General features: G+C 39.0%; 1 protein-coding gene across 3 annotated transcripts; it reads right to left on the bottom strand.

Moving 5' to 3' along the window:
• Positions 1 to 54536: 54536 nt before the first annotated feature.
• Positions 54537 to 138734, bottom strand: CDC42SE2 (CDC42 small effector 2). Of its 3 annotated transcripts, XM_058823334.1 has the most exons (8): positions 138474 to 138734; positions 137523 to 137588; positions 122734 to 122816; positions 106251 to 106314; positions 88114 to 88426; positions 61934 to 62035; positions 57397 to 57514; positions 54537 to 56971 (listed from the first exon to the last, which is right to left on the bottom strand). In XM_058823334.1, exons 5-7 carry the CDS (start codon positions 88165 to 88167, stop codon positions 57416 to 57418), a joined length of 255 nt encoding a protein of 84 aa, XP_058679317.1. In that variant the 5' UTR covers positions 88168 to 88426; positions 106251 to 106314; positions 122734 to 122816; positions 137523 to 137588; positions 138474 to 138734; the 3' UTR covers positions 54537 to 56971; positions 57397 to 57415. The 3 variants fall into 3 exon arrangements, with proteins under 3 accessions (XP_058679317.1, XP_058679314.1, XP_058679316.1); XM_058823331.1 differs by lacking the exon at positions 106251 to 106314; XM_058823333.1 differs by lacking the exons at positions 106251 to 106314; positions 138474 to 138734 and adding an exon at positions 138112 to 138180.
• Positions 138735 to 144179: the final 5445 nt, after the last annotated feature.

Genomic DNA, 144179 nt, shown 5'->3' with positions numbered 1-144179 from the left:
GTACCATTGGGAGACTAAGAAATTGGTATGTGAAACACTGGATAAATTGTTTCCAGCATGAAATGCAGTGACGTTAGTAACATACTAATCAGTAATTCTTCTGGCAGTGGATTCAGAGGTCCTGGTCAGGATTATCATAGCGCTGGGTCCCTCATAATAGTGAGCCTATCCCTATTGCTCAGCAGTTTCATTGTTTCAACACAGTGCCTCTGCTGCTAATTGCCTTAGGCTGCTTTAGTTCTGACAGTAATAAAGCGAGGGAGGTAAAGGGATAAATCCTTCACAATGGCAGTTTATGACAGAAAGAAAGGGGAGAGGAAAAATATCTCTGAAATTAAAGACCTGATGAAAGCTATTGAGATAGTGCCCTATAAGAACTCCTGGTCTGTGTGTTTCAAATTCTGTATTCCCTCCATATTGTCCATTTGCACAGTATTTCTAAATCACTCTTATCCTGGATCTTCCTCACCAGCCCACTCATTTCTCACACGCTGCTTTGAATCCCCAGCTCAGTTCCCCTGGGTCAACACTGGAATTCCAGCTATCTGCTGTAGTCCTGTGGTCACTCCAGAAACTGAAAAATAGGACTTAGTATGGCTAAGGATTTTTTTTTCCGACCACGGATGTAGCCAGTGCCAGTTATTTTTCTGTCCTCTTTGCTCTAATAGTTCTTGCTCTGGCTTCTTCATTTTTGCTTTGTCAAGTATGACATACACAGTCAGAGCTTCTATTGGTCTGGTATCAACTGAGAAGAGGAGAATGGCATTGGGAAGTGGCACATAACTGTGAAGGGATGGTGGTACTTGGTGCCATCTTAATTGTGTTGCTGTGTCGGAGATATGTGTATGGTAGGCAGAGAAATGTGGGAACAGGTGGAAGAAATTCCTGAGGGTCATTTACTTCTCCCCTGCCTTCTCCAACCACACACACAGAAGGGGGATGATGGTGTCGGAGATTAAGGATATAAAGGGAGTGTTTGCTGCTATTCTGACACATTCTAGGTGATGAAAGCTTAGTTTGGATTATTGTGGTTTTAGTGTGCTTAGTTGTAACATGTTGGCTTTGTGACTACTCTGAAAAAATTATAAAAAAACAATAAAAAGAAAGTGTTGGGAAAGCAATCCCAAAATGGCAAGGGGAATAGCAGGATAATACTAGTTAATCTTTTTTAGTCTTTGTAACTTGATGCTCCACTGAGATGATGCTGGCAGCAAGCACACAGAAAACTTTCTAAGTCAGTTGAAAGCTGTTGGTTAAGCCAGAAGCTGTGTCCCAACTCCTAATGGGAAGCCCAAAGATGTTGCAAGAGTACTGTGCAAGTGCCAAGAAAAACTGGAATATCAGGTTCTGTCGTTTACCCAATATGTGGAGGAGCAATTGTGCACAAGGCCAGCAGAGCACAGGATAAACTTTGTGTTATCTAAATCTATTGCATCTTGGAAATGTGCTTAATCCAAGTTCTATAGTGAATTAGCTCTGAATTAATTATTAAATTAGAAAGCAGAAACCTGTCTAAGGTCTGCATGGAAAACATCTGGAGATCTCAACCTTTAACACAAGATTTGTGTAAGAATAAGAGCACCTAATGGTCAAAGCACTGGTGGATTCTAGCTGTTCTCAAGTCTTTCATGGCACCTTGAACAATTGTAGTGACTAAGTGGCATAAAGTGGAACTGCTGTAATGTTTTCCTGACATACCATAAGGACCAAACTTAACCTCGACTGTTTGGACTTAATGACTACTGGAACCATGTAAGAATGACCAGAATCTTCCTTTTAAGGTATTTTCAGCCAAAGGTGGGCCTTTGCAATGAAAAGTTTACTTGTCAGAGAGATAGATATAGGCATAGCAGTCTGCCTCCTGTCTACACGTCTTCTCAATGCTTGTTCTCCATGTGGGCTTGGCAGCACTGGACTAAGCATTGAAATTTCCAGTACATGGTTGAACTAACCATCTTAAAATGGAATTTACACTAGGTAGGCCTAGTTCTGTGATAACTAAAGAAAACTTGTATTAGGAATTTGTAAGAGCTGTGGGGACCATTGACAGAACATACGCAATTTAAATGAGAGTGTTTGCCTTGCAGAGAACCAGTTACCTTATGTGGTGTTGCAGTATTTCTGTTGCAGAATTAGATTTTGTATCCTGTGTGGTTAGATCTCACATATCTCTCATTCAAACCTTCAGATTTATTCAGATTGGTATTTGCAGCCAGAACTTCCACCTGGGTTGGTTGTCCCTGCTGCAGAACACACTAGATGTGTGACTCGTTTGTTTCTCTCTCTCACCTCAATATGCAACTGAACTGCTGTCCACTCTCTACTTCAAAACCTTAGTCCAAACAGCACATTTTTTACTCCAAATTGTGCAGTCTAATCTCTTCTATTTTAGCAACATAAGCATTGTATTAGCAGAACATTTGAAATTTATGTTCTCTTCTTCTTGTCCCACTTTTGCTTATAGTGAATTGACTAATTGCTGTTTTTCTTAGCACATTTGAATTAGAAACATAGCAGACATTATAAGCAGACTTGTACTCAAAATCATTTTGATGGAGTTAAAACAGATTGACCATAATGAAGTCAAGATCACCACAGGAAGAGTAATTCAGCCAAAATAAGTAATGCAGCATGTTTTGAAATGCTGTCAATCTCATCACATACAAAATGTCCAAAATGACTAGATTCAATATGCAGAGTGATAAGTAATAACATCATGGGTCTGCATGAGACTGGGTTTTTCTAGGCTGAAAAGTAATTTTCATATGCTGTTTCTAAGTGGTATAATGGACTAATCAGATAGGAATTTTGGGTAACACATGCAAGATGCACTGTAGGGAAGGTAGAGCTTGAGACCTCCAAGATGAGAAATGAAACCACAGTTGGCATAAATTCTGCCAGTATGAACTTCCAACAGAAGTTCATGAAGTTTGGCTCCAAAGGTTCATATTCTATATATCTTTTAGCCATTATCATGCAGGCCCCTTCTCATAAGAATGAAACTGGAAGAGAAGCAAAGGGATATCAATCCTGCATCAATTACATTTATTTACCTGAAGAATTTGACTCCAGCCTCATACAAAGTGTCTTAGAAACTCTCTTGCCATCAGTGTTTTCCATACTTACTGTTTTGATGTAGAAATTTCAAAGGAGTATTTCATCTGCTGGTGCTCTGACTAGGTAAAAGCCATGTGCAAATGGAACCCAAATAGACCTTTAGCCTCTGTGTGTTTACATGAAGGTCACACTGGTTTGTACAAACCCCTCTACTTTTACAGCACTGCTATCCACTTGTTGTCTTGTATAAAAGTGGGGTCTCTAATGACTTCTGCAACAACAAACACTGGAACCATTACTTGAAGGTTTTTATGAGGCATAGGGCCTGTAATCTCTGTACTCAGAAACATGAAAATGTGATGCATGCAGTCTTCACATAATTGCAGCTAGATGCCTTGGAGAAGGATACACTAAAAATAAGGTGAGATGAAGTGAGAATTTGGTTCTTGTTGTCAGATACAGGTGTCTTTTGAAGCAAGATGATTTTTTTTTTTCGAAAATTCTGCAGTGTTTATTGTAGATTTTGTTTGCAAATAATAGGAAGGTGAATAGGCGACCGCACAATCATATTATTATAGGTAGTGGCTACATCCTACTACAGTCACAAGAGGACTTACAGAGTGTGTGAAAGTGGTATCCATATCAAAGACAAGCTCTTTCCTGTACTGGACTGTGATTGCAAGATTGTAAGTGTTCCCTAAAATTAGCTTTTGAGTGTGGTTCAGATGTAGCAAATCTCATGGGAACCAAGTGTGGATTTAAAGCTGAATTTTTAAGATTAAAGTGGTGATTTTTTCCTCTTGATACACAGAAATGCAATAGATTCCTATCTTCCAGAACCAGTCTTAGTGAATTGGTTTGGCTCAGGAGCCACAGATATGAATGTTAAATTCATTCAGTAAGCTGATCATATTTGAATATTAACAACAGATTTAGCTGTCTCATTCTGCCACAGTTAGTTGACAGCAAATCTTTGTGATGAAAAATAGATAAAGAACTATTGAACTTCTTGAGGCCTGCTATATTGCAGAACTCAGATTAAAACCAGGATGAAATTGTGCTTTGTCCAGTGACTATTTTTGTCTGCCATGGGAAAAAATAGAAAAATGGCAGATAGTTGCAGATTTTGCTAAAAGCAAAACCAGCTTTTGGTCTTACCTTCATTGTGGCTCACATGGCTCAATATCTGGTAGATTCTTACATCCATGTAACACTGCAGGGCATTGAAGCATTTTAGAATCCTATTCTCTCTTAACCACCTCAGTCTAAATGTTTGTTTCAAGTTAAGCATTTAAGCAAACTGTAGATCTTCACAAACGCTTTCCAGGAGCTTTGAGAGTAGATAAAGCTGTCTGTGATGGCACAATCTTTTTCTCCATAATGACAGGGTTTTGCCACTGAGGTAGGCAGAATAATGTGCTCTTAGTAACGCCATCGTGCTGATTAAAGCAAGCGTTGATTACTAATGCATCCCCTGACACCTTCTACAAATGGTGGGACTTTTGTCTTTGTGCCGTCTTCAGTTCAGCTCCTTTGCTGTTTAGGTGGCTCTGTATTTTAATGGTAAAATTGCTGTCTGCAGTGTGTCTTACTAGCATACTTGATTTTAGAAACAACAGCATTCAGGTGATGTTATCAGAGTAGAGAGAAGTTTGAAAAGTCATGGAAACTTCAACTTTTTAATGCACAGTGTTCACCATGGAGTTTGCTTCCCTGAAGGTACATATGTAAAAATGCCTGTGGAAGAGGCAACTAAATTTCATCCATAAAAGTACAAAGTATTCCTTTGCCAGATCATCATTCTTGCCAATATACTGAAGAACAGAAAAGCACTGTATTGTTTGCAGGTCCGTGTAATGCATACCAGAGCACTAGTTGAAATTCTTTGTAGTTATAGGTAAAATGTGTGTGCGTGTGTTGGCAGAGTTAGTCTAGTCTGACAGGCAACACCTTGCATATATTTGTAACTCAGAGAGTTGCCACATCTACAAATTCAGACCAGATGTGGCTAAAAACATTTTTTAATTGATAAACCAATGCCCTTTCGAGCATTTAAATTCTTACCTGGCTTTTAAATCATATGGTTTTACCTGAGCAAGGCCTGAGTAAAAGCACAGTTCTGCATTCAACTACTGTTTCATAGCAAATTTGTGGAATACAATCTCTGTTCTCCACAGTCACCCCAGGTATTTCACAAAACAAAGTAATTGTAAGCTGTCAACATCTAAAAGATAAAATAAAACTAGAGAAAATGATAATGTTGGGGAATAAAGCGACTGAGAACCCCTCCAAAGACTTTCCAAACGTAGGGTAATTGTTGAAATGTAGCTTTCAGAGAGACCTGAACAGGGTATTGAGAGAACAATGAAGTCCTTGTAAATGGGTGATTGTTGCCCTTACAAGACAGAATCTTACCTTTCTGACACCTCTGAAAACCTAAGTCTGCTGAAATCAAAGAAGAATAACTTGTTTTTGAAGCTTTTCAGAATTTCAAAGTGTATCACAAAACAATGGGTTTACAGCTTCACTTCTGTAAGATATTTGGAAAACAGTTTGCTGTAACAGTTTGCTTCAGCTCTAGTAGCTGAAGCTAGTAAACAGTTTCAAGTGAAAAAATTGTCACATCATATCTTGTGCTCCATCTGAATATTCTCCTAATTATTCCTGAATTACCCTGACAGATTTTTCCCCCTTTTCTTGAAGAAAATGGCTTCAATTTTGTTGTTCTAATGGTAGGATATTTTCAATATAAATTCCCATTTATACTATTTTTTCACTTAAATATTCACATTAAAGATAGGACTGCTGATGTCTTAGAATAGGTTTCTGAGGAACACAGTGGACTGGAGCTCACCTAGCTTGTGTCTTTTTGGTTTTGAAAACAAGCAAGCTGATTTTCAGTTGCTAATTCTTCTTTGCAAATTTTATTTCTATACTGCTGAATTAGATTCTGAGTTATTATTTTAAAAGACAACAGTAGTCTTAATTAATATGTAAGATGAAAAAGCAGCTTATAAGCAGTTTGTATTTGCTTAAACATAGTAAATGGAACAACTCCAGATATAATGATTGATTTTTCCAGAAGACAGGAAAGGACAAACGTGTTCACTCTCAGGGCAGTTCACAACTGGAAAAGAGCGTGAGATGAGAGATTACTTTCTTCAACTTGTGTCTGTAACAGGGATCACTGACTGATCCAAATGCAAATAGTTGATCCTTTGTGGGAGGCAAAAAATTTGGAGAAATGTCTGGTAAATTATTTGCCCTTGGAAAATTTACTTCTTGCTGAATTTCCATACAAAGAAGCTGATCAATTCTACCAGCTCTGTTAATTGCTATCAAAACCAGGAAGTAAAGTAACTCAATCACTTTCTGTCTTCCTAAGCTTGCCACATTTTTCCAATTATAAAACATTCACATTTCATCAAAGTCAGAAAACAATTGATAACATTTAGAGGTACTTATAAGCAAATCTTAGTTCCTTCTGTACCTGGTAGGTAAAAAGTCTTGCCATTATTCATTGGAATATGTTTGTAGTTATGTAGAAAGAGAAGAAAGCCACTTGTTAAATTCTGTGGCATTTAAGTAGTGCCTGAAGATTTCATGTTCAGTTTTGTGATGCTGTAACATTGCCCATGTTTCTTTCTGCTCCAAGCACAGCTGGTGGAAGAAGAATAACACATTGTTTAATTGTCAATAGTCTTATCGTGAAATGAGTGGCTTTTGCAATAGGAGCTTTTATAGTCATTTCACATTTCAAGGCTTTTTGTATATGGATCTCATCAGGAAGTGAGTGAGACAATAAGAATTTGGAATTGTGGCACCAGCATTCCCAGACACTTCTTTATTCCATATGGAGAAAAAGATGCTTAAAAACATTTGCAAAATTACAGTACATTTTCCAAGTGATTTTTCTGTTAAATATTTTGACCAAAATTGGACACATGTAGCTAGCTACAGAAACAAGGCTAGTCACTGCCCCTCTTCCCTGCCCTTAACCACACAAATGTTTAAGGGTTTGAAAGAATAAGCAGGGTTTGAAAGAATATCATTGTTGGGTAGATCCTGAGGTTTCAACAAAAAAGCAATTTTTGTTGAGTGCTGTAGACTTCTATAACCTCACTGAAGTAGCTCTAGCAGCCAGTTGTCTGCAATCACTGACTCAGGAGGATTACTCTTGCTCTCACTATCTTAGAAGAGCCGTAGTGTCCTGGTATCCAAAGTGGAAAACTTTCCTTACTTAAGTAGTGCACACTTGGAAATTTAGCTACTCTCAAAAATGCAGGGTTAAGTAAAAGACATAAAATCCAAACTTCTCCAGTTTTTGTACTTGCTTGCTGATTTGGATCCTTAAACTGCCAAAACCAGGATGTGAGGATGGGTTTCTAGGGAATCAACTACAAAAATTCACGTTCTGTGTTAGAAATGAAATATACCAACCAAGGAATCCCAGGGAAGAAGATTGACTCATTATTTTTGTGGCAAATTGGAAAAGTTACCTAAGAATAATCCTCCTCCTTTTTTGTTTTTTTTTGTATGTTTGTTTGAAAGCATAAAGTGAAAACTGAATTAAGATTTACAGAATTGTAGTATTTTCTCCTGATCCTTCAGTCTTACATTTACACAAACATAGAACCAACACATTTTGCCTATTCTCAGACCTTTGTGGAAATCAGTGAAGTAAAAACATTATGTTGCTCAGCAGATGAAAACATGCCATTTTGCAAATAGGCTTTTTTACAGATGCAAAATGTTGCGTACATGGGGACATCTGCTGCCAGCAAGAGGCAGTGCACTGAAGGCACTGAACGTTGAGTTCATGCAACAATGTTGAAGGAAAGTAAAAGTTACAGATGTCATCAATCATTGCAACTAAATTATTTTTAAAGTATATGGAACTTGTGTGGGATTGGTTAGCAGACTTGATCCAATACCTAGAAACTACATCAATGGACAAAAGGCAAGAGTAATACTAACATACTTCTTTAAAATCTGTTCAATATGTAAAGTGTGTCAGAGCAATTGTTAGGGGAATTTTAGATTGGGGCACAGTGATGTTTCACTGGAAAAAAATGTACTATTTATTCTTGATATCGTGTCTATTTTTAGTTGTGTAATTTTAATGAAAAACTGTTATGTTAGTTTTCCATTTGGAAAATCTGTAGCACGCATTAGACAGCTGCTGAAGCTTCTTTCAAACATATATTTCTCTGTATTTATGGTGTTTTATTCTTTAGGAGGCTAATAAAATGCATTTCTGATCAGTAAGCGTATTTCTAATAATTTGGGCCCTTTAGCCTAAAAGTTAAGAAACAGACAATGTATTGTAAAGATGAAACTGAAATATTAAATACAATTGTGTTGCTTATATCTGTCATAAGGGGATTTTCAAATATTTTTTTGACCTCCAAGTGCAGCACATTGTCAGTGTGTTCACTAGAAACAACTATAAACATTATCTCATGTGCTTTGTTGATGAAAATATTGTAGCAGTCAGGAGCTGCTCAAGCTCAGCTAGTTAGAGCAATTTCAGAGAAGACAAATCAAAATAATCATGGAGATCAGAAAAAAATGTGAAAAACATATCAGAGCTCTGAACTATATGGACTGGCTCTGTTTAAAGAAATCCAACAAAACAAAAACCAACAAAAAAACCAACCAACCTTACAGAAAACCCACAAAACACAAAGGTGTGTAGAAAAAGGCTCAGAATAGCATGCATCCCCTATTTTCTAGACTACATCTATGATTTAGTGCATTAATGACAGAAAAAATATGCATACACCACAGATTTAGGATACCATACTCACTGTACATAGATCTTAGCCTTAATAGTGCTCAGAAATTTAATATTTCCCTGCTTGGTGCCTTGAGCCAAGTTCATAAGTAGTTCTGTCTCTGGTTTCCACCAGAAACTCTGGCTATTGGAGCTTTATCTCTGACCCTGACACTGCTGTGACTGGGGTAAGACCATCTCCCACCCAGAAGGTAATACTGTAGCAGCACATGGAACACCCTTGAGTGTGCTCTGCCACCCGCCAAGGGAACACTGCTGACTCAGTTTGTCAGGATGAGTCTGAAAAAAATTTCCATGTTTTGGACCAAATCTCGGATAAAATAATTTTTCACCTGGGCCACAAAAACCCACAATAACAATAAAAGCAAACCACCTTGAAAACAGAGCTCTTTACATACATTGCCTCCCTGGGGGAAGGATGAAAGTACAAACAACATATGGTTGATGTTAGCCATGCTGTTTTAAGCCCTAGCAGAAGCTCAGACAGCATGGGAATAGGTGCTGAGTGAGAACGCACAAGCAGTAGAAAAGTGGTCTTTAGGTAATTTCTGAGGGAGATTGCAAGTGCTGAAAGGAAAGACACACTGATGTTGCAGAAAACATTTTTGCTAGGATTATAAGGAAATAGACTGTTGAAGGGGAAGCTTAACACGTGGTGAATAATCCATTACCTTGTTTTTATTATTCAAGTTACAGCAGTTGGCCCTCAAACATTTATTAGCCATTTAATGCACTTACATTTAATACAAGTGAAACATTTTTCTTGGTTTTCATTGCTGGGCCTTTTGAGGGAGTAGTTTGTGAGTTTTTGCAGGAACAGAAGAGGCTTGATGTTTTTGCTTTTAGCGTTATTGATCTATGTTCAAGTCAAGGGATTAGTAAATATTTTAGCTGGTGAGGAAAAGATTACAGTTGTCAAATTTCATTTCTAATATTGAGTGGACACCAGAAGGAAAACCAAAATATAATTCTGGGCCCCATTTTGGGCTGTTAGACAGTTTTCCATTCTTATGAAACATGTTTTATATTTTATTATAAGTCAGTAAACACGCAAGTCCTAAAGCAATGAATATCCCTCGAAGGATTATCTCTTGTTATTGCTCAAACTGCCAATTATATTATGCTGTTGAGCAATTTTTCTATCAGAGTTTAAAAACAAAAAGCAACTAATTTGTGGAAAAATATCAAACCAGAAAGGTTTCACCGGAAAAAATATAATTCCTGTATATGATACACTATCTTAAATTCTTTCTGTGGCTAGTCACTTATTCCTGACTGTCCTTCCTGTGAAGAATGTTGTCTTAACCATGAGGTCTTCCCTCGCTTCTCCACTGTTCGATGTTCAATGTTTCTACTTTTTGTGATCACCACTCACTCTCACAGGTTTAAAAAAAATGTCTTAAAACAGCTTGATCCCCACATGAAAATCTTAGTTTGCATAAGTCTTCCTTCTCTTTGATCTCCTGCAAAACATTATCCCAGGATGATAGCAATTTCTGTATTCAATTATGCTGTGAGAACAGTGCTGTGACTCTATTTTTTCAATTCCTTTAGAAGCGCTGCAAGTATGTCTGACCCAATGCTTCCTAAAAACATCAAGTTATATTAGTACTAATCTTACAGTTACAGGATACTACATATGCAAGCAGTGACTTACAAATGTATTAGCTTTGAACTGGCTAGCTAAGGACAGCCTTTTATACTTAATGCAAATCTTTTATTGTTGTGCAAGTGCTTTTAAACAATACTGTGCAAAAGAAAAATTACAAAGTGGTAATATCCCATTATCAGAGAGTGTGAGTAGAAGTGGAAATCCTTGGTTAATTACAAAAGGTGATGTGTATAACTCAAATCTAAGGTACACTGTCACCTTATGAGTTCAGAGCATGAGGTTTCCTTGTACACTTACCATGTGTACATACACAGATCAGCCAGGGAACTGCAGATACATATGTTTCCTTACCACTCAACTGTCCTGGGTAGTCCAATCAGAAAATTAAGGTAACTTTTCTGAACTGTTTTGTAGCGGTGATTCCACAGGAAATAATCTCCAGATTTTTTTTTAATTTCAAGTCTCAAACTGTATTAAAAGTTTTTGTCTTAGAATTTGACATGCATCCTGATGTAAATATTTGTGTATTTAAGTTTCATTGGTATTCTTTGATATTACAGTATAACTTTGAGCCATGATAAGTTTAAATTTAGTGCTGCTGAGTTTTTTTTTTTTTTCATACTGGAATATAATATTGTGGGAAATAGCAATAGACACTTGGACAATGGCCATCTAAGATATATCTGGAAGATAACAGCAAGATGTCTGGTTCTTACACAGTTGAACAGCTTGCTTCCCCAGGAGCTAGTTTGCCGTAACTACATTGTTTTCATTACACAAAACAAAATACCTGTGTCTACTTCACACAGGACTTTGATTAACTTTGTACAGCTGCCTTGTCATAGCAGAAATCTGCAAGTACTGCAAAATGCAAAGAGTTTTATGCAAGCATGAAGCAATTTTATTGCCCCCTTTAACTCTCCAGAGAGAGCATCTTCTACACTGTGCCACCATAGCATGTTTTTGCTAGTTAGGCAGCTGCTGCTCTGTTACGATTTTGGTTATAGGGACCATTCTGTCTGTCTCTCTCACCCTGGTAATTATGTTCAGCAATTGACACTTTGGTGCCTTAGATTGCTACCTGTTTGGGACAGGGATCAGCTGGCTTTATTTGGGGGTCTTCTGTGGAGAGTATTATTAATAGTTGGTTAGCTGAGAAAGGCCATGCTGACATAATGCCGCTGGTTAAGCTGAGAGAGGGAAGTCAGCAGTCAGTAAGCTGAAAGGAGAAGTCAGCAGTCGGTGACCAATGACAGGCAAGGACAGAATGCCCTTGCCGCAACATGAGGATAGGGAAGAGAGATTCTCCCTGAGAATATGTAGAAAGTATCAAAAGTATAACCATAAGAATGCAGAAGTAGGCGTAGTTGCTGATATGTAACTAACCAATCCTGAGCTCAACTTTTGCAATATGTATGAAGCTCATTATGAACTGTATTTAACCTGCTGTACTGATCAATAAAATTAGGCCTGTGATGATCTAATTGATGTCCTGGTCTCCTTCCGTCGACAAATGGTGGAAAATGCAGGCAACGCCGAACTTCTGCCCTTTTTTCTCGGATTAAAAGGAAAAAGGGAATACGCCACAGTCGAGGAAGTTGGGTTTGGGTCCTTGCAGCCAGGACGGTGCCGGAATTTGAAGCACCCTTGAGGTTCACAACGGTGACTCAAGCCAATACGTGCCGCAGGAGCCTGGAGAGCTGCAACAGCGCGCGCTGACTAATTAGGTATGGATAGGTAAGCGGCATACCACCTCTTCGCCGCATATTTAGAACGGCGAGGAATAAAGGGGATAGATTTAAAAAAGGAGTTACCAGGGTTATTAGTTTATGGCCATGCTAAAGGTATCTTTGCTAACCCACATACAGTTCATGAGCTAGCAGAGTGGAAGAAGTTTGGGGAAATACTGTGGGATACAGTGTTAGACGATGATAAGTCAGCAAAGAAATTAGGTAAATTATGGCGGGTGGTGTATAACACGTTACTTCAGCAGGTCTCTGAGAGAAAGGCAGCAGAAAGGGCGACAGAAGCTCATAAGAGGAATATAGGGTATGGTCGTGAGGATGATCCTTTAGCACCTTCTGTAACTAAGATACTTATGCCTAAGAGTCCCCAGCAAAGTGGTGTGGCAGATTTCCCTATAGGCACAGTGGAACTGTCTGCACCCTTCCTGTCAGAGGGGAAGGGCGAGTTGGATGGTGGGGGTAAGAGCAAGCCAGCTTTGCCTCCGCCACCAGCTTCAGGCGGGTTGGATGGTGGGGGTGGGAGCAAGCCAGCTTCGCCTCCACCGCCAGCTTTGCCTCCACCGCCAGCTTTGCCTCCGCCGCTTCCCCTGCGCGAGCCGGCTCCAGCGGGGGGGCCACTTCTCCCACGCGAGCCGACTCCGCTCGAGCCAGCTCCGGTTTCACTGCCAGCTCCAGCGGGGGGGCCGCTTGCCCCGCACGAGCCGGCTTCTGCTCCACCGCCTCCCCCGTGCAAAAACTCGGTGTCTGTACCGAAGCGCCAGCAGCATAGCACCCTTAAAGAGTCAGATCCCATCCCAGGGGCACACCGTGATCTATGGGGGGAGATGGCTAAACAGAGGAGGGAAGCTTGGGCTGCTTTGGCAAAAGAAGTAATGCAAATGGGGGATGGCGAGGCGGTGGAAGTAGCTTCTAGTCTTGCATGTCCAGTCACATACACACCACAGTATGATGCACAGGGGAACCTTACGCATAATATAGCGGAATATACTCCCTTGGATTGGAAGCTGTTAGCTCAGCTACGGTCTACGGTTAGTCAGTTTGGAGTAAAAAGTGAACCTGTTAGGCAAATGCTAGATTATCTTTTTAATACTCAGGTTTTATGTCCTAATGATTTAAGAGGAATAGTTCGATTGATATTCACAAAGCATCAGCAGTTATTGTTTAATGCACATTGGCAAGCTCTGGTTAATGAGTCGGTTGCTGTACAATGAGCCCAGGGAGACCCATTACATGGAGTGACAGTAGAGGAGCTGATGGGCTTAGGGGCATATTTGCGTACAGAGGCACAGATGATATCGGGAGCAGATAAACTTAGAGAGTCTATGCGGTTAGTGCGTGCTGCAATAGATATGGTTAAAGAGCCAGGAGGGTTACCGGCTTATATGGGTACTAAACAAGGTAGAGAAGAATCATTTGGGAATTTTATCGATAGAGCAGCTACTGCTATCGATCGGGCTGGTGTTGCAGGGCGCTATTGAAGTAGTGTGCTTTGCAAAATAGCAATCCAGCAACACAAAGAGTGTTAGCTACTTTAGGGGCAAATTGGACTATTGAGGAGGCATTAGAGCGAATAGCATTAATGCCAACAGCTTCACAGGCATTTATAGCAGAAGCCTTAAAGGAATTAGGATTAGGGTTGTAAAAGCAAGCAGAGTCTACTCAGAGTCAGGTGTTAGCTGCTCTTGCTCCTCTCCGAAGCGGCTCACTGGCAGTCACGCAAGGAGTTTCGAGACCATTCATCAAGTGTTACCGATGCGGCAATGAGGGACAGACACAAGTTGCCGCCGTGACATCGGAGACGCCAGCTGCTGCCGTAACATCGCTGCCACCTCCTGTCTGCAACTCGCAACAACAGTCCTTGGTTTGGACTGGAAAGTCCTCGGTTTGGACTTAGCAGCAGCAGTAGACGTCACACTAATGACGAACCGGCCTGAGAGGATACCAACTGGAGTAAAGGGTCCTCTTATATTAAATGGACAAACATGTGGAGCACTGTTACTAGGACATTCTTCCACAACTATGTTGGGATTATTTGTTTTAACTGGTGTTATTGATGCAGACTTTACAGGGGAAATACAAATCATGGTTTACACCCTTTATCCTCCGATTAAAATAACAAAAGGACAACGTATCGCACAATTGGTATCACTATCACAAATGACATCAGGAATACAATCATTTACTGGGCAAACACGGAATGAAAAAGGTTTTGGCTCTACTGGTGTTACACTTTTGACTGTGGATTTACAAAATAGACCAAAGCAAAAAGTTGAAATTACTTATGGGCATCAAAGCATAACCCTTTATGGATTATTGGATACAGGAGCAGATACCAGCATCATTTCTCCAGAAGCGTGGCCACAACATTGGCCTCTATTTCCATCATCAAACATGCTCACAGGTGTAGGAGGATTTACATTGGCAAGCAGATCGCCGCTTTTGTCTGTGTGCATTGAGAATCAACAAGTATCTGCTGTGTTTTCTATTGTTCAACTGCCTCCTACAGTTTCCTGTTTAATTGGAAGGGACATTTTAACACAACTGGGAGTGGTGTTAACTAATCATCACCCTTTGGGGTAATTGCCATTGCTTGGACTTTCCCCATTCCACTCACCTGGAAAACGGATACACCGGTGATGGTTAAGCAATGGCCATTAAAAGGGGAGAGTTTTATGCATGCCCATGAATTGGTAAAGGAACAATATACAAAGGGACACCTACGACTATCCACGAGCCCTTGGAATACACCTATTTTTGTAATCAAGAAAAAATAGGGAAATATCGTTTAACACATGATTTACGGGCTGTAAATGACCAAATGGAACCAATGAAGGCCTTACAGCCTGGTCTTCCAAATACAGCTATGATTCCAGAACACTGGCCACTTTAAATTATTGACCTAAAGGATTGCTTTTTCACTATTGGGCTGCATCCTGATGACATGAAGAGATTTGCTTTTACTTTACCAGCAATAAATCGTGGAGAACCGGATAAAAGATTTGAATGGATGTCTCTTCCGCAAGGCATGCGCAATTCCCCTACTTTATGTCAGCTTTATGTTGATGCTGCATTACAGCCGCTACGTCCCAAATGGCCAGCAACTATAATATATCATTACATGGACGATATTTTGTTTGCACAGCAACAGCCATTCTCCTCTTTGCAGATTGACAGCATTAAAAGTACTCTTGCTGCATATTCACTTGTTATTGCTATGGACTTTAATGGATCAAATAGTAATACCTCAAAAATTGGAATTACAATTGGACATTAAGACTCTACATGATGCACAGAAGTTGCTGGGAGACTTACAGTGGCTGAAGCCCATTGTGGGAATACCAAATCATTTATTAGAAACCCTACGGCTTTTATTAAAGAGCATTGATCCCACTACACCTGTACACCTGACAAAAGAGCATCATCTTGCTTTGCAGCAAATTAGTAACTGTGTACAACAAGGGTATGTGTCTCGTCAACAACTCGACCACCCCATTGACCTTACTATCTGGAATAGCCCTTGCCACTTGCTTGGTGCTCTCTCTCAACAACAAAAGAAAACAGGGGAGATACGGGTTTTAGAATGGTTGTCACCACCACTACAACATAAGAAAACAATATTTTCAAAAAGAGAAGAATACCCCATAGAAGGAGCTATTACAGCTTTCAAGAAATCCAGCGGAAGAACATTGCCTTGACTGTCACAATCCACATTGTGCTGCCTGGATAGCTCTATGTTGTGGGGGTTGTGAAAGAACTTTTTGGATAGAACAATCATTATTATGGGATTTGTGGTGTCACACTTGTAAGCACGAGCACACGTGGGGTAAAAGCTGGCAAGATGAATTAAGGAGACAAACAGGGCAAAATGCATATATAGCTTTAAATCTTTATGAGTCTCCTGAACAGAAAATTCTTGCTTATTATCCATAGGAGGTACAATGTATTGTGAGTAGAATTAAGGTTCAAAGTAAATCACGCATAGTTTCTGTAAGGTGTAGGAAATTAGTACCTTTAACGCAGCATTTGATTGTAGGACCCTTCAAGGGGAATCCTGACAGAGCACTAGATTGCTGCATTGGAAAGTTGCAAAAATTGAGTTTGCAAAGGGCAGGACCAGTAAAATTAGGAGCAGCAAGATTGAAGACAGATAAGAAAAATAAGGCAAAAAAGGGAACGATCTCATTTGAGTAAGGATATCAGTGATTGCTAATTAATTTTCTATGATTAGGACAATTTTACAGTTGTGGGACCCTCGGGAGGATATAGTTGTTGAAGAAGATATTGAACAAGAACTACGATTACGAAATAAGATACGCTTTGTATTAAAGAAAGAGCTTGAACTATTAGCCTCATATAGTAAAAAAGCTGAAGAGGCTTTGCAATCACCACCATTGAATTGGTTGTATTGGGTTGAAGAAACAGACTTTTATACTGGTCCTTACTTACATTCACTTCCTTGTTATGTTTGTAAAAGGGATGTTGGTAAGTGCTATGCATGGATAGCTTTGCATTGTGCAGATTGTAATAAGGTTTATTGGTATTCACAGAGGTCAATAAGATATTTATGGTGTGCACCTTGTTTTGGGAAGTGGATTCGAAATTTTTTCTGGGTTAGAGCTCTTGAGCAAAGCACTGGCCTGCCAGGTCGGACAGGATTACAGCTTTTTGAAAGTGCAGAACAAGTGGTTATAGCATATATTAGGTGGAAGTTGCAGGAAATACTTAGAATATTTGAAATTACTAAAGCCTCACGCATCATAGCAGCTTGCTGTAAAGCTGATTTGCCTTCAAACTTACCTCACGCTATACCTGTAAGCAAGGATGCTGATTTGGATTTAGATCAGTGTATTTAAAAATTGACTCAGCCTTACAATAGACAATCTAGCAAACCAGGGAAAAGACAACAAAGAAAGGAAAAACAAAGAAAGCAGAAAGAAAAATGAGGTTTGTTTTTATTATACTGCTCAATGCTGTAGCAAGTGAAGCAGTAGGAATAACACACTTTAGTCAACCAAGAGAAAATTTATGGGTGACACTTGCTAATCAAACTAACCAATCATCACTTTGCCTTAGTCTTGGAGGAGTCACTAACCCATTTCGAACACGCCTGGTGGGACTTCCGGTGTGGTCTCCTGGAGAATTTTGCAGCTTGATAAATAATCGAACCTTATGTATGTCTAGCATGTCAAACATCACGTTGCCAGTGCAACAAGGGTATACTGCAAGTCAGAGTGATGGCTATCGTCAATGCTTACTAATCCAATCACTTAACACCTCTTTGCATTCTCCTCCTGAGGAATTGGATCTTTTTGGAAGTACAAACGCCAATATGTCTAACACTACAGCTGGCGGATGGTTTAGCTTCAAATTTTCAGATGCTCAGAATTTAAACCAACCTAAAGAAACATGGGCCACCCTAGATTCATCCCTGAATGTGAGTAAATTCTCTCAGCAGCATTACAGTCAATGTAACGGCACAAACATCACGGCACCAATGAAATTACCCACAGGAACATTTTTGATTTGTGGAGACAGGGCGTGGAATGGTATACCAGCTAAACCACAGGGTGGACCCTATTATTTGGGAAAATTGTCATTGTTTCACCCTAATGTGTCCTTGCTAATGCAGCTGAGTCAAAATTCAAACAGGAAAAGACGTAGCATACATGACTTAGACTGCAGCCAGATAGGAGATCCACAGTTTTGGGGTACATTCAAACAAGTAATGGTTTCAACTATCTTGCCAGGAGGATCTGCCAATAAAGCTATGAATTTAGCAAAACAATTAGGATGCTGGACAAAGGATGAGCTGAACAAGACATCACAAATTCTAGACATGCTAACTGCAGATGTGCAGAGTGTTAACCATGCTGTTTTGCAAAATAGAGCTGCTGTAGACTTTTTGCTCTTAGCACAAGGGCATGGATGTGAAGAGTTTGAGGGAATGTGTTGCATGAATCTGTCTGATCATTCGGTGTCCATTCACACTAAGATAAAAGAACTGCAACAGCGACTTCACAATCTCAAGGAAGAAGAAGGTTTAGGAATTGACAAATGGCTTAAAGGCTTAGGACTTGGGCCATGGCGGAGGAACCTTGTGATCTACACTATAGGACTGCTGTTTTTGCTGGTTTTGCTTATTTTGCCTTGTATTTTTAATTCTATTCAAAACCTGGTCAGCCGTACAATAGCAAAAACCTGGCAAACTAATCTCCTTACTCAAGAAGAAAACGGGGGAAATGTGGAGAGCATTATTAATAGTTGGTTAGCTGAGAAAGGCCATGCTGACATAATGCCGCTGGTTAAGCTGAGAGAGAGAAGTCAGCAGTCAGTAAGCTGAAAGGAGAAGTCAGCAGTCGGTGACCAATGACAGGCAAGGACAGAATGCCCTTGCCACAACATGAGGATAGGGAAGAGAGATTCTTCCTGAGAATATGTAGAAAGTATCAAAAGTATAACCATAAGAATGCAGAAGTAGGCGTAGTTGCTGATATGTAACTAACCAATCCTGAGCTCAACTTTTGCAATATGTATGAAGCTCATTATGAACTGTATTTAACCTGCTGTACTGATCAATAAAATTAGGCCTGTGATGATCTAATTGATGTCCTGGTCTCCTTCCGTCGACAGTCTTCTCTAATTATTTTATAAGGAGTGTGCAGCAAAGGACTCTGTGCAGTACTACAGTGCAGAATATATCAAGGGGAAAGTGCTAAAGGATCAGCTATTTATAGCTGTTCTTGGTAGACAGTTGCACAGGTTAGGCATCTGTGTGCCTTTGCACATGTAAATGAGAAATTAGTTTCTCTTTTGCAAAACAAGACTCAGGACTTCAGATTATATAAACCTTTTACCGCAGTGCCTAAAAAGAGAACTTCCAAAAGCTGTTGGTCTTCGTTCCCAAATGTAAGGGCTGGCAATTAAGAAAGTCAGCATGCTCTATGAAATCTCTGATTGTTATGAAGCACGACCTCATGTTTTGTATTCACCCACTTTTTTCTCACTCTTTTTTATTTTCCTTTTACTGAACATCTGAGAAACCCAAATATCAATACAACTTCATTGATACAAGGAGAACTCCAAATATTTCTTAGAACAGTTAAATCCTCTTAACTGTTTATAAAATTCAATTTTATCCTACCAATATTCTCAATTTTATTCTGGCAATACGCTCTCAAATATCAGATGCCTTGGAGGCTATGGCAGTGGCAGAATTGGTCATCACCTACTTTTCTCTGCCAGTCAAAATGCACACTTGGCTGCTGCTGAATTTCTGCATATTAAAATGGCCGGTGTTGGGTAGCATTACTTTCTGGACTGGAAACTAGTGGTTCATTCCTCACCCATGTATCTATTTCAGCCAGGTACTCACCTGTGGAAATTGTGGTAAATTTAGTTACTCTGCTGCAGTTTAATCTACCAGTGTTCATAAGTAAGCACACATCCATGTGTGAATTACTAAAATGAAGAATGAAGTAGCTGACAAGCTGGAAAGGGTTGTGCTACCCAGTCTAATCTAAACACAGTCATGATGTCAGGAGCTAATAACAAGGTGTAAGAGTCTTCATAGTGAAATGGGCAGACTTTAAATTCAGTTGTATTCACAGTCTTTCTTCAAAAAGTCTCCCTTGGAAACTTCTGCAAGGAAAGATGTAATTAGGAAATTATTGAAACAATCTAATGACATTGTTATCTCCTATTTCTATGGTTACTTCATAGTTTGAAGAGGAAGAAATGTTACTGACAGGTAATAACCTCCATGCGCATTGACAATTGACATTCCTATCTTACAAGCTTTTAAGCTTGCTGATTCAAATCTGTTAAACTCAATTACCATTCATGCCAGTAGTACATTAGCTTTCCTTTTTTTTTTTAAATTTGTTGTATTTCTTCTTATGATTTTACACTATACCTCAATTGTATTTTAAGCTATATTAAAAGAGATTGATCTAGCACGGATAGAAAAATTAACTGGAATGATCAGATCTGAACAGAATTACGTGGATTCAAGTTCAATCACTCAAATATCTATTTCATTTTTTTTTTCTTTTACCCACTCTGCAAAACAACAATGAATTTACTGAATTACCTCAGGATTAACTAAGAATTTTTCTATAAAATTGTTGTGGTAATTTTGGCCACTAGAGAGCAGATTTGTACTGTAAAGAGTAATGCACGCTCATCTGAGATGTCAAGGCTGGGAACAGCATCCTGTGAATAGAACTTGGTAATATGCATATATTAATATCTTCTTCTGAAAGCTACTTTAGATCCTTTACTAATTATTATAAATTGTTTCTTTCAGAAACTATAGTGGTTTAAAGTTGCATGTGTTTGAGCACTTCAATAAAATTCTACAATTCTCTTCACATTAACCTGAAATTCAGGAAGGAATAAAACATTAATTATACTGTATTTCAAGTCTACTACCCTGGTAGATGTTGTATGAACTGATAGAAAATAATTAACTCAAATTAGTTTATGTCTAATTCTTAAATTATTCACTCTCTTAAGTCACCTTTCCTTTATTTGGACTTTCTATTAAGGTTTATCTAGGAGCAACTTGGACACACCTTTTTGCTATTGAGGTATTGCAAAGTACCTGTGGTGGGGCAGGGCAGGGCTTTCACATTCTGTTTTCTGACCATCTGAAAGAAGCAGGGACTTGTCAAAAGGAGGAAAAGCTCAGAAACCCTGTTGTGTGTCCAAACACATCACAGAACTGTAATATTCAGGGGGTAATTCTTAGTTTGTTAAAATCAGTAGTTGTGCTAATTCTTTGATAAAATAGGTGTAAACCTAAGATTTACAGTCAGGCAAATACCCTTACACATGTTGCATCCTTCAACTGAGGACACTTAATACATATAAAAAGTGATATTTGGCATATAATTTGTATATATTTAGAGATACTATTTTGATATATATTTTGATACATATTTTTATAACAATGTTTATTTTTAAACACTTCAAGATGTTTTTATTGCTTCACTAGCACACCATGGAGAAAAAGTGCTGCTGAACAAGCTTACAAACTGACAGGTTCGGTGTGACAACCAAGATTCATGGGCTAACAGTTGTTTATCCCTTACATTATTCTGGCAGTACATACTGGTATATTAGGTAGTACATATTCTAGACGTGCATTTTGCAAGCTGAGTTAGAAGCCAAAATACAATATCCTGTGATCACTGCAGGATGCTTGAAGAACTTCAACAGTTAATTCTTCTTCTACTAAATTTTCTTTGTTGTGTTCTGTCCACTCGAATCCATGTACTGGTCATAAAAGGCAGTATTATAGCTCTAAAGAATTGAAAAAATATCTATATCATAAGCAGAGAGTGTTTAAATGATCTCATTTAAGATTACATTATAGGTTCTAAGTACAGAAAATCTAGCCTATATAACAGTTCTGTATCTCTTGTGAGGTGTGGCTTGAATGTTAAGAACCACAACAATTTCAAATTAAATTTTAATCACCTCTGAGTTATGTGACAGATCCCTTCTGTGAGGGGCTTTAGAGAAACATTTATTTCACTTAATCTTGTTATACTCAAAAAATTGATGAATATATTCTTGGACATTTTTACCATATGCTTGTTCTCTGTTTTGGGTGAACTGACTGTGGAAAAACAAATTAAACTGAGATGTGTAAAACATGACTAGGAAAAGAAATTCAAGTGCATGTCCTCAGAAAACTTCAACCATAAAATCTCGTGTTACTCAGATATTCTAAAATGCTTCTGCACTGAATCTGTTCTCCCAACTACAGTCTCACTATTTTTGCCTTTGTGATATCTACTTGCTACTGGAGAACAAGATGATGGGAAGAAGAAAACATATCTCTCTACTACCCCAACAGGTACAACTTCTTGGCTGCTGTGCTGTACATAGAAATTATGTAATTGTTTTTTAAATACTAGGGCTTAATGAAAACCTAATATAATTTAAGCAGGGTTGAAGGTTCCTATGAGTAAAAGAGAAGAAGTGAAATCCAGTTCTCTTCAGTGTTTCAGAAAGGAGATATGAGAATGATGGGCTATGGCTCAGTCTTGTCATATAATGTGCAATGATATGATGTCTCATTTGCTTTCTTCCTAAATAATTAAAGAATATGTTCCCTTTGTCATTCCATGTGGTTTATTTCTCTAGATCTCCCTAGAGTCTCAAATATGCTAGGAGATGTCCCTCTCCTTGTCTAGTAATTTCTCCATCCATGATGAGGAGCTGAGAATTCCACAACCAGCACCACAACCATAACTTTGGCTGATGTCACCTTGACAATGTCCCCTAGGGTTCACTGAGATAAGAAATGGACACCTCAACAGCTGCTGGCAGAATCCAGCTCAGCAACTTGGGTCATGGCTGCTTATATTTCTTTAAGGCAGCTACATTATTATAAACATTAAGTAAGGAGAGAAGCTTCAGCAGAATTTGTGCCTGCTACTATATCCAACTTAGCTATGCTAGGACTCTCAACAGGATGTACATGGTATGGTTTAAGTATTATCCCTTTGGTTAGTTGCCATGCATTCAGCCCAACTACAAGGAAGCAGAAGTTGGTCTTAAACATAGCCAACTCATCAGAAACGAGCTGATCAGAAACCAACTGTTGCCCTGAAATACTTATCACAGTAGGAAAGTGTGTTAGGTGTGAGTCAAAGCAGTATTTCTTTGGGCACTAATGAAGTCAGATTTATAGCGCTGAGTAGGCAGTGTATTACTGGGCTTAATTATAATTACAGTATGTGCAACTACCATTTCTTCCCCACTTTATCATTAATGACAAGAAAGTGGGACCAAGAGGAAGTGTTCCCAGATCAGTGGTTTTATAATTGCAATTTTATTTACTGCCATCAACACAATGGGAAAATCTGATTTTTCATATCACCTTTGCACCTTGGCTAAGGCAACTTTGCAAGATAGATCTTCATGTATTGGGTGTTCCGGTATTGATATTGATAGTAGTACCCTGCATACTTCAGTGTGTACAGCGAATGATGAACAAAACGGTCTGAGAAGTTTTTGTCATGCAAGAGAGAGAATTAGGAAGTAGAAGCACAGAGAGTGTTCGAAATCTCACGGAGGTAGTAGACGAAGGTGTAGATATGGAGGAAGGTTTTGAATTAAGAACCTGGAATCGACCAGAGTTTTTTGAACAATGACTTGTAACTATTGTCAAACGTGACTCATATCTCTTTCAAGGACTGGGCCTTCACAGCATTGAGTTGCTGTGCTGTAACATAGCAATGCTTAGGATCAGCGCGAATAGGCCTCCAGCAGATAGTAAGCAGAAATTTTACAATAGAGCTATGAAACGCAAGTATTAAACAACAAGAAAATGAAAGTTTCTTTCTGAGTCAACAGGGAGGGGGAATTGCTGGGATTCATAAAATTAGAGGGTTTTGAGAAGGTGGTTAAAAAGACAGGCCTCAGACAGCAGATTTGTGAACATTGCTAATACAGTGAAAAGTTTTCTAAGCAGTAGAGCAGGCGTGAGAAATAGCACAATAGACTTCTGTAATCTGTCCCCATGGATTGCAACAAGGTTATTTAATGTATATCTTTAGAAGGTTAGTATGAATGAGTCTCTGTGCCATTGTGTTAACTACCATTACGTGTGTTTCATACGATTGGATAGAATTTTTGTCAATATGTTTTGCTCTGTGTGTGATTGGCTGAAACGTAGGCTGAGATGGCTTTATGCTATGCTGTAATGCAACACCTCCTTGGCATTCCATTTGGATCAGAGAGCTGTTAACATCCTGTTTCCATTGTCCTGAGACTGATGTGCTAAATAAACAGCTCACGATCCTGGTTCGGATTGCCCCGTCTCCATTCGTGACTGTATATAGATTGCCGTGGCCATCACAGATAGGAAAAAAAAGAAGCAAAACACAACTTCCTCCTTAGTCTGTCCAACTGAATTTCCCAATATTTGCAGTTTTGCAGAAGCTAATATGCTAAGCCTTATATTTTAGTTCTGCTGACAGAGTACAGGAATTTTTTAAAGACTGATAGAAGTCAGAATATATCTTCTACCATAGATTGAAAAAAAAAAATTCAGGCTAGATTAGTAGACTATTTAGATATTCAAATTTACAGCCTAGACAAATAGGTTGATGCATAGGGTGAAATTAAGCACTGAGACACAGTGGATCATGGAGAGTGGACCAGCCTATGCACAAAGTTTTGAAGTTGGATGGAGTTCTTACATCTCTTCCTTCAACTCCATATGCAACTTTTTTATCCTCCTTAGTACAGTATTCCTCCTGTTTAGCATGGAAATGCCAAGCTCATACTCCCACAGATTTTTGAAAAATAGATCTGTAACTAGTTAGAAGCTTCTCCTTATTGCAGGGAAGTGTGATTTCTTCCTATAGTGCCAACTCCTGCTGTGCCAGAATGATCTTTGAGATTCAGGGGGAAAATAGCAGGGGCTATTTTAAATGTTGTAATATTAATCAAAAGCTACCATCCAGTACCTAGTTCCAAATGAGAACAGTATCAAAGTATTTCAGATTCTTTCTAATAAATCCCTGCTTTCTATGTGCCAGAAATATCTAGGACTATGTCATAGCATTGACTTTGTGCTTCTCTCTAGGACATATGGTTTCACAATGTGAAAGAGTATGTGAAACAACCTCTGAATAACAGCACTTAAAAATTATAACTCTTTTTTCATGGAGTAGTGCTTGTCAAGAGTACCTTCAAACAGTGGCTAATATGAAATATTCAAACCAAGACATCTTGATGTATTTCTAGTGTTAAGGTGACAAACTGCAAAGATAGACTGGCAGTGAAATGCAATGATATATAAATATTGGAGTGTAATAAATAAATATGTTGTAGATGTTCAAATTAAAGTGGAATAGATAAATTTTAGTTAATAAGATTTATGCAGATTATTTAGGCTGGTTGAAGATTATTGTGTATGTTCATTTCTTAAACTAGGGAAGACTCCAGCAGAAACTTAAGTAAGGATTCCAGCCATTTTTGCTCCTCCCTAAAGGCCTTCAGACTTCAAGCATAGTAAATATGTTTATTTAGTGCAGTACCTTCTTACAGTGCTGATGACTTTTTTTAACCTTATGTTGATGTTAGATAAAAGGTTTGTTGTGTATGTGATACTGCTTTTCATTACTGTGCAGCATTAGCCTGGAACTCAGGAGAATGATGTTGAATTCTCAGCACAAATGAATACTTCTAAGTGTCTCAATCTTACTTCGCTTTCAGAGAAGTGCAAGAAATGTTATTTCTCTAGTATGATACATCATGGAATTTTGAGGTACTCACATGCGAAAGAAGCAGAAAAAATATTTAATATTGAATGCAAAATTTTAATATTTGCACAGAAGAGCTAGCAGAGGATCATTAACTTTCTTTACCTTGCATATGTTCAAGGATGTGAAATAAGCCTTCTATATTAATGTGAGAAGAAAAATACCCACACATATTTCCTACAAGCTTTCTTAGTATTCATAGCATACAAAAAGAAAATTATAGTTTTGTTTATTTGACATACCAGTATATTTTCACAATGTTTTCAAATATTAACAGCAGTATTTCTGAAATATTTCTGTCCTGGGACAATTTCAAATAAATAAGTAGTGTTTTCTACCACTACAAGCAGTCATCTTTTTTTGCATTGCTAGCCCACTTCTTTGAATTCATGGTTTATTTGCTTTTATTAACTTATTTATGTAAGTTTAAATTATATACATTTTCTTCTGAAAAGAGAATCGATTCCATTGTTTTGCCCTTGGTCTTAGACTTAAACCGTTGCACAGTTTTGAAGTTATTTGGTTCTTTATGTAGAGATAAAAAACTCAGATGTGATGGTCTTTTTCCTTTGAAGATAGTGGAATAGTTATTTTTAAACCAGTAACATAATTAAAAAGCACTCTGAACTTCCTTTCAAATTATTCCAGTTTAATTTGTCCATATAACTGTTCTGTTCTTTTTATCACTTGTTAAAGACACATGATTTACAATACTTGTTATTGTGCAATGCTGCTTTTGAAGAAATGCATTAGATTTCTGAAAGTGATTGCATAAAATATAAGACTCTCTGCCTCTTGACGTTCATTCATAACCAGAACAGAAGTTGAAAAAAATTTTCTTCTTTTAGACACCTCTCAAAATATCTGTGTCACAGAATCAGTTCTGCTTTGTCTTGCTCAGTTTGTTGCCTGATTGATAAATGACACAAAACTCGGATAAGTTTTGTGGGCGCTTTATTAAGGGCCCGGGAAGCTGGTGGACTCACGTCCCAAGCCCGAGCCCCCAATTTCACATATGGGTGCTTCCCTTTTTATACATGCGATTCACAACAAGGTCTCCCAGAAACAGTTTCCCTTGCCTAGCCACAGACCGCTTGTGATACATTCCTTGGCTCACAAACAAAATCATAAATCTTCTGCTTATCTTATTCTAAGAGCATTGTATGCTGCCTCCAGACAGGTTAGCATTCTTACTTTCCTGCACTAGTTTAAATATTTATTAAATCCCTAAGACTACCTGCTAGGTTACACACAAAACCCAACACACTTTCAACGGCTACAAAACTACTTTTTAACAAACCAGTTCACACACAAGTCACTATAATTAAACATTTTGCTAAATTTCATTTCTTTTCCAACAAGTTGACTTCTTCTGGAAGAGGAGGAAGGGCAAATCTCTACATGGGTAGTTGTGGGAAAGTCACTAAAAGCTTGTGCTTAGGCCTCTAAATTTAAAAAAAAAAAAAAAAAAAAAAAAATTTAAAAAGTCCTCATGGGCTTAAATGTCCTTTACTAATGAAATGGTTTACATTTGTGCATTGTGAATAATTCATTATCATAATTTCTTTATGCAAACCCAGGAAAGAGATGATAAATGCTTATTCTGTTACCATTGAGCTCACTTTAACCAGAGATCTCAAATGTTTTAGCTTTTTGGAGAACCCACAGGTCTATGCTTTAGCTTTTCATTGCATTTAAAATAAGACATATGTAATCAGCATGAAAATCCAGTGCCTTCTTTATTCTGAATGTTGTGTAAGTGAAAAGCTGACCTCACCGGGATGTTTTCACAATTAAACACTTTGAAAGTAGAATGTGCATTCAAGGAACACTGGAGTGCCAGTGGCTCAGCTGGTGTGTTGGAATGAACTGGGAAGCCTGGTTGGTTAAGGCTGTTGAATGAAGTATTTCGGGATTATGGCAAAATACAGGGTCAGTTCTTCTGAAACTTTTTGTGATAGGGAGATCCACCTTCACATCCCCCCACTGTTCCCAAGTCCTGAACTTTAGAATAGTACCAAAAAATATTCTTAGTCCTATTTACCTCCTCTGATAAGCACAGAGAGCAAATGAGTGAAGTGCAGCATAGCAATACACCCTGAAATACACACCAAACCAGGATACATCACAGGCATCAGTGGGGAAGAGGATTCTGCCAGCACAAAAGCAGTGAACCTGTATGGGTTGTTGTTGCTGCTTGCTCTTTTTTTAATGGGGGCTGGTGAATATTGTCATCAAAAAGCAAGATATATGGGACCAAATCAATTTCTGTAGATACTGAAAGATCAAAATAATCATGACAAACTGAATTCAGGGCATTCTTCTTCCACCTTGTCTGGTGTTGTCACTAAGCAAGGGGGAAAGTTATACTGCCATAAGAAAACACTAGAACGATCATGGGTGATTGTCTAATCCTGATTGTGAAAAGCTGTGGATTAGGGCTCCAGTTTCCAACCACTGGGAACTTTTTTACTTGGTTTGACTGAGATTTTTCTTGGTTTGTTGGTTTGGTTTTTGGGGCCAAGGCGGGAGTATATTTTGTATTTGTTTGCTTATTTGTTTGCTTTTAATTTTGCTTTTAGAAGTATTTAGTTAAAAATCAAATTTAATGTAAAATTGTTCTATGAAGGACAAAGTAAGCTTGAAGACATGCTAGAGTCTTCATGTGTTCCAGAGGAGCTAAGAAATGAGAAGAGTTTTAGTTGAAATCCTACTTTTTAGTAATTTTTCAGCTATTACAGAAAAAAGCTATGGGATCATCCTTGCATCCTCTGGCCTACTCCTTTGAGAAATTTTCAAAAGTATGATTTTATTGCATTGCAGACCTGGAGGCCCATCTTCTTTCTTGAGTTCCAAATACATGTGGGGTTTTTTGGCAGCCTTCCATCCTAAGCAGGTTTTATTTTGTCTTGCAGCAGTATTTAATTAACTTTGTCCCTCTGAGATGGAGATTAAAAACTGTCAGTAAGTCTGTTATCTATCTCAGTTTTCACAGGTAATTGCTAAACTGAGCTGACAAAATACTCCATCAGATCACTGTCAATTTTGGTAGCAATCTGTGAGGAGCTCTTTGGTACTAGTAAGCCTGTAGAGGCAGTAACTGATAAAACAAATATAACCATCTCACATTGTGTGTTCAGCTTCTACTGATGACTCAAGCTCTTTTTCTATACAGAATGAAGTCAGGATTATTGGCTAAACTACACATGTCCTTTCACACCAGGCACAGTACTGTAAGTACTGTTTAATGCATAATCCACAGCACAAGGTACTGCAAGGAACAAGGCTGCCTCTCTATACCTTATTTATTCTAGGCAAACCACATAAAAGGATGGATTAAAATGCTGACTCAAGATATCCCTAAATTATGTCACCATTTTGTTACAGACTTGTCTCAGCAAAAATGACTCAGTTCTTTGGTGGTGAAGTAATTTCCTAAATTGAAACATAGCTGTAGAATGTCGCATAGATTGCCCAGAAATTACAGTGGAAGGCAGAAGGCAAGAGAAGTGATGCAACTGTTATTCTTCTCTAGATTTCTCCCTGGTTTTTTATTTGGTTGGTTTTGGCAGTCTCCTAAGATGTTTCTGTTCAGCTAAACACCAGGTATTTAGCTGCCAGTGTGCAAACCTCACTCCACTGACTTCAGGCTCCATCTTCTCAAAAACTCTGAGGTCAACAGTCAGCTACTGATCTTGGTGACAAGTGCAAACCCAGATGGATTTTGTCAGCCGCAATGGAGCCGTTCCAGGTAAACCATGTTTTAATACATTGGAATCTGGCCTGTTTACTAATTCCTTTTACTATAGTATTTTTGGAAAGTGGAAAGAGAAAATGAGAGAATTCTTGTCCAAGGAGAAGAGTTTACTCAGTTGCCTAGTACAAATATATAAAGGAGGTAAGTAACAGGACCCATTTTTTACCTCAGTTGCAGCACCTCAATGTCCTGATGCAGGAAGACAACAGAATTAAACACAGAATATGCTAATTACTTTCTTCCAAAAAGATATTTTATTAAAGGACTTTATTTGGTCAGATAAAAATGATTGATCCTTAAATTTATGTATTTCTTCCTTTCCTGGCAAAAAAGATATCAACACACACATGTTCACATAGACTTTCAAGGTATCTGTCTAGTTTAGAGCAGATACTCCCAGTATTTTATGTACACCTTGAAGCTGCATTTTACAGTAAATTTGCTGTCCTTGGAGCATCAAGGCATTCCCAACCACCATGCTGTTCCCCTCAAAGGCCGCTTTGCAACATGTAAGCCTGGGAGTCCTGCAACTTGTCACCCTCAGCTCTTCAGTCTTCACTGTTTTGCAGCAGATTTAAGTGCATTGATTTTACTTATTTTGGTGGTTTTTTTTTTTTTTTACAGCACTTTGTTTTTTTTTACAAGTGTCTTTTGGCTTTCCTAGAATAAATCTAGGCAATTTCTACTGTCTTCTCAAGCTCTGTAGCTCACAATGTGTTACACAGAGCAATTTTAGTTGCTGCATTCATGTCCTGCTTCATTATTCATAGCATGTGGTGTTTTCCCCCACTAGTCACATAAACCAGGAACAGCTGTCTGTTAAAATCTACAAATGTTCTTTCTTAATGAAAATGAAGACAATAACACCTGTTGGTTACAATTGTGTGCTCCTTATCTTCAGATACTTCTTAATACATAAAATACATGTGAACTTGAAGGAATGCTAAGTAAGTCTGCAGGTGGAAGGCAGAGAGGCCTTGACAAATCAGAGGGCTTGACAATGATCAGCTGTTGGAAGTTCAACAAGGGCCAGTTCTGGATTCTGCATCTGGGAGGGGGCAACCCTGGATGAACTGGCAGAAAGGGGAATGACATGATGGAGAGCAACACTGCAGAAATGGACGTTGGGGCCCTGGTCAAGAGCAAGTTGAACAAGCAGTGCCCTGGCAGCCTTGGGGGGTAACCCTGTCCTGTCCTGGGGTGCATCAGCCACAGCATTGCCAGCCAGGGTGATGGAGGGGATTGTCCTGTTCTGCTCTTCACAGGGGCTGCCTCACCTCAAGTGCTGGGGCTTTCTATTTTGGCAGTTTTGGGTACCAAAACATAAAGAAGTAATTAGGGGCAAAGGTGGGCTGCAAGGATGGTGAAGGGCTTCAAGGGGAAGCAATATGAGGAATGGCTGAGGTTACCTGGTTTGTTCAGCCTGAAGAAGAGAAGACTGAGGGGAGACCTCATTGTGGTCTTCTATATTCTCATGTGGGTAGGTGGAGGGGCAGGCACTGATCTCTTTTCTGTGAGAAACAGTGTCAGGGCTCGAGGAAATGTCTTGAAGATGTGCCAGGGGAGGTTTAAGCTGGATATCAGGGAAAGGTTGGACTTGTGAGTCCCTTCCAACTCAGAATATTCTTTGATACTACATATTTTTACTGAGTCCTTTACTGTCTCCATCTTTCCCTTACTGGACACTAAGCTCTGAAGCCTGGCATTGCCCAGTTTGGAAAGCACTCTAATACTTGCATTCTTTACTCATCTCACAGGTGCACAGAAAGAAGACCAAAAAGAAGCCTAAGGAATAGAAAATGGGAAGAACAAATAGGAAGCCCTTGAACTAAAACCATTTTAAAGTAACTAAATAATGAAACTAGTAGGTAAGAAATGCCTTTTTTCTGAATCTATTGGTGGCAAGAAAATCGCAGTGTGAAATGGTGGCCTCCTCTGTCCCTGCCCCATGCCATTCCCATTGATGCTCAGATAAGAGATTTGTTGATTGTTAGTATCAGTCTAAAAGCTTCAAAGAGTGCTTGTGTAGCACTACAGATTTTCTATGTACTGCTATATGTTATGTGGAGTACCAATCTTATGCTAAACATGATGCACCCCCTACGGGCAGGAAGAATTGTATATTTCAGGTGCATTTGCAAAAAAAAAACCAAAAACAACAACCAGAAAACCCAAACCCCAGCCCGCCCACTTCTCTCTCAAAATACTAATTTTCCATCAAATAACAGGCAACTCTTGGGTGCAGGCATCTGTATGAAAAGCTGGACATTTACAATGGTTTGTTGTAATTTTTAAATTTATATTATAAACTTCCTTTCTAATGCCAGTGAATTAGACTGCCATTTGGGATTTTTTCAAATAATGAAGGAGAAAAAATTACAACACAATGCTGAATTTTTATAGCCCCGGCCAAATGTTTTTTCTTCAGATTCAGTTCTCAGGATCACACATGGTGATGTTGTGCTACAGGAGATCTCTTAGCACTGCAGGGTAAAAAAATAGCTCTCCTTCCCTGTTCCTCAGTCTGATCAGGGGCAAAAGGATTCTTTACAAGGAGTGACTTGTTACTACAAGCGCTTGTAAGCCATACTTATACAAACTAGGCAGTCTCACATGAATGATGGCAGAGTAGAGGTAGTTCTTTGTACATACATTTTAAATGGGGAAAATTGGGTTTTCTATACATAAAAATCCTGTTCACCTTAGACCTGTAGTGACATTTAAGTAACATAGGTGGGAATCAGACCAGGGATTTTGTATCTCATGTTGTATATGATATACAATGACAAAAAATGTGGCACATTTCCATTCTTGGCAAAGCACATCCGCTTAGTGTGATGGAGTACAGAGCTTCAGACTCTCTTGAATGCATTTAGGCCTTACAACCAGAAATTAATTGACTACTCCAGCGGTATGGATTCTTTTAAATAAACACTTCAACACAAATTGAAAGACATTTTTTTGGACTATAGTGAGTCTTTGTCTGTAGAGAATGAGTTTTTGGGAAACAGGGAATATATTTCTCAGTCTGCTTGAGCACAGAACTGTGAACCAGTGTAAAAAATCCAGAGCAGACCATGTAGTGCCAGTTCTGAGGATTTTGTGGATATGTCTGGCTGAGTTTATGGTGGGTAGGTGTTGATGTTGTGTAACCAGTGATATTGGGTAACCCTGCAACCAACATGAATTGAATAGGTTTAGCAAACTCAGTTCTCCTGAGCAAGACACCTGAGCTGTAAAATCTCCTGAATGACCCAAGAAGAATGATGAAAGAATGAGTAAGTCAGGAAAATTAAGATAACCCAGGAAGTTGCCCAGGAATCTGCTCTATCACTTCCCCTCCTCAGCAGGATGGTGGGACAGAAAAACAGATGAAAAAAGCCTTGTGGATCAAGACAAAGGCAGTTTAATAAAGATGGAGCAAAGGCTATGCATGGTAGCATAGGAGAACAAAATATATATTCTCTCCATCTCATCAGCAGGCTATGTCCATTCAAGCAGGGCTTCAGAACACATAGCACTTGGTCCAAATGACAAACATCTAAAGAACTAATGCTTCCCACCTATTTCTCTTATCTCTTATTGCTGAACAGATGTATTAGTTTATGGATTATTCCTGGGTCAGTTTGTCTCAGCTGTCCTTGTTGAAGGACATCCTTGAGCAACGGGCAGCCTTGAGTGAAGGGCATCCTTGATTGCTGTGGGAGCCCTGTAGTCAAAACACTGGTATGTCATCAACACCCTTCTAGCTCCAAATAAAAAGTACTGCATTATCAGGATTGCTACAGAGAAAATTAAGTCTACCCTCTACAGGCCCAATACACAAGCTGGACATGATACCACAGTGAGTCAGTGGTGGAAGTTTTGCTTGAACTAGTTTTGGTTCAGTTTCCACTCTCTTAGCCTTGTGAAAGAGTAAATCTCCCTGACAGTTCAGACAAATTAGATTCCTAGAAAATCCAAAAATTTATGTAAGCCTATAAAATGAATACACCCTTAAAGGAGAGAGAAATTAGCTGTAAATAGTGTTTTCTACATATGTTATTTGGAGTAGTATAACTCTGTAACAGGCTGCAAGTGTAGGGAAGAATGAGTAGATCCATATCCTGGAGTCAAATGTACCACGCTGTAACCAAGTGAGCTCTGTTATTTGTTTGAGAGTAGCTCCAAGAACATGGGAAAATTATTGTGGTGAGCAACTAAAGAAATGTTGTGTAATGTGGTGCTATCTGGACCAAATCACTATCTAGCTGTACAAACTTAATACTGTCCATATGCATGAACACTGAAATAGTCCCCAAGAAATGCAAATGCAGTCTGCATTCAGCAAACCAGGACCACAGTATGCACTGGGGACCTAGAGCTGTAGAGGAACTTTCCAGCTGGTGCACGAGTGAGGTCAAGCTAAAAAATGCTGATTTCTTTGGAATTGTCAGTGATCCACATGTTTTCCTGTAGAAAATGCTGGAGTATGTGTAAAAAAAATGTGTCTGAAATAGCCTGCAAATTATTGTGAAGAAAATATTTTGTAACCTGAAGAATATATGTAGAGGTCCCAATTTAATATTTAAATTTAATAGCAGCTTCTTATCTTGTGTCTAAAGCATACTCATTTTGATCTCTCATGACAGCGCAAAGAATTTTAAGTGAGAATTTTTCACACTGGGAGCTGTCAAACAAGCCTTAATGAACTCTGTTAGCTACTCCTTATCCCATGCAGTTATATTCTCAAACATGAGACCCTCTACAATCATGCTGAGCTGAAAAAGTTTCAAAGTCTCACTTGTCTGAATTCATCAACCACCCTGTGTGCCAACACAGAAAACAAATGCATGTTTCAAAGATGTACACTATGTCTTTTTACCCTACTCTCTTTAACCCCAGTAAGCAGAACAGGGCCTAGCCTGTTAAGGTTTTTTTTCAGATCAATCAATCTTTTGATGCATAGTGTTACCTTCTGGTACCAGTAGTGAATTTCTTTAATGGGGAGGAAAGACAGAGCTGCTGATGCCAGTTCTGCTGGCATAGTTATGAATAAGAGGCCTTCAGAGCAAGTGTTTACCCATGGGCAGTCAGGAAATAGGGAAGGCTGGAGGCTAAGGTCATGACAGGAAGGATTTAATGTTTTACTGGGTAGCAGCCAACACTATGCCTGCATGAATATATAAAGCTAAAATTTTTGAAGAAGTAGCAGCATTGAGATGTCTCTCCCAGCACCTCATCTGTAACATCTGCTCTCAATTCCTAAACAGCCATGTACATGCAGGAAGACTAAAGTGATTGATTCCATCCAAACTGTTAGCAGAGACAGGACTGTGATACCTGATCAGTCTGATTATTTGCAGTTCTCTGCACATACGTAAGGAAAGCTGTACTGTCTTTCTACATTTATAAGCTTTCCAAGGGTGTTCCCTACAAAAAGTATCACAAACAGATCACAGTGGTTTATTTCTATGGTTTATTAGTCGCAAGCAATGATCTCATTATCCCAGCAGAGGGAAATCTGGAGACATTGTCAAAGCAGATTGAGTTTTACAGAAGTGAAAGCAGCTCAATGTCATAAATATACCAGAATTAGCTAGTGAATGCCTTCCTTTTCAATTATATGACTGCAGAAAATGAGTAGCTGATGTTATTGCTTAGTATGCATTAAGAAATATTCGTTTTTATGCTGCACTCCCAATAGTAGTATCTGGAACCTTAAATTCATTAGTGGTATCACTTGACTTCCTATAAAAATTACATCTGCTTTTGTAAGTTATTCAAACTACTAAGTTATTGATAGAAGTGTGATATAGTATTTGGGATTTTTTTTCCTTCTTCTTTATGTATTTTACATGTGCCAAAAGTAGATAACAGTTCTTCACAAAAAATAAAGTTATGCTTTAATATATTAAAAGGTTTTATAGAAAGGGATGTATATGACTTAATGAAAAATCTTCTGGTGCTTAATAGAAAGTTATGTTGTGGGCAAAAAGATGGTTTTTTTCCTTTCTTTTCTCTCTCAAGTTTTCATCTCCTGCAGAAACAAGAGAAAATATAATAGTATCTCCAAAAGGGAATTCTGCTGACTTACCTATGGTGGACAGTAACAGGAACTTCTGATGCCTGAAAAATGTATAAGTGACCAAAGTCTCTAATGTAAAGGTAATCATGAGAAAAAAAAGCCTCCTGATTAGTCATGAGAGTGAGAAAGAATAATTACTTGATTATTATTAAATGTATTGAAACTAGAATAGAACCACAACTGAGTGGCTTAGGATAAATTTGATCTCATTGTTCTAAAAGAAAAGTCTGGCAAAAACGACACAGTGCCAAGTTAGAATTATTCTGAAGTGATAGGAAATAAAATATTTGCAGAAACAACCAACTACAGACTCCTACTCAATTTACTGAGCAACTCTCCTTGGCCTTCTCGGCAAGCCCTTACCACAAAACTGCACTCCAGAATTTGAAATTTCATTTCAATACTGCTAGTTCTGAAAAGAAAAAATAAACACATAAGAAATGGAACCAGAGGCACACTGCTACTTGAAGCTCAAGAATGCTGACTCACCATCACAAGGAACTTCAACACCAGTGGCTGATTTCTCTTCTTCCTCAAGCCTTCCCCACAGACTGGTGACCCCAGCACTGCAGGAGCATGCAGTGCAAACATATATCTTCTCCCTATTCTCCTCAGTTCATAATATAAACTAAGGTCATCAACATTTTATACATGTCAGGCTGGAAGCAGTGATAGGACTGTAAAGAGTATGCCATCCTCACTGTAGAGGTGATGGGTCCATGGATAGCTGACTCCAGAGCAAAGCTACTTTTTAAAATTTGCTTATTTAAGAGTTAATTTTAACCTTAGTCAGTTCCTTGGTTTTGTCAATTGTGGCTTTAGAAGCAGTCTCACCAACTTCATAACCACCAAAACTGAGGGAGGACATGACAGGGGGGAGGTGCTGGGGGACAGGGAGGCAGGAACTGTTGGCTTTAGTTTTGCCAGGAAGCAAAACTTTGCAAAGCTGTGACAGAGCAAAACTTATCTCTGTCACCATAGCAAGCAGCAGAGCAAGGGACAATGCTGATTGTGGAAACAGGAGGTCTTCTGTGCCTGCAGCTGAGCCTACTGCAAATACAGTTTAATAATGTCTGTCTAGACAGCATGTGAACTCCATAATTTGTTTCAAGGATAAACTGTCCCAGCAGTGTATAGCAATTTGTGTCACTAGTCAGCTGTTCTGCAGAATACCTTGGTAATCTTCCTAGCCCCATTCACAAGAGCCTTCTAGGTGTTAAACTAGAATATTGAATTCAGAAACTGTGTATTTGAGCATCATCATTAGGATTTCAATGTTAGACTCTTCATCATCAGCACATAAATCTGCACTGACCTAAAGATATAGATGAAAAAAAACCTACCACACTGAAAAATCATGTAACTGTATTCTAATTAAAAAAAAAAGAGAGAAGAAAGAGCACGTTGATTTTTAGAAGTTGGTTGTAATGGTGGAATGACTTTTAATTTTCTTAAGCAAGTTGACTTTATTCCTGAGACCTTGAGCCCTGGTCAATAAAGAACTACAGTGTCCTCTGCCAGATTCTTATAACCTGTGTATCTGTGAAGTTTGTCTGTTATGTCAAAGCTGAGGTGCTTTTACAGAGAGATGCTCTTTCGCTGGGGACTTGTTATCTGGCCTGCAGAGCAGGGCATAATACATTGTGCTTATATATAATTGAGGATAAACAGACAATTCCTGACTTTGCATATATGTTAACTAGATACATTGGCTTTTTTAAATTGCTGCTTCACATTTTATATGTGATGAAGGTGCCATGTTCCATGCAAATACTCATGAGAAATATCTCATTTCTGCATCACCTAAAAACAGCTAACCATTAAATTCTCAAAAAATGGGTTACAGGTGAGTCAGGGGAAGAGGAGGATTTTACACCTGCTAAGCAAACCATTGCCAGGCTAAGTTAGTATATTGTCAATTTATTTTGCTGGTGGCTATTTAGGATAGAATAGTGCTTCACATTTGTTGGCAGGAAAGAATCTTGTCATGTGGAAGTACCACAAAAATTAACCAGGATGTGCAGTTTAAGATACAATAGCTAGATAACAGGCCTTCCTAACTCACAGCGCTGCCCAGAGTTTTGATTTATCTCTACAAGGAATGAGTGTTATATGTGTTAGCACTAACACTATATGTGGTCCCCCAGGAGAAGTCTTTACTCTTTGGGACAAAGCCTCTATCTGATCAGCATTTCAAACCTATCTGCAAGTGCTAGGTCAGCAGGTTAATTGGAAATTTGTGACTGGTTTGACAATCCAGGAAAACTAGAGGAACATCTCACAGGTTTGTATTTGTAAGACACAAGCATGTTGAGGTCAGTAAGTCAAAGGCCTTACAGAAGCATCCCCAAATTTTTTCAATTCCTGTGTCAGCAGAGCACTCTTACTATTCAGTATTTTGAGATTTACTGCCAGCAGGAAACCTCTAATGCAAAAACCCCTGGGGCTTGTGACTGTAAAATTCTAAACAGTGTAACAATATATTTTGTAGCTTTTATTGCTCTGACACCTGAGGCTGACAAACTGCAATTCTGTGAGGTTTACTTCCTCAGAATGATTTAGGAGAGGGTATTTGAGTAGCAGAGATGTTCAGAAGCCAAATGAGAGTGAGTGGTCTGTGTCAAAAAGGGAACTGAACATAAAGGGGTTTTCTTAGGCAGACATCTCATTCTGTTTCTTTCTCTGGCTGCTACTCTTTTCCCATGCAAAGCAATATGCTCCTTCTGCACAGTGATTTGCTGCTCCTGTAGCTCTCCTATTGTTTCTGGCATATCTTTTCCAGCTGTTGCTTGGCAAGAGCCTTCCTGTCACCCTGTCAGTGTCTCAGTCTCTAGTGGAATGTTTGAAATGTGTATGCTTTTGGAAAGGCATGTATAATGATGGCCCAGGCAGCCTCTTGATGGTAGCTTCAGGCAAAAAAAGGACAGTGTGACTAATACCCAGTCCACATTTTGTCCTTTTACTATACATCACAGAACACAGTAATGCTTTCAAAATTTCTTATCTCTTTCACTAAAGAATTATATTGTGATTTCTTTTATAAGATTCCGGGATGTTCTTTTTCAAAACCGAAAATATAGTTTAAGCCTTTTTCTTCAAATTTACCATCCTCCTTCTGTATGGATTATTAACCAAAGTTAATAATCCATACAGAACGAGGATGATAATTATTAACCAAAGTTAATAATCCATATTGAGGCAGATAATAATAATCCATATTGAGGCAGATACCATAAATTTTTAGGGACTAAATGTATTCATATTGAGATGAAAAGTTCCCCTCTTTGTTTCTGAGCTTCCTGCCTCACACCAGGCCAGATTCTTTAATCAAGAAATGCAAAGAATTAAAAGAACCCCTTGTGGTCCATCCAAAGACGAACTGATACTTTGAGTCAGATGCTTTTAAAATCTGCATTTACCCTTCCTTCAGAGACTTACCCAATTTTCTGTCTGTAGAATTTCTCTGCTTTGGAGCAATAGTTACATGAGAAATTGTTTCCAGTATGTGTTCCATGCTGTGACGTGCCTTATTTTCCAATAACTCTACATAGAAGAGGTAGTTCTTGCCACCTGCTGAACTTGCTCTGTAGCTTTAGGCTGTTTGGAGTAAACCAATTTCCTGTTCCCTCCTCAATACTCTGTTAAGTCATCAGCTACTGCTAGTTCTTAGATGTGTCATGTTTGGTTAGCAAAAAAGAAAACAGATTTAATTCTGTTGTATAAGATTTCCTTGGATATGGTCTGTGTATGGAGAAAAAAAAAAGGATCTGCTGTCTTCACTATCAGATATTTCTGCTCAGAGCAATTAAAAATTTATTGCCAAAAATCATATCTCATTTCTTGGAAGACAATAAATGTGGGTAACAAGAGTGAATGACTGTTGCATGAAACATTTAATTTCCCCATTTTAATCTTCCATGCTAAAATTTAGTGCTCAGTTTTTAACAGTTCTGCTGGGAATTCACAGTAAGAAAGGACACATTTTGGTGGGACAATGTCATTATTCCATCACTGGTGAGCATGATCTTAGCCCAGAATGTTGATATCTTTGTCCATCAAGATAAACACTCCTTTATTGCTTGGATTCTCTGATCTGTATCCTTTAAATATTTTACTGCAACATAGGAACACATTTTCTTTCTTCATCAAACGCCACAGGGTCAATTGCAAAGAATGCAGTGAATCTCATGATCTAATTTATTTCCAGATTTATAACTGTTGTCTTGGTGTTCATAAAATGCACATATTTCAATAGATTCTGAATTTTGTCTAATAAAATTCGAGAACAAATTGTTTGGCTTGGGGTGTTTTGTTTTGGTTTCATTTAAGGTCTTTTATTTGTTTGTTTTTGCCTTTTCCTTTCTAATCTTACAGATTTGAAAGAAAACTGCTACACTGAATATGCAACACTTGTGAATTACCTAATATACTGTTTTGGAACAAATTATTTTGACATTCATTACCTTTTCTCCCTTGAGAATTTGCTGAAGATTTTCCTGACAAATCTGAAATGAGTACATTTCTGCACGTATTTGTGTATTGTCAGACACATATTTGAAAATATGGAGAAACTTGTGTTTCAGCAACCTACCCAGTGTGCTTTCATCTAGCATTTTTTACAGGCATGGAAAATATCTCTTTGCACGCATGAGAGTAATTAAATCTCTTGTTTGCGGTAGCATTTTTTTTTGCTGACTGAGAGGTCTAGCATCAGGCAGGCTTGCTTCAGCCTGTGAAAAACTTGCCAGCCAACAGAACAGCTGACTTAAGGTACTAAACAAATAATACCTTTACTAAGTGAATGTTTTTCTGCCTTTCTGTACATATACTCCATTATTTGAGTAAAAGCTACATATGACTGTTTATTGAGCCTTTCTTCAGCCTTAGGACTGGGGATCATGAAATATCACTTTCCCTCATTAAGTCTTCTTCTAGAAGAAAGTCCTTACTGATACCATTTGTGCATGGATGGCTCTGCCTGAGCTAGACAAAAATCACTTTTTTCTTTAGCAAAGGGATTGGAAGGGCAGAAATGCTTTGATGCCTCTGAACAAGAGAAACGTGACACATTGGATGTCTTGATGTAAGAGGACAAGGAATAAGAAAAAATAGATTTGGCTTGTTTGCTATGAGGTTATTCCAACACCATTGTGTAGTAAAATAAGGAAATAAAACATAAGGAAATTATGAGTGGAATGTACATCAGATCTACCAGATATGAGCAGATAACACACTTTTGAAGAAGGCAGATTATTTTCAGATGAGAAAGCTCATTGGAATGAACATTCCCTCATCTAACTCCTACTTTTTTAGTAGCTTTCTTCTAAGGAATGTTTTTTCATTGGGAAGTATTCCCAAGAGCTATTTCTAGGAGAAATGATAGAGAAATCATTGTGGTTTTCCTTTAAACTAGCATTTAATTACATCAGATGCCACCTACAATGTACTAAGCCATCTGGCTTGTATTTCTTTCATTACTGTAAGTTGGCTTATGGAAAAAAGAGAACTAGATTAACGTCAGTTCAAAGCTTGGACTGGCACACCTATCACCTAGAGGAAAAGCTATGGTGATGTTAAAGTTATTAATCCAGCAATTATTGTTCACTGTGGGCATCAGTTATATTTTTTAATAGAATGGAAAGGGAGCACAAAGGCTTTATATTTTACATGTTTTTAGGACTGGTGAAAGAAAATCACAAACTATTTCTGCATGAATACTTCCCAATTTGGCCTGCTATCTCCTTAATGAAATTATGCCACAACCTAAAGGCACTAAATTTTTGGGGCTGAAAAAGGGAAATTCCTTGTATTTTTGATCTCACTCCCAAAAACGATGTCTTATCTCTTGCTTTGTTGGTTCAGATTTCCCTGGAGAACTTACACTGACTAAACTGACTATCCAGAGCCTATTGAAAATGGTGTTCTCAGGCAGAGCTGGAGCCTCTAGGCATGATTCTAATTTAAAAAATATTTTTAAAAAATCCAAATTCACTACATAAATGAATTTGATATCCTAAGGCCCTTGTTGTCCCTTGAGAGTTATCTTAAGTGTATTAACTATTTAGCAAGCATGACACTGCAGATGTAGTCTGAAGACTGCTGCTAATACACTTCTCTGTCCCATTGGTTGCTACCTGTCCTTGAGGGAATGCATGCACTATTCATGCTTGTAAGTCAGGATATCAGCCTACTCTTCTGACATTGTTTGAATGTTTAGTTGGCTTGAGCAGTTAATAAAGATTTATAGTTGAGCAGAGACTTCAGAAATGTACCAACCCCATTATTAGCTGGGGACACTGTGCTCTTGTATTTTGGGTTTTCTTCTAAGTAGAAAGGAAGAGTGGAAAAACACAGAAGAGGTCAGAATGACCTGACCTCAGTTCCTCTCAATCTTAGTCCTACACTTCTTCCTCCACAGTCTCCAAAAATGTCAACAAGAAACACTCTCCAAGTTTCACTTCAAAATAACTGTCCCTTCTCAACCTGCTGTTAATTTAAAGCCAACATTACAGTATTCATACTTGCACATGGTAGTGATTTACTTAATTTAGCAAGAATGACAGCTATCTTTATAGATATTTGTTAAAACAGATATGTAGCCTGGTACTGAAAATGTAAAAAAACCCCAAACCTAACAGCTACTAAGGAAAGGAAAAAGCAAACCAAAATTACACTTTTCACATTCTTGGGAGGCACTTATTTTTCTGATCCTCTGGCTCCTATTTTGACATAGCTCAACATTTTGTCAGCATATTCTTGCAAAAACATCACAAAAGGTGTGCAACACTTTCAGAAGTGCCTGTAATTAGGATTCACTGTTTAGGGGAGCACCAACAACTGAGAGGGTATGTGGATCACACACATTTCTTTCTTACTGCATTTACTCCTATGAGTCATGGAAAAGAAATGAATGGGTGATCCACTGGAAAACATCCAATGCATGTTTTCCAAAACTGCAGCAGCCAAGTTCCTTTTGGTAGCAATTGTTGCCTACATATGCATATTTTACATAGGCAGATTAATTTTGATCTACTTAAATGCAAAGGGAGAATATTTTTTTGAAGACAGAGCGCCCAAATGGAGGAATACCACATATACGTGCCTTGTGTGTCTCATCAGCTACTGGCCAATGAGTATATACTTTTCACCAAGCTGTTCAATCCTGGCTTGCCATGACAAAACCATTTCAAAACAGTTCACCCATATATGAATGACAGAAGAGAAATGAGAGAAGCCTGACTATCCCTGATGGCATTTGCCCATTGTTTCTTCCTTTTGTTTGAGTCCTTACATATAGGTTTTCATTGTGAAGGTTGGAAATTTTTGTTGTTAGTAGCTACAGGCTGCATTTAGTCCCTATTTTCTCTTATCTCCACACAACCCTCAGCCTCACAGCTGAGTTCACACCTGTCCCATGATCTTGCTCCATTGTGCCTCATTTATTCCTTCTTATGAGATGTGCTGCTGGGGCACTGTTTCCAGGGCACTGTTTTAGGTAAGAGTAAAACTCTTACCTAAGGAATCAAACCACAAAAAGAAAATACAAGAAAGAATTTACTGTATACTTAGGAGGCTGTTTTCTAACAGGCTCATTCCCTTCACTAGTGCCTGCAGAAGAGGTCAGCAGCAGTTGAGGAAATCACCATACTTTGCAGAGCATACTTGACGTACAAGTGCAAATGCACTATCTACAGTGCTATTGCTTTGTCAGGCCCTGTGCTCTGCCATGGACTTGGGAACTCTTAACATTAAAACTTCCTTGCATCTTTCCTCAAGTGTATAACCACTTCTTAACTACTCAGGAAAACCTCATAGGTTGAGTATGGGTAATCAAGGCACCCTTAAGTTTCCACCCCAATATACACCACTTCCTGAGACCTGCCAGCCTGAGGATGCTCCCTTATAGTAGATGGGACCCAAGAGGAGCTTACTCACAGGAGATAATGATTTGTGGAAATAACAAAAGCATCAGAGGTGAAGACACATTTCACCAAAGATCGAAGTGTTCTAGTAGTTGAAATATTTCTCTGCAGAGCAGCTTTTGCCAAATGCTTCATTGCTATAATGAAGAACCTTAATTATATGAGCTCAAGAGTTGCTAGAGTATGTAGTTGCTGGTAGCTTATCACACTTATGGGACAGTGTACTATTATTGTAGTTCCAGATGTGTTGTTCATATACTCATTTACTAATCTTCTCCTCTCCCCTGATAATTTTTTCCTCTTTTTTTTCTCTGTCAAAGGTTGAGAAAATAGCGTTGTGCTTTGCACTGTCCTTTTGTGGTCATGCATAGAGGAACTAGAAAAAGGGACGCACACCACAAGGTTCTGCAACAACACCAGAATAAAATAGGGCAAAAAGAGAACAAACAGAGAATCACCATGAAAAGCATGAGGGTGAAAAAAGTACAGTGTATGAGGAGTCTGGGAACAAGGAGAAGGCTGGGGGAGAAAGCAATTACTGCACAAATATCTTGAAGATTTTCATGCTACAGATGGGCACAAGACAATGGGTTCTACAGGCAAATGAAATGCATGTGTGACAATTTTCATGCCCTATACTTGCAGCGCACCTTGCTCTGGTTATTATATTACAGAATGCTAACTTTACTTTTTCTTTACTGCCTGCAGGATAGGCCCTATCTGTGTGATACATGTATCTGACACCTTCTAACAATCCAAGAAGTGCAGACAAATGGAGCGAAGCGAGGGGAAAACTGGGCTATGTGTAAATTGTTGGAGCAATGTACCCAGCAGTCATGCTGCCACCATTTTCAGTGCGCAGGAAACAGCCAAGATAGCAGAGCTGCATGAAGCACAGAGCAACTATTCCCTTTGTAGCTGAACAGAACAATACCTTCAATGTGAATGGCTTCATCAAGAGTTGCAACAATGCTCTGTAGATCACCTAGGCAGCTTTAATATCTGCTCTCAAAATACTTCATGTGTCTGCAGAGCTGGTTTCTTATCCTAAGTGACAATTTGGAGAAGCATGCATATGAGCTTTGCTGTTGCACAAAGCGTATATTCCCAGGGCTGAAGGATGGGGAACTTTCTTTTCCTGGTGTGGGTAGGGAACTTCTACATCTGGTGCTAGAAACCAGCTTGTCCTCATGGAGCATCATTTCAAGGCGCAGCAAATCTAGAGGCCCAGAGTGGGGAACACTCAGTCACTCTGCCATTCCCTAGTGGAGAGAGACTGGAGCCTTCCCAAGGGAAATGGCAGTATCAGAGCAGCATGAGGCCCCTTGGGATTACTGCAGATATGATGTGCTATCTGTGTGGCTCATTCCTTATGCTTTATGCTGTTCATGCACGTTAGTCCTGCATATCCTACATTGCTAGATCAGCTTTAGAACAGGAAAGACGGAGTGGGATGTGAGAACAAAGCACTGTAGGAAGATCTGAGTTGAGGCACAAAGGCTAGTTGTGCTCTTTTACGACTTAGTAACAACTTATGCCACGGCTCTCACAAGCAGTTTAGAGACAATGAAGATTTGAAAGCCAATACCAGGCTATAGCATGACCTGAGAACCAGGCATGCTTATGCCTGTACTGCTTTGTCCTGTGTAGACTTTTGTACAGCATGTTTCAAAAAGAGTATATTTCCTATCTAGTTCAGAATTGCCTTTATTCCACCTAGACAGAATAAAGGTGGTTGCACAAACAACTCTTTGCATTTATCTATAGGGAAGTAATGGAGATGAAAGATGTCAAAAACCAACAATGGTTTCAATAGTGCTTGCCAGGTCAGCTGCTTGCCAGGTTTAAGATGGGACAAGAGATCAAGAATTCAGCCAGTCTTGTTGGAAAATCATAGTATCATAGTTTGAATAATGCATTTTCTTCTGCCTCGTCCATATTTTTGTACTAACTAGGGCTTATTTCTGAGAGCCAAATGCAGCAGAAAATGTGTAACACTTTTCTTGGTCATGCACATATTTATTAGGACTTATTTGTCTCTTGCTGTGGGGGAAGGAGGAAAAAGCATTGTCACTAGTTATTTCTTTGGTTTGATCCTCAGAGGTTTGGGACAGTCTTAAGGGACATGCAGAGAAGCTTTTGTATTTCTGAGGGGGGAAATAAATTAGGGCAGTAAAATGTTTCTTTTCAGTGTGTCTGGTGTGAAATGGGTAGTCTCTGGGTGGAACTGCTACTAAAATGCCTGGGAGCAAGGCTCATAGCTAGAGTAAAGAGAGACAGTGCAACAGGAGATAGGACTGCTAGTAGAAAGCCACTGGCAGTGCCAGGTAGGATTTTCAGCTTTAGCTGAAGCAAAAGATTAGAGCCAATAGTAATATGGTGCATATGGCACTGCGTCAAACAAGAAACTCTGTTCTACCTTTTAGAAGGGAACTTTGTTGCCTTTTTTGCCTCTCTGTTGAGCTGAGGGTTCCCTGAATGTCATCGCAAAGCTAATCATAGCGGGTGCTAAACTCCGCCTGCGCTGCTGAAAGGCACAGCCCAGAGGAAGAAGGGCTCACATTGCAGATGGGCACATGGCAGGAGTCCCAGTCTCACACAGCTCAGCTGAACCACCCACTGTAAGCTGATTTGTAGCAAAAGCTTATCAAGTGTTTGGGATCTACTGGATAATGTCACACTGGTTTTTTTCTTAATTTACATGATTTTTTCAGGGATTTAGATTGTTTTAAGACAGACAACCACATGCTCAGTGATAAATGGGTTTGCCCTGTGTGAGACAAGTCTCTGTGAATCTGCAGAGTGTTCTGCAATGGCAAGAAAGTGAAGTCAAGGGGCAGAAAAAAAGCATATAGGGTTTTATTATCCTGGTCTTGATCCATGTGTTTCTATTATTTTCTTGGAATGAGAAACCTATATACCAACAAAGTCAGTGTGCTTCTCACCTGTTCACGGTGCCTTCTTCCAGAGGGACATGCAGAGGACTAAGGGCAGCAGCACACCAGAGACTTACATGGTGCCTCCCACCACCACTTCAGTATGCCAAAGGACCTTGAGGTTGTGCACCAGTTAATATCACCTTTATACGTACTCTCAGAGGTAGGTCACCTGTTAATATGAATTTTCGTAGCAGACATCTTACACCACCTGTTTCATGCAATGTTGTGAAGAAAATGAAGCTTAGCACTCACCAGTTCACCTTGTCCAAAAGAGGATAATGTCAGCCCACCATATTTTTCAAAAAAACTCTCAGGTATAAAGGAGACCTTAATAACAGGGTTGTATTGGGGTTGTTTCATTTATGCAGCAAGGTTTTGATAGAAGGGAGGACTGCAAGGATGGCTTCTCTGAGGTGATGCCAGAAGCTGCTCCCAACAGACAGTGCCAGTTCCAGCTGGCCCTCAGATGCACCCACTGCTGGCCAAAGCTGAGTCCATCAGGAACACTGGTAGCAACTACGTGACATAATTAGGTGCATAATTTGGAAAGAGTAAAAAAACCCCCACTGTGCAACAGCAGCTGGGAGAGAGGAATAAAAATATGTGAGTGAAAGAACTCTGCAGACAGCAGGGTCAGTAAAGAAGGGAAGGGAATGAGATGCTGCAGGCACTAGAGCAGAGATACTGCTGCCCTACTGCCGCTGGTGAAGAATATGATAAGGCAGGCTGTCCATAGTGGAGCAGGTATTGACTGCAGCTTGTGAAAGATCCCATGCTAGAGCAGCCCAAAGGATGCTGTAACTCTGTGGAAAGCCCATGCAGAAGCAGGGTCTTGTCAGGACATTTGGCCCCATGGGGGACTACACAGAAGCAATCTGCTCCTGAAGCACTGCACCCTCTGGAAGGGATACAATAGCAGCAGCTCTCACAGAGCTGCAGCCAGTGAAAAGGATCTGTTTAGGACAAGTTAATGGAGGACGGTTTCTCATGGGTGGGACCACTAACTAGAGCAGGAGAAGACTGTGAGAATTCATCTTGCTGGGGTGGAGGGAGCAGCAGAGACATATGATTCAATAACCCCATTCCCTGTCCCCCTGTGCCACTGCAGGGGAGGAGATGGAGAATTTGGAGGGAAGATAAGCTTGGGAAAAGTACTTAACTAAATTAAACTGATTTCCCCAAACTGAGTCTGTTTTGCCTGTGATGGTAATTGCTGATGCCTTTCTTGGCCCTCTCTTGATCCATGAGCTTTTTGTTATGTTTTCTTTCCACTGCCCAGCTGAATAGGAGAGAGATAGAGCACCTTTAGTGGGCACCTGGTGTTCAGCTAGAACCAACCCACCACAGCTCGCAAACTGACACAAGGGTCAAAAGTAGAGGGAACGGAGCTGGACAATATAACTGTTCTGCAGCGTTACAATTCCTCAGACTACATGGCACAGTGAAAAAACCTGATGGGGAAATCAGGGTTGAAAAGACTCCTGCAACAGTCAAAGTATTTCAGTTCATCAGCAGGTATCACCATGTCTTATCACTATCACCTTAGTCGCTTCTGCATCAAACCCATCACTGCTCCTCCTGAAGGCAGCAGCTGCTGTTCAAGGTCAGTTTCCAGTTTTCTGTGAGATGAAAGAAGTTAATGTCACTTAGCCTGCCATATTCCTTGAGTCCTGATGCTGACAGTTGTGTCATCTGAGACTTTCCAGATTGCCATTTGTCAGTCCAGAGGACAAGGTGTCTGTCCCAAAAGGCTTCTTTCCTTCAGGGACCAGGAGTCGCACCACTCCATAGACTTTTCCCATTTTCCTCTATCTAGGCAGTTTTACCCGACCAAAGAAAGTGAAACCTGGAAGTGCAGTAGCTGCTGTATTTTCCTTTTTTCACTCTCAAAAACTGCTGCCAATGTCGGCTTGTATTTGTGGGCTTTTGAGACCTGTGCTCAGTCTCAAAGCAGCTGGACAGCTTCACTGTGGGTCTGGCTTTTTGGAGAACTGCTGATTCTGCAACACACATCTTCTAGTGTACTTTCACCTCCAGGCAGGCTGGGATTTTTCTGTTGCTTCCCATAACACATGAATGCAAATATCAAACCCACTTGCTGATTAAGGAATCTCAAACAATCAAAATCAATATTGAAGCATTTAGCTCTGATGAGTACACCACGGTGCCATGTTCACAAAAGCATTTCTCAATTAATCACTCTGCAAGGAGAACAGGTGGTATGTTTTTCACACCTCTGTTCTCAGAGATAAGAGGTGAAGATGGTATTACATCAGTGACAATGTTGTGTCACTGGGGCTGACTAAGAGGATGTCTTACTGTTGTAAACAACTTCTCTGATGATCATACGCAGGCATAGAGCAAGAAATATTTGTCAAAAGCATGCAAAGTTGCACAGCCAGAGAGCTCTGAGTCTTGCAAAGAGTTGCTGACATACTGTGACACTATGATCAAAATGCCAGATGAGCAGCCCTTGTGGACAGAGCTCTCAGTTGCAGCAGTCATGACTGTGACAGTCACCCTCCTGCTCTTCTTCCCTCTCTCCCTGGATGTATTGCTTACAGGAACCAGAAGTTTCCAGTATGGAAAAAAGAAGTATCCCATATACCTGCTTAAGTTCCTGAGACTTACCCCCTATGTTTTGGTGTTTCTTTCATTGTGTCAAGATGTCAGTAGCAGGACTGTCTCTGCAGAAGCTTGCCAGAGGACAGATCTTGTTCCTGTGTCACAACAAATGAATAACTGATATATGTCACTAAAAGCTGTATCTGAAGCTGTATTAGAAGTGGAAATTTCTTTCTTTTTTCACCAGATGATTCTAAGTGTTCTTACTGACATAAATGAAAAAAGTAAAAGTAAGTTGCAGTGACCTCTGGTAAGAAAAGTTGTCCTATCCTGGCTTAGTTCCTGCAGTCCTTGTTCAAATAAATCTTTTCATTACAACAAATGAGGCTTTTTGACAAGAATACTGAGACCCTTTTTACTTTTCTCAGAGGATCTATTTTTTCTTATGTCATGGTAATTGCTTGAAGCAGCAGAGAACTCTCTTGTTACCCTGCTGCTTCTGCAGTAGTCTTATCTTTCTGACTGCAGAACATAGGCAAGGGACAAGGCAATTGGTTTATGGAAAAAATGGCTGGTTTTATATAATCATTACTAAAAAAATAGATGAGTTTTTCTTTTTCAAAATGTCTATTATGCCCTGTGTGCTTGTGCACCTCACTAGGAAGCTCTGAAGTAATCTTACAATAAGTATTACTGATGAAGTGAGGGTAAGGTATGGTATGCCAGTCATTTGATGTTATGTTACAAAAGCAGTAATGATACCCTTTAAAAGGTTTTAACCCTCAAACAAATTTCAAACCACTGCTGATGCTACTGGTTGAAGAGCATTGTAGGTATTTAGGGGCAGCTCTCCTATGTTTGCTGTTTCAAGCCTCTCTTAAATTCATTAGCTCTGGCTGCATATTCCTGACAATCCATTGAGATACCAATGGCTATGATACCATTTGTGGTGGGAGAATTAAGACATCTCTCAGGTGTAAAAGAAGAAGCAGCAACAGACATAGAGTCTTTGGAAATAGTTCTCAGGAGCCCTAAAACCTTAAGCAGTACACAGTGAAGGAATAAAAACGCAGATGATGTGGTGTACCTGAAATTTGGGCAAAAGGTGCTAAGAGGAAAAAGCAAAGCATTGAAATCCTGAACCACAGAAAAGTTTTCTTGGTTCTGTAAAAATCCTCTAAACTCTTTGCAGCCCTCTGATTCGGATTCTCTTGGTCTGATTAGAAAAGGCCATTCTCATTTGCAGGTTCATTCACGGTCAGAGGACTGGACTGTAGATTTCTCAACTGGGAAATAGTTCAGTGTGCTGTGAAACTGGCTTTACCCTGAGACAATGGGGAATCTAAAGCAGTTGCCCATCCAGAAAGGCCAGTGCCCACTTTCTAATTACTGAAATATTTATTAAAACTTTTAAACACATTGTAATGTGAACATCAATATTGCAAATAAAGGGGCAGGGCAGGGAAAGGTTATGGGCCCTGTGGCATGGTTTGTTGGACAGGGCTGTGGAAATTTCTTACTTACAGAACTTAAATTTAGAAGGCATGTCTGTTCCCTCGAGAACTTTTCCTCATGGGTGTGGACAGCTTCCCTCAGTGAGAAAGCTATTCAAATGAGCAGCTGCACATACTTGATCAGAGTTTTCTAAGCAGTGACAGCTCTGATTATTGTATTGATAATAGACAGCTCCAGTGGCCCTTCCATGAGCTGACTGCTGGCATAACCCTGCTATATGGGGCAGTGAGCAGGAGGATCTAACTTTCTTCACAGCATTAACCAAATGCCCTTTCTTAGAAAATGTGGTTTGAAAAGGATTTTCTTAGTGCAGTACTGTGCATATTTGCACATGGAAAGACCGCAGTGCAGCCCAGGAATGTGATGTAAGTGCCTCACTTAGTGTGTGTGGAGGCTGGGGGATGCCTCAGCTGCCCCAGCTGAGGGGCTGCCTCAGCTGCCCTTGAGCAGGGCTTTACCTGCTGCAAGCACTCAGAAAAATAGCTGCAAGTGCCTTGCACGAAATGGCTTTGGCACTTCAGCTTGGGATACCATGTCTGTCCTATCAGCTTAGCTGGCCTCCACATTGCTGTGGATGCTTGAAGTGCTGCTCCAAAAATGAGGACTCTCAGACAGCAACTGCCTTGTGCTTTCAGAAATTGCTAGGCACTCTTAGAGACAGAATTATTATGTCCCATTACAGCACATACATTGCAGACAGTATGGGCCATTGCACCAACAGAGCTCATCAAGTTTTAATTTCGCTCTTTGAGGATATGCAAGTGTGTTTTAAGAGGCTGAAAATCCTACTTAAAATGACTGAAAGCAGTCATCTTCATATAACTTCACAGTTCAAGGTTTTATAAAGCTGTTGTTTTAGCCACAGTATTTCTTTATGTTATGTGTTTTCAGCGCTCTGGTTGTGTTTCAGAGAATAAGCAAAGAAGCTCTTAAATCAAATAATGGCATGGCAATTTAGTTCCTTTCCATGGACTGGGCTGGGTGCATTTTGGCAGTCTCTGAGGAAAACAGCATCTGTGCAATTGCAGTTAAATGTAAGCAGATATAAAAATGGGTAGTTCTAGTGGGACTAGAATCTATAGCAGTAAGTCCAAGTATCACTTTGATTTTGTCCAGCTCCAGTAAATGAAACAGACTTCTGAGAAAGTTTTTAAAGAGATGTGAAGCTACCGGGCCATCTATTCACCATCATATGCATGTTCACAGTAAGAAAAATAGTTTACATTTAATACAGACTTTGAAAATTGTCAATAAGAGTCTCATTTCCCAGCTCTGTTCATCATGCAGCCCTGTTGCCCTTGGCTGTTCTACTGCCCATTCTGACAGATCCTGACTATGCCAGCTGGAAACCAAACAAGCACTGCAACTTAGAGTAATTGTCTTGGAACCTACTACCTAAAACAGTGAAAAATGAATAAACCTTGCTGCACTGAGCTCTGGTTTTTGCAGCTGTTGCCAATAGCTCCTTCTCAAAAAGGATGCCATGGAGAATACATACAGTGCTTGGTCATCTATCAAAAGTTTAGCCTTCCCCCCCACTAAATCTTCTTTCTTTTCACTCACTCATCATTTATATCTGCCCTCCTGCTGTCCTCCATCCCTCCAAACCCAATACTGCTTACTGAAATGTGATTTTTTTATTCCTTATTTCCATCCTTGGAAATGTTTCTCTTCATTACAAATATGAAACGAAATGCTGTGCAATACCCCCATATCAATGCATTGCTCTACTGCTTAATGCATATACCACACATGAGATTATTTTTAATGTTGCAGAGGGTGGAATTTTGACAAGTAAAAAAATCTGTGGAGTGCCAGAATTTCCATTAGCATCAACCACTTTGAAATAGTACTCTTTTCCAAGATGTATGGCTCTTTGAAAGTTTTATTGAGAGTGTAAAGACTATTTCCTAAGGAAAACTGTTTCAGATTAGCCATTTCCCTAGAGATACCACATTTCAAGAAAGCTGAAGACTTCAAAATTAATTTCAAGCAGTACTCATTTTCCTCCTTGAGCCAATGTTTTAAGAACTGGCCTTGCACAACAACAGCCAACCAACCACACACACTGGATGAGGGACCACGGTGAGTGACAGCAGGTGCAAAAGATAAACCTAGGCTCCTCTGTGGTGCATTAGAGTTCCTCACACCACAGCCCCATCAACTGGAGTCATTCACCTGGAGCTTCCCAGCAGGAAGGGCACAAATTGGATAAACGTTCATTTTGCCTGGCAGATTATTTCAAACCAATTAAGACCTACAAAGACTGATGAGAGATTTAAAAAACCGAAAGCCAACAACCCCTTCCTGGAACTGAAGGCATAGTATAGAAAGCATATTCCTGGGAAACAGGGATATGCTGAGGACTCAGACATGCAGGGCACAGGTAGAAGACTAGTACTCCTAGAATGTTGACATTAATGTAAAGCTTTCTTACTGCTTAGTGACATTCAGTCCACTTGAAAGAACTGATAAACCAAACATAACACCCTACTGTTGGTTTCTGGTGATAGGCTCTGTTACTATCTTGTATATAAAAACAAGGCTCTGTTACTATCTTGTATATAAAACACACTACCAAATTTCTTGAACACCCCTGACAAACCATGAACTTGTCTATAGACAATGAAGGCTAAAAGCTCACACAAATGCTGAAATATTTACAAATGAATGGAGCTTTTGCATGACAACTTAGTTATTTTATAAATGGAACATCTGCATCATATTGAAGGAAGCAAGTTTGGTACTCATCAATTTATTGCCAACTCAACCAGCACTTTGAGTTTTCCAGGCTTAATAGAAAACTTGGTTCAAATCTGAACTTATAATTTCTCTTGTCTTGTGTGAAAGTAGAAAGTGATTTCTTGCAGAGTGCTGATAGATGGAATTACCACTGATAGCAGAAATGAATCATACTCCATGAGGATGGCTGACTTTTGACGATGATGTGGTTGTTCTTTTAGCAACATGTTCAACGTGCTCTGTGTCCCCAAACCAAGAAGAATACTCTGGACAAAGCTGGTGAGCACAGTGCATGGAAAAAGAGCTTTGAAAATGTGGAACTAGTCTTTCCAATAGATGTATTCATTCGGGCTGCAAAGCCTGAATGTTCTGTTTTGGGTGGGTTTTCCTTTTGGTTTTGTTTGGTTTTCTTTGTTTGTGGTTTTGTTTGGGTTGTTTGTGTTGGTTTTATCTTCTGTTTTGTTTCTTGTTGGATTGCTGTTGTTTTTTGTGTTTGTTGTTTTGGGTGGTTTAATACAGAAAAAGCTTGATGTTTTTCCATGGCCAAATTATCAATGTTCCCTGTAACAGATTAGCTCTGATCCCATGACACTCACTTCGATGCTCCCACGCTTACTCTGAAGAAGCATTAGGAAACTGATCCAGGTTGAAACTAACCAATGTGGTCATACAACCTTTCCTAGAGGTCAGCATCCATGAGTTAGCTGCCAAATCAGTGTCAGTGCTAGTATGGACTGTAAGGGTAAGCAGATGGGACCAGTCCAAATCAGTTTCATGGGTGTGCCTTTGAAGTAATCCTACTAATTACTGGCAGAACTTTTAATGTCAGACACTGAAAATGCATATACAGTGGAATATTTGGTCTTCAAAATACATCTTTGTAGATAGTTTTAAGTGTCTATAACCTCAGCATTAAAAAAATAAGAACTCTTTAGCTGAATGGTATCGCATGGATTTATCTCCATCTTTATTTTACTTTAAAACCTTATTTCCTTCTAGCTGTCTTTTTTCCCCCTCAACTGGCAATTTAATGGACTTGACATGAGCTAAAGAATTCATTATCAATCTTCATAAGAATTTAGCATGAAATTTAAAGTAGAAGTTAGTACTTAAGGAATAAACTTTGAGAGTTTCAAATATAAAAATTAATTGAGCCAAACAGTAGGCAATACTGTGCCTTGTGGGTACTTTTAATGCAGGTGAGCATATTATGGTGACAAGTCTTTTACTGACCACCACAGTAACCTGCAGCACAATCAGGAAAGTAACACACATATGAGCTGCAGTCCAAAAGAAAGATTTCCAAAGTATTTTTAGGCAGAAGCCCCTGGCATACATGTTAAATCAATGTGACAATAATACTGACAAAATTACGGGTTAATCCATATGGCAACAGAAGGGTCAAGTGCGGCGAAAAAAACTCAAGCCTGCAATTTATTTATTGACACTAATAGGTTACTCTTTTCACCACAAATCTGTCTGTAAGATGCAAGTGCTTTTCTAATGCAAATATAATTTATGGAAAGGAAAAAGGGTAGGCCACCAACTGAAAGAAAACATTTATTGAATCAAAGTCAATACTTTCCTTTTAATATCTACAAGCCAACACTGAACTGACTTTATTCAAGAATGAACACAATGTACAAAAAAAGTATGTCTGTTATAAAAATATGTCAATTTTTTTTCCTGGCTATTGAGCTGAAAACATTTTGGCAAGTGCAAAATAGTTTTGGCAAGCAAATTTAAGCTGCTATTACCAATAACAAAGATCAAATAATTTTGTAATAATTTTGTAGTATATTTAAGAGTCATTGTTAAAGTGGCATTGGAAATGCTAACCCCTAAAAAAAATATATGTATCACTGCACTGCCATGTACTTATGCATCCAGACAATTGAACATCTCATCAGGAATCAGAATCTTTATCAGCGAACACTGTCAAACTACTTTGAACTATTCAACCAGATAAGTGACATCTACCACTGAAATACAACCTAAGGAAGGCAAACTACCTCCATAGCTGTGTATTTTATGTGTTGTTTACAAACAGAGATAGAAGCGTAGGTAGATTCATAGATATTTAAATCACCAGCTGTTGCAATGTGAAATCAGAGAAAGAATAGAAAGAGAATAAAGATTCATTTATGACAGTAGTCTACATGCATATTTGCACATAGAAATGGATTTGATTAGGATCAGTTATGCCTTATTTGTTTAGATGGTTTGGGTCTTTTTCCCTCATAAAAATCTAATGTAACCAGGCCTCAAATAATTGACTTCTCTAAAACCACCAGCAAGAAGCAAAAAAGGGACCACTTATAGAGATAATCTGAAAACAGTGCAATATTAAAATGCAGTTTCACAACATGTGAAAGAAACATGCTTTGGAACCTGAGCAAAAGGCATTTTACTGACTTAGTAAAAAGTCACCCTGTATGTTGTTTACATTGGCACCTGTTCTGCCAGATTAGTATGTCGCTCTTAGCAACTTCCATGGCCCTAAATATTTAGTGCACAGATACTGCCAACTACTTAGAAATGTCTACTAAACTTTTCAGCCAAATTGCAGGCAGTCTGACATGCTGCTACTGGAAATGACTGTACAGGTTGAAATTAATTGTAGAAAGAAAAAGAAGCAGCCAAACATGTTGCTCTTCTGTGTAAATAGACTAAAGCGATTCCACAACACTTAGATACGGTACTACACTGGTTTACGGTCTCAAGGTCAGCTCTTTCAAAATAAATATACTGAACATTTACAACAAATGCCTCATGAATGCAAGCTCTCTCTTTATTATTTCAAGACCAATTGGATAAAAACTAAAATAAAGACATGACTGAAGCAGCTAAGTTACAAGTCCTTTTTCAGAAACAGGCATGACTTGGTGCCACAGCAAAACTTTTCACATCTGCAGTAAGCAATTTTTTTTTTCTTTTAGCACCAAGCAGGCCACCATAAAAAGCAACCTCACAAAGCATGCAGTCATCTACTCTGTTGATTTTGTATGAAATAATTATTTGTGCTTGCAGGTCTCAGACCTTTAAAAAATTCAGTGAACATTAGGTAATTGAAGACACTAGTGGAAACTCATTCATTTCTAAACTATTTGAGTGGAGAAAATATTAAAAGACTAAAAAGCAACAGAATGTTGTGCATTAATGCAAGGGTTAGGAACTTATGTTTTACAAAGGAATTTACTTGCTGCGGCAGTTACGTCTAGATATACACAAGCTGCCTTTTGAGATAGTTAAAAAGATGGCATTTAATGTTTGGCTTATAAAGAAGAAATACTTTTCTAAAAACCCTCTAAAAACCCTAAAAACCCTCTAACGTTATAGATTCCAACACATTAGTATTTCTGAGGAATGAGGAAAGCTAAGAATGGTACTTTAATGTGCCTTAGAACAACTAAAAAGCAACAACCAATCCTAAACAGCTCTGTTGGAATCCATAAAGTTAGAGGGTTTTTAGGAAATGGTTAAAAAAGTATAGGCCTCAGACTGAAGTTTTGTTAGCATTGCAAATACAGCAGAAAAGTTTCCCAAGCAGTAGAGCATACGTGACAAATAACAATGGGCCTCTGTAGAATTGGCTTATAGATGGCAACAAGGTTATTTAAGGTATATCTTTAGAAGGCTAGCATGAATAGAGCTAGTCTGGTTTGTCCAGTGTTGTCCATATCTGGACGTAACTTCCGCGGCAAGTGAGTTCCTTTTTAAAATGTGAGTTCCTAACCCTTGCACAGCTCTACGTCCATGATACTGGTAGAGGCCAATGCGTGCATGCCACTGAAAGGCACAGTCGGACCAATCTCATAAGTGGCATCATCAGAGCAGAACAGCAACTTTTCACTGGACTAATCACGAAGGGTGAACAATGAGCCATCACTTCTCTTGTCATGAGCACAGAAAGCAGTCACCAAGGCAAAAGAGAGGACACAGGAAAGAAGATACAGGAACTCACATAAACCTAGAAGACAGAAAACATGCATTAAACCAAGTTTAGAGCATTCTGACCATCTTCCAACTGCAATACTGCTATACATTGACTTAACACCATACATCTTATGGAAGCACTGCAGGAGTGGTACCATAATCACATCACAAACTTCTTAGGAGATTTGTTTTACAACTAACTTCACCTGCGAAGATCGGCCTACAAGATCACCTTTAGTTAAAACATACTTAAGGTCAGACTGACACAGTCAGAACAATCTGCACTCCATTCTGTGAAAAAGTAACATTCTTACAAGATAGCTAATTTTTTACTCAGAAATGGATTTAAAAATTGGACATCATAAGGACACAGATTTTTATAAAGAGATAATTATAAGGCAGTATAACTGTTTTTCATACTGCTCTAACAGCGCCTAAGAAGTAGAATGAAATACTTACAGGAAAGTTATCCCCAAGGTTATCCTGCCTTTGTATCTACGAGTTGCATTTGAACATTTGCAGATATGCCACCACCATAGCCTCCCTTGGATTGCATCTGATTCTGAATTGAGCTGACCTGGGGATAGAAGGGAAAAGAAGAGTAGAGGAAAGACGAAGAACAATGAGTTGTAGCATCTTCTTGCTTTTGATTTTATTTTTTCTCTAGGTTTAGTTTCCAAGCTCTCCTTTGTTACCAGTAAAGCTATATTACTTTTTCACAAGGACACATGCATCCAAGGCTTGCTGAAATTTTAACTTCAGCATGTAGCTCAGCAGAAAAGATCAAAGAAGTGGTGCTGAGGCAAAAGTTTTTCCTCTCTCCTAAAGAAAACTGGCTGATTCATGGTTTCACTGACCCACTTGATTAATAAAAAAAAAAAAAAAAAAATCAAATCTTTTACTGGCCTTGACTCCACCTGACAAACTAAAATTTATCTTGTTATAAGGAAAACGTTCTCAGGCAGGTATAAATGAACCATACATTTATCACTAAGTAAACATCACTATATTAAAGGTATAATATCCAACTTGCAAATATCTGTATGGCTAATTCAGATCATTAAAACAGGGCAAAACTAGGATTTCCTAAATCCAAAAATGGACCTTTTGGTTTGTGGAACATTTTTGATTTATCTATTTACGTGACAATATACAATGCTTGCCTTAATTGATACTGATCCTTTAAATGGAGGACATTTTCTTTTCAAATCACAGTAAATCTGAACTTTCTTGAACATAGCTTATTTGAAGGTATTTTTAGTCTGATGCATATAAATCTTCGTGTCCCCCTTTTCATGCCTCATGTTTCAACACATGCACATCCTGCTATGACTTTCACTGCCTCTATCACCAAACAGAAAAGGAAACCCATAGTTCTTTCCTGCTTGTGTTGCATGAGTCAAAATAATCACGGCCAAGCGCCTGCAGGAAGACAACTTGAATCTTAAAGGTTTGGCCCTTTTTTCTCTGCATCCCAGAGCATACATAACAACTACACAAAGAGTGGAAAATAACATTCATTCAAAGCTATGCCTGCAGGGCACCACTTGCAATTATTTCATCTATGCTCCTCCTTCACAGAGACCTAAAAACACCACTGGAATATCACTGTGCTGTATTTAAAACAGCACAGGAGCAATATTTCCAAGCAGCTTGCACGATATCCCCTGTCTACGAAGATGAAAGAAATATATTTTCTTTTCCACAGCAAGCAAAATACATGCACAGAATACGTCAGCAAACTCATTCTTCCACGTGGTTTTTCAAACCTGTGCGACAAAAGAGCCTGTTTTATTGATCTGTATCTTCAGTGGCATATTGCTATGCAAAGGATTGTGGGTTTTTTGATGTATTTAAGCAGCACAATCTAAAACCATTTTATGCTTCGGCCTTTTGCTGAAATAAGTGATACAGTCGCAGCAAAGCAATACTACCATCTTATATTTCTTCAAGGAAAAGTGTTCAGGGCCAATTTTCTAGTGCATCTGACATCAAAGACTACAAACTCAGTAAATGAGTGTGCTGTAGTGCATGGGGACGTATATAAGAACTTTCACATTTTACCAAGCTGCTCATCTTCTTCACTAAGCATCTTTTGCTGCCCATGGCAAAAAACAAAGTCTGAATTCAAGTTTTTTCCTCAGAAAATAATGAATCTACACATAAATGTATTCACAAGAGTGAATATAGGATGCTGGTAATTTTTTCTGAATGAACTCTCAATCCAGCATAAAAAGACCTATAAAAATTCCCAGGCCACATCACCTTTCCACCTAAAAACTTGCTAACAAGACTTGAAAATTTTGGAGAGCAGCAAATCAACACAAATTGCAAGACTGAAGTATTGGTTTTCAAGAGTATTTCTAAAAGTTAGACTAATTTCATGAGTCACACATGAGCACCTGGATATGGAAGTATCAGTCTTAAATTCAGAGATTACTGAATGGAACTAGTCTGCATTAACATTTCAGTAGGTATTTTGTATATGAAAACCTTCGTAGGAGACATACAATTTTAAAATTGCTACGCAAAAAAGGTCTAACGTTTGTAGGCTTTTAAGGTGCCATTCTTTCTGAAGCACGCTCCTTTTGAGGCTGAGCAACAAGAACAAGCACTGTGAGATGCAATTTTTGGTTTTTTAGTTTTCCAAAGATGCCATTGCCTTTCTCTGATGACATGCAAGAGCAAGGTTCTTCTCTCTTATGTCTAATTTAGATGGGACTTAAGGATTTGAAAGATTTTGGAAAGGAAAGAAGATTGTACCCATTAAGAGTCATGCAAACTGTTGTGTTGCTTATGCATCTCATTAAATTTCCCTATTTCCTTTTTTTTTTTGCCCTCCCTTTCTGAGTTAGGAAACAGCACAGACAGATCTTGAGAAAGAAAACAATGGAAAATTACATGAAATACATGAAATCAAAGACTGAACTGAAGAAAATGAAGCATTAGAAGAAAGAAATTTCACCACGTACTGTGAAAGCAAAATAGGGAAAAAAGGGATGGAAATAAACAAGAAACAGTGCACAGAGGGCTCCTGCTGTTTAAGTACACCTCTGACAAAGAAGCAAGGCACTCTACAGAGAAGGAAAACAAAAAACCAAAATATTTCAGAAATATTCTGAATAGTCAAAAAAACTATTCAGTCAGAATTGTGAGGATGTATAACAAAGAATATGCTTTTGAAAAAAGGCACAGACAGAAAGTGAATAAAGAACCAAATATAAATGGAAAAACAGTAAATAAATGGCAGGTATTCACCGAAGTTACTCAAAAAAAGAAAGCACAAAGAGGTTCCTGAGGGAATGTAATGTCCATACTATAAAGGAAATTATGCAGCAGAAGAACATGTGAAGGTTAACACTGTAATCTTGGAATTTACACTGTGAAGAATGAATGTGGAGACCACCACAGAAGAGGCAGAAAGTATGCAGTGTGATAAAACAGAGATTTGAGCCTCTGAAGCAGGGGGAGTGGGAATGACTATTTTTCAATACAGATACTTTCCATATAGGATCAGAAAAATCTTGCTGGTCATTGATGCAGCACATTATCCAAATGAAAAAAAGAAACAAAAAAGAGAAAAAGAGCTACTTAGAAGCATTCAAAACAAAAAAGTTTATGTAGAGAGATAATAATGATTACCTACTATATGGGGATAAATTGGGTATTATGCAAGAAAAGGATGAGAGCAAACAGGCAAAAAGTGAAAAAAAATAGCTTCAGGCCACCTACACAAATCTCAAATGAGGCAGCTCAGCTGTGAGACTGAGGAAGGTTCCCTCAGGAGAAAAAACAATTACTGAAAAAGCATCAAACAAGCTGGTCACACTAGTCTATTATTTCAATTTATAATGGCTTTAAATATTAATGTAATATATCACATTAAAGAAGGAATCAGCTTTAACTAAATTTTGTCAAGTGGAATTTGTGTTTGGCCATTTAACTTGCTTACAGAGGTTTTACTAAAAATCATTTCCAGCCCACAATGTTGTTTTCGAAAAACATTTTATGATGTTGAATTTTCTAGCTATATCCTTCCTCACTACGTGCCAAGTTAAAAAAAAATTTTTGTGTGATCTCAATAACACCAACTTAAACTAGTTGAAGTTACAAATGAACTCCCTTGCTTACATTTAAGCTTTTTTAGCTCTGCTTTCCATTCTGGTATTTCTGACAGACACAGAGATTTTTCCTATTTGTCAACAAGTCTTTGTCATCTCCAAATATGTTTTCCTTTAAAGACTATTAATAAAATCAAGAAGTACTTTTCCTCTACATACAACCATTTTCTATATTTTATATTATTGACCTTAGAAACAGATTGATATTTCACAAAAATTTGAAGCTCTAAAACATACACCTCCTTCCATAAGCTCATTTTCATTATTTATCTTAGCTTCTGTTTTTTCACTTTCAGACAGCTAAAAATATTTATTAAGGCCATCTTTCACAGGAAGCTACAAAATCTTACTGTGACACTGCTTGCTCTTGAAATAATTCACACTGCAAACAGGGCTACAGAATATAGAAAAAGCTCAGCAAGAACACCCAAACATAAATTTGTTTGCACTATAAACTGAGGTAAGTTAGAATTCTACATGAACTATATTTCAAACAACTTGAGGCAATTAAGGTAAGAAATCTAGTTAACTATAAGACACTTGGGTTCTTCTATATAATACCTGAGTATATTTTCAAGTATACATCTGTTTTGGTTCATACATATAATCAGAGTGGATTTTTAGTTTAAAATGTATTCTATATAATTTATACAGCACCTAAAATGTGTTATCAATAAATATAGGAATTAAAAAACAATCCATATTCTTGAATGCTCGTGTTTAGGACTTGGAATTAAAATGCTACAAGGTCATTCCTCAGTTTCATACCGATGCTTTCTTATAGCTGAAAGACTCATTGTTTAAGCTACAACATACAAATACAGTGTTCCTGTATTCTGTCTAATATGAAATGATGTTCATCCACGCATGCTTACTGAATTCATTCCACTGAACAGGTCTCCAGATCCTACATGAGCTGTGTGAACAAAGTTTGTCGGCTCCCCAATCATGCTTCGATCAATCCGCCGTCGTCTTTTCTGAAAGGAAGGTAAAGAAAATATCTGAGATTCACTGAAAAGGCAAAAAACTGTACATATCATAAAGGCAGAAGTTAACCATCTATAGGAAGGATATTGCATATACTGTAAGGTATTTTAACAGAGTCAAAAAACAGAGACCAAATTCTGAGGTTAACCAAGACACTAGTTTTACAGTCCTTTTTACTCGGAGGATGTGTACTGACAAGCATGGATACCACTCCCAACATTTAGGCCAACAAAACATTTGTTAATAACCTTAATAAATTCCATATTTATTAACCAGTATTTGCAATGTTTCATACAGTAACTTCTGCCTATATTTGTATTTAAATCATGGTGGGACAGATCAAATTTGAGTAATTCAAAACAATAATTAATGATTAAAGTGTGTTAGAATAGTCCACGAAGCCTCTAACTTACAGAATTTCTTATCTGCATGCCCTGGTATTACTGTTTGCAATATACTTCATGGCAATGTCCAGAACAGTGCCTTGAGTTTGATCAGGGTTAGTCACAGATGTATTTTTACTGAACTCTGAACCCACACACTCAAGATCACTTCCAGTCTGCATGATTCTCAACTGTGAGCTGAAGGGGTGCAGTGCAGTACTAAGGCAAAATGCCAGCTCAGGGACTCTTCTGATTCCCATACCATGCAACAGAAGGCAAGAATTGCTTCAACTCTGCTTCCCGATTTTCAGAGTCACAGCTTCATTTTTTAGTAATCTAATAACATTCAAGTAAAAAAATCAGAGGCAGTAAAGAATTTCTCTAATTAAAGCTGTTTTGGTTGCCTGCCTCCAGCTAAGCATTGCATTTAAATGATAAAAACAAGAAAACCCTATCCTCATTTCTTAGGCCAGAGCCAGGAGCTTACACGGAGCAATTAATGCAGCGTGTAGTCACCATATGCCCACACTCTGAAAAATGTCTGCATTTGGAAAAAAAAAAAAGCCACGAAACACAGTTCTAATATCTCACTTTAAGGTATGTTGTACAAAGTAGAGTTTAAGAGCTAAAAACCTACTTGAGCTCAAATGAAACCTTCCTATTACCTTAAAGTTCCTTCGGTCTTGTTTTTAATGATCTCTATTTCTAATTGGCTATGAGGTTGTAAGACCACACAGACTCAAGGCATGAAACTACATGCCTCAAGTGGGCTAACTACTATTTCAATAGCTACAGATGAAATCTTTATGAATCAGAGCCCATATCTATGAGAATACATCATAAGGTTTAGCCAGCAAGTACAGAACAAATTTAGTCCTGTCCTGCCCCTTTTCCCTATTACAAAAGGAGATTTCAGTAGGTTTCAGTACCTTCTTTGCATGCTATGAATAGCTGGGATGAGGAGGAACACGTAAAATTCTGTGGCAACAGCTAAATACAATGATCTGATCTAAGCTAAAACTACTAGTTTTCTCTAATTCCAAAGAATTTTGCAAAATCAATCAATTGATCAAATAAAATATTCCAGCTGTAAAAAAGTTGTATTTACACCATCCTCTACTGTAATATGCTGTAATGTTGACACAGAAAGATGATCTAGATAGCTGTATAAAAATACACTGCTTTAATTAAAACACTTAAAATTATTTAATGCCTGCAGCAGTTGCCTCTCTCCCTCTTTTAAAAAAACAGCAACCAAATGTATCTACACAATACATCCATAATTCATTTTAACAGATTTTTGATGCAGAGACGATATAGACAAACTCAAAGACTTTAGATTTTTCTTATCTTGTTTATGAGTTTTTAAGACAATTTAATGGTTTTTTTTCTGTTCAAAGTAACTTATTTTACTCTTTAACTTGTTAAGATCACTGGCATGCCATTAACATGTGCTGGATCTTGTGAATGACTGTAAATGATTCTCCACTAATCATCAGGTAGTCAACCAGTAACCACTACTTCAACCACACTGCCACCAAACCATGTCTCTTATCTTAACTGAGTTCCTTATCAGAGACCATTAGCCTGCTACATCTGCCTGACATGTGCCCACTGATGTGAGCTCTATGAAGCTGTGGAACAGTATTTAAATGCAGTGCCACAAATTACTTCACTGTGAAAGTGAACAAAAAATCGATTTCCTTTTTTTTTTTCCTGCAGGAGTACCCAGCTTGCATTTACATTACTGTTTTAGCTTGGATCCCGAAAATGCTTTTGAAGCAACTTTACCACTTCTCACTTATCATGATTCAATTTTAATTTTAGACTAACTCTGGAGTGCAAAAATTACACTTTTTAAAAAATGAAGCTGAACTAGAAGACTAACTGATGTTCTCCCATTGCTATCAGACATGGAGGCCAATGAACCAGGTGAGCCAGGCTGGAGTAGATCACAAGACATCTAATACACATCATGACTCCCCAACAGCAACTATTCTGCTGTCCTACACAGCTGATCCTATTAGAATGTGCTGTTCCTGCAGGCATGGTCTCAGCCACAACCAAACTCACCAATTAGAATGTGTAAAGACATGGGGAGCACTGCAAAAAATAATCTCTTTACAAGGAGCGTAACACAGGAGAAAGCAGTAGGGGAACACGCTTGAAAAGGTTACAAAGCTTTTACAGAGGACACTAGAAATATAAGCTTTGCCAGGATTTCATTCTGAGGTTGTATTTTTTGAGGCCTTGTATCTGTAATAATACATGGATAACAATGTATGTATGCTAATGTAAGAATTAACACATGAGATTGATTTTTTTTCAGTAAACTGAATTTGAAAGAAGCAGCACATTCATCTCCTACGTAGGAAGAAATTAAACATAGTTATGCTCATTTCTCTCTACCATCTGTGGCTTTCCATGCTCTCTCCTTTTGCAGCTCACAAGCCTTCTTACATGACTGATTCGTTGTGGTGAAGGACTAATTTTATGTTCTGGGAGTTAAAAGTGCACTGCTTGGGAAGTGGCCCCTGTCTTCTTCAGGGCCATAGAAACTGTGGCTGATCAGCTGAGATAATCACCATGACTTTCAGGAGGGAAAGACACATCAAACACTTCATGTTAAAAAGAAATAAAAAATGCTGACAGGGCTCAGCAAAATTTAATGCCACTAGGCTTCACCCATACCTCAAACTGCCTGACATCATAACATAAGTAATTACCCCTAGAATACATTTACACACCACTGATTAAGTAGTAATAAGTAGTAATGAAATGTGACTAAAGGTCATCTATAAAACAAATGAATGTTTATGACACTAGTGCAAAGAACTTCAACATACACGCCCCTGAGTATTCGTACCATCTAAAGCTTTGTTTTCAAATGTTTCTGACTAAAGAAATAAATGCTCCAACCTAACTAAATGTCAGCCTAACTACAATGAGTCCTGTGTCCTCTATTTGCATTCCCTGTGGATTTTTTTCCTAGCAGGAGGGAAACAAAAGAAGGTTCATATTATGATTAGCTAACTTGACTGTTATCTTTCCTGACAGTTTAGGTCAAGTTGTTAAAACACTCGGTATCAGTGGACAAAAAACATTTAAAATCTGTATTACAGTATTTTTTCCCCTTTGCCTTGCGCCAAAGCACTTCCCCTTTTACTAGGAGGGCAAGGAGTGACAGGTTGCCTGCCTCCAGACAGATGAGATGAGAGGAAAAGACCTGTAAAAGGATCCTGGAAGTGTACCATGAAGTGCCATCATTAATGGCTTTACTCAGTTTTTTCCCTTGACAGAAAGCTTAAGAATTTGGATTGCAAAGTACATACCACGCAATTTTTACATCATGAAAAGAAAAACTGATCTTGAAACTGAAGCAGAACAGATGCAGGCTTGTGTGTTACATGTCTTGAGAGGAATGGAAATAGTTGAAGACCCACCTAAGAAGCCCTGTTCTGAATGTGTTCTAGATGCAATGAAACAGGATCACATTTCAGTTACCATAGAAATAAAGTAAAAATTGATCTTTTCTATTCTTAACCTGAAAGTGACACTTTGCACCCACACACTAGCATTTCCTTCAAAATACAAGATTAGAAATCAGAAAGCCTCCAATAGTTGCATCACACAAAATATTTTAAGCCTGCAAGTTTCTTGAAACTTTAAACAATTTTAAACTTTTGCCTAAAAAGTTAAATTATACCGTTTCTTTAACCTGCCCTTCAGCAAAGCCACAAACATTTCACTGAAATGCTGTTTTTCACAGTTCCAAAGACTATTTATGGCAAGAAATTCAAAACTGTAATTTGTTTCTTTAAACATACTGATGGGTCCAGAAGTATGTAAAATTTCCTTTCTATTCCCCTGTATTTTTGGCTTTCAGGGAAGAGGTTATCTGTCTTCACTATCTCCAGATTTTGTCCAGGGTTCAGGCTGCACTTCTTTAGCTCGTGCCCTTTCGTACGTGATGGCAGCACCTCTGAATTAGGCAAGCTCTCTGCCTGTATGAAAAAGACAAGTTTGGGAATTTTTTCTCCTTCGCGTGGTAATGCACCCCTCTCTGCTCTTCATGAGAGGTCCTCTCAAAAAAAAAAAAAAAAAAAAGTTAAGACACAGAGTAACACCAAGGTCTCAAACATATTAAAAAAACAAAATTAAGTGATGTCACTTAGATCTTGGAAGGCTGACAATTACTTTCCTGCTGGAAGCTGAAGATGCAAGTGAAGTCAACTTTAGTATGAAGTTTCATACAAAGAAATTCCAAAGTCAAGTGCCAGCCCACATTTGGTGGGTATCAAAAGCAAAGCAATCTGTTAAGCTCCAGAAGAGCACATTCTGCTAATTCCACACCAGATATTTTGAGATGGCTGTGACAGACATATCAGAAATCGAAGTCCAAGTGAAATATAAGTGACAACAGCATTCCAAAGGATCCCACAACACAAAAGTCTGCGTGGATTCTACCTGCAGCAGGCAGACCTCAAATGAAAGGGGTACTGCAGGTGCAGATGAGGAATGTGCACTAAAGTACATGGTGGAAACTGAAGAAATTCAGGGGAGATGATGTATTATGGCCTTATTGTGAATACAAAATTGCTGAAAACAATGCTTCTTTATTAAAATTCACACACATGGCATCTTTCTCCTATTGCTTACCCATTTAATTTATCCCACTTTACAAAACAAGAAAAAGTGCCAACTCTTTTTTTCCACAGAGAAATGTTCTTTATCCAGCTGTACAATGTCCTGGCTATTTATACCTTGGGATCTCAGTAAACTAAACTGTTAAGAAACCAGACAACAGAATGCCCACTCTCCGTAATGTCTACATGAGCAAAAAATCAGTGGCAGGGACAGGCTGGATCTTTGCACCTCACTTTGAGAATAACAAAATCTGGTATGTAAGTCACAAGTAGTAAATCCTTGTTTTAATCACTCTTCTCTAAAACTAACAGAGACATAGTTATGTTTGGATTGAGGAAAACTTTTTTTAAATTAATACTTGCTAATAGCATCAAGCTATCACAAGGGAAGGATAACTTTCCTACTGCCAACTTTTTAGCATTTACTCAAATGGTAGGAGTAATTTTTAGTAATTGTTTTATACATATAGTTTTTACTTACTTCATATGCAGTAAAAATACACTGCACATAACATATTTAGGAGTTACTGAAGTTATATTAGTATATCATGCATCTAAAGACATTTTTTATGTCATTCCATATTTATCTGTGTCCCAAAAGTACAGGGCACAGTACAATACATTTAGAGAGGAAGTAACATGCTGACCTGATCTATCTAGTCTGATTTTGTGCACTGTGTTTCCAACCAGATGCAAATCAATATGAAGTGTTCCGTACATAAAATACCAAGTGATGTACCTTCCTTTTTTTAATCAAGATTATCTAGTCTTTCATTTTAACTACCTGTAGAAGCATAAGTTTTGTTCAAATTTGTCACAATTTCTCCTTATTCTTCAAGACACAATTATTTTTCATGACATATTATTTTGGCTTGATACATAATGAGGAAAACCAAAACTTTGTACCATGCTTTGGCATCTCAACTGATACAGAGCAAAAAGATCAGCTTCCAAGATTGATTTTCCAGTCTTGCATCAATTTCTTCTCTAATATCAGACTATTAAAAAAATAAAAGGAGTGGAGATTGTATAGATCAATGTATTAGTAACACTCCACTTTTCAGTGGGTTATGGCAGGACCATCTGTGGCTTCAGTGAGCCCTGTTCACCTGCTAGGCTTGCCTTCGTGGAGTCAGCAATGCTTACTGTTGGCTGGCAGGCTCAGCAACCTTGCCAAGCCAAAAAATAGTTTTCCCCTTCCCTTAAATGAATACAGTTACAAAACAGGCTTATCTCTCTTGGCAAATGCTAACTAAAGAAGATTTAATTCCTCTCCACAGCCTTATTTGAGATTTAATAAATTTACTTGCTAACTCCCTACATGGAAATTCTCCCTGGTGAGCAGAGAACTAAACAATCCATCTGCACGTTATAAAGAGTTGCTTTGCAGAATGGGTTTCTGTGGTCAGAGAATAATCCCTTAACGTTGCCTCAAAAAGTTTTCTTTTTTAAAAGCAAAAAATGACTGTGCATTCATAAACACTAGAAAGCTACACAGCTTTTAATACTTGTCTCCACAACATGAGGATGAATTTTGACTGCTAGCTCAGCCACTACATAGGCATGAAATACAATAAGAAACAATTCACTCTCTGATACTTCCTTGCAAGCCTGCCCTTTAAGTAACAGTATGGTAGTTAGAACATAATGAAATACAGTAACTTTTAACATCATCTAACCTTTGTAACACTAGGAGATCTAGTGCCAAATATATCTTTCCATTCTAAACCAATCCAAATCCCCAACTCTCCTAAAGCAAAATAAATCCCAGTAAAGCCACCCAACTGCTACTCTTATGATAGACAGGGCAAATACAAAGAAGGAATATGCTCCTAGTTTTCCTCTATATCTACCTGCTATATTTGTTCTCACTATATTTTGCTTTCATACTATATGGGTGCACTATCAAGACACTGATAGTACAGATACGATGTGGATTTTTTTAAATTAAGTAAGAACTATCAGACTATAGGTTCTCACATCTATTGCGTTTGACGTTTCAGAAATAAACTTCAATCAGCAAGCCTTTTTTGGAGAACTTCTGTTACCACTTATTCTATAAGAAGTGGTAACGGAAGTTCTCCAAAAAAGTTCTGGTAGATGAGATAATTTCATGATTACCCAATGCAAAAAGCAAACTCTTAAACTGCAAATTCCCTTTGGGTTCTTTTTACCAATCAAGATAAGCATCCCTGAGGACATTTCAATGACAGAACTGTATGAAACAAAGCCATTTGCTGGCTTTGTATTCAAAAACTCCCCTGAAACTTCAAAAGCAGTTGCAGGCCAAAGATTAAAAAAAATTCCCAAGCCAGAAAGCTAAGGGAAGGATTTAATCAAAGATAGTCAAGATGGTCAACAATTTCAAGATGGAGAATTTGGATGGTCAGAGGAGAAACTGAAACCTTTCCCTTTATTTTCCTTCTTTGACCTTTCACACTTTTTGTATCTGCTCTTAAAAAATACCAGCAGCAAGACTCCCTCTGCTTTGGCACCCATCTGATCCTCCAGACACTAACACACAGGAAGGGCTAGGTACTTGCTCAAAATAGGAAGTATCAGTTCACCCTGCAGAGGTAGTTTTCTGTCCTCCCACACACATGCTGTTCTACTTCCAAAATACTCTCATAGACAGAACATCTGAATGTGTATCAAGACAAGCTGTGGTCTGAGTGTGTGTCTCAGTTCCCAAGAGTGACCCATCAAAACAGCCTAAAAAGGTTGTAGCATCTTGCATCAAACTCTACATAAGGGGGCTGCAAGGGCAGGAGTACCCCTTGCATTTGTTTTTTTGCATTGAATATTAAGATGCCTTTCTCCACACTTTCCACCCTAATTAGGAACCTACAGATTCATGTCAAAACCAACACAAAGTATGTATGCATGTGAAGCTGAAAAGCTAACACCCATCTCTACCAACTAGATCATTAGGTAGCAAATTAACACTGTGAAAACAATGGCTGGATGTACAGGATCATCAAACAGTCAGTGTGATATTTTTGAAGAAGAAAGGTTGCACGTTCCCTAAACATTTCCCTGAATATAGTGGTGTCCTCATTTTTTTCAGCTGTTTTAAATCTGTGATGTTACACTGCAGTCCATCATTTATACAATCTCCAAGTACTATATAAAAGTTGTTGAAAGAGACACCATACAGAGTAATATTAAAATTCCAGTCAGCAATAGCATATGTTTAACATTTCAGTGTTTAATTCAATTTTTGAACCATGAAGTGACAATAAGCATTTGAAGTGTAGGAGCCCACATACTCTCTCAATGAGCCAGAGCAGGCCTATGAGTTTCAAATGCCCCATGTCAAAACATGTCCCACACAGAAGAAACACAGAGATGCACAACTAAGGTAATGTGCAAGATAGATTGAAATGCTAGGCACTGCCTCCAAACTACTGAATTTTAGTGACAGATTTATTCTAAAACAGTAACATGTGATATCTAAGCCCAGCATAACGATGTTCTAACCAATGCTGTGATCTCCATCAACAAGATACCAAAGCTGCTGCCCTCACTAAAACACATTTTTCTCAGTCTCCTACTTGGGCAGTTTTTAGCAGATTGTTTAAAGATTCCTGACTGGTTAAGGATCTTACAAACTCTGGCTTCATCACAACAGAAGCAGGAGGAAACTGGCACAGGCCTTCAAGCCAGCTCGTAAGCAACAGAGCTAAGTAGCAGGTCTCCAGCACACCCAGCTTTCATTAAGTTTCCAAAAGTTCATGATGCCTCATGATTTCTCTAGCTAAAGGAGTTAGGAAATTGAGACTAGGGAATGAAAAGACGTAAGTTTTTTAATAATGTGAGCTGTTACAACTAGCATCTAATAAGCTGATTATCATGTGTACACTGGATTTAGCTTTTACAGGAAAATCACTTGGCACGTCCTGACTGACTCAAGTGGAAAAAAATTATGAAATATGATTGTCTGAGCTCATCAGGAAAACAACTAGCAGTTCCATTCATGTATATAAAAAAGCAAAATTAAAGGAAAAATAAAATAATCTGAAATGCCAGCAAAGATGGCATCATTAAATCTTTGCAAAATCAGGTTGATTTTAAGTTTCAATTTCTCATCAAATTAATCTATTTCCTAACTTTATACATCAAACTGGATTGCACATAATCTCAAACAGCTCCTATTTTTTTAGGAAATTCACCACCTTCTAGCATCTTTTCAAGTATAAGCTTTTTGGTTTGTTTACACAATATTCCATTATATTATGATGATGTTAGCCATCATATGACAAAATTGGCAATTGTAGCCTATGTTTTCTAAATAAATAGGAAATAATTGCCAGATGAGGTCAAATGACTCTGAAGGACAATAGGTCTTTTAAGAAATGTGTTTAGATCACACATCAAAGGGAACTTGTTTCATTCCAGATGCTTGAACCACCTTTAAGTTACACAGTAAATCCGAATTTATTCCTTGGCATTAGCTAGAAAACACTGTCCTTTTCAAAAAACACATTAGTAAAATTTTGACATTTGCAACTTTCAACTTGGGTGTCATTTTGTCCACAAATTTACTTATCCTTCTAATAATTTTATTTTTATTACTTTTGGTGGTTTAATGTCTCTTTAAGATATTTTTTAAAAATGGTATTAACAAAAACCCAGTAATCTAAAAGAATCACACCCATTTTTTACTACAATAACCTTACTGCTTTAATGTCTTTAAACTGTGAAGTCTGACTGTAGATTAATAGGTAACAAATCAAAGGACAGTAAAGCATGATGAAAGCAACAAATCCTAGACTCAGAACAGTCTGGATTGGAAGAGACTTTAAAGACCATCCTCTGACCCCCATGTTTCCACTGCCCTCCCAACACTTTCCACCAGAACACACTGCTCCAAGTTCCTGACAGGAATGTGGCAACAGTAACTTCCCGGCACAACTTGTTCCAGTATCTCAGGATTCTCACAGTAAGTAATTTCTTCCTGATATCTAATCTAATCCTACCTTCTTTCATTTAAAAGCCATTCCCCCTTGTCCTACGACTAGCTGTGCTTGCAAGAAGTCCCTTCCTAGCCTTTGTAGGCATCCACGTCTGTCATACCAGCTTTGGTTTCTCAGCAAAAATCAGAGTATTACCATATCAACTCTACCCTTACAGCTGAATAACTTCCAATGCTTTAGCTGTTGCGTGGATTGAGTGCTCATTATCAGCCTGCACAGATGAAAATAAAGTTAATCACTGAAACTACAGAGTCAATCCAGATCTATTACATGGGTAAGGAACAAAAACTCTGCTGTACAGGACATAGGAAGAGAGACTGTGATACTGGGTTTGCTCATCTGTAAGAAGTGAGACATCTCCTTGTGGTCTTAATGGTATTCCATTACCTATATAGGAGGGAACAGAAGACAGAAAGCCATGAAGGTGCACAGCGCCAGTTTGAGAAGTTACCCAAAGTCACAACATAGAAAACACCAATTAAACATGTGAATACAATAAACATTTATGTAGGTGGTCAAACGCTGCACCAAAAACCCAGTGAATCTGCATGTCCATCCTTTGAAATCCCCAGAATACAACTGGTCCTGCAAAGTCTAGCTGGTTCTGCTTTGAGCAGCTGCATTGCACCAGATGGCATCCAGAGGTGTCTTGCAGTCTAGACTACAAGCCTCTAGCTTCAGATGGTGATGAAGAGCGGGCTGCAACTGACTTTCCTGCATATTCTCCCTCTGTTGAATTTTTCTTACATCCCCCCATAACCAAAAATGATAAGAACATAAACCAGAGGTTAAACGAATGATAGAACAACGCACCACAGACAAATTTTCTGGGAACTTCTAATAGCTTCTTATAGAAATCAAATCACAAAGTCTTGATAAGAGCATGCCACAAACTCTATCATGTTGAGCTTTCTTTCCATTCGCTTACTGACCTTTCCCAACAAGAACACAGGAAATACTTGCAAGATCATCTGGCATGATGAGAACTGTAGTTCTCTAGAGGATGTAGCCAGGATTACAACATGTAGCCTGCTCCATCAAATGAACGTCTCCTTACTTCCAAGATACAAAAAACAAAAGCTTTGGGTGTGCTTAAGGACGCTGAGCATTGAAACAGTTTGGTTAAGAAATTATCTTCCATGCGGTAGTAAGACTTCCTAGAGATAGCTGACTAAAGAGGTTTGTTATGTCTTGTGTGTGCAGGTGTCTGAAAACATTTGCATCTTGAGGGAAGCACACGTGGCATAAGGTACACTACATGCAAGCCTTCTCTAATCCTTTGTACACTCTGCATCTTCTCCAACACAATGATATGCACATACAAAATTTCACTGCAGAAAACTAAAATAACAAAAAATAAGCTGAAGTATTACCTTAAACAGGTAATAGCCACTGTCAGACACAGGATCCTCATACTCACCATATAAAACCAATCCCTTCGTAAGCTTAACACCTTCTCTGGACCAACTAAAGTATCTACTGCACTGAAGGTAATACTTCTAAAGGCACTGCCATATGTTCTCAGAAGCCTGCACATTCTGATTCACCTTTAACTATGACAATAAATCAGGGCCTACGTGGTATTTTCAAAAAATCTCTTTATGAAATTCATTGTAATTCCCTTACTGGGAAACAATGAATTTTCATGAGTTATGGCACTGTTTGTTTTTTAGCAGTAGGATTAATGAGTGGAAGATCTAGTACTTTTGCTACAGGAAAAGACAAAGACACAATATTTAATAGCAATATTCTCAGGAATCAAAAAAACACACAGTGAATTCACGAGTTTTTAAACACCTCTGTATCATCTTAGAAACTTGGCATTAGTTCACCCAGACAGCAGCAGCTTCTTGTTGGTATATGTGTGTATATGTATATATGCATATATATGCAAAAAATACCTGAATATTTTCCTAGTTTTCTAATAATATATTGTATAGACTACTTACTCCTCAGTGAAGTTTCACCAAAATGAACTTGCTCTAAATGCAGATACTTTCTTCTTAAATTTTTTTTTTTATACAAATCCCTTTTTAAGGGAAGTGATCCCATTACAGCTTTCTGTGTCTCAGTCTGAGACACACTCCTAACAGCTAACCTTTCTGGAGATCCTCCCACTGGCATTTCCTTGCTAAGTTATTTGTCACCTGAGTGACCTCAGCATTGTCTCAGGGTTGTCCCTCCTGCTCCAAAGGCATACTGATCAGTTACAGCCTCAGCATGAGTGCTGTCACCTAGCCTTGGATACCCCTATCTGCAGTAGGGGAGAAGAACTTGTAAGCATGGAATCACAAATTTCCTTCAGTGGCAATCCCATTTCTTGCTCTTGTGAGGACTTCTGCAAAGCTGCCGAATTTGACTTTCAGTCTGTTCATACAGCTCATTTCAGGAAAATCATTTTGTAAAAAATAAATCCCAAAATACATTATTATGTGACAATCTGTCTCTGCTTGTGCTTGAGGCATCAAAGCAAAAAATACTAAGAATCCACACAAGGGAAGGAGGAACAGCCTCCCATGTTCTTCCCATAATAAGAAAAATAGTCACACATTTGAAATGTGATCTCACTAGTGGACATTGAAATGCTGACACTATACACAAAATCATTAAAATACAATACAATAAGCAGCCAAGACAATTTAGCAAGGGGTGGCCCAGTAGGTATTTTAGAGATCTTTACACATCAAGCCTACACAGAGCATGGCTAGAAGCATCTCTGGAAGAGTAGTCTACCGGAAAGTCTTAAGGAATGTTCAAATCAGCAGCTGTGCTTAGTCTTAGATTAGCTTTCTGCTCAGCTTTTGACAAATTCAGAGCAGTAACTACCACAAAAGCCTCTGTCTGATGTGTGGCTAATATCCCCAAACGACAGAAGGGAAGTTGTTCAGGCACCAATTAACAAGTTCCAACAGAAACACGGCAGCAAAGGAGGAGCAACACGGTGTGCCATTGAAAATCTGTCAGTGCAAACGACAGACAATAAAGACAAAAGGACATTGTGTAGGAAAACTCGTCAAGCACTGCAAGCCTACATATTTTATTACAACAAGGAACATAAAAAGGAAGTCCTTTCAATAATTTTCTATTTTGTCTATGTCTTCTACTTGCATATGTTTTGATAACATTACATACAATTCCCTCAGCCTACTATTGGCAATTCTGAGGCTGAATTCACTGTAGAAATCCAGGAAATATATAGTGTGGTTTTCTCAGTGTGTCAAATCTAGTCATCTTACAGACTAACATGAAATATTGGAGCTTCTTATGATAGGAAGAATAGGAAAGCATGGTTTCCTACTGACAACTGCACAGGGAGCTTTGGCATTGCAACACTGAGCACCATGATAAACCCAAGATTTCTCCGGGTTCATGCATTATTGGCAACTTCAGGGCAACTGCTTCCCAGTTTCACAAGTGTAGGCAGCTTCTCTCAAAACCAAGATACACCCAACATCAGCTTTTGGCTATAGATTTGCAGTGACTGGCAGTTAAAGTCAGAATGAAGAATAAAAAAGAACAATAAGCACACAGAGCAAAATCAGGTCTTCTGAAGAGCTTCTGGCTGGGAATTTTTGAACTGGCCACATAATAACAACTGTACATTATTTATAGTAAGTATTTTTCATTTTACTCTTCAGCAAATGGAACCATGGGATATCTAAAAGGACAGCACATAACTCCATATTCCTAACAACTAGAATTACGAATACAAAATTGAATAGTAATTTTTGGTAGGAAGATAGATATTGTTCCTAAATTAAAGAAAAATGCCAACAACCAAGATAAAATATTACCACCACCACTTTGTGTTTCATAATCTGAAAGAGGACAGGTACCCTTCACTAACACCCAGGTTTTCAGTGGACTATGGTACCTACACTAACTAGAAAAAAAGCTTTGAACTACTGGCTTGGCAGCATGACAACTGCCAAATCTTGACCATGTTTGATTATTTTAGGAGTTCCCTAAGCCACAATGTCATCAGGCTATATACCACCCAGAAACACGCTTCCACGATCAAGGCACAGAATTTGCAAGAATTGAATTCTCTTCCCAGACTTCTTGCAAGGTTTCTATGCCTAAACCTTGCTTCATCATCTCACCAGGTTTCCCTGAACATCTGTCAATGTCCTTGAACAGAGGCTTTAGAGTAGCCAACTACAACTGCTGTCATGTAGACATTGACAATGCTTCTCAACTGTGGTAAAGTTTTAGACTATGGAGAGATGTATACTACATCAAAATAATTTAGAACAATAATTGGCTCTGGTTTTCTCTATAGCATCATTACAGACATTTTTAAAATTAATTTCTTAAGCCTTGAAGCTCATTTTAATGCACACTGAAAATGCAAATATATTTTGAGTACAATTTTTGAATACAGTATTTGTCAAAACCCAAGGGAAAAAAATATTCTCCACTAAGAACATGACAAAGCTGTTTGCTTTCCAGCTGCAAAGCTAAAAAAAACCAAAACAACATTCAGCATTTTCATGAGACTCATCATATCCTCTTAGGGATTACTACATAAAAATATTGAGAAATTCAAACCTTTCTGCCCTTCCTAATTGTTTCCCAGCAAGGTTTACTTTCAGACTGTATATTTCATTTTCAGAAAATTAACTGTAACTATACAATTCCGTGTTCAGGAATTGTATAGTTAGAGTTCATTTCCTTTTTAAGAAACTAAACCACATAAATTTGCATGTGGCTGTTTATCTGTGATAACAGTAAAAGTACAAACCATACCACAGTCTGCGTATCCAACAGAATTTCTTGTCTTCAGCATTACAAAAATAAGTGTCTGGTATGTTTGGGTATAAAAAATACTTTGTCAGTAATACTCACCCCTGCAATGCCTGCAGAGCCAACATTGCTAAGAACCTAAGCTGAATTCTATTCCTCATTGGGCATGACCAAATTATTTACTAAATTCCAGTGAGCTGAAGCAGGGGGATTGTTCACAGAAAGCTTTCTGTAACCATGTGGGAAAAAGATTCAGCTTGGCTCTCTGAACACAGTGGGAGCTTGTAGAGCTGGCAACTGGAAGTTCAAAAGTGATTCCTTGTCAGAGTCAACCACTTGATGCACATTTTAGTGATCAACAAAGAACTTCAGGGTAAAATAGGTTTTTGAGCTGTCTCAGAGTATCCTTCAAATGAAAAAGTTAGCTGGTCATTTAGACCTAAGTTACAAACACACCAATATCAAATAAAATCTCACTCCCTTTATGATTTTTCTTTCTTTTTCACTGGGGAATAATGTGACCTGACTAATTATAGAAGACTAAGTTATGTAAATTGTTATGTAATGTAAGGTATTGTAGGGCACCTGGTCACTATTCCTGTAATAAAGATAGATCAGACTAGTGTAAGCTCTTCTGTTTTCTACTTAACAAAGTGAACTTTATTTACGCAGGTGTCTAGTCTAGAGGCACTGAGAAACAGACAGAGATATTGCAAAATATGATTTTGGTGATATGAAACATGCTACTAGTATACAAGGAGAATAATTTCACTGACGCGGGGGACGATCAAGACGCCCTCACATTTTTAAGGTGTTAAAGCATTTGTTTTGCAGCACTTGGGTGAATACTGGTCCTGTCAGAAACTCTTCTTGTTTTATAATCTGATTAGATACAAAAAAGCTGTTTACAATGAACATCTAGTAAGTAAAACAAAAACCAAAAAAACAACAAAAATCAGAACCAAACCATGTAATCCAGAATTAGCACCATCCATTTTAAAATCTAGCAATAATAAATTTTTGCCTTAGCACTCAAGATGAGCTGCCTTCAAAGAAAACCATGATGCTTATACACATGCCCCATAAAAACTACTAATAAGCTTCCAAGAGTATCTTTGCAGTCAGCAGGATCCCAGGGAAGCACCAAGGAAAATACTCTGCAGTTGTAATTCAGCAGATTATCCCAAAACAGAAAAAAGAACCCAAAGCAAACAAAACAACCCCACCAACTAAGCAGCAACAACAAGAAAACCCCAACAACAGAAAAAACAAAAAAAGACCACTACCACCAACAAAACCCCAGTCAAAACTCCCCCCAAAGCCCCAACCTACCAAAACAGACCAAACGAAAACCAACTAAACAGCAAAATCCAACCCATAATACAACAAATATTTTCACAAATCGGAAAAAATGTCTGTGCCATGTAGAAGAACCTGAGGTTCACAGCCTGCAGAAATCCCCACAGTACTCAGCTCTTAAAACACATAATCAGCTAACACACAACTATCTTTGTGCCTCAGTCACTTTTTTCTCTGTTTTTAATCTAGGTGTGTATCTATGAAAAGGTGTGAACTTCCTCTTCATTGTCTTCTCTGTGTAGGAACATTAATCTCCTTTGATAATGGAAATATTGGCATTTTATTCCTGAGATCAAAGGGGCAGCTGAATCTCAGTGATGTAAGATGCATGGAACATGTTTTGTTTCTTTAGGGATAGGACCATGCAAAGAGGCCTCAACTGCATCATTCTGGTTTTCCAACAGTCAGTTTAATCCATGCTTTCATTACAACCACATCTTTTAAAGGTTTTGAAATAGTTTTTTAAAGCAATAATTAAGGAGCTCACATACAAATCTTGTTTCTTTATTCCGTGAACTACACAGATTGAAGCTTTTTTCCTTCCTCCCCTAAATTTTCCTTTCTTTGCATTATTAACCCAGAAGTAATTTAATTTTCAAAATCTAGTTTCGGTGTTAAAAAGAGAAAACATGCATTTGATATTTTTCCATGGAGAGTAAAAGGCCTGTGAGCTCTTTTGCCTGCTACTCTGTGGATGAGCATGCCTATTCTTGTAGTGGCATTTTTCCACGCCTCACAAGTTCAGCAATGCCAAGCTGCTGCCACAAATAAAAGCAATCCAGTAGGCTGCATATGTGCACGTGTGTGTGTGTGTGTGTTTACATATCCTAGTATATTTCTCTGGAATTGTGTCTGGCAGGATTTATTCTCCCATTTTAACAGTAATCCATTATTTGCCCACCATCCGAGAGCCTAGGGATTAATGGGGTTTTAGTATCTGCAATACAACAAGCTGTATTTAAAGTAATACTTGTTCCAAACAGAGTAAAATAGGACATGTCCTGCATAGATGTTAACCCTTTTACTCTAGTCTCTCAAGAATTATACTTGAAGTGCATTTTAGCTTGTAAGCCACCTACCTTTAGAATATCATGAGAGTAATTTCCTTCCATAAGTAATACACTCCTTCGATACAGAACTCCAATTCCCAGTTGAACACAGACATATGAGCTTTCTTTAGGCAATTTAATCCCTGAAAGCATCAGCTTTTCAGTTCACAAAATAAAAAAAAAGCACCCCAAAAGACAAGTTTAATGCAAATATACATAATGAGGTGAAGATTAGTAACTACATTTTGTAAAACTGTCTTAAAATTTATTTCCCCCCTCTAAAGGGGGGAAATGATCCTTGAAGTTTTAGTTTTCATAGTTTTTAGATTCTGCACTGCCTAGTTGTCTAGCTCTGATCTTCACATTAAATGTAAGTAAGTTCTCTTCACAGAGCAGGTAGACAAAACAATCATTTTGCAGCTTGAGACCAAGAGCAACTCTTAGAATTTTCAGTGCTAAAAATCTTAAGAGTGGACTGAAGAGAGAAAACAAGAAGGATAGGACTTCTTAACCTGAAGCTGTAATTGCACAATTCACTCCAAATTTCAAACAGATCAAAACTTATAAAAGTGTGAGACCTTGCGAGCAGTTGCCTATTTTGTGACCATTTTGGGTTCATCCTGGGTGTAGCCCTGGCTGGGCTCTTGTACTGCCCAAGGTATATCCATTAAGGCCTTTTAATAAATACCTACGTAATTCCTTTAGCTCTTTTCAGTCTCTGTTCCAGGTCAGCCTCCCAAGACATCATTTCCACCTTTAAAATTCTATCATTCTGCTGTAATGTCCAATTAACATCTATTCATAAATCCTGTTGGAAGTACTTTCTTCCATTTTATTCAAATTAGATTCATTTTTCACTACATCATCCTGTACGTCCCAATTTTTCTGTTCTTTCCTAATTTAAGGTCACAGGTTCTGAAGCCCCTGATGGACCATCATGCAGCTCTCCAAGTAACCTGTCTAACATTTTCCAGTTGTAAAACAAGAATTACAATGTTGAACCTTCAAATGAGTCAAGCCTGAACTGGGAGAAAACAGAACTTGGCACCAGGGACAGAACTGAAAGGTTTCAGCAAAGGCGAGATTCGAACCTACTTGGAGCTGTCTGATGCCAGAATAAAAGAATGCTAAATTCCCAGAGCATTTACCTACACTCAGCAGTCATGACACACTGCCCATGGAAAATGTTTTGCTTTTAAGTAAGTACAATACTTCAAGGTCACAATTCATTTTAACAAACCTGAAGTACAAAGCTTTGTGTTACAACATATCCCACTCAGAGCGCTGGATGTAAACCAGAGGGCATGCAGACACTGATAAGCAACAAGTAATAACTATTTCCTCCTGTGCACTGTGATGAGATGTATGTCTGCTCAAGAGATGGAAAACTCCAGGTGGCTGAACAGTACAGCAGGAAATGCCACCCTATGTCAGCAAACAAAGGCTGGTCTGGGCAAACTTAAAAAGATAAATCACAACTGGGGCTCAATTAAATTTCTCATTCTCTGGAGATAAGGCAGCCACATACCAACCTGAAACCATCCTGAGCAGATGAGAAACGAGTAAATTGCAATGTGCCGAAGATAAGGCATTAAGAAGATAAAACAGTCTGATTTGAGAGCATCCCAGTACCAGAACTTATGAACTGAAGTAAGTGAAGTAAGTAGTCCTTTACAATACACTATCAAGCATCAAGGGTGGTTATGTTCACCCCAAAGAAGTTATAGCACAAGCAAGAGAAAAGAAATTAAAACCCTGTCCGTACTAAGGACAACATATTATAAGCCCAGACTATTTTCTAAGCCTGAGTGAGCTGAATTTACAATTGTAATAAGAGAGATAATGTAGTTTAAACTATTTTAAAAAATTCCATGTAAGCCTCATCCCTTTTAATGTCAAGTCACTTTCAGAGCATAACTTATTAACAAATCACTCAGTGTTACACATTCCTTTGAGAGACTAAACACAAAGAGAAATGGTATCTTTTTCTGGCTACAGTTAACTACAGCTCTCTTCAGGATACATCCAAGTAACTAAAAAAACCTCTAAAATTATTTGACAAACAAAAAATACCCAATGTGTTCAGAGAGTCATTACTTCCCTGAATCCACATCCCGTGCAGTTGACAGCTTCAGTTTTTCTGCCCTGCCTCCACTCTTCTGTTCTCCTCACTCTGGAGAATATCCTCCTGTGGCAGGATATTCACCCAGAATTACAGCAGTCAGCATTTTAGAGTGATCAGCTAAGCCACTTTGAAGACAAAGGCAAGAAAATAATTACAAGTGATTACCTATTAAAGTCTGACTTAATGGATACCTTATAAATTCAGGATCTTTGAGAACAGTGAAGAATAGCATTATTGTAAGTAAATGGGAACTTTGGGATCACACATATCTCCTGTGTAAGTAAGTGTCATGACAGGAACTGCAGAACCAGAGGTTTGAGGAACAGTCTGAAAAAGGAAAACTTTCAGCATTGTGAAATGCTAATGCTGGGAATTAAAAATGCAAGTGCAGGCAAAGATCTTTAAAACCGCAATTTAAAAATACATATTTTCTGAGTTGCACATTGGTCTTAAGAATTATCACCAACACAGTATCTGAGACCCATTCCAGAAAAGTTACAATAAAAATACAGTAAGATAGCAGCAGAGGAAGCCTCTAATCTCAATACTCCCTTTCATATCAAAAGCAGTCAAAGCCAGAAGGCTGAACACGTAGCTTCAGGGCAACGACTCACTTCTCTACTCACTAACACAAAGCACACTTCCAAATAGAGCCAGTGAAAGTGCACATCTCTCAGGCTATGTCCAGATTACTCCTGCCTCTAGCTGTTGGCAAGTAGAAATGCCCCTCAATCTTCATGCTTCCCCATCTCCACTGCTCTGACGTGAAAGGCAGAAGGGGATAAAACCACTGAACTGACAAACAATGGAACTAAGGAACACAAAAAACACCAGGGCTTTATAGCTTCAAGTTCCATTAGAAAAATTACAAAAAATTTACAAAAAATTGCATTGGAAATGCTTCAGGACAGTCTCCAAGGGTGTTTGCAAAACTTATCAACTTTTGCTAGGCAGCATCAACTAGTTCTTGTGGAAGCCCCTTTTGTCAGTGACTCATACCAGGGTGTTGCTCTTGAAAATGTCTTCTCATTGAAAAATTTGGAGATTTAAGAGAAATAAGAAACAAGCAATTCAAGGGCTCTAGCACTGTTGTCCAGATCAACAAACAGCACAATCGACTTCCTGCCCATGTTTAAGTGGAAAGCCTCAGCTCTGTGGAGCCTGCAGATATTAAAAGCATATTACGTCCTTCTTCAACTATGTTGATAATGGCAAGACACATTATCATCAACAGAAAGCTGGCATAATTCTTGTTTCCAACATCCTTCAAAGAGCTACTTTCCATGTCATCAACTAGTATCATATTAAGTAAATAGCAACAATGCAGCAAATGAAGGGCTAAAAATTTCACAGCCATAATATAAAAGAACATAAAATATTCAGTTAATTTTATTCAGGTATTTATACATAAACAGAAAACACTTCCTTTGTTTTCTTTGTAAACAGTTTAGTACTTGAACATCTCTAAAGATATTTTAAGTTGTGTGGTGGCTAATTTAAAGGTAAGAGAAAAATCCAGAGCAGCTCTATCAGGCTTAAAGCCATACAAGCAGATCAGGTTTTATAAATAAAAGCCAAGCATTTTGGTGCTTTTTTGATTCTGCCCCCTTTGATAAGGTGTTCCCTCAGGCTACTTCTAACAGCAGCACTGAATAGGAAAAAGAAAGAATTTCAAGCCTCTTAATGGCAGCTCAAAACATCACTCAGTAGGGTAACTCTGAAATCTGAGGGCTCTCTAAGGTTGTCAGTGTTTTTACTGAGTCTTTCCTAGGATTACTGAATGCAGTAGAATGATTGAATTTAATGAAAAAGAAAGCCTGAGTTTTAGGCATTTTAAGCCAGAAGCTGCACTTGCACAGAGCACTTGTGCTGGGCACAGAGCCCGCACTGAACCAGTACTTCAAGCAGCAAGGTGGTATGTGTGCCTGCTGGTGGGGTGATCTGTTCTGCAGTTACAAGGCACACGAATGTGCCTTGTGAATGTTTAATGAATGAATGTTTAATTCTCCTTTATAAGAGTTGCATAAATTACAGTGTTAGATGTATCCTTAGCTGTATCTATGACTCCTTTTCCAGAAAGGTTGAGAACCCCCATTCATGGATAATTTCCTTAGGTAACCAGGGTTAGGATAATTTATGTCTTCTGAAGCATCCAGCAGTCAGTTACGCAGCACTATGTGCAGGGCTTTTCCTGCCTCTCTTTTAAGACTGGCCTCCCCACTCTAAACACCTACCTGTTGAACCTATTCCATACATCAAAAGAGACACTAAACAAACTTCACTTTCCAAACCACTTTAAACATTTATGGCATAGCGTGCAACAAAACTGTAAAAGCCCCTTGACAAAACACAAAATGGAAATAATCTAAACAAGAGACAAACAACAAAATATCAACAAATTAACTAGGGAAGGAAGCCTGAAGCCAGAAGTAAGAGAGCATAGTTTATTCTTTTGTAGCAGAGCAACAATTTTACTGCAAGGTCAAAGCAAACTGCAAAGCTCAGCTGTACTGAGCTTTGGCCCAAACCAGGTGGGAGTGCACCAGATCATGACCAAAGGCTTCTCAGACCAAAAATTAACTTTCCAAGTTAAAAATGGACAGACCAGGAAGAAAGCAGTATAGGAAAATAACAGATTCCTGGTGTAGGTGACAAGCTTAGCCTAAGAAAGAAACCATGGACACTTCCTCTAAAAGCCTGTGAGATTTCTAAGCTTCTGTTATCAAGCAATGCATCTGGTAGTGGGAATTCGGCAGAGTTTAGTGAAACATGGCAGTAGATGAGATGATAGCACAGAAAAAGCATGTGAAAAATGACTGATCTTACACTAGGAAACAAAATCAGCTTACAGAATCTATAAAGGATATCAGTGGGAGGTGTAAGAAAACCTACAATCAGAGAAAGTGCTACTTTTCCCAAAACAAAGGTCAGATCATAAGAAACTGAATTCAGGCTACTTAAACCACCAAGAAAATCTGGACACGGTTATTAATAGATTAGTATCTCCTCCTTGGTATATTGAAAACAGATATGAAAGCAACTTGTTATCTGCAGTCTTCCTTGTGGTAAAATACATTATGAATCAAAAAAAAACCAACAAGAGTGTGATACAAGAACATTCTCCCTTGGCTTTTGTTTGGATTCTATTGTGGTAAGAACCTCAGGCTATTTAAAAGCCACCACAAGGAACATGCTTCTTTCAGCTGCATCCCTAATTAGTTTTGTTACTTTGAATACCTGCTTTCTTCATTTTATCACTCTGTTTCAGAGAAGCTTAGGGCTTCCAACCTGTGTACCTTCCATGACGGTGAGTACTGCTGTTTTGGATACACCAAGTGACATATTTAGCAACCAAAGTAACACTTAGGAGAGAGAGTAGAACACTGCTTTCCAAGACAGGTTTTATTTCACAGCAGCATGGTGCATACAGTTAGCACTGACAAAAGACTAAAAGCTGTGCCAAAATACATTTCACTAAAAGATCATGGTAATACCTGAACACTGTCTTTGATTTAAGGAACAAGAACACTAATATGTAACTGCAACATTGTTATTGCTCTGCTCTGGGGTATACTATTCACAAAGTAATGTGCTCTTATTGGACTCATGCATGTGCAGGTCTCATGTTAAGTACACTATAGCTGAAAAGAATATAGATGATGTATTTGACCATTTCAAATGTAGTATGTTAGAATTTTGCCAGCAAAATTCTGAAAGCAGGGACAATTCTGGCATCCTGGATTTCAAGAGAGAATGAAATTCCTTAGCTCAACAGATGCTAAAAATACCACAGAAACATGCAACTATGAAGACTTTCTTTTTACTTCCCCCTCTAGCAAGGAGGGTTAACATTTATGTCCATGGCATTAAAGGTGCCTCAGATATCAGCATCTGCCAAAGACATTGAGAAAAAATAATCACTTCAGAACATGTCCCCTGGCAGAAGGAGGGGACCGAGGAGACCCACGGCAGAATGGAAGCAGGTTACTACTGCTTGCAGGGACAGGCAAGTTCCCTCCCCACCTGCCTCACCTTCTCAAGTGCCCTTACACAACAGGCGTGAGGCCCTGGAACAGGATGGACAGACAGCTGATGATGCAGGCAAGGTTTTCCTGCTGTGCTGATCCTCCTTTCTCTGCTGAACAGTGACAGGACCCAAGGGAACACATAAAGACACATCAGGGAAAGTGTAGGCTGGATATAAGAAAAGATTCTTCACCAGAGAGTGTTTGGGCACTGGAGCAGGTTCCCTAGGGAAGTGGTTACAGCACCAAGCCTGACAAAAGTTCAAGCAGCATTTGGACAACACTTCTGAGCACACAGAATGTATTTTGGAGCTGTCCTGCACAGGGCCAGGAGTTGGACTTCATGATTGTTTTGGGTCACTTCTGACTCAGGATATTCCATAATAAACAGAAGTTTAAAAATAGAAGGAACATTTAAAACATTGATCAGAACATTTCGCAAATTAACTTCCTGCTTCCAAGGTCTATTTTGAGAGGCTGGTGGTTGTTGGTGCTGCTACAAGACCCCATTAGTCCTTCCCCAGAAGACGGCCACTCAACATGCAATGGCTGAACATGAAGTGGCTGGGACACTTAGGCAGGCCATGGAAGTGGTTGAGATGCAGGAGTTAAAATGAAAGAAGGCACATGAAAGGAATAAGTCTGGGCAGATGAGGCATTTCTCCTTAGAAACTGAACTCAACTGACAAGTTGAATGCACAGCAGGGGACAAACTCAACTTTTATCCAAGTTTGCGTGTTTCACTTTGTTTATGATACAATGGGAAAATATGTAACAGTATTTTGGGGCTGAAAATTAGCATGTTTTTCAGCAAGTCTCTTGAACATGCAAGCACACAATACCTGCAGAGACAGAGAAAAATGCTTGCTTATCACTTGTCTCATTTATCAGACTCATTTACCTCAGAGTTACAGTACACGCTTTGCTATTTGTCAGAAATGGAAAACATTCCTGTACTTACTCAGAGGTACAAGTGTCTGATTAAACACTCCACTTAGTGCAACCGAGCATGGCAGAACAAGGGCTGTACAACACAACACAGCAAAATGACATGAGTAACTGCAGGGAAAGGACAACTAAGTGCCTTTCATCAAGCATGCCAAGAAGGGCACGCATCTCTTTTTTTTGAGACATATCCTGAAGAATTTTGGCACTTAGTAACAAGCAAGTCTCCTACAACACTTGAAAGACACACTTCAGAAACTAGGTTAGTGCTCAACAACATGCTATTAGGATCTTAAACACAAGGATTGTTTTAATCATCAAGCCAATGCACACCACTGTATCAGCAGGAACAGTTTGCTGCTTCCCTTTCCTTCACTTTCCATGTACCATCTCCTCCTGCTTCATGAGTCATTACTCACAGACCACTGTATTAACATATGTGGATTTCTTGGGCAGTAATTTAAACAAATCACAGAACTCAAGTCAAGATTTTTTAAGGACTGAGCCTTGGGATTCTCAAAAACGAACAGAATATGCCATTTTGCTATCTGAAATACTTTGAACTGTCACATCATATTCAAATGTATGTTCAAAAAAAGAGACAAATAACTTTGAGTCCATATGAGTACAGCTAATGTTTTAAAAGATAGCATGGTATTCAAGCAAGAGAGGAGGATCACAGCTTCCCATGCTGGTATCTCAGAGTTAATCTCCCACAAGTCTGCTTGACTAAGACTGAAATAAAACTGCACTCATTAGTTCAAAATGTTAATGGTCACACTTTAATATTTGCATGCCATCAGTCTGCTATTCAGGCTTTGTGCAAGGACAATGCCTAATGTGAGGTTCTTTTTTCCAAACTTTAGTTTCCCTAGAGCCAAATATTAGCAGCTGAGCATATTAATGTGAGGATTCTTTATTCACTCTGGGTTTCTCTTGGTTACTGTAATGCCACCAGTAGTAACTGGGGTTTTTTGTAACATGTTTGTAAAACTACTGTATGACCACTGTAATTTCTATATGTTCCCTTAGCTTGATCTAGATGCCACATCATAAAATGATGTTTCTCACAGTCCTAACCATATTCCTCGTTAATTCCACCTTCATACAGGCAGAATTTCGGCCAACAGCACTGGACTCAGAAACATACTCTAAAGCTACTTAAAAATATATGAAAACAAAGAATATTTCTGTATTTTCTGTTTTCCTAACATATGCTCTGAAATTTTCTTTTATGTAACAGTTTGCTATATACTTTTTCACACAACAGCCATTTTAAATTCTATTTTTTTAAAGTATTTATAATATGAATACATCCCTTCATTCTTCAAAGATTTAATCTAAAAAGTAACCAAATAGTTAAAGATTAAATCCTTTTTAAATTAAGGTGGTAGAGGACTGAATTTCACTTTGGACTTTTTAATGTAATCATTTTCTTCTACCATCATTGTCTAGCCACACCCAAAGGCAACTCATACAGAAGTGAGGGCATCTCTACACCTCCACTAAAATGTTATTTATTCTAGAAAGACAATTTACATCCTCATTGCCCTTTTCTCTTCCCCTCCTTTTCAATTCCAACAAATATAGGCTCTTTCTAAAGACTTTGGACAGATTCAGTCTCAAGGACAGGAAAGTAACAGCAGTTTAGAACAGACTTTTTTGATCCCCATCCATGCAGATTATCAGTTAATTGCTTAATTCTCACCAAGGCTGGTCAAACAGCCCTTATTAAAAAAAAAGAAAAAAGAAATAAAGAAAATTCAAAACTTTAATAATTTAGTTAACTATATAAAAACAATATTGATACTTACAGGCTGAGGCTGTTCTGCAATACAGCAGTTGAAACACAACCAAAACTCACTCATTGTTTACAGTCTGAAGTGGGAACACAGATGAAAAGCAGGAGTCAACCTTTGTAAGTCTGCCTGTTCTTTGAACAGGTTTATTTTTAATGGCTCCAATGTGAAAATTTTCTTTTCTGATGAGCTCTTCTCCAAAGACAAGTCAGCCCCAGGACAAAGAACTTGAAGGCAAAAAGTTACTTTAGCGTCTTCTTCCAGAAGGTTGATCCCAGCACCAGAGAAATATTACGAATGCTTCTTTGGTCCCTAGCGTTACGTGAACCTGAAAATAAAAGCACATGAATCAAAAAGAGAGAATACAAAGAATCCCAAGCTCCAAGCCAGCCACCCACACCACTGAGTTCTCGGTAATACCCTGAATCACAGATTGAAAGACTTTAGCAAACAAGTCAGGTGCTTTTTTCTACTGTGACTACCAAAAATGGCATATAACATAAATCCATATGAGACTTACCTTCCAGCTTTGGTTAGACTAAGTGATACCAAGAATTGGTATCCAGTCTTTTGGCAGTTATCTCTGTTTGTTTCTAACTTTCAGAAAGTGATAATTGCCCATACACCCCTTTATCTTATTAGAGAATCGTGCCTGTTAACACGTCATACTTCTCAATGCATACATACTTCTCATTATACACTCACAGTGTGAGATTTAAATGGTATTTAACCTCAACCCTGTTACACAATTGTCAATTAAAGGTATGCTCTCCTAAATGTCAAGGAAACAAATATATTTCTGTATATAGAATATTTGCAAAATGGCTGGACCTGGTCAACACAATGTATTTTCTCTCCTTCCACCCTCTTCTACCCTATGCCTCATTACAGCTTACTTCAAAATAGGGTATTAGTTGTAGACCTTGAAATTGTTCCCTTAAACCTCTAAAACTCCTCAAGTGGAACAAATGAGGCTCCAGATTCCAACAATTCCTTTGCTCAAATAATGTTTATTGGTAAACCTCCATTCTGGTTTCTTTCAGTAGGAATGCAATAAAAATTCCTGTGAGACTTCATTTATCTTGCAACATATCAAACTTTACTTGCAGAGAAAGCAAGATAATGAATATTGAGAAGGTTTTTACTGGCATACTCCTTAACAATTCTTTATACACTTGCATCTTCATTTACACAGATGTTTGCACAACTATGCAATTTCTATTTCTATGCAATTCCTCACAGTATGAAGTGGTTTGGAGGCTCCATGCAATGCATGAAACTAGGCATATATCAGTGTACACCTTCTGTGGCAGAGCAGCTCCACTTTGCTACCATCTTCATTAGTTTGCTACGTGCCAAACACATGAGCAAAGCTGTCCCTCATTTATTTACACACACACCAAATCACTGCACTGTGCGGCCGTGACAGGCCATGTACTTTCCACAACTACTCTCTACAACACGCACAAAAAGAATTCAGCGGAACCTTTTCCATACAATCTCCAAAGCTTTTGGGAGGCTCTCACATTTCTTGGTTTTTAAGACCTTATCTGAAGCTCCTTGAGAAAAAAATGCATGCCGCAGTAACAACATCTAAATAGCAACACCCCATCTAAAGTACTCTCATCTCCTAGCTTTGCAAAATCAACTGATACTGTCAAAATTAGGTTTATCTGCCTGCTTCTTAGATTCCTTGCTTAAAGATCAGAACAGGAAGCAGCGAGGGGGGATATGCTTTGCTAGGTTATCCTGTTGCTAACACCATATAAAACAAAGCAACTTTATTAAACAGGATACCTTGAGGGCAAGAAAGAAACATAAACCAGCAAACAATCCCCGCTCTGACAAAAATACTTTTGTACAACCTTTTTCTTGTCAGACACTTGAAAAGAAGGTCTTAGAACAGTGCTAACATGATATATTTTCACTACTTAAATGATGTTTTTCCTTTCCTTTTCCTGGTTTAAAGATCACCATCTAAATCCCATGAATGGATCATGAAATTGCAATAAAACTTGGGTTTCAGCAAGTAGTGTGAAACGAAGATTGAAAATAGAAGTGTCTACAGAAGTTCTCACTCCATACTTAGGCGGTTTCAGACCCATTTTCTCAATTATTCTGGCAACTGAAAATTTCATTAACTTTAAATAGCAAGAGTAACAAAGAAAAGCTTGACAGAAAAATACTCTGCTGATCTCTACGGGCTCAGAATTTGCACACCACACAATTATTTTCTAAATTTGATTCCGTATGTTATGAAATCAAAAGTAAAATACAGTTAATTCCTGTTAAGCATGTAATATTTGCTACTTCTAGTCCCGTGGCTGTACAGCTTATGTCTCCGTAAGAGCTGGTTAATTTACTTCTAAGACAGGCATGAAGTTTTTCTGAAACATAGCAATGCCCTTCCCAATGCTAGTGGTTCAGATTATGAGGAACTGAGAAATCAAACACTCAAAGTTAGCATTTTCAAGTTTGATATAGTGTAAGCTGTAGAGCAAGGAGTGGGTGTTGCACAGTGAGCTTTTCTTGCTGTGCAAGGAGTCTGATTTGTGACTCCTGAAACTGTGATACTTGTTGCTTCCTTCCAATCTCTCTCTGACTAAGTCCAGAATTGATGTATCAAATTCTTACTGTCACAGAGGTTTAACTTTGATCCCAAGTACAGAAGACACACTCTGAAGGGCAGGGAGATTTTTTGTTGATGTGCCTCTGTGTTTGCTCACTCATACTGGCACACTCCTCCAGCTCACCGCAGCCTCGGGCACCGTGCTGAGCTGCAGCCCTGGCAGCAAACCTGGAGGGCTCCGTGTGGGCACCTGTGAGCCTGGAAAGCTCCTCCTGGTTACAGAACACCCAAGGGTGCAGAAGCCTTGCTCTACACAGCCACTCTCTGCATGCAGGACTTGTGACCTCCAGGACAGTCAAAACGGACCCCCTGCCTTAGATCTAAAGCTTTTGAATGACAAAGCCAAGCTAAAGATTGTAAATAATAATCTCTGATTACATGCTTATTCTTAAAAAGGCGTTTTCAATTCTACAGACTGTAAAGTGCTACATTTGCCTTTAGTTTGGTGGTTCAGCAATCACCAACACTTTTTCAATCTGTTGACTTTTAATTAAAACACACAGTTGACATATCAGTATGTCTGGAGAAAACTGACATTAACTGCACCTCATAAAAGGAAATGAATGCTTAGCAGTACTTTTCAGAGCTCTGGAATTTCATACATCTTCCCAGTCTGCTAAACAAATGATTTTAACAGGAATCAAGTCAAAATAAATATCAGGTATAAATCTGTTGCATCAATATGGAAAGAAAAGCAATTAAGCTGAAAGCAAAAAGGTGTATTGGTGCTAATGGTGATGTTAATGACAACATACTAAAACTTCTCTTACGCTGTCAGTTGCTTGTTTAAAGATCAAGTTGAAACAAGAAAATTCTGCAGTTCTTTTCCAAATTATTTGTTATAAAGAAAGAAAGAGAAAAAAAATATAGTGGCCTACAGCTTCTAGTCAGGTAATTATCTAACATTAGCACACCAGCAATCTTGTAGGAAATTGTTCCTGCAAAGCTTGAATTGCACCCCAAGCCTAGCTGCAATTAACGAGGCCTCAAAATATTTGCAGTATTTCTCATCTAGTTCCCTCCTTTTTCATAGGATTAAGATTTGAATCACAGAACCACAGAATGGTCTGGGTTAAAATGGACTTCAGAGACCATCTTGTTCCAGCCCCCCTTCCACAGGAACACCTTCCACCAGCCCAGGTTTCTCAGGGCCCCATCCAACCTGGCCTTGAACACTGTCAGCGATGGGGCATTCACAACTTCTCTTGGCAACCCGTGCCAGTGTCCCAGCACCCTAACACGGCACGGTTTGCAGTACTGCTGCCTTTGTCAGAGCAGACCTGCCAGATGAAGAGCACAACAGAGGCTGAAGAACGCACTCCACAGTAACAGCTCTGCCACCCTTTGGTTTTGCTCTTTGCTCAGTCTGTGGCAGAACACCGTAGAGCTCACATTGAAAAGACAAGACAATTGCTCTGTCTAAACCAGAAATTTATCAGTGATGAGTGGTGAAACGCCAATTTGTTTTTCCCATGTAAACTTTCTGAACTCTGAGTGCAACTTATTTTAGAGTGGATGATTCACACTGCAAAAACACACAGGATTATCATGCTGAACAACTCTGTTGCATCTTAAGGCTTTTATACCTTAGTTATTATAACAATTTAATAACATATCTAGAAATTCTAAGTATAAAGAAATCAAGATTTTAAAAATAATACATTGTTTAAAATTCAATGTGAAACACCAAAAAGGTAATTTTCTTCACTCTAAGGTTAATTTCACGGTGGCTGGTCTAATGCAAAAACCAAAACTACTGCTTATTGTTAAATACCAGTCACAAAGGCAGGAAGTGCAAGCACTGCATTAATGATTAGTGGGCAAAGTACACTTTATATTACAGTATCACCAATTTTTCTTACTAAAGCAGTACTAGCATTTTGGTGAGAAATATACAGAGCAGGAAAGGTAAACTAAGACATCAATTTTCCCTCTGAGCCTTTCAAATTTATTGATCTAGAACAGGTTAGACAGCATTTACCTTAACTGATCCAAACAGGAATATGCACTATGCTGTGGAGAGTCAGTTAGAATAAAACTACTTAATAAATATACAGCTTGAGAACAGCCTGGTCTTTTTAAAAAGGCATCCTTTTAAGGATGAATTTTCGATATCTTTTGACTGTATGCTGTTCACTGTGGCTTTACACAGGAAATGTGGTAACAACGCTCTTTGACAATCACTTGAAATAAATAAAACCACAGGAAGAGAAAAAAAAAACCTACAGGTGTTAGCATCTGAATTTAACTAGGCTTGCTCAAAGCTCAGAGTATTATTTAAGAAGAGGGGGGGGGAAGCGTAAAAAAAAAAATTTTGTTCAAATCATGAACAAAAATCATGCCATGCCATGGTATGCCCTGACACAACATCACAACATGATGTGCCATAATAAGCATATGTAGGCACAAAGTCACAACCAAGCCCACTAACAGTATTTTAGTCTCAAGTACTTCAAAGAAAAAAACCTTCCAGTTGTTCTTGCTATAGGAGATTAATCCCATGAAATACATGGGTATTTTGATTTGGTTTTTATGCCTTAAAGGCTTTGAAAAACTGTTATTTCCTTCAATCCTGCAAGTTGTAAGTAGAAAATTATCATTTCTGAATGTACTTCTAAGATGTCTTTCACATTTTGCACTTTAAATTTCTATTGTAACCACACTATTTCATCTTGATATGACTAAATTAAGTCATGTGGCAACTAGAAACAAGAGAGGAAGAGGATTAAGGTGTGTCCAAGCCAAGAGAGAGGCTAAGCTTGTGCACACTTATACACACCTACAGCTGTAGCAACCAGAGGACATTCTACAACTCTCAAAGGAGAGAGAGATGTTTTCATTTTCCAGCCTGATTTTTTGAAACAAACCATCTACAAGAAGCAAGAGGTTTTAAACAAATACAACCTACAGATAAAGTTGCTTCCATTCGTGAATTTTGTATCAAAAACTTTATCTCATCAGGTCACTGAACTTACAGAAGCACTCTTCCTCCATTCCCCCCTACAAGAACAGACACTTCTGGGCACTTTGACACTGATTTTAATGCAGCAATTGTCTTCTGCACTTTCAAATCCTGAGAAACTTGAGCTGCAAATAACTCATGCCACACAAAAGATAACATTCACCATCAACATAGCCTGAATAAGGCTGAAATTCTTTTTTCATTTCCTCATAATCTTCCCATATTGATTCTGCTTCAGTGCCTCCCAAGTCCCTCAAGGTTTAGTTTCAATATATTTAACAGTCTTCTTCAAAGTCTGAATTAGGCTTTCTTGTGCATTTTTAAACCCTGAATGCCTATGTCCTGACTGTAAAAAAGCTACTTTTATTCATGTCTTTGTGATACAATTTTTCACATTACTACTAAAGCGGTAAGGCAATAGGTCTTGATTTTGGGATTATTGGTCATCTGGAGTAAATTCTTTTTTTTTGCCCCTATTAATACCAAAATGGTTTTCACTAGTATATTTCCTTAAGCAACTTAGAAATAGTTTGTACTTCAAACCAAGCTCAACACAAACTAATAGCCATGAAAAATTACTAGTATTAGAGCAATTTTCTTCTGAGTTTAAGGTTTGAAAACTGTTGAAAACAGGGCAATAGTCTGAAGGTACTATTTACAGCTTACTTAGAGGAGACGGGGTGATTTTTTTAAATTGTAGTTGTTGCTAATAGTACAGAATCTAGCTTTAGGAACAATCACATCTTTCACTGAACACCTTCAGTTTTTGTGCTTTCAGCTTGCAGGAAGCCATCACAAGCTGCCCTGCAATAAATGTATCCACCTGGCATAATACACGGGAAAGCAGCAAAAGATACAGGAAGGAAACCACGGCAAGTTTCTAAGGAGAAATACTAGGTTTTCCTTATCAGGTTGTTGATAGCATGAGAGGGAGCTGTAAAGAAGGGGACAGCAGGAAAGCACACAATTCTGTCAAGGAAAGTACAGCTCACCAAGTGTGACAGTAAACACATTTCCAAGTGCCAGCTGTGACCTTAAAGCAGAAAGGCATTAAACTTTTTTTTTTTTTTACACTCCTATCTGCAACTGCCCGAGTTTTATTCTGTAGCCCTTCACTTACATTTATTTATTTCATGTGAGGGATCCAGCCCTTGAAAGGTCCTTACTATTCTGGCCACAGAACCAACAAATGAGACAGTACCACTAAGTCACATTAAAATTCTTCATGTCTAGTTCTTTTCAAAGCTTCCTTTATTGTCTTTAATTAATAACTACTTTTGATATATATGGGTTCAATGCACGTTTCTGAAACAGTCAATTCATAGCTCATACTATTCCCCACACTGACATGCCCACAGCAACCTACTTCTCTTGAAACCTCAGCACTAATAGTTCTGCACTATGAAAATTCAGAAAGACTAACAGAAAACTAATTATCCAAATTTTTTTACTCAATAACAGAAAGGAAAACCACAGACTTAATAAATATGTTCTGTTCAACCTAAGACATAGTCCAGGCACATTTTGCCCTACCTCCAAAAACAGCCAGCTAAGAACAAGTGCAAAGCCTTTCAGAATTCACTCCTATGGTTTAGAAAACCTGATTTCATACTGACTTCCTATTTGCATGAAAAAAAATGCTTTCAGACAAAGTTTTAATTGGTCAATAACATTATCTTCTTAAGTGGCAAGTTCTATAGAAGGAAAAACAATGCTTTTGTCAGCTAGCCTCCTAGTTACTTTTAACAGGTAATACCAGTCAGGGAGGAAAAAAATGAACGGGACAAAGTAATGGTTAAAGGCAAACCATCTACACTGTACCCCTTCTGTAAAGAACTGAAAGAAAGGAATCCCCAAAAAGACTAACATTCCTGAAGAATGCCCAGTTATTTTAATATTATAATTATAATTATAATTATTATTGTCCTGTTCTACAGTAATGATGGGGAATCCTCAACATTGGCATCCAGTGAGACCATAATTTTAAAAACAGGGCAGCATTAGAGAGAATGGAACAGTCTATGCTCACAACATACTACATGGCAGACCACACAAGATACTGAAGGGACCCTCACCTGTTCTTAGTATGACAACAGATAAAGAGCATTACCCACAGCATTTAAAATGTTCTTTTTTTTTCCAGGGAAAACAGGAAACTAAGACATCAAGGCAATATCCAAGGGAAGTTTGGGACAGAGGAAAGGAGTAAGTGTGAACAAGAGAAGAAAGGCCATTTAAAGTGCCAGAGTTCACAGAGGCAAACTCTTAACAGTACAGGAAGTGTACCATATAAAAAAATATATCACTATGGCACACCAGTATTTCAGATTTTAGCCAGCCACTGTAAAACCTGTAAAAACTGTGGTGCCACACAAGTCTGACGCTGTACCTAAAGATCTTTTAATGCACTTCAGTAAATTACTGCTGCTACTTCCATTGACCCAAATGCCTGGTGCATAGTGCCAATTTACACACAGACACAAGGTATTCCTATTTTTTTATTCTAGTTTTGTGCAAAGCATGATTCAGGTGACAACCCACAAAAGGCAACCCAGTCACCAAAACTTTACACCATTTATACATTTCAGCAAAGAAAGAAATCATACTCCATTGGCTACAAGTTACACAGGGATCTTTCTCTAGTATTACACCTTTTTCTGGTTAAATGATTCTCATGCTAAGTAGCTCACACGCTCAGACTTTCTCCTGAGTCCGTAGGTTTGTTTAGTTCATGGGCTGTCAGTCGGTGATCCCCATCTCCCTCTGCCAGAATTACTTTTTACTAGTTGGAGCTGGTCTCAGCACAGTTGCTGTGTTTCCTTTATTAGTTTCTTCCTTATCTTAGGAGTCAAGCCAAAAGTCCCTGTGGCACATAAATTCTGCTTTGTTTTTGTCCACTATCAGCGGTACATCCTTCTCCCCAAGCTTTGTCAACCTCCCCCTGGGTCTGAGAACACAGAAGAATGTCGATGCTAAAATTTAACGAGGCAATTCTACATAAAAGTAATTTATCTAATACCTGGACATCACCTCCCTCTTGATTGCAAAACAATTATGAGACCAAGCGCAGTAGGCAAAAGCAGTCTCACATTTTGTGGGACTGGATAAGTCAATGTTACCCCATGAAACTACCCAGGATCCACATGGGGCCATGTGAAAAGCCAGATGAATTTTCTCTGTTCAAGTCCTCAGCATGGACTATGCATGCTTCAAATGGCTAGAATGTATCAGCAGGATGTCTCTGCTTTAACTTTCAGTTCCACAGCATGCAAAAAACAAAACAGAAACAGGTTTTTGTTAAAAACGCAACAGAATTGGGTATTTTTAATCTGCTATAATTTAAGTTTGTTTAGATGACTTGAACTCTGTGTATGCATCCACATGTAGGCACATGGGACATGGCTTAAAGAAACTTGAAAGCTAAGACAAATCACAATTTCAAAGATACTTTGGGTCACTCTAGAGTAGAAGTGCAATTTAGGACTTCTGGAGCGGGTACTCAGAGAAGCTGTAGGCAGAGGCCGGTGAGCTCATGCAGTCATTTTCTCAAGTGTACCAATTCCCAAGAAGCAGTACATCTTCTTGTCACTGCCCAGTGTGAACTCACTTAAATGACCACTCTGCAGCTTAATACAGGTGACATCTCTTGGCTTCAATGTCTACCTCCGTTACTGTTTGCTCATGTGAAAAGCACTCACACAAGAGCCTCACACACACAAGTCTAAATCAGGCTTTGACTGGTCTGAAGTGGTGTCAGTTTTTCCTGACCAGACACTTGAGAAAAGTATACCGAACACTCAGTTCATTTTACAGGCAGTCCATCTTCAGACCGAAATTGGTACAGAAATATCACCCAAATTTGGCAGAAAAAGCAGGATGTAACTGAGGCATATGGCAGAGCCGGAAAAAAAATTTTAGAACTTGTGAGAGGTGGCAAGTGCTAACTGGGCCTGTTTGGATTTCACTTTAAAGATAAGCATGGGGAGCGGCACGAATAGACTCACAAAGCAAGTCTCATAAAGAATGCTCTAGTCAGAAATCTGTATTCATGTAAAAACCGTGTAAAAAAATATGTGTGGTTTCAGACTACACCATGTGGAGAAGAAAACTGGTAAAATGTTTGGCTTTTTCCTATTCTCCATCAATAGCTAGAGATCAGGTAGCACATTAATGAGTAACATACAGCACAAAATGATGCCTAGACAGGATGGTCAGATTTCACCTTTTCCTAGCAGTATACAGCAGTAAATGGTTTTCTCCCCTGCCTTCAGACTTCAGTTGCTATAGGTAGGTATGTCCGGATTTTCCTTTGCCTTAAGTGACTTTAAGAAATGTCACTTAAGGCAAACAAAAATCCAGACATACCTACAGCAACAAAGAAATCTGGTCCAAGTACCGTAATTTAAGTAAGCCATAATGCAGGTAAGAGTGTCCTAATTCTGTAACACTTAAACAAGTGCAACAAAAACAATGAACTGAAATACAGCCCCTGAGAAGCACACACAGAGAGCTCCTACACTTCCACAGCACAGAAAACTCCTTTCAGCCACTTCTACACACAAGAAACCTGCTAAAAATTGTGACAGCATGTGTGTGCACATGTCCATACAAAGCCACACACACAACCTACAATTAGTAACTGCAGCAATCGTTGAATATTTCATTCCTATGGCTAAGGCTCTCATGCTATATCCAGCAAGTATGAAAACCACCAACTAGAAAGCTAATAAGCTTTTGCCTCTAAAAACTTCAGATAGCCATATGATATTAAGGAGAACAACTACCAATTGAAAAAAAAATTCTAGGCATATCTAATTAGAAAAAACCAAACATATATTAGAGTTGTAGTCAGTGTGAAATAACATTTTTCAGGTCAACAGCACATTTTGATTCTTTTGCTGGAAGGAACACTTGGTTTTCAAAAGAGAATGAAATTCAGGAAAGGGAGAAAAATCAGAAACTCTTCGGTTTTTTTTATACACAGAGTTGCTCTCACTCAGGCATTACACATGCACAAAGTTATATCTCCTTACCAGCAGTAACAGCAGTACCCATACAGGGTTGTTTATCATAGAAGAAATACCGTAATTTCCAAAATATCTTCTTTGGTATCTAATCTTCAAATTTCAGCTTGATTCAGATAAAGCATATTAATAAAATGCACATTAATTAAAAGGAATTACTGTTCTTTGCTTCCCCCTTTCCTAAACTGAAATTCACTGCAAATGATCCTTAATATTGAGTTGAATTTGAGTATTTACTTTACTCTTTAAACTAAGTACTTGATCACAGAGAGCTCTTGCTGCTTACACTGATAAAAATGTTTACCTCCACGGAGTATGAAAAAAATGTAACTACAAACAAAATCTTGAAAATCCTCACTGACTTTCATTTTGTGATAGGTGCTTAGTAATTTTTCGCTTAGAGATCTTGTTTTTTGGCAAGTCCAAGATGGATGAACCCATTCTGAGTGAAGAGTGCTTTGATCCAGACGGACATCATCAAGAAGGTCTGACTGAAGTCAGCCCTGCTGTGCAGAACTCTGCTAGGCCATATCTTCACAGGAACTAAGGAATCTAGGCCATGTCCTACCACAAGCTAACAGAACCAGCCTGAGCTGACTGTGGTGGGGTCATTCCCTCAGCCTTATCTTCTCCAAGCTGAACAAACCAAGTCACCTTAACCGCACTTCAGAATTCTTGCCCTCAAGACCTACCACCACCTTGGTCACGTTGCCCTCTCTAATAGCTTTAGATATAAAGATATTTAGATATTTAAACTGTGTAACCCAAAACCTAGCACTCAGTGTGAGGCTGCCCCCAGAGCAGAGCAGAGTGGGACAATCCCCTCCCTTGCCCAGCTGTGATGCTGAGCCTGATGCACCCCAGGACAGGGTTGGCCCTCCTGGCTGCCGGGGCACTGCTCACTCATGCTCATATTCAACTTGTCAGAAAAACCAAGCCCCAGATCTCTTTCCAACTCTCTTTCTGGATGTTGCTTTTCAGACTCTTGCTCCCTAGTTTGTATATTCAAGCAGCATTATTTTGGATCAGACACAGAATGTGGCATTTGCTCATTTTACATTCCATAGGGCTGGTGATGGCCCAGCTCTCTGGTCTATCCCAATCTCTCTGAAGGGCCTCCCTACCCTCAAGGGAGTCCGCAACTCCTCTTAATTTAGAATAATTGGTAAAGTTACTTCATGTAGGACAATTTACTTAATATCTGCATTCAGAGACCATTTCTTAAAACACTAAAGAGCAATGTCCCTAAGACGTAGCCCCATGGAACCCCACTAGTGACAGGTCACACCAGTCTGATGTCACCCCATTCATGCAGCCCTTTGTGCCTGACCATGAGCCAGCTGCTCACCCACCACATGAGGTGTTTATCCAGCTGTGGGCTGGACATTTTCTGCAGGAGGGTCCTGAGAGAGACAGTATTGAAAGCTTTACAGAAATCCAAAAAAGATTACATCAACTGGCTTTGCTTGGTCAATTGAGTAGGTTACCTTGTAAAAGAAAATTAAGTTTGGTAAACAAATATTTCCCCTCATGAGCTTATGATGGTTGTGACCAATGACTGTGTTGTCCTTATGATGTTTTCAGTAGCACCCATACCAGTTACTGAAGTGAGAGTGACAGGCCTGCAGTTACCACTCCTTCTCACCTTTCTTGAAAATTTGGTTAAATCACTACTTAGTTTGCATTCAATTACTACTTAATTGATTACCATTTAATTTACATTCAATCACTGATTAACAGTAATTTGATCACCATGTAATCACTAATAAAAGCCTTTTAGTTAACATTATAACCATGACTTCTCTAAGTTCACCTGCCACTTGGCATTTTACACATCGGACAATAGGAACAGTTTTACCAAATTAAGTTAAAAAATAACCTATTAAAATTTAGAAAAGTAAAATAGAGAACCAGGTAGTGACGTCTAGCTTTAAGCCCAAAAGACACTATGACATCTTTCCTACATATGCAGAAAAATAACTAAGAACATATAGTCAGCTTAAAATAAAACACATGGTGCACAAATTTTCAATACTTCACTGCAATTTCATTGAAGATATCAGAATTATTGACCTAGTTAAGAAGCAAAGTGCTATACAAAAAAGGAAATTTCAAAATGTTCCAGAAACATTTTAACAAAGTATATACTCTCAGCAGAACAGTTACTGCTGTTCTGCAATCTGAACCCAAAGGAAACTAGATGGTCTCCTCAGAAATGAGCTGCCTATCTTGCCAAGGAACACTGACTTGGCTTCCCTGTGTACCCACGAAAAGGTCACTGCTGTTAAAAATGTCCATTTGGGAAACGTCCTGTGGGTAATATCCCAGGGGCAGAGTAAAACTCACCAGGAGTTCTACAGCCAGTAAAAAACCACTGCAAACCTCAAACAGTTTGACTTTCACAGGGAACACCCACAAACAATGGTCTATGGCTCACCTACCCTGGACAGGTATCCAGGGAAAGGAAAACCAAGAATAAACCTGTCAAGGCTACAAGCCACTTTTCCTAATGGCTTCAAATTAGCTTGTTCCTACCAGTAAATCTTAAACAGATTCATTTCAGCTCCTGAAACCGAAAGCTGCTGACAAAGCCATTAACAGCTTGCAGTACTTCACTAAATATGGAAGCAATCTCACGTCTCTCAATTCCTGGCTTCTCACTATAAGGAAGTAAATAGGTAATGTGAAAAGCATACTCTGACACCAAATAACCATAGGATGACACTATTTGAACTCTGCAGTGAACTCCAGTTATAGTAATAACTCCAAATTGTACTGTCATAGAGCAGACAGAAAATACAAGCAACATCCCCTTAAAAAACAGGCATATTCAATTCAGATATGATATAATTTGACAGGTGTAAATTCAGCCTGCCAACAATACACTAATAAACTGCAGATTATCCCATGTCACAAACTCTCCTATCTTATCCAAGAGCCTACTAACCGAATGTGTTTAAACATTAAAACATACTTCATAGCATAAAAGACTGCTCTTTTACATTCTGAGTTTTGGGGGTGTTTTTCATAAAAACAAAAGAAATCAACCAAACCTCAATTTCTTAAACTGTCAAAATGACATTCCTATGAAATAAATTGTGAAAAATATGAGTTTTCAACTGAAGAACCCTCTGTTCTCTGTGATGCAAAGTATTTTCTATAAGTTGCATTAATAAGCATGAGAGGACTGAGACAGTATACCTGGACACTTCTTGTTCTGTTCCTCAGAACACAACTACAGAAACTTTCCAGGATACATCTGGATTCAGCACATGGTCTCTTGCCCGCCCTCAAGATAACAACTTTCTTGATTGCGTCTATTTCACCATTAGCTTGGAACTTTTCTGTGAAACAGAAGCATTTGGTTGGCTTAAGGTCTGGGCTGTGTGACAGCAGGGGACCATAGGCAGATCAGCAGGTACCCTGGCAAGATCTGGAGCAGGTTCTTTGCCAAGGGGCAGGCACTGGGCATCCAGCTGGCTCCAGATCCACCCCAGGAGGCAAGCCCTGGGTCAGGGACCTCACACAGCCCTCCAAGCCCCAGGCACAGCCTCGGGGATGCTACTGCCTCTGCAAGCCCCCCCAGTGCAGGTGATGTTTTTAAAAGCTGATGCTTTTAAAAGCTGAAGGAGAAAACAGATGGATATGTAGGTTACTAAGGTTTTATTTTTCTCCCCACAAAAAAAATCTGATTCACCTGAATTACATTTACACATTCATTCTGACCGCAGACGTACTTCAGCCAGCTGGCTCTGATACGGTCATGCATCTGCTGTTAATTCTCTTCCTTAAAAATGAATTTTGCTTGCTCTTAAGCGCATTTTGCACCAGAAACACACTATTATTTTTTTCCCAATACATTCCATATTAAGCTCACATCACACAATATGAATTATATTCACTGCAGGCAAACATGTCATTGTCAAAGCTGAGTCATGACAGCTACTAAATACAACCTCTTTTAAAGAGGATTTAAAGAATACATTTTTTTTTTTAATCAATTAGTCCAGGGACTGTAAAGGTAAACTGTTAACCTTATTGTTGGTAGAAGATGTTTTCTGTATGCTAAAACCTAACTCGCAACAAAGTTACTGCTTCTCAATTAAATTCAGTTACAAAAACTCTGTATCCTGCTGCCCTGAGCTCGGAAAGGGATCTTCTGAATGCAGAGCCAAAGACAGTGCTGGAGTCCTAATGAGACCCCAATTTCATTTAATAAAAATTAACAAGGTCCCCAGCGCTTCTTATCAGGTTCATGTTCTTGGACTGATCAGAGAGTTCTATTCTGAATTAGTAATGATCTATCACAACAAGATGTTCCCAAAAAATCTTAACTGCACAAAAGAGCCCACAAAGAACCACATCACAATCCTCCCTGCCCCCAAATAAGGATATTTAATTATTTAGCTCAAGGCCAGACAGCATTTGCCGCTTAATTCCTTTTAGCTTTCAGTTACTCATGTTCCCACACAAAAACTTCTGCCTTTGAATGTCTGTTCTAGAGACCAATTTATTAACTAAGAAATCAGAAAACATATTCTGGAAAGGAGGGAGAAAGAAGGCAATGAGGAACACAGGGATATGAGGCTAGATCTGCCTGTGGACAGACACACTGTGCCTACAGAAGATGCAGGTGTTTAGCTGCCTGAGGTGTGATCTCATGCACAATCACTGCGCTACACTTCATCCGCATCCCCTGGTGGCACCTCTGGAGATGCCAGGTGTGGCTGTGACGGAGCTGACAGTGCAACTGCTACACCTGACAGAACTGTGGAGCAGACTACAGAAAGTGAGTCTGGACCAGCCACTGCAGCTCCCACAGACAGACACAACCCAGACTAGCCAAGCCTCAGAGCACAGCCTCTCCCAAAATGCCTCCCTGCCCCTCACACATTCTTGTACATCCACCCCTTCATGGCCATCCCTGTAGGGTTGACTGCTGGGCATCCAGAGCTAAATCTAACTTTGTTTTTTTAAGATGTGATAATTGCAAAGCAGAGTCATGCCATATGGCCTAGCTAAAAATTAGTTCAGACAAGTGTTTTTTCTCCTGAAAAATGCAGTGTATTGCTATCTGGCACAAAGAAATCAGAGCTGCATCATGTCGAAACTATTTCCATATAATCGTAACAACAACAAAAAGAGGTACTTAAAAGATCTTGAGTTTGGCCTAACTAAATGCTCTACAGCAGCAGTGTGCTCATAAATTGCTTGTATTGTAAAATACTGAGTTACTTGTCAATAGCTACTACATAGCTCAAACAAGCTCAGAGCATGTTGCCAAGTCAGGCACATTGCAGGACACTTGTCTGTCAATTTCACAGAAAGACACTGCTGCTCTGAAGGGAAACAGAGGCGCCTAAGCTGAGCATAGATGTGGGTTTCTCATTTAGTTGAAGATAGCTAGAAAGTCCTTTGTTAACAGAGTATTTTTAATCACTGTGAACAATGAAGAGACCAGTACAGTGTTTTCAACAATAAATAAAGAAAATCAAAATTAAATTACAAGGGATAAACATGAGATCAAATTATCTAGCTTATTTATCAAACATAGGAGGTTTTTATTTGCATGGTCATGCTTTCAGATGAAAGATGGAAGCATAAAACAGAACTTTAATTACAAAAAAATAATTATTATGTCCAAAACACAAAGGACATTGTTGATATAACTGGGTTATATCTTTCTAAGGCAGGTTTGCAAACAGCACTTTTGTACTCTGACACACAGACTCCAGGCCCCCATTACTAGTCTAAAACAGACTTAATCAATTTATTCATTAAATCACGTTAAATGGTATAGGGGAAAAAACAGAAAGCTATTACCAAAATACATTGCCTGGAGTTTTTTTTTCTAAATTGTAGAACAGTCTCAGTAGGCAAGTAGTGGAAGTTTCAGCTCATTACTCAGTAGGGGAAGAAACAAAAAGGTTCTTGATGTATGTTAAAAAGCTACATTACGAAAAAAAAACCCGAAAAAAGTTAATTCATTAACGATTCAAAGACTTTGCCAAAACTTTGAAAAACAGTACCAAGCAAGTAACCAGCTTTTGCTTTTTCCCTGAACAGACATGATTCATCATCTTAGATCCAGTGACTTCTTTGATATAATTTGTGGTGCCAATTTTGAGATAGAATTGTCACAGCAAAGGCTGGTAGTTACTGTAAAAAAAAATCATGCATTTATATAAGGACTTTTGAGCATAATCAATCATCATGAATTCTATTTCTAGTATTTAACAGGAATTAGTTTAATTGCTAAAACATAACAAACAAATAAACAGGAGGCTCATGGCAGGTATAGGCTTTAAGGAAGTCTGACCTCTGCCTCTTTATGTGTGTGGGAAACTAAGGCATGCAACAATTGTATTTTAAGGCAGCCAATAACATGCATAGTCAACTTTGTTCTGAGCACACACATTTCTACCATTTCAAGGATTTCCATGTGTATCTTCTCAGAGATAAGGCATTGAGACTGCTCACAGATACTAAAGACAGAGATCCTTTCAACAGGTCAGCAGATATCTACTAGTTTTTGAAATTCTGTGTATTAATCTTTTACAATTTTATGAACAGACACACTAACAGTAAAATGTTACCTTTTCCTAGAAAGCAACACAATATATGCGTCAGCAGAAATTTTTCTATACTCCGCTCACAGAACTCTGCAGTTCACTGAATAGCATGCCTTGAAATAACCCCCATTGAATATGCACTGCTGATTACTTTAATCTGTGATGTGTTTAAAAAGAACTCTACACATCTGCCTTGGTATCTGTTTTCATTGCATTCTAGCAGTACAACTATAAAGACATTCAGACAATTTCATCACAAAATCACATTATTTTTAAAGGGAATCTTCTCAGTTATACAGTTTTTACTGCTCAGAACAAACAAGCGGTCCTCTGCATGTCTGTTAGTAACACACACTGCTTGTAAATTAACATAATATTCAGATAAGACCAGGTTTCATCCTTCTTTAAGTGGAAAGATTGACTGAAGTAAGGATTTATAATAGGAATATGCTGCAGTGGCTGCAGGGTCCATGGAAATTACTTTTTTACTAGAGGGGCAAAATTACAGTATCCACAAGGTGAGTTAAGAGTATATACTTCTCAAGTTCTATGTACTCTTAGCAGTGTCATTCCCCTTATGTCAATCTTGTGTATTTACAAAAGCTCTGCAGTATCCTCAGCAGCTCTTTGACAAAACCATCTAACAAATCCCTAATGGATACAGGAAGTTCTGTTCTTTAGGTAACACTAGTAAAACACATACACAGTTGTTACAGCTGTCAACGCTTACTTGCCAGACACACACCAAGCAAAACGTAAAAGAAGATTTGTTCTCTTTGCTACAAATAGGCAACAATACAGGACTGTAACTGTGCCAGATAACACTTCATTTCTCACTGTTTATTAATACAAGGGTTTGTGCAAGTCACTAGAATATTGTATTCTATTTTGAAAGGGTTCTTATATGGCGTAACAGGATTTTAAAATGCCTCATTTTTTTCTCAAGATACAGATGTTATACTTACAGCTTGAGATTACGTATAGAAGTCAAAAGCCTTGTAAGTGAGACAACTCGCAGAAGAAAAACAGCTTTAAAAAAAGGTTTGGAAAGAAACCTTGGTTACTAATGCTGACCCATGGAAGATACAAAAAACCTAATAACATCCTGTTTTCTGAAGAATATATTTGCTACAACTGCATTTCTTTGCATAACTGCTCTTTGCCAAGCATTATTAAGTTAGAAGTATGTTTTTTAAAAAACAAATATATAGTAAAGTCATTGGTTAATTTGTGGCCCCTAACATGCTTGTACTCCTTCAAATCTATCTGAATGTTCATTTCTTCTTTCATGTTTGAGAGTTGTGTCTTATTTTGTAAACTAAGAAGCAGAAAAAACCTCCATGAAGTTTGAAACTTCATTGTGTAGATAAATACCAGATTAATGGAAGGTAACCTGCCTGTCTAGTTGCAAACAGAAACAGCGATAAATGGACAGGTATGCTTCCCATCTGAAAAGGCCTCCACAACACCATTAACCACTACTCTACACAAACAGACATTAAAGTAATAATTGAAGATCTGGAACCTCTAGTCCATTTGTATAATTTTTTAAAAATAGGCATTCAAATGCCATTTGAAGAAAAGAAGTGATGCAGTAACCATTAGTGCCCTTAGAAAGTTATTCTGATGATTGAGCCATCTAAGTCTGAAAAATATGCCCCTTCATTTCCTTACAGCTCACAAGCACTTTCTCATCCTGCCCTCTTTCCTTAACTTTTTGCCCCTTTTTCTCAAAGAATATTATCTCTACCTCCTCACTTTTAAAAAGGCAATATACAGGAAGAAGGACAAATAAGCATCTGAATAGGGTGCACATTAGGGAACTAGCGCATCACTAGCCTTTTACTATTATTTTCATTACGAATGACATCCCAAGTAAAGACGTACAACACACACTGTTTTCTTTTGGAATAAATTAACCAAGTCTTTATAGTAATTTTCCCCATTTCACAATTTACCTTGACATTTTTGCCATGAATGTATTCCATATGTTTTGGGTTTTTAAAAAATTAATAAATATCCTATTGCTCTTGTCTGTGTATCTAGCTTCCGTAGGACGACCAAACTGGTACAGCTCAAATCTCAAAGAAATAAAGACACCAGAGTGACGGACAATGCAGAACTTGGGAAAAGTAACCCCCAAACTACTAGGCATATTCCTCAAAATATTTGCACTAGTATGCTGCTGTTAAGTCTGAAACTAATGTTAGAATTGAGTGCAACTTTTATCTTTCTGCTGGTGCTTCAAACAAACAAAACAATAACCCTCAAGGTGTATCAAGCTAGACAATTCTCAGTCTCCTAGCGCTTTTCCTTTTGTGATGTCTGCTCTTTCCTTTCTGCACTGTGAAGCAGGCATGTTAGATCCTGAGGACAGTAAGGGTAGGAGCCAAAAGTTAGAAAACAAAATAGAAAGAACAAGCCAAGCAGCCATGCTGTGTTCAGCTCTTTATGCAGTGATGGTGAGAAACAGCCATTGAAAGAGAACTAGGTTCTTTTTGCTACTGAGTCCTTTTATACTTATGCTCCTACAACTTCTGTTAGCAGAGGAGCCTGTGCTTTCTGCTTCTGCTCCATGTTGTCCAGGTCTCCACACTAGCCCAGTCTTCAGACATTTCTCTTACCTACTTCTTGATTTCTCCTCTTTCCCAAGAACAGCTGTTCTTCTCCATCAAACACATGTGGCAAGGAAAAATTGTCCATTAAATATTAATTTCTGTACCGGTAAAAATAGTATCTACTTACAGCAGGTGTTATCAGTGTGAAATAAAATCATAATGCTGTAAGATGGCACAGTAATGAAGTTACATTCTTCTCCCCGTTGTGGGCACTTCAATTTGGTGATCACATTACCTGGCGGTATTTGCTTATCCACACTGAATGAACACTTTCAAGCACAAAGACCTCACTCTGGAGACTTTGTTTGGTAGGCAGAAAAGGGGAGTGATCATTTGTAAGAAAACATATTTCAAACCAGTATCAACAACTGTGATACACATCAGAGGCATACTGTCTCCAAGCAATCTCTCTTGCATTATTTCAGTTAGTTGAACAGGTAAGGAAGGCAAATTAAATACACAACATACTTCCCTCTAGTCCCCAACCTTCTGACCTAAGCAGAAACCCTAAGTGAAGTCTAAAAAATAAACAATGTTTTGACCATAGCATTTCTCATGCCAAAACAATGACAAGTCATGGAGTACTTCTGCTGATAACTTTAAAGTCCTGAATAACAAATGTGAAGTATAATACTTGTGCTGCCTCACTATGAAAAGAATGCTGCTTCCACACAGAGTAAGAATCTCAATAAATATAAGCATGAAGACTCCAGCATTTCTCACATCATTCAAAACCATTTACCCACTTGAAACAGGGAAATACAAGTTACTTTACTCAAGATCAGCTACAGATTTTTCAGACAGCCAACACAACAGGCAGTTTTTTCTAACATACATGACAAAGTCATAAGGAAAATGGCAGTGACAACTACTGCGGCTTTTTGTATGGGGAAGGATTACCAGGTTCCTTCAAGACCCAAACTGGCCACAGACAGCACAGTAAATTACAAGGCTTAGCCCCTGATGGACTTCATACCTGATGCTTGCAAGTTTAAGCCCAGAAAACAAACTCTTTTCCAGAACCTTCTACACCACTCTCACCATCTGGCATCTTTATGGCAGGTAAACTTATTAACTAAATTATTTCTCTTGGTGACTATTTAGTTCCTTGGACCACAAGATAAACGTATATTCAGAAGCATCTTCCTGGCTCCAGCTGTTATTATGGTGAAATAAGACAAACCATAAGAATTTCCTAATATACAAATCCACTACTTTTACTGGTATCCATGGTGCTGCCATGGTCAGCACATGCTTCCATTTCAAAACAGAGACGAAGTCTCATTTAACAGAGCAGAACTTGTCCCATGCCCTCATTGCAGCAACGAAGAGAGAGAAACCACTGACTAGTACAACAGCGTCATTTTCTCTCAAAAACTGATGTGGCAAATGACCACAAAACAGGCATTACACAAGTTTTGAAAAGACAAAAATAGCCCAAACTAGCACACTGCCTTTTACAAAAGAGGTACAATGAGAGATTTTTTGACTTGGAGAGAAGAGGCACTATTTTCTTCAGCTCTATGGAGACGCTTTCCCCAATCTCCAGTTACCTTGAACTCCTATGAAGCTTTGCAGAAACTTTTGAAAAAGACATTGTAGTATCTCAGAAATATACAACTGGTATTTACAATTGGTAAATATCTTCATACTGAAGGTTTGCTTTAGCGCTCTGCCTGCACACTACAGAACTACTGCAAAACTCCATTATCAGACAAGTTAAGTTGTGAAATGCAGTGGAAGCCTCTCTATCACAGAAAAAAAGAAACGTGTTTCCTGCCTTCACACTTGTCTTAATTGTGTCTGGTTTTGTTTGTTTGTTTTGAGTTATTTACTACCATAACAGTATTTCATTTATATAATCCTTCCCAGTGAAAGATCTGTTGCTGAGTCATAAGAGTTTTGCTGGAGGGTACAATCGAATCTGCATGTGTAATTGGCTTAAGTAAATAAACTCAAATGAAAGAAGCAATTTACTTGGACTACATTGTCAAACAGTTGCACGGTGACAATTCAATTTGCCATAAAAAGTTTCTCTGTTTTGAACAAGGTCCCATCTCTCCCAATGTCACACAACTGTTCATTTTTCCTTCTCTGTGTGTGGGTGGAGTGGGAGATATTTTCCTTGTGTCTGCTGACAAAGATTCACTCTGTATGTTTGGAAACAAAAACCCAAAAAAATACACACCAATTCCTTTGCCTGGGATAACAGTTTTTATCCGAAAGTTTAAAATAATTTGTAAGAAGTATGCGTTGTATGTAAAAGTTGCAGTTGTTCTCGAACGTGTTTTTCCTTCTCAAATAAAGGAAAAGGACTGTTAAAGATGGTGTCAAACTTTAAATCTGTAGCTTTGATTTCACTAGAAACTTCTGAAAAGAGTGCAAGATATAATTACTCAATTAAATATTTAAGTACAGTCTCAAGTCCTCTCCCAAACCAAAACATTTCCCTCATTTTTCCTGCCCCTCAGAAAAAAATACAGAGAATTCTACAACTTCAGTGTTGAGGTATCTCCAAATATTTTAACACTTGACCTTTCCCTCTGCACTTTACTAATATACAGTTATATTAGTAAAAAGAACATGTTCTCCTTAGCATTCACCTTCAGTGCTCACGTCAAGAGGCAACAAATAAGGGAAGCCAAGAAATCAGAAACTCATTCATTCTACCATTAAGCTCCATTAAATCTTGCTCGAACAGTTTAGTGGGATGATAGCTCTTCACCCAGCTCCTGGGCAGGACAATAGTGCCTGTGTAGCACAGTCAGTGGAAGTAAACCTGGTCCTGGACTTGCAATTCCCTCAGGTCAGCATTTTGGCCTGATCAAAAAACATTCTGGAATCTCCACATCTGCTGCTCCATTTGCTCTGGGCTGTGACTTACAATCACCTTGTAGGACAAATATTACAGACTGCATCTAGGAGGTATGAAAATGTAAGGGAAAACAGACAAAGACCTGTACATAACATCTTAAAAAATGTCTACTGCATTTGACAAAAGACTGGAAAACAGAACTAAAATAACCAAAATTTCCTCATTACAGTAACTAGATGAGCATCACGCAGTCAGTAACAGCACCTTTACCAGCAAGGTGCACTTGCTTGCTAAGCAGATTTGATTTCCCCTTTTTCTCTTATTTCTGGAGAAATAAGGAGTGACAGCTCACATGCGCGATTCAGCATGCAGGCCAGATATGGTTGTGGCCCTTTCACACAGAATAATCAGTCACTGCCCCAAAGCCCTCTTTGTCTGCCACTCAGACACAGATCATTTGGTTTAAGGTATTCATTATTCAGTCTCTCCCTCAAATAAACGCCCCCTCTCTCTCAGACATGCAGCCCAAACTGAGGTTTGTGAATCCCTATCCACAGCAAGGTAATTAATGAAGCCTATGGCATTCTCATCAGTAGAGTTATCCTCAACTCATTCATGGAACTTCCCATGGAAATATATCAGATTGCTCCATCTAAAAAATGAAGTATTTAATATCAGTTTCTATGGAAATCATCTGTCACAATAAGCATAATCACTTCAGAAGCGCCAATGCAAACAACCCTTTGAACTAGTTCACTTTTAAAAAAGAAATTTCTTTCTTAAACCATTGTATCTTTAAGGATTTTGTGCACCTACACTACAAAAATCAAAACTGATTTCTTTCATGCTCTTTAACTGGTGACAATGGACTGTCTGCATTGCATCAAAGAACACTGAATTCTCCAGAAAATGCACTATCAAGACCCTTAAAAGCAACAAAGACACTGACAAGTCCTTAGTCATTGGTTTATTGATGTACTAAAAGACACTTGGATATATTTCAGTCTAAGCGTCAAAATTAAAACAAAAAATATATATATTCCTAGTAAGACTAACAGGCACACAGGTTCATCTAAATACTATGCTATCCATTCAATTTGCTCATCCTTAACCCCCTGGCCAGCCTGCGCTGGGAAGCTGCCCTCATTCCTGTCTCCAGGCCCTTGTTGCTAGGGTTGCAGCTGCACAGCTCATTGCTGCTGAAGCTCATGTCTCCGGAGGGGGACACAAAGGGTTTCATTATCTGCTCCTCCCAGCCCCAGATAAGAGCATTCCGCCCTCTCCCCCCCAGGAGCAGGCAGCGAGCCTTTGCCAGACGTGAGCACTGGCATGAGGAGCTGCAGAAGGCACAGTGCCCTGCTCGGATGCCTGTCACCACCAGCTCCCTCCTTCCCTCCCTCCCTCCCAGGGACGCGCTGCAGAAGCTGCTCGTCTGTGATCCAGTCTCGACTCGTGACTTGATGGGGAGCTCACACTGCAATTCAACTTAAGAACTCCACTGAGACAAGACCTGTATTTTTAAAACTAGCTAGCACAGTCTCCCAATAAACCCAGTCTTCAAGAGAAGTGGCCTTCTCTGGGGAATACAGATTGAAGACAGAAAACAGGAAAGGATTCAATGACCAAATGAGCATACTGTGCTGTGATCTCAAGCTCTGTTCATTCGCACTGAACAATCCTCCCATGGTTTAATTTAAATATTTACTGGCACTAACAGCTAGATTCATTCTGCACACTTGTGAAGGAGAGGGGTGTAAGGGAGTGTTTCCATTTAAGAAATGTAGCTGAATAAACAAAATTAGAAATATTTTAAAATTCATTATTTCTTGGACAGGTTTTGGTATCTTGTTAATTGTAAATGCCAGAATATTGTCAGCAAATTCCTAAAAGGAAGTTGTTTAGCATTTCTGGTGTCAGAAGAAAGAAAACAAAATGAATTATTTTCATTTTGGATTTCTCTCAGGGCAAAAATTCACTGCTAAAGAGCAGAAAATTATTAGAGAAGAGAAAGATATTAACTCTTCATGAGAATCCTGAGTAGCAACACACAATATCTTATTAAATATGGGGGTTTTTGCTATGTACAAGTACTTTACAATGGAAACAGAATATTTAGTTCATGCACATCTTACACATACACTTTAAAGATTATCAGTTCTACATTAATAGCAGACGCAGAGATTGAATAGTGTACAAAAACATTCCCACACAGGGTGCCAGACAATCACACAGCAAAAGGTGGAAAGGAAATCACAGTTTATCTAGGCCTCTACTAAAGGCCAGACCAGTTTTTCACTTTATGTCATCAAATCAGCAGTCCTGCTCCTGAAGGCCTGTTTCTTCACAACAGTGGACAGTGAAGGAAACATTTAGGACCCTGCCAGCTCTGAGGAAACCCAGTCTCCATAGAAGGCAATATGAATTCCACTGTTTCCTGCCTGTAAGATTACCAGAGCACGCTGGCAAGGCTGTGCACTCACTGCACTCCTGAACAGCCAGCGGGTGATGACTTCCAGACAGCCTAAAACCAAGAGGCTGGCACCTGTCCCACGATGGGACATTGTGACCTGGGCCACAGGCAGCAGCATGCTGTTTGAACTCTGTGTTAACAAAGGACAGCCCAGTCCTGTTCAACGTAACTTTTTGGGAAACAGGTTAGATCTTCCCTCATGGGTTTCCCCTCGGTAGTTCTACTGAGGTCTTCTGGCCTCACTGTTATTTCTGAAGGGCACAAGGAAAGCAGAGCTGAGCAAACCACACTTCTTTCAATGAAATGAAAGTCCACATTTTAAAAAAGCAGCATATTTACAATTACGCGCCTCAGTTCTGTGTAAAGCATCTAATCCTGAAGAATACAACTGGTAATATTCAAGGGCCCTGAGTGAAATACTTATAGTACAACAAAAGGTTTATTTTTTTTTCTTACCCTACAATTGTGGGCTTTCTTCCACCATGAGAATATATCATAAATATTTAAAGCAGGAACAAAATAAGATCAAGGAATGGTACAGGTACCATTGTTTACTTGTAATACTATGTATTTCAGTATTTGATTCCACCTGCTCTTTCATCTAGTCTCATCTCATATCTCTGTCTCCCCCACCTGTTGTGCAGCTCTGTAACTCAGATGATAGAACAACTAGGAGAGAGAACTGCAATTTCCATGTTAAAGACATACATCAGCTAGAGTCCAAGAAAAACAAAAGCAAAAAAACACCAAAAACAAAACATGTATTTCACATTAGGCAGCCAACAAGGCAGAACTAACTAGAAAAATAAAGGGGGATAAGAGAGGAGCAGTAGAATAACACACAGTGATGCTGAAATAACTGCAGTTCTTCAACATGCAATGTAGTGAATAATGCTGACACCTGTCAAAAGAGAGTGAATCTTCTTTTTATGTCACTAGTACATCCATTATTGAACGTCTGAAAATAACTAGCAGGTGTGTATATTTTTACATAGCTAGATGGATACCTCAAGCATTTCAGCTGCTCTAGTGAGATGTGCACAAATCTATCACTCTCAAAAAAAAATACTGATTTAATTTGCTTTGTACTATACTGATATCCCAGACAGCTGCAAAATTTAGACAGTGCATAGTGGTTGTCAACTTTGACAAATACAGACGGTATTTTGATGGAAAAAGGCACAGGCTTAGGATTTTTGCAAAAATTCTGAAAACAATAGTCTAAAACACACTCTTTCACTTCTTGATTAATATCCCATTTTACTGTAATATTGAAAATGTAGTTTATCAAAAATGAAATGCTCTTTAAGTGTACCAATACTAACAACACAATAATGAGATAGTGAGAAGTCATTTAGAAGCTCTTCTGAAAAGCTACTGCTCTTAATTTGTCAAGTAATGGAGTTTTGTTCCTTTTGTAGCTTCATGTTACTAGCAACTGTGCTATTAAACACACCCTCATAATATCAAAAGCTTCTGCAAAACAAGCTATTACTTCTGGATATATGTGAATCTTGCTTCTAGAGGATTCTCAGGTTTATGAAAAGGAAAACAAAAATTAAAAAAAAAAAAAAAAAAGGCAGCGAAACAAACAAAAAACCACTTCCACACTTGAGCTCAACTTGAACTACCAAATTAGCAATAGCTGCAGTGCTACTCTACTGTAAAGCTTCCGGTGAGTAAATGCTATGTGACTTCTTTAAACACATATGGGAATGAAAGTGTATCAACCTCTAGAGACTGGAACAAGCATGTGCTTTTTAACAGTTTGTTTTAGGACACAGATTTTTCTGCTACAAAACTTCACACTGGGGAATTAAGTGATCTATTTACAGGGGGTTACCAGTCACAGCAAAACAATATGTAGGACCAATCCATAGGTTAACAAAGAGTACCCACAAGTCTCCAATACTACCTTAAAGATCCATTTTAGCCCAAACCATTCTGTAATTTATAACACATATCAAGTCCCTTCCCCATAAATGGCATGACAGTCAGTATTTGCAAAGCTCTCAACTTTTTCCTGGGCTTTAAAAGCAGAAATAGTTACATACAGTCTTTCTCCTGTACCACCCACCACAAAGGACTAAATGATGTAATGCTATCCATCAGCCTTCAAATTCTGGATCAAACTAACAGAATCACCACAGTGGTACCAACCACTGTGGCTATTCTGAGTTAGAAGCAGCAGAAAGGAAGAGGCAGAAAGGTAACAGGAAGGGTTAGTGCTATACTGGAGGTAACAGGAAAGGCTGGTGTTCTAACAGGGGAAAGAGATGAAGAGGAGAAGCAAGGCAGAACAAGCAGAGAGAGAAACTACACTTAGGAAACAGGTCTGAAGTTTACATGTGATATAAAATAACAGGGTTGATTTGTTTCGATTTAAACAAAAAAAAATAATCTGAAGAATGGAAAGTAAAAGCACAAGAGATAACTACCACATTAAAAAGTTTTGCTGAAATATATCTTGATATTCACAGGCAAAGATAGTTGCAGGAGATATGAGGAGTTAGATGGAGAGCAAAAGAATGAGGGTACAGAAACAGTGGAACCATTGTATTTATGAGCGAGCACTTGTTGGCAAAATCATTATATGGACTGGGTTATCTGAAGGTAAATAAAATTTTGACAGTAAGGTGTGTTTTTATTCCACAGAAATTCTGTTAACAATGAGAAATTTCAGCGAACCTCCAAGAATTTGTTTTCACTACAACAATAAATCAAGTAGCAACACCTATATACAAACTGCTCTGGGGACCTGCACTTTAAAATCAGTGGGGACCGGAGATTCGTGTCACTGTGTGGCTTTTTATTTACTTGTTAATTCACAGTCCATTAAAAGGCAGTCAATACAGCAGTCTCTTGTGGCTTCTCAAGTTAGGGCCTTTATGTTAGAAGCATCTCAGAACTCAGATGGAAAGTTGGATTGTGAGATTGTCAGAAGTGTCGTGTACCCCTGCAGCTTCCACTCAACGCCTGACAGATTTTTTAAGATGCAGGTGCTACTCAACTTCAGATTTAGCTTGCTACTTTGTAAATCAAATAATTCCTCCTGCCTCCCAGTAATTAATTACAATGCTTCTCTGTGCCTCCCATCCCTCTTCTGCCTAGGGTAATTTACGTATACATAAAAACAGATATAATACATATATCTATATTTATATAAATATATATATATGTTGTAACAAGTAACTATCACCCATGTAGTCTTCTTTAAGGTAATTCACTCTTCCTCCTTACCTCAGTAAAAGCATCTTTCCCACAATACTAGCACTAACTTGAACAGACCACTCTTTGAAGGGAGTTCGTTTAGGGTAGCCCTGCTATCCTCATTTTTTAATTCACTCATATTAATTAAAAAATAAACAAAAACCCACTGAAGCTACTGAAACTCCTCACTGTTTTCCTGCCTGAGACAATTCAAAAGGAGCAATCCTCATTTGCCTGTCAGTGGGATTTAAAGAAGCTCCAGGTTGAGGCCATCCACTCTTAGAGGTCTTCCAACTGTGCAGCAAGGAGTGAATATGCCCAGGATGCACAAATGCAGCCCAGCCTCTGAATGTGATCCATAATTAAGGCCCAACATGACTGACAAAGTAACTGTTGACAAATACTTGAAATGAAGTTTAATAAACCAGCCCCAAACGGAAGGACAGCCATGCATAACACAGTCACAGAGAGGCAGATCAATTATGCAACAGAATAATGGAAATACTGGCCTACTTACCCCTCCTCCTCAATTTACTCAGTAACAGAAAACATTCCTGGTAGGATTAATAACTGGGAATGAAGAAAGACTAGAAGGATTAAAGACTGATTTCAATGCAATTGAAATTACATTTCAATGCAGAGCAAGATTTAAAGACAAGACGGGTTTCTTTTGAATTGCCTCGGTCAAAAGAAGAAATCAGATTCTTGAAAAATCTACAGCCACTACTTCATACTAAAGGGGGCAGGAGCAGCAAGATAATTGCTTCACTCTTTGCATTTTACAAAGAAAATTACATAACTAATTGGTGTCCATGAAAAGCATAACATGATATGAATGAAGCATATTCCAAGAAATAGACCAGTCTCTTCTGGACCTAAGGCAGCACACAAACAGTCCAGTCAAATAATTCTGAACATCAGTAGACATGTCACAGACAGTCGGTCTGTGTGAAATGACAGAAAGGAAGAAAGAAGTCTGTAAAATCTGCACCTCCAAAGAAAAATGTTACTAAAATTTTCAAGACTGTATTCTGAATCTATGTGCAAAACTCTGAATAAGTGCATATTGGAACACACCACTCCTTCAAGGGACACAGGTTAAAGTGCTTTTCCTAACAAGGATGTAAGCTGCACATAATGTTAAGAACAAAGCTAGAACAAAATCCATTCTGTGTCCTGCAGCGTGTTATTGGTCCGAAAGACAGCCTGCAGGACTGTTTTGTGTGGCAAAGACAAACTTGAGAATTAATTTCTGCTATCAGCACAAGTCTGTTCATTACTCATGCTTTCCGTCTTTATATTAGATCACTCATACGGGACAGAACAGGATCCTTTTCTTTCCTTTCAAGAAAATGGACAGCTGTATGATTAGAAGCTCCACCCAGAACTCAAGAACATTTAGACATGTTAATGGAACAAACAGATCTCTCCTGCTTGTGCTCAGTTTCAGCCAGTTCTTAGATTTCACAGGAGCTTTTCTCTGCCTCTGAGCCACCTAACTTACTAGGTTTTAAGTATTTCAAGTAACTTCACGCTGCAGAATGGGAGTCTTTAATTATTTCACAACTATAGCAATCTACTCTGACTGTGTAACACCAAGGCATTGCCTGGCAGCTTTAGTGAATGCATAGTATTGCACACACAAACCTGAAGTACACAAGACAAACAGTAAGCACTGAACACAGCAAGGACTATTAACACTCAGCCCAGGATGTCAGTGTTCAAGTACACCCAAGACATTTGTCCTTGGCATTCTCTCTGCAGAGAGCACTTTGTCCCAAACATTAAGTATTGAATGGACTTTGGGGCACTTTCCGTGGAGATGTGATTATTCAAGGTGGAGAAAGCCAGAATTGTACTCTTAAGCTTCTCAGGCTTTGTGCCATAAGTACAAAATGGCAGGTTTTTTTTCCAGTATAAAATCACACATTTTTAAAAAAAAATATTCGTTGCAAAGTACAGTGTAAGAGGGCAGGACACAGGTTTTTCAGGAAGTCTTATTTCCCACTGCACATAAGATTAGCCAATTTAAGAAAAAGATTATAGCATACAACTTCCAGAAAGGAAAAAAGTCTTATAGAAGAGACCTACTGGATTTGTAAAATAAAGTGGATTCTAGAGTGAATTAGAAGTCTAATTAAAAAACTCCAAAAATGAAAGATCTCTCAGGTGTATATTCAATATTTCAAATTACAGAAACTGGACATCAGGCAGGTATATTTCCCAGGATAATTCCTCTGGGGTGTTGTGCTTTCCTTCTCTTCCCCATTACAGCACAGAGGATGACAAACCAGTTTAAGTATCTTATGTAGACATCAACTAATATTCCCTACACACTTTTCTATTCTTTTTGTTTACTATTCTCTGCATACAGACAGGTATAATGAAATTTGGTTACCATGACTGCCATTGTCCTATTGACAAACTTTGTTTCCTAGCTTTCCTCTGTTTTATGGTTTCCAATGACACAAAGCCTCAGAGAATTTGTATTTCATGTTCCACATACTGTGAAAAGTGAGAGCAAAAGGACCATGGGCTTTCACATTAATATAGTTTAGCTGGATCAGCTATGTTCTACCTTGAAATGCAAATAAAATGTTTCAGGGAAAAAAAACTAAACCATTTCTGAACCCTTGAGAAGCTGGATCAGCTGGATCACATAATTCAGCTGCACCCCAGTGATTTGCCCCAAGTTTAACAATGGAGGAAGCGGAGGACAGTGAGATACAAATACAGATGGTACTTGAGTCAGCAGTAATGGAATGGTTGCACAAAAGGGCATCTGAAATAGAGAAACAGAAGGACAGTTTTCTACCTGTGTTACTTTAATTATTCTACAGGATTAATATGATTATATGAATTTAGAAGTTAAAGGTAGTTAAGCTACACTGATAAACAGAAGTTCTTAATGAAATAAAACGTTGAGAACCAACATCTTATGTGAGTTTCTTTCCTTTCCTTCTTTCCTTTCTTTCTTTCCTTTCCCTCAGAGTAAAAAGCACTGAATTAAATTTCAATTACGTAAATGAACTAATATTTCTCTTTTTGGCATTGCTTCAAATTAACAAATCAACTATTAAATTGAAAATTAGAATCATAGAAAACTAATGAAAATGTGGTGAAGCCTAAACGTTTCCTTACTCAGGAAACTAAAATCTTGCACAGGTTGGAGACCCAATTGGAAAATCATATACTAAAAAAGCATGAGAACATAAAAGACATATCTGAGATTTTGAAGATGTGTGCTTTTTCTATGGTGGCATCAAGATGTGCGCACAACATATGAACAGTCCACCAGCATTTTAGGGTAATGACTTCTGGAGGCAAAGAGTAATGCAGAAACATTGCACCAGCTTTTAGTTCTAGACATGAATGGAACAAAGGCTTCCATACCAAACTTTAATAATTTACAGTTTTGACACTGCCTTCACAAGAGAGAGGTTTTTATCCATCTTTTCCCTCACCCCAGTATTCTAGAACTTTAGTGAATTAGCAATAAAGAGAATGGAAAAATTGAGAAAAACACATTTTCAATTTTTTTTTTTCAGCTTTTTCTGAGTTTCCTCTTAACAGTTGGAAAGTGTATGTTTAAGGGTATCGTGAGGCCAGATGAGGAATATACTAACTATGAAGAAGAGCCACAAGCCTAAATACTTCAACTTCACATGACTGGAAGTACATCCACAAAGCACATGGTCAGAGTCATGCAACAAAATCCCTGGCATGTGAACAAAGTCCACCACACAACTGCAGAGAAGCAGGCAAAGGAAAAGCTGCAGGGTTCTAGGCAAACAGGCAGCAGGAAATGGCACTAGAGCACTGTCCATCACTATCTTACATACTTTCAATTTCTGAACCTCAAAACCTTAAAAAAAATGAAGAAAAATATTAGGATCTGAGGCTTTTTTTTTTTATCTGGAATAGGCCACATAATAAGGTTTTTATGGAGATTTTACCATCACCAACATCATAGCTGCCAGCAAGGAAAGTGAGGAAAGCTGCGCTTCCTGGCCTATGATTGAAGCTTCCTGGAGACACTCCTGGAGCTTGCACAGAAAGGCCAGCCAACAGGTTGGGAACACCCACTGCGCTTCACTTGTCTCTGGCACAAGAGTGAAACATGCATATTTTTGCACTGCGAGTTCTCTTTGCTTCCTGCCTGCTCCTGCTCCAGTGGCGATCACCACTCACAGAACCTCTGCTCCACAAGTTCTGCTCCTTCCTCACCTGCCTTCCTGCACCAGTTGTCATCCATCCCTGTGCCCTCCTGCAGCTGCTTACAGTACAGCCCTTACTTCCCTCTGGTTTTAAATACTGCTCTTCTTTTCCTCTGAGTTGTCTTCTTCAAATAGGTATCATCACCCTCATGTTTTACCTATCCTTATCACCCCCACACATGCTACCCAACTGCCTTCCTTCTTCCATCCACCCTCACAGGACAGTATTTTTCTGGTTGTGAGTTTTTTTGAGGTTGGCAGTTCATAAAACTACTTTAAAATGACCTTAGATTTGGGCTAGTTACTACAACTGGGCTACTATTTCTTTCTCTCTCCCCTTTCCTGCCAGAGACGAAAGAACACAGATTCCCATCTGCACAGCCCAATCCCATTCTGCAATGAAACATTTTTTCACTCGGTGGGCACATGAAACATCTGGGAATGTCCTTGAGTCCCAGCAGCAAGCAGCAGGCCAGAGGAGGAGCTGCAGGGTCAGCAACAGAGACAGCAGCTCCTGCTCCCAGCGTGGGATGCTATTTACACTTCAGTTTCTCATGCTAAGAATACAATCACCTTTCTGTCACATGCTTCTCCAGGGTAAATCCCTGTGCAGACTTTCTTCCCCAGATTCCCTGGCAGAAACGTTTTACAAGTAATAGTGAAATGAGAGCTAAAAAGATCAGGTGATAATGGAAAGGAAGTGCACAACACTAAGGATAAGCCCAAACATGTCTGGTATCGTCAGTCATACTGAAAACACTTCAGAGTGTTCAAAGGAACTTGGGGGAAGGGAGACAGAAAGAATGAAACAGAAAATGTAACACTAACCAGTATCTTAAAATGTAAAATGTAATCTTTAAACAAAATTCAACATACTTTGAGTATTTTTAGGGTTAAGCATCAATTTTTATTGGTACTTGAATTACATACTACATGAATGGTGACTAGAAGCAGAGAGTAAGGTAAAATAGAAAGACACTTAGCTCCTGAAAAATAAATCAATAACAAAGCCTGCAAAACACTATATGGAGAGTTTTTGCAATATGTTTCACAAGTTACATCTCTTTCTGGGGAAACGACATGCACAAGGGATTTTTATATACATTTCCTAAGGTACTGATTTCCTACAGGATTCTTTTCCACAGTGTTCATTTGGATTTTTAAAAAGTAAAACATGAAAACAGTAAAGGAAAATATTAAAGGAGAGATACAAGCTTCTAAAATTAAAATTGCTATGTAGAATTGAGGTAATAAGAAATCAGCAATAGTGTCAGGGTTTAAGTGTTTCATTGGTTGTTAGTGTAATCCCAGCAATTAACCCCATATAAATGTGCTAGAATCATTATCAATGAGCAAAGTCAAATAGGAATAAACCTGAGTATTTTGGCGGAGGAAAATTCAGGTAATTAAAACTACTGTCCATTCCTACACATTATTTAACACCACACCAAAGTACATGTATTTGAATTACAAGTAGAAAGTAGCAAATTAAAGTTGGATGAATCCTTAAAATCAGAGCAAAGCAGAATAAACAACTCTGTAATATACAGAGTTGCAAACTAAATTATTAAAGCCATGAAAGTTATTACACAAAGAACACCAAAAGAATTCTGTCATCTTATACTGGAATTAAGTATTGGAAATCTCTTTAGAAGCCTTAGTTGAAACAAAGGAAGTGAAATATGAAATACATGTAATTAGCAAATCCATCAAGAATTTTCCTTGATAAGGGAATTGGGAAAAGAAATGGAAGTGTATGTGGCTGCACATACCATGAATACCAGAGTATGTTGGGGCAACAAGACAATAGTTTGTCAAAAATAGTTTGTTAAATTTATTGAGCATTACAAAGTACCTGGACCTCCTATCACATTAAATCTGAACATTAATTTATTTTTATTATGAGCACAAAGGACACTTGAATATCATAAGTCTGCTGGATTTCTTATCAGGGCCTGATTAGAACTCACAAGAGGTGCCATGAAACCACATTCAGTCTTAGTAAGGTTAAAATCTATATCACGCTTTGATGGTTTTGTTACAATGAGTATTTATAGATCTGTCATACATATTTGCATCAACATTTAAAGTGAATAGTAAATCGAAAGTAGTGCCTACCTGAATTTCCCAACTTCTGTTACTTTCTTTAAGCAGCAAGTTATTCAGTGAAGATATCCCCAATTTTAGAGAGCAATGCAAAACTGAAAAAAAACAGAATTAAGTTACCATCTGTTACAGCACCTAATCAAAACTATTCACAGTGAAGAGCAATGTAACTTCATGGTTCCAGGAAAAAAACAGCTACCAACAGGGAGAGTCAGGAGTTCCTCCAAAGCTTCTCCTTTGCAAAGCACCGCAGGTGTCAGAATAACTGAGCTACTTCCACTTGTAAATGATTCCAAGGATTACAACTACCTTGTTTACAGCACTGCTGAAAGAAACAATCACTGACTTGTGCACTCTCAGGTCCTCTTAACCCAGTATGCTTATACCCTGTTTAAGTTACATAAATTATTTATATATATATACACATATGTTTGACATAGTTAAATGAAGCAAATGAGGAGCATGGGTACAAAAGCAGGACCTACTTAGTTCTGGCTGCTTCCTTTGCTAGGGTCAGACTTTTATATTAGCAGAGGTGTGTGGAAATTGCATGTGTATTCCAACATTATTTCTTCACTAGTATAGCTAGTGATCAGATTTCAATTTACTGGCAGTACCACGTCATTCAGGAATAACTGTTTTGTACTAGTTCCCAATAATAACATGTAACATGGCAGTTAAATGCCACGAAGCGTCTGAGGTTTAGCAAACAAGCTTTTTACTGAATCGCATCCATGACACCTGCTAATGAGTTCAGCAGTTCTCAGTTGAAGGAAGGGTGTATTGCAAGTACTGCAAGCAATAAAAGAAACACACTCATAAGAGCTGGCTCTGAGTGAAAAGAAGAATCACTGCTACTTGAAGTAGCAGGAGAATATTTAGTGCTGTTAAACCTCTATTCAAAAAACTCAACCCAAACAAACCAGAAGACTCTGGTATTCGCAGAGCATCCACCTGCAATGACAGTCATGAAAGCACTGATATATCAGAAATGGGTTTCAAAACAGACAGAAGATGTGAGGAAAGGTGAAAATATCAAACAATCTAGTTCACACTTCAAATGTGCATATAAAAATAACGTAAATGTGGTAGTAAATGAAATTTTGTACATCTCCTGTGTTAGACAGGGCAATGTTTTGCAGATTTCACTAAAATAAGCAAAAAAACCCACTCCAAAAAAGAGCAAAAAAACGCCCCAGACAAAAAGTTCCACCTCCCTTCTACACTTGAGAACCCCAATGTTTTAACCCTCACATTATATGATGAGGCATTTGCTTGCAGACTTCTACTGGGGGTTTTTTTATCATATCTGAGCCCTTCCTTGTCCACACACTAGGGAACCAAGTCTTCTCTTTCTTCTCAGACTGACATAAGACAGATTTTAAATGTAAAATTAGGGGGTGTTTACCTTTACCCATGTCATTTTCAGAAAAGATCGTCAGAGAAATTATGAACTAGGAATGAAGAGCTAAGGCAGATGAGAGCAGGTAGAGCAAACTATTGTTGGAGAATTTTGCTCAGACATGGCTTGAAGGAAAAAAGGCCATGAAAATATACAGCTGATTGAAAAGTAAAAGGCAGCTGTAAACAGCAAAGTTCTCAGACATGTTCCTGTAAACAGCAGAGTTCTCAGGCTTGTTTTTTAATAACAAGTAAATACCTTGTCCTTGGATAGTGATGGGAAAGCAGAGTGACAAACATGGAGGCCTTGAGAACAGTCAATAACAGGATGAGAAAAACAAGTTTTGGTCTCAATAAGAAACCACAGGTATTGAAAACAAAAGGAGGGGTTGGTGTGTAATCTGTAACCAATGATGAGCTTGGGTTTTGCAATATGTATGAACTTAATTAACACAGTTATAAAAATGTGCATGGTGGATCAATAAATCGGAGTTCGATGCTGATCAATAAGGGTGGGTCGGCTCCCTTCGCTTCCTCAAACTATAAATGCAGAAAAATGGTTGCTGAAAAGAAAAATATTGTGAAGGAAAAGGGGAAAGGGATAAACTACATGGCATTGCATGGCAAGAGCTGTGGAAGTCCAATATGAAGCAAATAAAATCCTTAAAGCCAGAAAGGCAATCATGTCTTTTTAGAGTAGATGTCAACTTTATAACAGAAGTGTTATTGAAATTTATTGAACTTTATAACAGAAGTGTTACTGAAATTTAGCTACCTTCTAGTTTAAGACACTGTGGACAATAGCTGGTACATAGATAGGAGAAACAGCTCATTTAGCTGCAGTAAATACAGACCTCCTCACTCAAATGCAATGCAACTGAAAGCAAAGTGGACAAAGATTTACTATGGTAAATTTCACTCAGAGAAAACTGCATTATGAGAAATTAGCAAAGAGAATACATTAAAAGCACACATAACAACCTTAGCATGTCGAGACCAATTCTGTATAAACAATTTAAATATGTAATAACATTTATACAAATGAGGAAACAGTAGATATAAGAATATCTATATTTACAATCTCTAAGCCAAATGTTTTCCTCCACCCATCTCCTTAAATAAAAAAAGACTTCAAGACTTTCCCAAACTTCATCATTGGAAATCTAGGGACATGCTGTAAGAGCAGCAGGACAGAATAACGAAAGCCATCCTTGTACAACAACATCTTTAAAAGTCAGTCAGAAATGAGATGATCTGAACCAGTGGCTGTATGTCATCATGTCACAGCTATTTAGAATTCCAGATGTATGAATCCTGGAGACTAAATATACATCCTAATGGACAATTTAATTAATAAAATCATTGCTATAAATGGTAGACTTTTGGCTTGAAAGGCTATTAAATGACAGCAGAGTGGAAAAAGTAGCTGTTTGCAGGTACTGCCAAGGCACACTACTTATCCAGCAGTGCCAACTCCCTATTGACTCTGGAGGGCTTACTGCAGACTTGCCCACATCACATTCATTAAAAAACCCAGTTACAACAAGCATTTGTCTAAGTGGTATCATTTGTGTGAGAATTTGAAGCTGTATGCTTCTCTGAAGCCTTGTTTTCAAGCCTGTATTTCCAAATAATTATTACATTACTGATTTAACCAGTTACAAAAAATCACTAATGTTGCATTAGTGATTAACAGGTCACATTACCAGGCGATTTCATTGTCATCCTGATAATATCTCTCAGATGATTTCTTATTTTACTTAGTCCATCCCAGCTTACAAGTCACATTTGCCTTCTATGAGGAGTTCACTATAAAATCTGTGTATGAAAACAAAGATGACAAAAACCAAATCAGTAGGGTTGAAAAAATGGGATATGGGTGCCCTTAGAAAAGTAAAATGTATCTATTAGTACAGTGCTTCTACTGAAGAGACATTATTTCAGAGAACCTCAATGCCAAGGAAGTATATTTTAGTGGAACAGCTATAAAAGCATCATAAGCATCAAAAGAATTGAGAAAATTAATACTGATATTCCTAAGTATCAAATTCAGAGAGTAAAATAATTACTGTAGCTCCATAACACCTTCTAAGTTGTTTTCTAATTATACAAAACAGGTTGGAATTTGATACAGAACTTGAAAACACAACACATGTACACTGTAAAGATGTATTCATACCATAAAGAAAGAGATTTTCTAAGCTAAAGAGCCTGTGAATTTATAATACATGAACAGTTAGTCTGCAGACATTCAGTCCTGTCTGCTAGAAGAAAAAAAAAGTGAACTTCAGCAGTTTAACTGTTTTATCCATTAAAAAATAAAAATCTAAAGTTTGCATTGGGTTTCGCTGTCTTCATTTGGACATTTTTCATCATTTTGAAAGTTATTAAAAATAAAAATGGAAAAAATACCAATTGTTTATTTTGTACCTAAGTAATTTTTATCTCCATAGACATATACCATATACCATATATATACACACAGGTTTAAAATCTTCATTCTATTCTAGTCAAAGGCAAAGTCACATACATACAGGAAATTACAGACAGCCCATAGAGCATATTTTATTATTTCACTATGAAGCCTGTAATTAGTACAGCAATTAATTACACAGAAGCATAATGAATGGAGTCAGCGAAACATCAGTGAATTCAGACCTGTGCATATTTGGCACCAAAAGAGACATACAGTATATAACATAAAAGACAAGTTGAAAAAATTGAGAAGGTTCATTTTAGTTTCTCCCATTCTTACCAGAGGGATATAAACCTCAAAATCAGAGCTCCTTAGAGAACAAACTAGAGATGGAGTTTACACTTAAGGTACGTCTTTAGGAGAAAGACACTCTGTTTCTTTAGGAGAAAGATACTTCTGTTCACCAACTTAACCCTACAAGAGGACTTGGGACAGTAGCCTACTTAAACTTACCTCAGAATGTCTTTTCTTCACCTCAAACATTGTTTTCAAGAGATCACAGAATCACAGAAGTTCAAGACTGGAAGAGACCTATAAGATCATCAAGTCCAGCCGATGTTCTAACTGTTCAACTAGATCATGGCAGCAAGTGCCACATCCAGTCTTTTTTTGAATTCTTCAAGGGATGATGACTCCACCACCTCACTGGGTAAATGATTCCAGTATCTGACCACTCTTTCTGTGAAATATTTCCTTCTTAATTCTAACTTACATCTCGCTTGACGCAGCTTGAGACTGTGTCCTCTTGTTCTATCTGTTATCGCCCGGAGAAAGAGACCGACCCCCAGCTCACCACAGCCACCCTTCAGGAAGTTGTAGAGAGCAATGAGGTCGCCCCTTAGTCTCCTTTTCTGCAGGCTGAACAACCCCAGCTCCCTCAGTCGCTCTTCGTATGGCTTGTGTTCCAAGCCCCTTATTAGTCTCGTTGCCCTCCTCTGGACACGCTCAAGTAACTCGATGTCCCTCCTAAAGTGAGGGGCCCAGAAAAGACAGCAACACCAAGACATTTCAATACTTTACAATGTTTGCATTTATCTTGGGTGGCCTCCAGAAAACCTCCCAAGTCAGAAAAAAAAGGCAAATAATTCTCCCAGAAACTACTAGGGGTCAGACACCCAGAAGACTGGTGTCCACGTCCTGTTTATCTGTACTGGCATCAGGCTTTCCTATTTCTCCTCTTTCTAATGAAATTCCTTGGCTCAGAGACATACATGCTTGCTTTAGAAGATGAACACATAACACTGTATGAACACACTAGGGAGAAGACTGAAAGATACTCTGGGATAAGAATAAGAAAGTGCAGAAATTCAGCTACATAATGGGAGAAACCTTGTACTTCACTTCAATTGGGCGCACTGAATTTTGACTATGGAGAAACTCAGTAGGCATTAAAAAGTTTGAGAGGCTAAACCTTTCTAAAGTGAAAGAAGAAATATCCATGTACTAGTATTTCTTTCTCAAGATTATTTTACTACCATAAAGGCTTTTATTTTTTTTCTAGACAGTGGGAGGAAGGTGTATTTAGTAGCATGCTTTTCAGAGCAGGTACTCTGTTTTCACACCTGCCAATACAGACTTTGAAAACCTGACATAAGTAACTTCACTGATTCATCAGATAAAGGATGTAGTTTACTTGAATTTTTTCTTCAAATCTAATATGAAAAATCTGTCTGCTTTAAATCACCCAGATGACAATCAATCTGTGTGGGACTACAGATCCTGTACATAACAGAAACAGGTCAAGGGAATGATGGAATGAAAAACAAACCCACCCAAAATTACAACAGTTCACTGTCCAAAGTCCTACTGACTGACAAGTTTTGTCTTTTAAAGACATTTGAAGAGAGATAGTCTAGTACATGGTAAGTATCTTTCTCCTCAAAATGCAAAAAAGGACCTTGCAAGTCACCAGATACACAAATGACTACACTGCATACACAGCGATGTTCAGCCCCCGCAGAAACGGCCTTGAAAAAGCGGCTTGTTTTCCTAAGGCAAAGACTGTCAAAGCCATCACTTCCCACTCTTGCACTCTCAAAAGGAGGCCTGGCATTTTGAAGGAAAAATATCACAGTAATAAGAGTTATTACTATGACAGATCGTGTACAACAAGTGAATAGCACTGTAAAAACAAAATGCACCAAGTAACGTGAATGCACACACAGATGGCTGAGATCTCCGGGTGACCTCCCAAGTTAAGAACAGTCTGAATGTTCACGTCACGCCAGGCTAACAACTCTGCTCTACTGGTGGCAAAGGCAGCTCTGGTGAACCTCCTGACCCACCTGAACTCTGATGCAGCAAGAACATCTCAACTCCCCTTGGACCCTTCTTGCTTGTTTTGCTATAAGGTTTACCTATGCAACGACAAAGTTAAGAAGCCCACACCCTCAGGCCATATAACTAAAGTCATCATGACTTGGTCTGCATTTGGAACCCGTATCAATGCCTGTAATTCTCAATAGCAGTGGGTCAGTATTTTTAAACTAGTAAGTTATTGCAAGTAATTAAAATTTCTTAGACTCATATAATGTGCTGAACTGAAAGGGAACCACAAGGATCATCATTCCACTCCTGGCCCTGCACAGGACAGCCTCAAGAGTCATACCATGTGCCCAAGAGCATTGTCCAAACACTTCTGGACTCTGTCAGGCTTGGTGCTGTGACCACTTCCTAAGGGAGCCTTTTCCTTAGGAAGCAAGCACACAACCTTTTCCTAATATCCAACTTAAACCTCTCCTAGCACAGCACATTCCCTCAGGTCCTGACACCGGTGATCACAGAGATCAGTGCTGCTCCTCTACCCCTCACAAGGAAGTTGCAACGAGGTCTCTGCCTCTCCTCAGTCTCAGCAAACTGAGCGACCTCAGCCCCTATTGGAGTGGCTTCCCCTCTACATCCTTCACAGTCTTCACTCTTCTACTTTGAGGCTTGCAACAATTAATATAGTAATGGGGAATATAAATCATTCTTCATCCAAGTCTCCAATTTTTCCATGTTTATTTAGACTACAGTAACATAGAGACAAAAAAAAGTCAGCTTTAACTTTTCTCTTGTCGACTTTTCCAACAAATTCATAGGTATTTTTAAGTTTATCTGTAATCAGCACTGACTAAGGACAATTAAGAATCAGTTTCAGAACAGAACACAGTTCTTCTTTATTAAAGAAAACAAATAAACTAGCACTGAATTAGTTCTGATGCTTCAGAACTAATTCTGTATCTGAGAAAACAATAGCAAGTACAGAAGAATCCAAATATGCTTACCCAAAATCAAGCAACTTAAACATTCACAATGCTTTGGCAGAAATCACCAGGACATGCACTATGAGTAGCAAGTGTTCTCGGTAGATATCCCTAGCTGTAACACAATGACTTTTAAGTCTATCCATAAGTTCTCAGAGAGGGAACAAAGAAATTGTGGAGCTTCTTTGCTACTTTACAAGATCATAATTGCATTTTCCAAACAGAAAGAAGATTCCACAATTACCTATATTTTATTTCAGTAGAGTTGTTTCAGAAGCACACATGCACAGAGAAGAAAAAAAGATTAAAAATCAGACAACAGAGGCTTTTAATTCCATCATATTACTTTGTTTTTAATTAAGCAAAGAACATGCAGTCAAAGAACATGCATGTCAAAGAACAAGCAGTGCTAGCGCCACTGAGCATATGTAATATTAACAGATTCTGTTAATGCAGGTTCCAACTTCAGCCTTCCTCCCACATGCCACACGCACATTACCATAGTGATGTGCAAAATTTGCTGCCTGGGACTTCAGAACAGTACAGCATTTGACCTCAGCATCTTTGAATAGATGCAAACACAAATTAAGTTACACTTTAAAGGACACTAAGTCACAAATAGCTTGATAAAACTGTCTGTACAGAAGAACACTGACAAAAATATTTGAATATTATCTCAACCAGTAGAAACAAAGCAACAAAGCTTTCAGATCATGCTTTCTGTCCTTGAAAGAAAAAGAACAAATTTTAAGAATTTGAAAAAAGAGGTAGCATATAAACAGTATAAAAAACATAATCTAGAATCATCCATTACCTCTGTGAATATTTGAGTACCTATCTAATATGTGGAAGAATCACTTTCAGAACAACACATTTTCTTTAATGGAATTCTTAATTTGCATACTATTTCACTAAAATGCACACTTGTTTGGACTATCACAGGTCTGTGCCTGCTGTGAGTTTCTCCCAAGTGGGATCACTCTTAATGCAGTCTCCTTTTATCTATTACAATTTTCAACTGATCTAAATAATAATAAAATAATCTTAAGAATTAAGGATCATCTTGCAATGAATATATATATATCCTGATAACACAGAGGACAAAGGACTGGGAGCAAAGGTGACAACTATGCCCCAACCAAATAATAAATACATTAAAAAACAAATCCACCACAACCTCCTGTACCTGTATCTTTCTATATATAAACTGATAATGCTCACACTTTGGTTTGTAAGCACCTCTGGATACAACTATCTGCAATTCCACTGAAGAAATATGACTCCACCATAAGTGCTGGTTGATGGCCAGGATCACTCTCGCAAATGCATTCTTGCAGAGATGCAGTTAACTTGCTCTGCAGGACTTAAATTTTTGCAATGAATTTAGGATCTCACTGAAAGCTTCACCACTAATTTAGTCATAGCCAGGGCCTGACCTGCAATGCTTTAGAGCTGAAAGGAGTCATCACTCCTGCTGACTTCCCGGGAAAAGCCGGTGCTAAGTGGAAGTGCCACTTTGCAATCATTCATGGAAAATACAGGCACCAGTGCAGGGATTTAGAGATTCTTCTACAGAAAAAGCTTACAGGCAACTTGGATACAGTAGACCCTAGAGGATGGTCTACACGTGAAACTGTCTGTACTGATACACTGCCCCTTCAAATCCACCTCAGTGAATTCGCAGTCTCAAGATGAACTAAGATTTTTGAAGAGTACCACAAGGCTTCGCCATTTACAAGACAGCTTAGAAGAAAACGAGGTACAATTATACGAAATAGCAGAGCTGAACACACCTAGATTTATTCTTTCAAAAAAGTCCCTATTTCAACACTGAAATAAAGATTTGATTACATAGCAAACCATGGCTGTACCAGTGACATGCTCCTACTGTGAGCACATCACCTAAACATTTGTACAAGACGAATTTTTGATAGGACAAAACCAACCAACCAAAAAGAAATAAAATAACAGAATGCATCAAAGCTTAGTTTTCTATTACCTCTGCAAATTTCTCCTCGCATATGCTTGAGGACAAAACCAAAACAATCAGATGAGCAAGGAGTGCGTGAACAACAAAAATAACACTTTGGTGTAATTTGGTGAAGACTACTCCCTACTCCCTTTTTCCACCCTTAGATGTTACTTAAAATACACATTTTAAGCCTTTCATCCAGTCCACTGTACACTGACTTTTTGAACATGTCTACACCAAATAAAATGGGTATACTCCTATTTCTGAAATACTTATACCTAATTTTGGCTGGAGGAAACAGCTCCTATTGTATCTCAAAATCTGTTTATACAGTTCAAGTGAACAGGACTACTTAACTTGAAACTACATTCTCACATCAATTTTAGGCTTTTTTAAACTATATCAAAGCAGAACAAACCTTATAAAACTCAGCTTACTAGAAAAGAACTTCAGTGCAAATATACCAGGGCAAGATACCATTCACTTGCAGGGTCAAGAGAAGAAATAGGTAGTTGAGCTCAAGTGAAAAATTGTTCTCAGGAAGCTTTAAAGGAGTAGGTGGAATTCCTCTATCAACTGGTGTTTGATGCTAATAGCTACATCACATGGGGCCAATTAAAAGAGGTGTTATCAGACAGCACAAGACTTACTGAATATGAGTTGCAAGATAAAAGCAACCAATAAATGTAACAAGACACTTTCTGCATATAATATTTCAGTACTAAGCAGCATGACTGTTTTGACAAGGAAGCCAGCTGCAAATTGGAAAAGTCCTATTTTTGCAAGAGATTTAAACAGTTGGTCTCCAAATTCAGTGAGTGAGTACAAAAATTAGATGATTAGAAGGCCCCATTCCAAAAATGAAGCATGGGAAAAGTATATAAAGCCCATACAATGATAAGCCAGAACTTTAAGACACAGTTCACAAACCTCTGTGAAGGCACATATTTATTTCTTTTATGAGGACAACTGGGATTTTAACTGGGGAGGCTTTGGTGACAACACGCTTTCTATTCTGTGAAAAGAAATTTTTCTTAAGGAAACATTTTCAAACTCTTTGTAATAACTGATAAAGTTCAAGGCACATACAGTTAGAAAAAAACAGGTTGAGTTGTACAGCAATTTGTAAAGAAGTACAAGATTCCAAAATACCCAGCGAACCATGATGCAGTCCGTAATCAGTTACTGGGTTCATGCCCAGTTTTGCCCTTGTACTGTTCATGCACAGATAACACTGATAAAACAAATAGCTCCCTCTTTTAGCCTAAATAGATAGAGATGCTTACAATATTTTGTCACTGCTTGCCTAAAGTGCAACTTCAAGGCACTCTAACTGTTTAGCTGTGAAAAGTTATTAGATGAGAGTGGTCATCTCCATGTGCAATAAATACCCTCCCAGCACTACAAGCCCCTTACTGTTGAGAACAAACTTTCTCCTCTTCTATAAAGATGAACTGCAATTTTTCTTCCAGCACCTCTTCCCCAACACAGAGGCACTAGCTTATACAATGCAAAAAAACCCTCATCACAGGCCAGCACACGTCTGTTGCAATCTGTATATGGTGGGGAAAGGATTCAAACTGTCCAGCGAAGCACTGAGATAACTCTTTTCTAATAAGTATGGTGTCAGATCAAGGGCTCAGGTAACTGCAATTCAATAGACTTTTGACATGACTAGATGTCAGCCTATAATATGATCCCTGCTTCCAACAGTACCAGAATAGGTAAACCTTCGAACATAACAGAGAGCCATTTCAGTTGTTTGTTGAATATTGCTTAGCCATAACACAGAAGCAAGCTGTGCAGCAGCTCCTAGCTCTTCAGGCAGTGCAGTTAGCAGCAGCTTGCCTCCTCCCTAATGCATGTGCAGACAGAAGGTATCACAGAATGTGCTGAGTGGGAAGGGATGCCCAAGGATTATCAAGTCCAACTCCAACTCCTAGCCCTGCACAAGACATCCACAAGAGTCACACCAGCAGCTCTCCCTCTGACGTCTCACAGCAAATACTACAAATTTGACTGGACAGAAAACTAAATAAATTAGAAGAGGAAATTAATATAGTTCAGTTATGTTTCAGGAAGAAGCCTGCAAAACCTGCCAACAATTTCATTTACACCTTATGTCTTCCTCCTTACGCCCCTGTCCTAAGACATTCTGCTAATGTGAAACTGACAAAGAATACATAAGACTGCTTTGAAGGAGGTATGCACCCCCTTAACTTTGCTTTCTATATGGACAAGGCAGCTCTTCTTCCCCTTGTTGTTGAGGTGAAGCAGTCAACAGAAACTACTGTTCCTCTTACAACTACCCCGGTCTAGTAATTTCATCTTGCACATCCACTTCTAACCACACAAAACATTCAATTTGAGAAAGACCAAAGGAATCCTCAGGCAGAGCTACCCATCTATGTAATGGGCATTGAGCCAAAACCCTCTTGTAGGACGCTCACCAGCCTAATTTTCCTACATTCACTTCGCTACTAAGAGGCAGCCTTCTCGCTGCTAAACTTCCTGTTCAATCTGCCCTTTATGTGAAGTCCCCACTTAAACATGTTCACTGCAGCTGTTTGATTGCTCTTTTACCCACGTTCAATTGCCTCAGGCTGCCTCTTCCTTGAATTCATCATCAATTCTTATCATTGCTAGTCATATAATAAAATGAGACACTCATCATGCAAGACAGACTTGCTTCATCAAAATAATATGAAACCTTTAAGTGACTGTGAATGCTCAAAAGCCTCTCTTCAGATCAACTGATTTCCTTTAAAGAAAAATTAATCCAATCCACCCATCTCAAGCTCAGCATCCTTCAGAGCAGTATTCCTCCTCCCCCTCTCTCCTTCATTTTCCTCCGAGGTTTGGCTACAGAAAAGAACAGCATGTGCCTGCTTTTCTAGTGCATCTACATCTAGTCTATTCAAAAAATAAAATAATTTATTTGTGCAGTGATAAACACTTTGCTTCAGTACTTTTTAACACAAACGTAATACAGCAGCTGTAATATAAAAAATAACTCCTTCATGTCAACCCTGCTAAGTATACTCTGAGCATTGATAAAATTGGACTGGGAGACAGGCATTCATGTTTCAGCAGTCAATTGTCTACAGTCCTTCAGAACACATTAGAAAGCAATTCTCCCCCTTTTAAAGTATGAAAACAGTGACAAACACTTTCACAACACCCCAAGTTCCTCTAAAACTCTTTTAGGCACTACACAATACAAGGCCAGTATTAAAACCAGGAGACACAAGATGGATAATATTAAACAGTTATGGCAGCAGCAAACACATTTTAATGAACATGGCACAGGGAACAAGGGCCACACCAGCCCTCATCTCTATCTAGAGGCACACAGAGGCGTAGGACGAGGAACACACACCCAGGGGTAATGCGGTGACCAAAGATAAGTGCTTACATCTGTTTACGTAAGGCAACAGTCTGTAATGCTTGCTAGAATCATAGCTAGGAAATACACTTATTGCACTAATGAATTACATGATAAACTGCTATTCACTACCTGGACTCAGGCTGTCAAGTGTAATCAAGAGCTGCAACGGAGCGGCTGAAAACTGATTTGAATAGGCAAAGTATATCACTCAAAAGTGAAAATTAGTCTCATTCGAATTCTATCCAAGCACTCACTGACACTGACCAGAACCCCGTGGGTTTCTAAAAGGAAACATGATGGAGTATGTAAAACAGACTGGCACAAGATTTTCCTTAGCACTATGGTATGCAAAGTTTACATTTAATTTGTCAAGCTAAGTTCACTGAAAATAAAGTAACAACAACTAAAAAAAACCTCATCGGGGCAGTATCTCAAGGGAGTACTTCAACACCAGGGTTCTTTTTTTCCATTATTGTAATTTAATTCCACATTATGCTTCATGTCTAAAAGGTAGGTCTATAAATCACATGAAGCAGAGCAAGTATCTCAGTGCTATGCCTAATAGTTTAAAAATATAATCCTGAACTTCAGGAAAACTGTCACCTCAAAGATGTATCACAGAATGAAATATGTTCTCCTTGTCAGTGGTGTAAAGGAAAAAGTATTTTTCTAAAAGCGCACTGTAATTCCAGTGAGGAGAAACTCAAGAGGCAGAAAAAGAAGCCCCTTCACCTCCACCTCAGGGTCAAAAGGTCTGGCACAAGTATCTTCAGGGTTCGTGCAAGCTTGCTCAAGCTAATGGGTGCTACACGGACTCCTCTGCAGTGGACAATCAATTACAGCAACAACTGCTGATTAGCACTATTTCACCACCAAGAACCACTGCTTCCAGAAAAGCAACTTCTAGTTGAGCAAAGGGATTAAATGAGACATTTAATCCTTCTTTTCCGCTGTAACAACTCTATGGAACATGATCTGATTTTTTGAAACCATTTTAGGGCTAATATTTTATCACCGCAAAGAAACCTCTGATATACAGGTGAAAAAGGGCACAGTAAAATATACAGAAAGTAAGTTGGAATACATACTCAATTTCTCATCTCCTTTTTCTGATTCTAAATCAGCTCAACTTTTTTTTCACTTGATGGGATATTTGAAACAGTTCTGTCTTTTCCCTACTGTGACCAGCCACCATGTCCTCAAGACTTCCCACAGACTACCACATTACCACAGAACTTCCAAAACACTCACAGCATCAGAATTACTAGCAAGCTTCAAAAAAAATTTATTTTGTATGGTTATATGACAGCACAAGTAAACTGACAATTATTTTTTTGCAAAACAGAACAAAAGATAATTTAACTGTAATATTTATGTACAAGCTACACAAAACAATGGAGCGCTTTGTTCCTCTGGTGCACAAATGCCATATAACATTATATGGACTGTGTGATGTAATTTTTAATCTAAAAAACTCTGGCCTAGATATACAGAAAATTCACCAATGTCTTGAACACTGAATAACTCATACTTGTTAACAAAATCACTTTAGATGCCCAGACAGTTCTATCCAGGTTCCAGCTTCTCACTCAAGCTAATGGGAGAACCCAAATTTAAAAGAGCAGTGATATACCTATTGACATATAATGAATTTATGTACATACTAAATTATCTCATTGCTTGTTTGATCTGCTACTAATTTTATTAGTGGTTGTAGTCATTTGCTTGATGATTTCCTGCAATTCCATCTACAACAGCCCTTTTCACCCTTCAAAAAGCCCCATTACAGTATTACAGTAGAAATTTAATATTTGATTACATCTTTCAAAAATGCATCTATATTTTAACACTGTAAAAAACAGCTCAGAAATATATCTATACCTTCAACGAGCTGCTATTAATCAGACCATCTAAGTAAAATATTTGACTAAATATGCCGTATGAGTGAGGAAAAAGCAGCATCTAATCTCAGTTATTTCCATCAAATGTAGGGAAAGACACTAGTATTACAGTTACCAGTATTTCCTATACACTGACTTAAGTCTAAAAGATGACTGTCAGCCCTAGAGGATTAAGTAAGATCCATCACCACAACCATACCTAAAGCAAGCATTTAAGGCATCACTTTTTCCCAGATTTTCTTTACTTTTTTATTTTTAACCAGTTATTGCAGTCTAGAAGAGACATATATATGCAACAGGCATGGGAAAAGTCTGCCTAGGGTCCCACTTAAATTATTTCTCAAGTTTTTATCTCGCAGACATGAAATAATCACTCCATTCATCAATCCAAGTTCAGAAACAAAACCGGAAAACTTACACTTTAATGCATATCCAGCTTCAGAGTTAAATGTCACAGAGCTTCACGTTCTCCTGGAACGTTCTCCTACGGAAGAGTTACAATTCTGGTAAGCGCACAGGGTCACACACACGGAGGATTTGCCTGAAAACCGCACGCTCGCCCCAGGAGCCAAGCGCCACATTTCAAACACCAGCTGCTAAAGGCTAATTTACCTCTCCAGACGCGCACGACAATCCCTGCTGTCTGTCGCACCCCGGCTCCCTCCTTCCCCGGCCGGAGGGCCTTACACCGCTCCCGGGGGCCCGGCACGCCGCCCCGGCACGGCGGGAGGCTCGGCGGCGTCGCGGCATCCCCGCCGCGGCACCACGCCCTGCGCCGGCCGCAGCGCGACCCCAGGCCCGGGCCCGCCGCGGCACCTGCCCCGCCGCCGCACGCTGGGGGGACGGGCCGGGGGCGCACGGCATTAAAGGGAACCAAAAACCTTCCAGCCCAGCCGCCAAAAGCCTCACAACAAACCAAAAAAATCCAGAAAACAAACCCCACAAAATCCAGGAAACCCAAACCCCTCTGCTTTGTTTTTTTGTTTGTTTTTTTTTTTTTCGCCCACCACGAAATTTGTGGCTCGCTCCTCTTTGTCCAAGCGTCGAGCGCGACCGCGGCTGAGCATCACCCGCCGCGCCCGCGGCACTGCCCGCTCCCGAGGCGGCGCGGCCGGAGCCTCCCCCGCATCGCCCCGCCCAGCACGGGCCCCGCCACCCCCGGGCACCTCGCTCGGCCCTCGCTCGCCGCTGCCCGGCCGCGGCGCCGGCGGTGCGGAAAACACCGGCCGTCCCCGGCGGCGGCGCAACGCAACCCCCGCCATCGCTCCCAGCGGGCCCCCGGGAAAAGGAGTGGCCGCTGCCCAGCCCACCGGCAGGTACGGGGCAGGGCGGCGAGCGCGGCACCCCGCAGCCCTGCCCCGCCACTCACCGCTGCCCACGGCGGCGCCCGCTCCTTTGTGTGCCCGCCGCGCCCCGGCACCTCCGTCTCCCGCTGCCGGGCGCCCCGCGCCCCCTCCCCGCCGCGCCGGGGGCGGAGGAGGACGCAGCCGAGATCCGCGGAGGAGGCCGCTACCGCCCGCCCGTCACATGCAGCGGGAAGGCGCGGCGCAGGCTCCCGGCGGCTCCCCGGGAGCCCGGCCGGCAGCGTCCGAGGCGAGCTCGGGGGTGAAGATGGCGACCTCGGCGGCGGGGGAGGGAATCCCCGGGCCGGCCCGCTCCGCTCCGCGCTGCCGGCTGGGCTGGGCGCGCCGGGGAGGGGAGGGGACAAAGAGCGGCTGCCGCTGCCCGTCAGCGCTATCGCTGTGCCGCCCGCTCCTCCTCCGCCGCCTCCGCGCCGGCCAACCTCCGCCCGCGCCGCAGCGCGCCCGGCCCGCTCCGCTGCCACCGCCCGGGGCTCGCTGCCCACCGCAGCGCAGGGACCCTTCCCCAGCCAAAATGTGCTGGCATCGCCACGGCCTTAAGGGGTGGCGGAAAGCAGGTCATGAAAGCTGATGTGCTTGTGGTGGGACAAGGAAATGAGAAGGGGATCTTCTGACCCCCAGCTGTTGACAGCAACAAGCCTACTCTGCCTGTCGGTAACATTCCAGCGTCCTACATCCCCCCCTTCCCCCGGCAGTCATTTCAGTTGCTCCCAGAGAGGTGGTGAGTCATCATGGGTGCTGCACACCTGTAGCTGGTTTACTGATTGAAAATAGGTATGGTGCCCCTGCGACTCTCAAAGAGAGCTATCTCTGCTCCGTTCCAACAAATCATACCTTGTCTTTTAAAAGTGAAAAATAAGGGGAAAATGCTGAAGGTGGCACGCATGACTCAAATATGAAACACGACGAACCTACAATATCAGATATTCCTTGCTAGATGCAGAATTATGGCTGGAAGCTACACCTGGTGACACCATGTTGCTGCCAAGCCATAGTTCCTTACAGAGTTAGGCTGCCATCTCTCCTGTGCACGACTTTTCCTGGTTTTGCACATCTTGCCGCTCATTCGGTATCATGAGTTAAAGTGAAAAACGTGCCAGATACTTTTTTTTTATTGTCAACATATTTATGGTTTATTATTTCTTCAGGCTGTGTTTTTACAATTTTGGTTATTTTTCTGAGAGGGCTTTGTACCCACCGATATACTTATGTCTAATTTGCCTTCAGAAGGACATAGTGTGAGAAGTGCCTCCATCAGGCATACCCTGACACTGATCTTCCATTCAAGAGTCAGTCACTGAAAACCAGTTTCGGCTCAGTGCCCTGCCGATGGTGTTTTTGCTGTGTGTGTTTAGAAGATGAACACCCTTATTTTAGAGCCCTAGAATCATCAAGGCTGGAAGAGACCTCTAAGATTGTCAAGTCCAACCATCATCCCAGTACTACCATTGTAAGGCCTGAACCATTAACCCACATCACCCAGCACTGAATCCAGATGCCTCTTAAACACCTCCAGAGATGGTGACTCCACCACCTCCCAGCACACCAATCCCAATGCCTGACATGTCCTAATAGTGAAAAAAAAATTCTAATATCTAATCTGTTTCTTCTGTCTCAGCGAAGGCCATTTCCTCTGGTCCTATCACTGCAGGGACAGTACAAGTGACCAACTCCCACCTCACTACAGCCTCCTTTCAGGGAGTTGTAGAGAGCAATGAGATCTCCCCTGGGCCTTCTCATGACTAAACAAACCCACCTACCCCAGCATCTCCTCATAACACACATTTGCTAGACCTTCATGAGCCTTGTTGCCCTTTCCTCCACCAGCTCAATGTCGTTGTTAAAGTGAGTGGCTCAGAACCAGACTCGAGGTGCAGCCTCAGCCACGCCAAGTCCAGGAGGATGATCATGTCCATTGTCCTGCTGGCCACACTGCTCTGGTTCAGGCCAAGATGCCACTGCCTTCTTGGCCACCTGGGCACACGGTGGCTCACACTGAGCATCCAGCTCACAATGAGCATCCCCCAGGTCCCTTTTTGCCAAGCATGTGTCTCCCCCAGCCTGTAGTGCTGCAGGGGTTTGCTGAGACCCAAGTGCTGGGCATGGCACTTGGCCTTACTTTATGTCTGCAAAGAACAGCTGCAGTTGTTATTTCCATTCTGCTGAAGGTTATCATTACTGATCGTGGATTTTACTTCATAAGAATCCTGTTAGGTAGAGAAGCTATTATCCCTGCTTTCAAGATGAGAAATAAAGAGACACTATTCCTTGCCTCAGGTCATATAGTATGTGGTAAAACCAGAAACTTAATCCAGAATTTTGGTGCAGATCCATTAGTTTAAAACCACAAGTTCATTTTTTTCTCAAGCTCTGTTTCTCAGGACTCCACTCATGAGAAACTATTGTGAGAAGGAGCAAAGCAATGTTGAAAAAATACATGCTAAAATTGAATTATTTTGTTGAATTTGTGCAGAAAATAATGTGTACTTACATGGAAATGTTGAGAGTAAGCAAATTTACACATAAAACATCAGCAGAAATATCTGGTTTCATAAGCATATGAACCAATAAGGGGAACTCCATGCAATGTGTTGTTTCTATATTGTATATTTAAGGTATGCGATGTAAGAACTTCCAGTTTTTATTGGTTACATTTCACGCAGGAGCAGGTGAATTGCAGAAACATCATAAAATCTTTGGCCAAAACTGCTAGCACAGTAATGATATCCTGAAGGACTGCCTACATAAGTAGTACCTTTATATTCTAAAGAGTTGTGACATTTTCATCAAGCGCTGTGATAACACACAGTTTCAGCTGTTCCCCACAGCAATTCCCCTCAAATAACAGAGATATGTCAAGTGCATCCACAGTCATCTGTGTTACATACTTCTGGTGCCAGTGCAGAGTTTCAGGCCTCTCCACTGTCATGTGTCTCCACAGACACCGGTGTGCCCAAAGTGACATTGTGTAGCCAGCAGCACAAACCTGTAAGATGCCAGCCCCTTCAGACCAGGTCTAGCAGCGGAGTCAGGAGATTCATCTGCATTGTGAGAGCAAATGCTTGTCAGAGGACAGTCGTGTGCCAGGCTTCTTCTGGCAGTAGCGGTACATATTCAGCTGCCATCATTGCTGACAAAGTGCTAATCATGGTGTGTGTGAGAATGAACTGTGCACAGAGCCAGCCATGCTTGCAAGTGAACTCAAGCCTTCAGAAGATTGAACTGTGTTGGACAAATGTGCTCTCACCAATAGTTTTTATTCTGTTTTATTATGGTTAGTTCCTCAAAAGTCCAGTCAGAGTGTCTTTACCACTTTCCAAGTATCTCATGTCCTTCTGACTAAACACTGACAATTCTCCTTCAGTGATTTCTTTCTTCAGTGACAGTCTTACCTGCATTACTGACTACTTTTACTAATTACTTCTCCCATATCCAAAGATATCCAAAGATAGACAAGATTTATCTCTCAGAATCCTCTTCCTCTCCTGCTGTCCTCAGGGCCTCATGCCAAAGCCTGAAAGAAATGGTCAGGCAGAAATAATTCAACATTTATATGAACCTTTCATGGTAAATTACATTTTTCCTACTCTGTGGTCCAGAATGTTTGCTAGTTAACACACCAAAAAAACAGATAGAAACATCTATCATTGCTGGGATTGATGGTATGTGTGAAAAAATAAAAGATTGATTTTAAAAGGGAAAAATAATCTTATCATTCCGAATTTAAAAATGTGTTGTCTCCTTTTTTGAATGAGCAATAAAATATACACACTAATTATGACTAAATAGTAGTGTGTGGGTATAACACTCATGAACACAACAGGATTCCTCCATTTCTGATGTAGCCATGTACAGGTCAGTGAAGGTCTGTATCAGCAGTTAAAAGTCATCAAGATAGCTACTCACTGAGTTCCATTAGCTGACCATAGCTGCATTTCTCCCCTGTGGCAACTGTCTACCCTCATACCTTCATAAGGAATTTTTTAATGGAAAGGGTTGTTAAACATTGGAATGTACTGCTCGGGCAGGTAGTGGCATCACCATCCCTGGAGAAGTTCAGGAAACCACTGCGAATGGCACTCAGTACCATGGTCTAGTTGGCAAGGTGGTGATCAGTCAAGGGCTGGACTCCATCATGTTGGAGGTCTTTTCCAAACTAAATGATTGCTGATTCTGTGATTCGTGATGGCAGCCTAGGCAAATTTGCATTGTTCTGCAGCTGCCAGAGGCAAGGACCCAGAAGCTAATGTCGCTCAAGAGGCAATGTGTTGTGCTCTGACTGCTCAGTCTATTGCAAGGGACTGTTCGTGGCCAGTGCAGGAGGAGTCTGCAGTCACAGCTCCCACTCTTAAGGGCAGCTCAGCCCAGTGAATGGGGGTGGTGGGGCTGGAGCAGAAAGGCTAACTCCTTGCTTGCCTCCTTTTAGGGTAAAAGAGGAAGCTGCTGAGGATATTCACTTTCCACTGTTTCCTCTAATTGGTTCTTCTCTATGAACAAGCCAGGGTAAGGAAAAAACTTGGGCTTTTTTTCCAGAAGAGGCAGAAGTTTCCTCTAGAAGTCCCAACAAAATCTCTTAATCTGTATGTGCTTTGCATCCAAGTCCCTGTATGTGGCTTGATAACTACCCATGTGGAAACTGATGCACCGTGTGTGCTCCCTTAAGGCTTTATAGCTAGTATATGCATTTTTCTGAATTAGATCCAGACAACTGAAACACAAGCTGAGGTGCTCTTTCACCAATTAGTGTGAGGCAGATTTACTACTGACAACAAAATTGTGGGGTGAATAGAAAAGAATGTGTGTCCTCTTGACTCAGTAACTTCTCACTCAACATGTAAAGACCTGAACTTGGCAAAGTGGCTCAGAGCTTTTCTGCATAATAAAATGAGGATCCTTAAACAAAAGAAACTCACCACATGGAAATCCAATGGGATTTTCTCAGATAATAGTACTGTTTCTATCAGAAAGGAGCTTTGCTAAGTAGCTACAGTGATATAGTTGCTTCATTGTGAGTCTGCAATGAAATATCTGCATACCTTCATCCATTGTCCTTTTTTTCTGACAGAAATGGAACCCCAGGAACAATAGCATTTTTTACACTTGCAAGAACCCTGATGGTAATTAGGTTTCTAATATGTTTTCTTTGGTAACTTCCTTTGGTTTTTATTCTGACTTTGAAAATTTGTAGTTATTTAGCATGCATCTTTGTTTCCTCTCTTACCCTCTGGCTGTCTGGTCTGTTTAGGTTGCATATTTCTTTGGTGTTTGTGCTATGTTTGCCCATTGGCCAGTATTAAGCAACTCACAATTTGTTTGGCTTCTCTACTCACTATTGTGATACAAATTATAAATATTTCCACACTTTAAAAAATCATTATTATTTCTGAAGCTCTAGGGATTAACTTCGGTTTCCGGCTTATGAAAGTACAGTTTTGCTGGGTTAACCATAGATTGGGCATTCCATTAGGCACAGTAAAGAGTAGTCTTTGCATTTTACATATGGTATAAAAACAGGTAGGGTAGTCTGGGAATAGGAGGAAACACTCTGGAGTCCTTTGTGACATCTACTTTTTCTTGCTGTTAATATTCCTAGTGCCTTGCTAATGGCGCAGAGAGTTTTACAGACTTATTAGTGCTGCTTGCTAGGTTCAAGTATTTTCCAAGGAAACGTATTTGTCTGGGAAAAAACTCCTCTGACTTTTTAGCATCCAGTC

The sequence above is a fragment of the Ammospiza caudacuta genome, chromosome Z (genome assembly GCF_027887145.1).
Source record: "Ammospiza caudacuta isolate bAmmCau1 chromosome Z, bAmmCau1.pri, whole genome shotgun sequence".
NCBI classification, from domain to species: domain Eukaryota; kingdom Metazoa; phylum Chordata; class Aves; order Passeriformes; family Passerellidae; genus Ammospiza; species Ammospiza caudacuta.
Note: the sequence above shows the minus strand (reverse complement) of the source record. Positions and strands in the feature narration are given on the sequence as shown.

Bases quoted from the DNA above. Each gene is read 5' to 3' on its own strand.
- CDC42SE2 (XM_058823334.1), bottom strand. From the start codon at position 88,167: ATGAGTGAGTTTTGGTTGTGTTTCAACTGCTGTATTGCAGAACAGCCT. The intron at 62,036-88,113 runs GTAAGTATCAAT...CCTTCCTTTCAG, and splicing joins TTGCAGAACAGCCTCAGCCT to AAAAGACGACGGCGGATTGA. The intron at 57,515-61,933 runs GTAAGCATGCGT...TTCTATCCCCAG, and splicing joins TGTTCAGTGGAATGAATTCA to GTCAGCTCAATTCAGAATCA.